General features: G+C 35.8%; 1 protein-coding gene across 1 annotated transcript; it reads left to right on the top strand.

Moving 5' to 3' along the window:
* The first annotated feature begins 2,938 nt into the window (after positions 1 to 2,938).
* On the top strand, positions 2,939 to 117,728 carry LOC145680883 (monocarboxylate transporter 9-like). Its single transcript, XM_081752031.1, has 7 exons — positions 2,939 to 3,504; positions 53,691 to 53,808; positions 70,031 to 70,157; positions 91,341 to 91,484; positions 92,483 to 93,430; positions 97,167 to 97,358; positions 108,549 to 117,728. The coding sequence occupies exons 2-7, from the start codon at positions 53,710 to 53,712 to the stop codon at positions 108,701 to 108,703; spliced, it is 1,665 nt and encodes a 554-aa protein (XP_081608157.1). The 5' UTR covers positions 2,939 to 3,504; positions 53,691 to 53,709; the 3' UTR covers positions 108,704 to 117,728.
* Positions 117,729 to 144,179: the final 26,451 nt, after the last annotated feature.

Genomic DNA, 144,179 nt, shown 5'->3' on the forward strand with positions numbered 1-144,179 from the left:
TATTCAAATTCCGAACAGGGACCAAATGATCTGAATTATTCTTATTTTTACCCATTCCTGATTGTGTTAGATTCATAGCATGGTATTGAGTTTCGTAGCATTGTACAAGCATTAATAAATGACTGAAACTCATACACTGTGTGGAAAATAAGATCTGCTGTAATTTAAATGGAAGCAAATTGCGAATCGATGCAATTATTCTTGATTCCGATTGCAAGGGATTAACAACCTTTAATTCATTATAGACATTTACAACAAACTCTACAATAGATTTGTGCAATCGAGGATTGAAATGTTGATTTCTAAGAGTGGCATCTCTGTTTGCCAGCAAAAAGTCATTTTCGTAATTCGCGATCAATGCCGCTTTAAATTCCTCATATGTACTAATGTGATCACGTATTGCCTTAAACCATAAGGAACAAGGTGGGAGTAATACATGGGGTATTAATTTCATGTATTGTGATCGGTCGATAGACATTATATTGCATTCGTCTTGGAATTTCTCTAAGAAAGAACTAGCATTTTCATTGCACTTACCACTAAATTTACTCATGGCTTTGATTTCGCTCATCTTGACACTTAACTTTACCTTTCTTTTCTCACTCCTTGTTCTTGTGGTGTGATTGTTCCGGTCCGTGGCGTGTTGTGTCATGATACCATTTATATTTCGTTCATCAGTGATCTTCGGACAATTTTCCTCTAATATAATATCCTCCTCAGATTCCGGCGAAGGCGTATTTATATCCGGTGATTGGGGAAACTCGAAGCGATCACTGCCCAGATTATTGCGATAAATGTTATCTCTAGCCTGTAACGTTTTAATTTCTTCCTGCATAGTAGCCAACTGGATCTTTTGATGTTTAACGGAAGATTCTATTAACGTTAAATCCTTTTTTACAGCACAGATTTCATGATTTTGATGATCGTGCTTTTCTTGACACTCATCGGCTAACCTTTTTAACTTCTCTTCAAACTGCGAGGATATGTCGTTCATCACCTGGACGATTGTTTGTTTCGTATCGTCTGATTTCAGTTCTATCCGTTCTATTCGTTTACTTAATTCTTCATACTGCTTGCTAGCTTCGTTGAATTTCAATTCTATCTTCTGTTCCATGGTCTGGTTAGCTTCATAGAACTTCTGTTCCATGGTCTTGTTAGCTTCGTTGAATTTCAATTCTATCTTCTGTTCCATGGTCTGGTTAGCTTCGTTGAATTTCAATTCTATCTTCTGTTCCATGGTCTGGTTAGCTTCATAGAACTTCTGTTCCATGTTTGTGTTAGATTCATTGAGCTTCTGTTCCATGGTTTGTTTTATCTCAGTCGTCATTTGCATAATTTGTCGCTGCACAGCTAACAAAAGTCGATCCTCAGATGACAAACTTGGTGTTGCACTAATTTCACCTGGATTACTGGTATTAGATTCCTGTTGCCCTATTTCACTATTCATTTTTCTTTTGATGACCTTACCGCTTCGTAATACGGTTAGTTCGTATTCATAAATGGTAATATCCAAGTAAATTCAGCCCTACTTTCCTTCTTCGGGAACTGAATTTTCAAAATTCCCGGGTTTGGTAAACCAAATTTTTATAACGACTCTAATGAAAAGTGTCGTTAACCTGGTTCGTCTTGTAAAATATAAGTTACGAAGCGATAATTACTTTTCTTTATGCAAGAATCAACTCAGATATTCAAAGATCATTAGTCTCACCTTTATTGCTTGATATGTCTTAAATATTCCTTTTTAAAACCGTGAAATACATAAATTCACTTGACTAGGTCAACACATAACATGTACATAGCCACAACTATCCCATAATAATCTCTTACATAATTAAAAACATTCTTCTTTTCTGTTAATTTAAAATGAACATTCTACTAAGTATATTACATATTTATGAGCACTTCTTGCCCACGGTACAGGTAAATATTATACAAACTAAGGTAAATATTATACAAACTAAAGTATTTCGTTATACATTCAGTTTGTTAAGTCCATCATGGGAAAATAAAGCCATTTGGGTCATGTAGGTCAAGTATTAGTTTGAAGAGCAATCTAGTAATTGAGCAGTCAGTGAGTCAAGATCTTAAAGTAAAAATCAATTTTAATTTATCTTGAAGGTACAGCTATTACTTTATCAACTTCCAGCTTATCCATAAACCTTTTCCTCTTCCGTGAAAAATCCCCCCCCAAAAAATTGTTATGACGCCATTGGCGTCATGTTTCACCCTTGTGGGCCCCCTGCCCGGTCGAAAAAATGTAATAGCTTTTTCAGATCAGCCATTGTGAGTGAGGTTTTCTGGGTCTTCCTCATTTACACTAAGCAAATGCCGAGATGGTACTTAACATTATGATTCCAGGCCGTTTCTTCATTCCCCATTTGTTTCTTCCTCTCTAATTCCTCTGGCAGTTTGGTTGTTTTGGGGTGTCTTGGGTTTATATGTATTTAAAACTAGACATACTGTATTAAGCGACTAATGAGTATTTAAATATGTCACTCGCTTGCTTTTTGTTCTTCAGTTCTGGGTTGGATTCCGTCGAAAGCACGTAAGGTTCGGATAGAAGGGGGTGCTAAAAACCTATTTAAACATTCAATAAACTATACATCAAATATCATAATATCTGATTATACAATTTTATCTGAATATTTAAATATTTAATCTGAATCACGAGACTTGGATGTAGCTATTCAATATATGCATTCCGATTACCCGGCAGTTCTTTTACAGAAATTTTCTACCTCCAATGAATGAATAACACCTTTTTCCTTGAGCTTGTCTCTCTTGCTGGCAAAAGGAATGAAGCCTATAGAATGGAATGCTTTGTGAGCTCCTGCCTCAGACAAGTCAACATCCACTGCCGAAGTAGGTGGATTCTCTTTCGGAGCGACCTTGATCTTGGCACTTGTTTAGTAACCGTACAGCTGAACGAAGCAGATGCATGTCACTGTTCCATGGACCATACTGAAAAATAAAAATAAAGCGCTATGCTCTAAAGCATTCGATGTCTGCCAGAATACCAGTTTAAATTTAAGTTCTGCGAGATAACCTATGTACTTGTATGAGCTCTTCAATTCTACCACGCGCATAGAAACAGATACACGTCACTTATTCAGACGACCTTCACACATAAACATCTCCTCAGTTAAATTAATATTCATTTATTGTCATCCTTCCACAGCGCTTTCCGGAAAATGTTATATTTATCAGCGATATTAAATCTGTCACAACATAGGTTTTCAGTTTACCTTTAAAATTCGAAACTTACTGAGTGTTGCGGCATTTTAATCACATGTTGCGTCACGTACTTGGCATCTATCGATAGCACCGTACAATGTTACGGTGAATTGTGAAGTGGAAAGTTGTGCGAGATTTTGTTCTTGAAGGATTTGCCCTAAGTGAATTAGTGAATTGTTTGTAATGATGCAATCAGAATTTTAACATTATTTTCGGAGTGTAGAAGACATTACTCCAATGATTGATGGATCTTTTCAAATTGCTTAACAGGTAAGTGGCGTTATATGTATTATCACTTATTTATCTCTGTTATTCATTGAATATCTGTGATTAAGAAGGCCACAACCCACATTTTAAATTAAAGTCGTGTTTCCACGACAAAAAATGGTGAAACAGCGACTATTGATGTCTTTTAGAAATAATGTACTCAACGTTCTGCACCATATTCGAAACCATCACAGGGAAACAAGTACAATTTTAGGGTATAATAAAATTTAGTTTAAATAATTTATATAAATTGTTTTTTCCAGAAAATATTTAACTTTCTCATGATACAGCGTTTTTGGCAGCCGATATCAGTTGTTCCCAGCATGAATAAAGGTACGGGGAGAAAGGAATGAATAGCTTCTCAGAATTTTCTATTGAAACTATAGCTTATAGCTATTTTCAATAGAACTAGCTGAACTTTTTTTTTATAGTTACAGTTGCATTTAAATATTACTGTCTAATTGAAAATACTATTAATAAACATAAGAACTTTCTATTAATCTCATCCATGTTTTTCCACCCATGCTTTCTCTCTTCTTTCGTCTGATCTACGTTTTTTGAAATGACCTACTCATAACCAAAACATTCAGAGTTTTAAGTTTAACGCTGTTCCTAACATCGGGGATAGATTAACAAACTTGTAGCTTGTAGAAATCGAATTACATGAACTTCCGTCATATTATTGTTGAATCTAATCAAAGATATTCGTTGTACTTTAATTTTTTTTCCTGTTTCTCTTTCTTTATTTTTTTTAAAAAAATTGAGATTTATATATATCACTTATTCAGAACATGTACTTCATTTAAAGAAAAGCAAAATAATAGTTTCAATATACAGTTTAATTTCACCTGTTGCGTGAACTCTCACATTCCATGTGTCTGCTTGGAGTCGTCACGACAAGGTCAAAGATCTTTATTTTATAGTCAGGAGGAATAGAATTGGAAGCGAATGAGAAACATTTACAATGTCCTGATAAAACTAATGATTCTGAAGTCACAAACTTTGAAATGAGTGAATATTTAGAATCAAAGTTAAATCTTTGGATTATGGGGTTCCTACAGCGGTGCCTTAGGCAACATAAAATTTTCTTTGTTCGTCAACTAACTACAAGAAATGCCTTACATAGCCTACAATGTGGCTATGATGCTTTTCGTATTATTCGTGAATAACATCATATCCATGTTTAAAACCGAAATGAAATTTCTTGTTTTACCCATACAAGGCCCCCCCCCCTCCGGTCGAAAACAACCCACTTACTTTTTTTGTTACTGCTAAAGCTTATATATTTGCCCTCGGGTCGTTTTCGACCCCGTAACATGATTAGCCAATGGAAGATCAGCAAAAAGAAATGACACTAAATTCACCAAGAATAAGTCGAAAATTATCTGATTTCCAAAATAAATCAATGTTCAAAACAAAAAGATAAGGGCATACATGGTTTAATGAAAATAAATAATTAGAGAAAATGGGTGTGGAATGAGGATGTGGGAGAAAACGGGACAGCTCAAGAAATCCACGAACGCAATGCTGTCCGCCACGAACTCACATGGTCTGTAAACGAAGTATGGACCTCTTGTATCAAAGGTAAGCGCTCTACCGCTATGCTCCTCATATACATGATTCAGTTCTAAAACAATTTCATTTCTAATTGTCATATTATGATAAGATGATGATAATATTTGACCCTATAGTATTTTTTAGAAGATTAAATATTTAGTATAGGCCTATCTTCCATCAATTTTTTCCTTGTGAATTAAAGGTAACGAATATTTAATGCAAGTGAATATTCATAGAGAATCGGTAGAGAGCAAAATGAAAGATAGAGAATTCAACTGGCACAAGAAACGAGAATACCCACGGATAATGTCTTGTCTACAAATTCAACGATACTGCACCAAAGGCAAGCCCTCTACCTCTGAGCCACCATACCTCAACATGTATTAAATTTAATATATAATCTCACCATTTAAAATTATCTGCCAGCTCTTTGTTGTAACGGAAATCATGATAATCATACCGCCTCGCAGCAGAGCTGAAAATACCTTGGCCCAAGGACATCGACCGTATTTCCTCAGTGCGGAGTGCTAGGACGGTCTGATTTCCTACGTGTTTTCTGGACACCTGTCCTAGAGACCTGCACGGGCCGGGCTTGGGCGGGCCGACTCTATTATTTCTATGGGCTGGGGGGGGGGTGGGCGGGCCGACACTGACTTCTCTTCAGGTCGGGCCGGGCTGGAGCCGATTAATTGCAATTCTTTAATAATTATTGACATTCGTTAAACGATAATTAGAATAAAGGCAAACGTTGAAGAAGTGTGCCCGTGAAAAATGTTACAAAATGAAACTTCGAAAATTTATCGGGCCCGGGCCGGGCTTGGGCCAAGAATTTAAGAAAACTTATCGGGCCGGACCGGGCTCGGGCCGAAAATCTCCAAAACTTTTCGGGCCCGGGCTGGGCCGGGCCTACGTACATTCGGGCTGGATTGGACTCGGGCCGAAAAATTCGGCCCCTGCAGGTCTCCTGTCCATAGGTTATTGATAGAAAATATTATCGGTTTCTTTGTCATGCTAGAAGTTATTGTTTGAAATGGACAAATTATATCTGTATGGTAGCTACCATATAGATACAAAAACTTCTTGCCAAATAAGACCCAAGACTATAATGCATATGCATCATGTTCCTAGACCCGCAGCTATCCACAAAAGTTTGGGTAGTCATAAACACTTTAGGGGGCACAAGTCGTTAAAAATTCTAAAGTACTTTATATCAATAATCACTAACAAGGAGACTTACGGAAGTGGCACTCGCCGATTTGAATGAAACTTTGCACACTTGTAGAACATCGAAAATAATCGACAGGTTTTTTTTTTCGGCAATGGTGAAGATTTAAGGGTAGAAACCACCCTTTGAACGTTAGGTGTGGCCTTCAAGCATAGACAGAAAACAATCCTTTAATATAGAAGAAAACATACTGCTGGGGGGGGGGGGTTAGGACAGCTGATTCAGAATCTGACGTCAAAATTACAAAATTCAAAATGGCGGATCCAATATAGTGATTACAATTACATAATGTCTTCTGGTTTGAAATTCTCTGCAGCTAGCCAAGAACAATTATAGTTGGCAGGGGTTACTACGAGAAGGTCACAGACCGATTAAAAACCCCTTTAATTTAACGGAATGCTTGATTAAAGTGAGTATCTGCACCTCTCTCTATTCGGGGTGCTTATGTATAGTGAGTTCCATCGCCTCTCACTATGTCAGAACTTCATTTATCCTCAATTGTTATAATTATGAATTTGTTGAGAAAACGTTTCACAGTAATGATATTTCGTAAAGCTCACCTTATACCAAGGACTGTGACAAATCGCAAAATGCAGCATAATCATCTTCCAAATAACTAGTTTTGCATCACGCATATCTAATAAGCTTTTCAAATCTGGGAGAAGAAAACTGATTATGAATCAGTGATTTAAATCTAAATTATATTATTACGGAGATGTAACTTTATGTTATAGTTGTAGAAAACAATATCAGCAAAATGTATCAAGAAGTTTTTTCCACAGCCTAAAGACGAACACATGAAGAAACTGAACCCTACCAGTTGTTAGTGCAGAATGGTTTATATTTTGAGGTACTCTTTCGTTCGTAAAATAGTTTGAAAAGTTGATGAATTGTGACCACTCCACGAATCTAATAACAAAATGAACTTTACGTTAGACATTGCGAGAAAAACCTCTTGAAACCATGATCTCACAAGACCTGATGTTAATTTTCCCGAATATCATGCTTTCACAAGGACATTTTCAGATTAAAAGAGGTTGTTTTGGAATATAGAGTCAAATGTTCCATTCCTTTCCTGCAAAATAATTAACAACGGTTATAACAACACCATTTTCAGAAATTAAAGGCTGTATGGTGTTACTATGAGTCATAGATTTATTGACTGTGCCACATTTTCTACTGTTTGTGTCCCTGTAAACGTTATAGTGAGACTCACTTTAATCAAGCATCCCATTAAAACAAGTACAGAAACGGGTTTCAAATTGGTCTGTTACCTCCTCGCGGTAACCTCTGACAACTATAATTGTTCTTGGCTAACTGCAGAGAATTTCAAACCAGAAGACATTTTGTAATTGTAATAACTACCGTATAATAGATCCGCCATTTTGATTTTTCTAATTTTGACATCAGATTCTGAATCAACTGTCCTACCCCCCTGGCAGTATGTTTCCTTCTAAATTAAATTATTGTTTTCGATCTACGCTTAGAAACAACCCCTGAAGTTCAAAGGGTGGTTTCCACCCTTAAATCTTCACCATTGCCGAAAAAAAATAGGTGTCGATTGTTTCTTGATGTTCTACAAGTGTGCAAATCGGTGAGTGTTTTCTTCAAACCGGTGAGTGACACTTCTGTAAGTCTCCTTGTAAGATGTATGCCTGGTAACCATAACTTTCATAAAAACCCAATCCATTATTCATTAATCCATTGTATTTTGTATATACATATAAAATGACAAAAACTAGCATCCCTATTGCATGCATGAGAGATTTCCTATAATGATATTCTGTTTATTGAAGTACAGGGTGATTATAAATGGTTTGATTCATCTGGTTTGAAAGGGCTTCATTAAAAGATGTATAGCACATTCAAGAACGAATGATACATAACATATACAGAAAGATTCTAAGTTTCAGACATACTGTCATAAATGTTCAATATATATGGCTTCTTTTCGTCACACGACACACACTTATGCTGCAGTCTAGTTCGCCGCGCACGCACTCCAACATACTGTATCTCTTAAAATGGTCATAAATGCAGTTGTAATGTGATTCTGGAACTCGCTCAAAGTTGTTGGTAGTAATGGTACATAAATTGTGTCTTTCATATGCCCAAAAGAAAAAAAAAACATCACAAACTGTCAGCTCAGAGGATCAAGGAGGCCATGAGAAAAGCAGCACATCGCCCAATCCAACGGCGTAGGAGTTCTTCGTTCAGAAAGCACATAGATGTGTGTCGTGTGACGACGGGAAGTCACATTTTGAACATTTGTGAGAGTACCGGTGTGTCTGAAACTTGGACAGTTTCTGTATATTTTTATGTATCATTCATTATTGCATGTGTTATACATATTTAACACAGCATACAGCTCATTCAAACTTGATAGACACCGGAATACTGTACAGCGATTTGAATCATATATATAATCACTTTACAGTAGTCCAGCGTTTGAGTAGCGCAACGGAACAATTAATTTTCTTTATTAATCATAAGTTTTTTCTCACAATTTGGTTCGTGCCAGATATCATTAAACTGCTTTTTTTCTTAATCTGGTCAAGGTAAGTGCAGGGGCTTCTAATACGACAATTATTAATTCAATGATTGTATGCGAAAATGGACAAAGATTAGAGTACAGTACAGTAAAATTTGTCCATACCGGAACGTGGATATAGCTGAATATTGCCCGTTGTGAATAAATTCCATGATTTCAGCCATGAAAATAGGTTATACAATGTTAGTGTTTTTGCATAATATCAAATTTATCCAACTCGGAAACAGAAAGCTAAAATCGAAGAATTTATAGAAACTATGTGTAAATACCCGTGTAACGTGGATTCCTGTCACCACGGCATGGCGCGTCCTCAGGTTGCAACAAGCAGTGGTCCTCCAGCTTGGGGGTTTGGATAAGGCTAACAACCTCATCCTGTAAAAAAAAGAGGCACTTGTTCAGAAACATTCACAGAAGCCTCGGACAAGAACTGATAATTTGGCACGATCTCAGCAAACGAAAATGGACATGAGATTTGGAACATGGAATATTAGAAGTCTCTATAGAGCAGGGCGTTAAAATCCGTAACAAGTGAGTTAGAGAAACACAGGATGAACCTAGTAGGAGTTCAGGAAGTTAGGTGGGAAGGAAATGGAACTGTGTATTCCGGAAATTTTACGTTCTTTTACGGGGAAGGAAAAAAAATCACCAATTAGGAACAGGGTTTTTTGTTCACAAACGAATAATATCAGCAATTAACCGAGTGGAATTTGTTACTGACAGACTTTCTTTTATTACTCTTAAGGGTTGGTAGTGAGATATTATTGTTTTAAATATACATGCCCCAACAGAAGATAAGGATGACGATATAAAAGACAGTTTTTATGAAGAGGTGGAACGGATATTTGACCAACTCCCGTGATACCATATGAAAACTCTACTAGGAGATTTCAATGCAAAGGTAGGACGAAATTAAATTTTCAAACCCATTATCGGGAACGAAAGTCTGCATAAGGAATGTAATGACAACGGTGTTAGACTCGTGAACTTTGCAACATCCAAGAACCTTATCGTGAAGAGTACAAAATTCCCACATCGCGACGTTCATAAATACACTTAGACCTCACCAGACGGAAAAACACATAATCAAATTGATCACGTTTTAGTAGATAGAAGACAATCTAGATAATTGATGCCCGGTCGTTTGGAGGGAGTGATAGTGACACTGATCACTATCTGGTAGTAGCGATAATAAGAGAGAGATTATTGTTAAGTAAAGGAAATATTCAATATCTGCAAAACGGAGAGATTTAATTTAAAGAAATTAGAAGAGAGCCAGGTAAGAGAGGAATACCAGATTGAAGTTTGGAAGGGATTCTCGGCTTTAAAAGATTCGGAATGCACTAATGTTGAGAATTTTTGGATTGAAATTAGAGATAGCATTACAATTTCAGCAAAAGAAAAATTGAGACACACGGAAACACGTAGGAACAAACCATGGTTCGACCACGAATTCATTAAACTAACAGAGAACAGGCAAAATTATTTTGGCAACAAAATCCGAATAAAATAACTACACAAAATTTCGTATACATCAGGCGGGAAACTTCCAAAACGTTTAGGGCAAAGAAACGCGATTTTTTGAAAGCTAAAATCAAGGAACTTCAAGATAATAGTAAAAATAAAAACAACGGGACATGTATAAGGGATCAAGGAATTTAACAAAAGGCTATCAACCTCGTGCTTATACATTAAAGAAAGCTGACGGAACAGTTCTCACTGATACGGATAGCATTTTATATAGATGGAAAGATTTCTTTGACGATTTGCTTAACAGCCAAAAACTAATGTGCGTGGAGAAAGGGTGACATACACCGCAGAACCGTATATTGCAGAACCCAATCGAATAGAAGTAGAAATCGCTATATAGAAATTAAAGAAACATAAATCTCCGGGTGTAGACGAAATTGCGGCTGAGTTAATTTTAGCTGGAGGCGAAAAATTGTGGAACGAGATACATTCTCCTTATCTGAAAAAAGGAAGAATTGTCACAAGAGTGGAAAGAATCAATCATTGTTTTAATTCACAAGAAAGGCAAAAAATCCTTTCAAACATTCTATTAGCAAGATTGACCCTATACGCAAATGAAATTATTGGAGATTATTAGTGCGGATTAAGACGAAATCGATCAACTATCGACCAAATATTTACCATTCGCTAAATACTCGAAAAAAAGTTGGAATATAATAGCTCGGTACACCAACTATTTATAGATCTTAGAAAGGATTACGACTCGGTTAGGAGGGAAACATTGTACAATTTTGAATACAGAATTTGGAATACAGAAAAAGCTAATTAGATTAATTACGGTATGTTTAAATGAATCCCAAAGTGAAGTCCGGGTAGGAAAATTTTTGTCCACGAGCTTTCACGTCGAGAATGGCCTGAAACAAGGCGATGCGGTGTTCACTAGGTTATGGCGTATGTTGATGATGTAAATTTAATAGAGGATGATAGGAGAACGATAGAAAGAAATGCAGAGGTCTTATTAAATGCTTGCAGAGACATGGGTTTAGAAGTAAATACAGAGAAAACTAAACACATGGAAGTGCGTCGGGACCGTAATACGGCAAATTATGGATGCGTTAAAATATTAAAATACTTTTGATAAAGTAGACACTTTCAAATATCTAGGATTAATATTATCAGACGAAAATCATATTTACGAAGAAATTAAATGTAGACTAAAAGCAGGAAATTCGTGTTATTATTCAGTTCAAAACTCTTGTCGTTGCGAATTCTGTCGTCGAATTTGAAGCTTAAGATATATAAAACGATAATCATACCTATTGTTCTGTATGGTTGCGAAACATGGTCGCTTATTCTGAGGCAAAAACGTAGACTGAAAGTATTTGAGAACCCTATCCTGAGACGAATATTCGGATCCAAGATGAACGGGAATGGGGAATGGCGGAAACATCATAATCGAGGAAGTACATAATTTATAGGGTTTACCAAACATTGTTAGGGTCATCAAGTCTAGGAGGTTTAGGTGGACAGGTCATGTAACTAGGATGGAAGAAAGTAGAAACGCTTTCAAAGTCCTTGACTGGAAGACCAATCGGGAAACGACCATTAGGAAAACCTAGACGCAGATGGGAGGGTAATATTAAGATGGATTTCGCAGAAACAGAAATACAAAGTAGAAACTGGATCCAGTTGGCTAAGGAGAGCTTTTGTGAACGCGGCATTGAACCTCCGGGTTCCATAGGCCATAACGTTAGTTAGTTGCGTGTACATGCGGAAATATTGTCAGAATAATCGACGATAGAGAAATGTATTTGTAGTAAGTTACACACCACTTTTATCTTGTTCGTCAGTTGCGCCCTGTTCACTGGTAACTTTGTACACATTGTTTGAGAATGACGGTGCTTATAGCCTGTCTTAGATGTGTCTGAAGTAAGGATGCGATTCACGATGTAAAACTCACGACCTTACTTAACGATCATATGAGAAGTGATTTGTTTTTACTCCAGGTTGAAATTTTCTGCTGTCCTTATTTCGATCCTGACTTGGAAGAAATAGAAGCAATTTCTGTTTTCTCCTGGACTTGTATAGAACTACCAATCAGAAAAGAGTAGCGCCTGACGACATTCGACTTTATTTGAAAATATGATTTTTTTAATAACGTGAAGCACGATTTATATTATTTAAAAAACTGCAAGAATAGAATCCTCCAGTAACTATGGAAACAGTATGAAATGAAGCGATGCATCTCACATGAGTTGACTGTATCTCAGAACGCACTTTTTGTTGTCACACCAAGAGAGAACTCATTTCTGGTTGGAGTGTAATATACGATGAGAAATGGGTTCCTTACGATATTCTATTCCGCTATCATTTGGTAGCACCAAATGAACCGATTTCTAAATAACCACAACCACTATTGCATTTGTATTTGGCGGACTGTAAGTCCTTGTGCGGTAAATGTTGAATGTCTTTAGTACTTGTGAGTGTTAAAGCAAATGAATAGACAAGTCTTTGAAATCGTGTTTTTCGTCGTGGTTAGAATCTTGTAGATAAAACTGTAACATTTATATTTGTTTTCTCTCTCTCCCTCGAAGGTTTACGCCTCTCTCTCTCTTTCTTTCTCTCGCGTATCCATCCCAGCTCTGCCATGGCGAAGAACCATTTCTTTCCATACCTACATTTTTGTCCTAATCCGAAGCTGGGAAGACGGCAGACAAAAACATAAGTACCGTAAAATGAAAATTCGTGCAAATGACTAAACTAGGGATAAAAACGATAAATTGAAATTTACTTGAGGATCAAATCACAAAGCCTGACTAAGTGTGTAAAGAATATAATGAAACTTAATTTAATCCGTACTACATTAAAATAACATCAAAAGATTACAAACAGACAAATAAACATGTATTTTATATTTTTACGGTGGCTTTTAAATCATCGAGGTGGCAATATAATCAATAAATTTTCATTGTACTCACAGTAATCTTCGACCGGTCAACTCCTTCAAGGGCCGTTGCAGTTGTGAGAATCTCAGACGTTCCACGTCGGATAATCCCAAGGGTCCACTGTAGTCCTCTGCTGGTAGTAATAAGCGATCGTCCAAGCTGTCGCAATTATTCCTTCCGGTTTAACAATCTGGAACTAACTTGTCACACAAGATTGAGAATGCAAACAAATGTTAGAATGCTGACGTATAATTCTGATACACTGCCGGTGATACTTATGAATTATTTCACTGCTAATTTCTGCACAATATTACAAAATTGTTTTTTTCTTTAGTGCTCTACCCAAATAAGGGAAGCCAGCTTCCAACAACACAAGCGCGCGAATTAACTTAGAGTAGCACACCCAGCTTACGTTTGGGGGTGCCTAACGGAGCAACGACCTAAACGGGTCGTGCATCGACACGGGTGGTAGTGCCACTGGAGATCCCCTTGGTAAAACATAGTTTGTATAGGGTTAGCTTTGTCCAGGAGCAGAATCATTGTCCAATTAGCGTTTAACTATAATAGTGCGTGGGCGAAAAGGTAAAAGTATCGAAAATCAGATACAAAGAAACAGTCACCAAGCATGTTGCTGTCACGTGTAGAGATGCACGCGAGACGCGAGAAGTCTCGTCTTCTCTCGCGTCTCGTCTCGCATTTGCGAGACGAAACACGAGACGAGACTGAAAATTTTATGCGAGACGCGAGATGAGACTAAACCATGCGAGACGAGACGCTAGACGAGACTCGGTTAAGTCTTGCACAAGAAGTCTCGCGAGACTTCTCGCAGTCTCGCAACAGTTATGAATTACATTTAATTGTATATTTAGTGATTTTACATTTATTGAGTTTTCTAAGTTGAGCGTTAATGCTTCCAGGAACAAAAAAGTGATTGGGGCAATAGACATTTTATGAGATTTATGAGATTTATGAGATTTATTCAAGGTTGATTTTCAGAATTAAAGCCTTCTTTAGTTTCTAAAAAAGAAAAGCTTTGTAAATTGGAAATTTATTACAGCATCGATTTAGGACTTTATTTTGCGACACAAACACACACACGCGGGCGCGCATGAATACATGAACTTCTCTTTTTGGTCTGAAAAGCGAATAAGACTCCCTATTGGTGCGAAATGTGATATTTCTGTTGTTTCTGTCTTTTTCACATTACTACTAGCGATTAATATTGGGGGATGGCGGGGAAATCCCCTCTCGTCAAAGTTTATCCCCGGCCCGGCTCGCAGAAATAACATGATATTTTTACATGGTATAAGTATTTTCTTTCTATATATTTATCAAAAACATCCCCCTCTAGTTCGGAAGTTTAATTCAAACACTGGTTTGGTAGGATGGCCCTATAGGTTTGGTGGGAGATGGTAGGAATGGCTCTATATCTGTCAGTAATTTTATTTTCTAGATCTGGTAACACTATATAAGTTGAAAGCGAAAGTTGATAAAATGCGATAATGCAACATTGCTACAACCGCGAACGAACCGAAAGAATTGGGTCGTATTGTGTTGTGAGGAGTTCTTTTGCTGTCTACAAGCGCTTTCGGTGGTATAAAATCATCTTTATAATGGAAAATCACCCTTCAAGGAAACGACCAAAACGTGTAAATGTTGATAGTGGCGACGATATTCTAGAAGAGCCAAATATTGCTGGAGACCTCTAACGAGGGAACCTATCCAAGTGTAACTCTGACTTCGAGTCAAGACTATGGCCGTTGGATACCTTGTCCCAAAAGAACATAACACGAAAAGGGATACATCCTCGATCTCAACCGCTGCGGAGATAGAAGCGTGAAAAGTTAGAAATTGAGCTCCATACTATACATTACAAAGTCAGATTCCGGGTCAGATTTTTCGGAAACGGTCGGGTAAGAAACTCAGCGAATACATATCAAATTTGTGTGGGGAGCCCAGCACCTTTTGAATGAAAACAATGTGTCTCCGGGGCACTTGCAGGGTCCCAGGCGGGGTTCAACTCAAAATTTACAAATGGAACCGGGGGTCAAGTAGCATATTGTATGAAAGCTATTGTTAAATAAAAGAAGATAGAACAAATCTCAATTCTCTACGACAACCCTGTGCAAACGGACAACTGGTCAAAATGTCAATACAAAAAATGAAATGAAATGAAACCTTTGAGCTTTACGTCCCACGATTATGCCGGTTAGGCTAAAGAAGACGGTGATTATGAGTAATGAATGAAATGGTGGAATGCAGAAAGTGGGAAGAAATGGGAGAACCCGAGGAAACCCACGCACACGGTGTTTGTCCACTACAAAGTTCACTTGGCGAGGACTGGTATCGAACCCAGGACCCCAAGCACTAAAGGTGAACGCTCGTCCACCGAGCCACCACGGCCCCCAAAATGTCAATCAGAAAATCTATGGCCACGCTTCTAAATCCGTTAAGTTGCGACAATAACAAAACATAAAAACACGTTTAAAACTGCAAGGTATTGAAGTAAAACAAATTGCTGCAGAGTTTCTCTCCCAAAAGCAACCTCCGATATATTTTATTTCTGCACCATTATTCCAGTTTTCTCCAACCCCACTCCTCTCCAAGTTGCCTCACGGTTTCAAGGTCTCTCCTTTTTGTCTTTACCATCATGTTTCTTGTTCAGCAAGTCCCCTGATAGAAATTTCACAGTGCAATCTGTAAATTTGCGGTCCCGATGCGGTATATACCGTTGCCTTTTGACCTTATCACCCTCCACGACGGTTGCGATTGACAATCTATCCTTTCTCTTTTAGGACACGAAATTCAATGGGCATGGTTATTCTATGGTCCATTGGTCATTCGAAGTCGCACTTATACTTGGATAAGGTCCGTTGTGCGACTCTGTGAGATTCTGCAGCAATTTGCTTTACATCAATACCTTGCACTTTTAAACGTGTTTTTATGTTTTGTTATTGCCGCAACTTAACATATTTAGAAGCGGGCTACAGATTTTCTGATGTAGGTTGTATTGACATTTTGATCAGTTGCCTGTTTTCACAGGGTTATCGTAGAGAATTGAGATTTGTTCTATCTTCTTTTATTTAACAATAGCTTTCATACAGTATGCTACTTGAACCCCGGTTTCATTTGCAAATTTTGAGTTGGACCCCGCCTAGGACCCTGCAAGTGCCCCGGGGACACATTGTTTTCATTCAAAAGGTGCTGGGCTTCCCACACAAATTTGATATGTATTCACTGAGTTTCCTTAATCGACCGTTTCCGAAAAATCTGACCCGGAATCTGACTTTGTAATGTATAGTATGGAGCTCAATTTCGAACTTTTCACGCTTGTATCTCCGCAACGGTTGCGATCGAGGATGTATCTCTTTTCGTGTTATGTTCTTTTGGGGCAAGGTATCCAATGGCCACAGTCTCGACTCGAAGTCAGAGTTACACTTAGATAGGTTCCCTCGTAAGCTGGAAAACAGTGTTGGTTCCAGCAACAATTTATGCTGGTTTTGCTGTAAATTATGCTATTAATTTGACGAAAATTAATGGTCCAGCAATCAAATTCCAGCACAACTTTTCTTTTAATTTGGAGCGGAGGGGACACAAGTTTGGATACCATGTTGAACTCTAGGTTCCGTCTCCTTAGGATGTTATGAACATTCATCCCATGGAAAGCAATGGCAACCACCATGGATTCACCTTGCCAAGGGACTTTTAGGTCAAATACCTGCCTTCGGACAGAATATCACATCATCATTCATTAACAGCCATAGAATAACACATTGCAAAATTTTGACCCAGAATATATGCGAGACTGCGAGACCATGCGAGAAAGTCTCGCGCGAGACGCGAGATGAGACTCAAAATTTTATGCGAGACGCGAGACGAGACTTCACATTTGCGAGACGAGACGAGACGCTAGACGAGACCAACATTTGAGGCTGCGAGACGAGACGAGACTTTTCCATTTCTCGTCTTGTCTCGTCTCGCGTGCATCCCTAGTCACGTGATCAGGGTCCCTGTTTCTTGACCATATATGGCCGTAAAATCAGAGCTAGGCTTACTAATACAGACGCATGACATACCAAACTGGTGAAAGATGCTTCGAGATTGTTCCTGCATGTACGAGGCTTGGTTAATAAAGTTTAAAATTAATACTGTCTTTTCCAATCTCTTTCAAATTCGAGAAAATGAGCTTGTGGTCGGTAATATCTCAAAATGAATTTCTTGAGTTGTCGAGCAGATTTAAATAATAAATAAATCCTCGAATTTCAAGGAACACCTGCTACAATGAGTTATTTATCACAGTTTTGATACGAAAACTAGTCTTGCCCTTATTATAAGCGAGTATTTTATCGTTAAAGGTGGAAAGATGCAGATACAGTACCGGTATTTAATTATTTAATATTGAAGGAAAAAGCAAGAATGAGGCTTGTTTTATGGATTGCAACTTGGTATTGAATTTTGTAATAATCTTTATTGCCATCTATTCTTAGCAGGTGTGTATACATTCTCTTATAACTAATAGGAGAACAGACACAAGAAAAATGAATTCTAAGTTTCTAGGTGTATCTTCTAAGAATAGGCTGTGAACTGATAATTTAAATCCTCTTCATTGTTCAATGCTTCAGCGATAAATCAATTTTATTTAGACAAACTGACAATTTGAAACATTAACATATTTTAACTTCGTAATATGCACGGTAAATTATAGGTTGTCAAGTATGAGTATTGGCAAAGAACGCAATATTCTGCAACAATGAGGGTAATTGCATAAGGCAGCGTTTCCCAACCGGTGTGCCGTGAATGAACCGCTGGTGTGCCGCGAGGAATCGAAACAAAATTAGTAATTTTATAGCAATCAAATTGTAAAACGTAGGGGAAAATGTATATTTGTGTTTCACATTGTTATGAAACTCTACTATGAATCTACAATTTTAAGTTTCATATCAGATTACTATTCTATACATTTCTAATGTTGAAAAAATTATTTATCATTGTTATGACCATTATTGCTTCTTTATTGTTGCAGACTATTTCGTAACTTGAAAATTTAAAATATCATTCAATCCTTTCGACAAATTACCTAGATTTGTGTTTTAAAAATAAAAGAGATTTATTTGTTCGTTCGTTATTTAGTGATCTTCCTTCTTAGTAGAAGTTTGGATCCAGTTTTTAAAAAGAGAGCGTATTTTTAAAAACCTGAGTCCAATATTTAATAGCAGTTGTTTTCTATTTTTAAATTAGAATGAAAAATAAGCATAACGATTTACCACGGGGGAAAAACCAGTGATAGAGCTTTCTTTTCTGTGAAAAGGAGATCAATAATCACAGAAAAAATACCAATGTGTTTCATATTTATAAATAATAATATCTATAAAAGTGCCGCGAGAATCCAAGTAACACCCGTAGTGTGTTGCAAGTTGATAAAGGTTGGGAAACGCTGGCATAAGGTTTCAAGATTGGAGAAGAAACCTTAACCCACAATAATGGTCCAGTAAAATTGCCTAAAATAGATTTTTGGTTTGATTTAGTTTAACGTCCCACACTTATGCCTGCTACGCTAAAGGAGACGTGGGCCTTCTCATTATAGTGGAATCCGAACCACTTTGGTCGTTCAACTACCATGTACCAGTTTATATCATTTTTATAATATATATCCGAACAATCCCTTTGGTATTGTCTGCTCGTCAGTACTGTTAAACATGTGTTTCATCGACCACCATCGCGTTTCGAAATAGGTATAATTTATAGTATGCTGCTATTCCATTTTTCACTACAGACATTTCAATTTAATTAACGATTTCTCTCACTAGGTTCAAGAACTGATTGGTACAGTGCCTATTGTACATCAAGTGACTACTACTGAATTAGTTAAAACCCTGAAAGTGTTCACACGACCACGTTTCATAACACAAATCTATTTCTCAGAGTTTTTATATTTTCCTGTGGGTGAGAAAGCTCTTAACTCTGAAGTCAAAACAGGTATGTAAACTTTGGTTACGGAAATGAATTCAGGAGTAAATTTCAGTGCTATTTGATACCCCAGATGACCCCTTGCCATTTAACACATTTGACTGCGATTCAATATAGTGCCTTTCAAGAACTACTCCCACAGATAGATGCTCTACCTCGGTTTACAATCGTGAAGTCAGATCTACCAAAAGCTTTTTCGTTTTTGTGCCAAAAGGGTATTCTTGGACATTGCCTATTGGGTTTCAAGATGGCGTCGGTGTAGCAGCTCAACGACGCATTTGCGCATCGAGTGAATATTACTACGTTGCTTAGCAACTCGAATTGGATCTTGTCACTAATTTTCATCAAAATTCAACGCTCACGGTTTATGGACCTTCCTCGTTAGTTTGGAAAGCTAATCTAAACGCCATATTCCCCAAGTAGCCCTATTGTATCGTCGGATAACTATTTGTTCCATCCTTTAGACAGCGATCTGTCTGGAAGACAGTTTTGAACCCTCGATGAGGTGACTGCATGCTCTAGACGACTTCCATGGCTCACAATATACTGAACTCTACCACCGTGGAATCCATAGTCTACCCTAGAGTTGGCTGATGATGCAGACGATTTTTGATTTTCTAGATATTCTTGAATGATGTTATTGCTTTTTTTTCTTTAGGTCAAAATCCGACAAGAGATATTTAATGTATTTATCAATCTAAACTTGCTGTTCTGGGCTAGTAGTTATCTCAAATGTATTTAAGTAGTCTCTTTATTAAATGTTTATTTCCTTTATAATATAGAAATGAAATGATTATTATGTAGTAATACGTGACTGCAATATAGTAATTTATAAGCAAGAAAAAATATAGATTTAGTTATAAAAATTTAGTTTTATAAAATACCTTACCATCATTACACAACGTTACGTAGAACGTTTTCTTATAGACGCTCTTACTTTTCAATAAGTTTACTTGTGGCTTAACTCGCTTTCTAAAAAAAAAAAAAAAAAAAAAAAAAAAAAAAAAAAAAAAAAAAAACTTTTTGCTCAAACTAAGTGAGTTTCGAGCGTATAGTCACTCTAATTTACACGCTTACTCCTAGAAAATAATCTATACTGAAATGAAATGTTAATTCTTAAGTCATTAGTGGATTTTATCTGCTCATGTGCAGCAGTAATATCCTGCTAGTTTCTGTATGTTACAAAATTACCTTTAATATCACTTCAGTTAAAGAAGAGGGTGTGGAATGGAATACAATACAGTATATATACAGAGTGTTTCAAAGCAACACCGACAACGTTTAGGAAGTGATTCCTGACACAAAGATAAGACAAAATGTATAGACCAACTTGAGCGCACAAATGTTTCCTTTCGGAGTTATAAACTGCCGAAAAGATGAAAAAATGAACTTTAAAATTCCATAGCTCCAAAATTATGGGATCTGCCGTAGTCGGGTCAAGACTTCACTTAGGAACTATATGTGATCTATCCAAAAATAAATATTTCATAATCCTAAGGTACCCACCCAACAATTTTTATAGGGGGATGTGGGCATTTAATTTGAAGTACTCACCAACTACCTCTATAAAAATTGTTGCGAGGGGCCGCGGTGGGTCAGTGATAGAGCGTTCCCTTCTGGTGCATGGGGTCCCGGGTTCAAACCCTACTCTCGCAAGTGAACTTTATGGTGGACAAACACTGTGTGCGGGGTTTTCTCGGGATTTTCCCGTTTCCTACCACTTTCATCATTCCACCATTCCATTCATTTCCCTCCAAGTGAACTTTGTGGTGGACAAACACCGTGCCCGTGGGTTTTCTCGGGGTTCTCCCGTTTTCTCCCACTTTCTTCATTCCACCATTTTTCACTAATCTCTCATCATCACCGTCTCCTTTAGCCTAACCGGCATAACCGTGGGACGTTAAACTTAAAGATTTCATTTCATTTCATTTTTTCCATTCATTTCCCATCATCATCGTCTCCTTTAGCCTAGCCGGCATTACTGTGGGACGTAAAACTCAAAAATTTCATTACATTTTCGAAAATTGTTGCGGAAGTACCGCAGAATTTTGAAACTGGAATATTTGGATAGGGTACATACTAGTTCTTAAGTGAAGTCTTGACCCGACTACGGTAGGTCTTACAGTTGTGGAGCTATGGGCCTTTAAAGTTCTTTTTTCATGTTTTCGGCAACCTATAACTCCGAAAGGAATCATTTGTGCGCCCAGGTTGGTCTATACTTTTTGTCTTGTTTTGGTGTCAGGAATCACCTCCCAAACGTTGTCGGCGTGGTTTTGTAACACCCTGTAGAATTTTGCCAACCTGTTTTAAATTTTAAACTTGTGTAACCAGTTTATGACTAAAGAATTAAATAAAACAAAAATATTTTGGGAGATTTTAGAACAAAAAGTTCTTAATTTAATTTGTTTTGTTACTGCCTGTCTTAGCATTATTGTGTATCTACGGTATGCTTCATGAATCTCGGACCATGCAAACAAAATTTCTTCAGTTTTAGTTACCCTTTAGACATTAAGTATATGGATTCGTGAGTGAATTTGTGGGTTTGTATTTGTATTGCTCACAATTTTATTTTGGAAAAGAATTACAACCAAGCACTAAACTAAATTTCTCAACTTCACGTAATTTAATTCAAACGAAGCACGATTTATTAAAAAATGTGAGCACAAGTTGGCCTTAGTTTAGGGTTCCACTCTAACAGCACAAGATGTGCTAGGCATGTGCCACTTAGGTGTTGCAGCTACTTTTTAGATACCTGATACTTGGCACATATGATATTCATGTACTAAGTATGTACTTCAGCTACCTACAGTTTTAGGTACTTTTTACACCTAATTGATATTTGCAACTATATACCACAAATATAGCATTTATATATCTGGCTCAGTTTCGCACTCTAACAGTCATTTGTTTTTGTGTCGTCACTTAGGACATATATATGTCATGTTCTAGGTACGTCCTTTAGGTACATACTGTTTCAGATACCCCAAAAGTACAAGATGTGCTAAGCATGCTACATTTACGTGTTCTAAATTCATCTCCCACATTTGATGCATTTGTTGCTTCTTTTTCTAAGCGATTGTGTACCAGAAGCAATAAACACATCAACTTTATTAGATGACAACTGTCGCCGATCATTTGAAAGTGAATATGGAAGAACCATGAAATAAAGTACATGGACACTCGTCATTTTGTTATAAAATTACATGGCGAACAGATTTTATCTGATCCTAAACGGTTATCGTCGAATATACGCGGTTAAAGGAGCACTTTGATTAGCCAAATTCGAAAGACCTCAACAATTTATCCCTCTACAAGTGACATTGTCTTCATCGCCTCCGTGGCTAAGTCGGTAGAGAACGCGGCCAGTAATCCAAAGGTTTTCTTTTACTTGTTTAAAGTGTTTTTTTAGACTCACCTTAATGTAAACACATTACGCATATAGGCGATTTAACATATTTTGGGGGAGTAATTTTGTGGTTCATTGACGCTTACGGCATGGAGAACATAACTAGAACATACTAGGCACGTTCCCCAGGTACATGTAAGGCATGTGCCTAGGGGCGGACATAGACTGTGACTATCACTTACCATCCATGTTATTTCTCTCTCAGAGGTACATAAGGCACTCTCAGAGGTACTGCCTCCACATTCCCAAGTACCTGAGGGCAAGGGCACCCATCAGAGGGGAAGCAAGGTGGGGCGCTCGCTCCCCCTAAGTGGAAATTGTACTTGGGAATATCGAAACTCAATAGCATTTTTACATTAGTTACAGCAAAATTTGAAACTATATTTGAAACGTTGCTTATACTTCCCCCCCTTGGAAACCACAACATGGGCGCCCTTGCCTAAGGGAACATGATAGGCATATGTCTGCTATGTAATTGTGCTGTTACGGATGTGTACATGAATAATTGATGGCCATGAAACTATCTTTCGAGCACATGCTTCTAATAGGCTTTCTTACAGAAAATTTTGTCCATGGGAATTAAAATGTAAGGGAGCTGTGCTAGGCAGTGTTTGGTAAAGGTCATGTTCTCCAAAAGTGAGATGTGACCGCGGAAATATACTTGTAAGAGCTCCCCGGAAACACTATCATTAAGCCATTTCACACATTTTCATGTTTAAAACCTAAAAATTGGTTTCCTTTAACTCAAGATTAAGCAGAAGTATAGTATTTTTTTATTTTTTATTTTTATTTATTATTATTATTATTATTATTATTATTATTATTATTATTATTATTATTATTATTATTATTATTATTATTATTATTATTATTTTCTTTTACGGTGGGGTATGTATTTGTAACTTCAACTACAGGAAGAAATGCCTTTCGTTTTTGTTGTTTTATTTGTTCAACATGTATAGCGCAGTTCTTTTATTCAAGAAGTTAATAAATTGGAAGTCATGAATGTTCGTTTATCACTTACGACTGGTTTTAAAATAGCTTGAACAAAGTGACTAGTTTAAATATTATGTAAACACCTGCATCAGTTAGCTTCCAAGGTTGTTGAAACAACAATCAACAGCAATAGGACGTGACAGTATTCAATAAATTTTGATTAAAACGTCAACGTGTCATTTGAAACGATAACTAACACGCTTTATTAGCTTTCTCACTTTGAGCTTGCATTATAATATACAGCAAGATGTCGGTTAAATACTACGTACACTATGTAATACTTATCATAACTGACTAACTCAAGATGTTACATATTGCAATACAGTATATGGAAAAGGATAAAAATGTACTTATCTATAAAAAGCATAGCTAATTAAGCAACAGAATTTCTATTCAATGTTGCTGAGAGAAAATTCTCTATGAAGGGAAATATACTCCTGCCACTTGCTGTAAAGGATACATAGGAAATTTGTCTTTCAAATTACATTAATGAAAGTAAATATTACAGTGTTAGTATGTGATTATTTCAAGATGATGATGATGTACAAAGTGAAATATGTTTTTATGAATGCGTTTATTTTCCAGTTTCTTTTGAAGAAGTAAATGTAAAATATTATACTACAAAATGTTTGCAAAATATTCTATTCCTAACTTTTTTATTATAAAAATAATAAAATGTTCTATTTGACAATTTTTTTTATGATTAACTATCATCAAATTTAAATTTATTTTATAAGAAATTTGTATTAGTCTCATCATCTGTCATTATTTTTTGTCTGCGTAAATTTTTCAGAAACATCTATTTCACTTTCTTCCGAAAATATAAGTAATGTAAAAGAAGCAGGGCCGTCCCATTAGAGAGGCAAATGGGGCATTTGCTTCAGTCCCCGCTCTAAAGGAGGAAAGAGTTAGGTTCTTCACGGAAACTAACCAGCTTGCTATTTTCAATTGTTCTTGTGATTCAAAATATTTAGAGATGATGAACCATAATTTTGTAAGACATTTTTACTGTTGTATACTATCAATGTTGAGTAGTACATTCGTAATGGGAAATCACTAACATTGATACTAAGATATCAAATATTATTCATGCTGGATATGAAATTCACATCAAAATTATTGTTCCCACAATTTACTTCCGTCCAGACTCCGCAAATCAACGTAACGAATCTGGAAAAGTTCATCATACATGGTACGAGGTTTGCAAACAGTCGTTGGGAACCATTGAGTTTGAGTACCAACAACAAATGAATCAGTATTTGTTAAACAACGTCAGCAATTATTTGTTTCCTTCTCTTTCAGGATCTGTATGTGTAGGGATATCATTTAGTGTTAAAATAATGTGTATTTTCTTATCCATACATGTTATCTTTAATATTGGTTTAACACTAAATGGTAGAATTGAAATCGTTAAAAATAGTGACCGACGTTGTTACAACAACAAATACTGTTCCCATTACATCCATAATCAACGTATTTGAAACGATTTTTAAAATGAATCAGCAAGACTTTAAGATTATAATGACACCTAAAAAATTTTAATGGGTATTTTTGTTTACTGAAAGTAAATTTGAGACGAAAACAAAAATTGTTTACCTCTCTAAACAGGAAATTCAGTTCTCAGATTTTGGCAACACAGGTTGTTCAATTCAGCTGCTTCTAACTTACGGAGTACAACGTTCCTAACTGAGTAACTCCATATCGATAATTGAAAATATCAAACATGATTATATGATAGATTAATGTTCAAAGGACAGATGGAAAAGGTTACAAAATATGATATCATGCCAATAAGAATTTCTTGAGTGGATTTAGTTTTTTTCTGTTATTTGATGTAGTTCAAAATTTATTAAATGTATGGTGTTATATCATTATCAAATACATGTGAATTAACTAGGTACTAGGTTTCAAGTATCGAATACTAGGTTTCAGAACTTTGTCGCGTGGGTTTCTTTATCACTGGCACTTATTTGTAAAAGAAAGTCCATTAGAATCTTCAGTCTCATTCAGGGTTAACGGCAATAGGTTTACAGTCTCGACTATGTAGGAAACTAAGCGAAACAGTTCCATGGACTTCTCTTACGTGGAATTTCCTTCATCCTGAGTTATGTGGCCTTTGCCCTAAAAAGGAAGAAGAAACATTGTGCTTTTTCCCACAAGGGTTGGTCTTACTCAAGAACATGATCAATCATAGATGAAGGGAATAGAAACTCTTTCTAACACGGAAAAATATGTATTTATCATGCTGATTTTAAGTGTTCAATGATGAATAAGAACTCAGAGTACTTATAGGTTAGAAATTACACTACTGAAATATAAATCGCTGAACTCAAAATACTACTACACTACATGAATATAAATAAAATATAATCACTACTGCCTAGGATATTTTAAAGCGTAGGATAAAGGTCGTTGTCACAGGAGTCAACAACAGAGAATATAGCCTTTGTCACATAATGTACTTCTGCACAAGACCTTAACAGGTTTAAGAGATTTTGGTAAAACAGTAGATATGATTTGCAATTTCCCTTCAGCAACTTCTATAGACCAATTTTTCGATGGCATTCCCGCTGTAGAATTGTAGTCATAACGCTCATGCTTAACATATGATAAAGTAAAGGGTGACAAAAGTAATATTATGAATAGATAAAGGTGACGACAATCTCAAGAGACTCGGTATGTGCATTTGTAGATAGACAGATAAAACAGGTATGTTTCTAAAGTTCTAGGTGGAGGAATAAATTATTGCTCCATCTAGAGCTATTTAGTTTCATTATTTATTACGCTTTTCGGAAAGAAACAAAATGATGCACTTATGAGAGCTGCCGTTGAATATGCAGATGCACTGAAAGGTAGAGAGCCTTCTCGCATAAAAGCAATGCCAGAACGATTCTCAATTTCCTTCAGATATAAAGAACAAACATTCTTTCCTCAGATATGTATTTGATGAAATATATGACATGAAGAGACAAACGTCATTTTCAATTTGCTTATTCTTAATTTTCACATGGGAACGTTAAATCACGACGGGATTATGCGTTTAATGGGAGTTCAAATTTCGATCTTCTCTAATGGTAAATTCAAATTTGTGTGTTTTTGCACCAAAGACGAGGATTGTTCTGAGAGATTACAACAAAGATTCATGTGCAACAAAGGAGACTAATCTGAAAAACAACTGCCTAGTGTTGGTCAAGAATCTTTTATGTTCAAAGAATATTCATGACAAAATGAACTAACTTCAAATATTACTACAGGAAAATAAAAGTTCAGCAAGGAAGTTTATAGAAACATCATAATATGGAAGTAAAGCTCATTCGGAAGTGAAGTAAGCCATATTAACTGTCTTCCTGAGACCACTCATTTTTAGCTTTTCGTGACACAATTACAAATGCAAACAGTAAACATGTAAACTTTGCTATTCTATCTTCTGATTTTGCATATGTATACATTCGCACTGGCTGAAAAATATTGACAAATTCCAAGATTTTGTTCCGAATTGAAGAAATGAGAAATCTTCAAATAACAATATGTCAATCAAATTGAAAGAAACTCAACCTCTTAACAAAAATTACACTAGACAAAATTGTATGTTATTATGATAAAACTATTTTCAGTGATCCCAAGAGCCAATCCGAATAGTACAAATAAAATAAATAACAATCTTAACTTGCTACTTCCACAGGAGAAAGCTACCGGAACTTAACGCTAGAGTTTATGGAGAAGGAGTCTCGAAAGAGGTTGAAATGGAAATGGAACTGCACAAATAAAAACTAAACCTTTAAAATATTGTATACTTCATACTATGAGAAACATAAGGATAAAAGTACTATTAACTAACGAACTAACTCTATTGATCCCAGAGGTTCAATGACGCGTTCACAAAAACTCTCCACTGACTTCTAACCTTAGCCAACTGGATCTAGTTTCTATTTTGTATTCCTATTTCTGCGAGATCCACCTTAATAATATCCTCCTATCTGCGCTAGGTCTTCCCAATGGTCGTTTTCCGATTGGTCTTCCAGTCAAGGACTTTGAAAGCGTTTCTACTTTCTTCCATCCTAGCTACATGACCAGCCCACCTAAGCCTCCTGGACTTGATGACTCTAACAATGTTTGGTAAACCCTATAAATTATGTACTTCCTCGATTATGAAGTTTCCGCCATTCCCCATTCACGCTCCTCTTGGGTCCGAATATTCGTCTCAGGATAGGGTTCTCAAATACTTTAAGTCTATGTTCTTCTCTCAGAGTAAGCGACCATGTTTCGCAACCATACAGAACAACAGGCATGCTTATCGTTTTACATATTTTAAGCTTCAAATTCCTCGACAGAATTCGCGACGACAGAGATTTTGAACTCAATAATAATATGAATTCCGTGCTTTTAGTCGACATTTAATTTCTTCGTAAATATGATTTTCGTCTGATAATATTAATCCTAGATATTTGAAAGTATCCACTTTAACAAAAGTATTCTTAATACTTTAATACTTAAATGCATTCATAATTTGCCGCATTACGGCCCCGACGCACTTCCATGTGTTTAGTTTTCTTTGCATTTACTTCTAAACCCATGTCCCTGCAAGCGTTTAATAAGACCTCTGCATTTCTTTCTATTGTTCTCCTATCATCCCCTATTTAAATTTACAACATCAACATACGCCGCAATCTGTTGAACACCGGAGAAAGTTGAATAATTATGTCGACTAGGCATCTCCTTGTTTCAGGCCATTCGCGCCGTGGATAAAAATTTTCCTACCACACTTTACTTTGAGATTCATTTAAACATATCCTAATTAATCTAATTAGCTTTATCGCTATTCCAAATCCTGTAAGAATGTTGTACAATGTTTCTCTCCTAACCTGACTGAGCCGTAAGCCTTTCTAAAATCAATAAATACTTAATGTACCGGGGTATTGTATTTCCGCTTGTTTTCGAGTATTTGGTGAATGGTAAATGTTTGGTCGATAGTTGATCGATTTCGTCCAAATCCGCACTGATAATCTCCAATAATTTGATTTGCGTATGGGACCAGTCTTGCTAATAGAATGTTTGAACGGATTTTATAGGATGTTGACAGAAGAGAAATGCCTCGATAATTATTACAGTCAGTTTTTTCGGCTTTCTTGTGAATTGGAACTTTGATTGATTCTTTCCACTCTTGTGGCAATTCTTCCTTTTTCCAGATAAGGAGAATGAGTTTGTGTATCTTGTTCCACAAATTTTCGCCTCCAGCTAAAATTAACTCAGCCGGAATTTCATCTGCACCCGGAGATTTGTGTTTCTTTAATTTCTTTGTAGTGATTTTTACTTGTATTCGGTTAGGTTCTGCAATATACGGTCCTTCGGTGTGTATCTCCGTTTCTCCACGCACATTAGTTTTTGGCTGCGCGTTAAGCAAATTGTCAAAGAAATCTTTCCATCTATATAAAATGCTATCTGTATCAGTGAGAATTGCTCCGTCAGCTTTCTTTAATATATGCGCACGAGGTTGATAGCCTTTCTTAAATTCGTTAATCCCCTTATACATGTCCCGAATGTTTTTTTTTTTAATTTTATTATTTCTACTATTATCTTGAAGTTTCTGTACTATTAACCCCAAAAATATCATGAATGGAATTTTAGATTTCAAGTCAAAAATCATCTATGAAACAAAATATTTAACAGCGTTTTTCTTGAAAACCTTTAAGAGCATATATTTCTAGTTTCTGCTATAAATTCGAATTATCTGCTTTGCTATGTTTACTAAGTACATTAAATTCCATGTCATCTTCGAAAAATCGACCTGGCAACAATTTAACACATTGTGAATCTCATGTAATATTGCATAAGTAGGCCTATATTTACTTCTAGGTTTGTAAAATAACTCAATTTGGAAACAAATCTGTTTAGTAATTAGCTTTAATTAGATTTAATAAGATAGGGAAAAGATTTTTTCCTCTTAAGAATATTTGATTGTCTAATCAAATTGCCAAACAATCCCTTAACTTGAATCAAATCACGTAAAATTAAGACTCACAGTAAGAAACTGAAAAAAGTTAAGCAGTCACACTAGATTTAATGTGTCTTTTTAGTATGTTTCAAAGTAATTAGTAAGAGTAATTATTCATAGGTCTACAAGAAATGCAACCTATAGGATTGGCGTGAAGGTTGTTCGACTGGTTCCAGGTTAAGTGTTTAATCTTCGTCCATTTGGCTCTTATGTCTATAGAAGATACAACATATGAGATAGTACAGACACGAATTTAAATAAAATTTTTCGTGAATTTCCATGAATATTACAGTATATCAATAACTTTCTGGAAAGTAGGTAATCAGAAGTTCTTTTCACAAAAAAATATTTTCAGTGTGTCCTGGACAACTCATTTGGAAATTAATTGAGATGATGGGGAATTAATTGAAATTTACAAACTTTTTAAATAAGTTTCTTTTTAACACATTTTGAGGTAGCTGTATTTATGAAGATAGTCATTGAAATTAATTTTGCATACTTCTTTTTTATATACCTGTCTTCAACTAATCTTTATGTGAGACATTCAATTTGTGGTATTTAGTGAAAGAACGTGGTTTATTTCGCTTCTAATGATAAACTTATCTCTTTATGTGCAGAGTACAGTATTGTCATAGTATTGGATGGCAACCGCAAGCATTTATATATCTTCTTTTTCATTACATCAAATGTATGGTAATAATTAGATACTCAATAACCATAAATTAAGTAGGCCCTAATCATTCTTTTATGTTAGTTTATGTTAGTTTTATTTGTCATAAGAACTTTTATGACACAAAAGTTATTGTATATTTATGACGTAATAAACACTTCACACTAATCACACTAATAAAAGTATTAAATTACTTGTTGCTCAACAGAAATATCTTCTTGGTTTTATTGCCAAGCTCATAAAACTTTCTGTTTGCTCAGATCATATCAAGCTAAATATTTATTTAATTCTGTTTGAGCTGCAGAAAATGTTACATTGTAGTTGAGGAAACTATTCGACTTAGAACACAATGAAAACCTCCTGTATTATCTCGAACTACTTATACAAGGTACTTAGTACAATAAATCATCACTAAGTTGTCTTTATATTGTAAAAGGACTTTTGATTCTCTTTGTAAATTTGTGCTATATGAAGTTCTTATTCTATCTTTGATTGCACAGACCTAAGGAAATTACGCGAAATGAAACAATTTACATTAAATAACTCAAATCAGTTGTTCTGATGTAATAATAATATTTCCCTCCAATAATCCGGTTTGAAATGTGATTTTCATCTATATTGTGGATGCCTAAGTGGAAACATACCAATTATAAATATGCATGTGTTCATATTTCAGAATGTATTCACAGTACTGATTTGTAATACTGATATGTATCACTGCTTCATCTACATCACCTGATATATAATATACAATAGGTTCACCTCAGAAATCAGATTCATCTACCATAATATGAGTCTCATCTCCTCTCCCCTCATAAATAAGCCCCAAATCTGCTCGCTTCCTTATGTTGAAGACGAATCTGCTCCCCTGATCCTCCACAGCATTGCTTTTTAACTTTATAAATATTTTGAACATCACTTAAATACAGGGCACAAAATTTCAAAGTCAGATGCACTCGTCAATCCAAAAATGATGGTCGCCAGTATCTCTCACGTACAATCATGAGAGGTCCCCCTTCCCCGCAAGGCCTTTGGTTTGACAAAGAAAGAGATTACACTAGGGCATCCCTCGTGTTGACGCGCAAGAAGGCAAACCATTTAACCTGAGGGTTGAAAAGAAGGTGCGATTTACGTTGTGAAGACTTCACTTTCCATGTCCGTTATGAGGACTTCACATTCCGTGATTTCGCTCTCTCAGTGTCAATAATATTTTCGTGCGAAACAGAAACTGCTCAGAGTTTAGACAGAAATCATTCCTACTTCAACACTGGTCGCCAGCTCAAAATTTCTAGTCGCCAATGGCGACTTAGCGACTGGAAATTTTGCGCCCTGCTTATATATATATATATATATATATATATATATATATATATATATATATATATATATATATATATATATGGGAACGGTCTACTTGTCCCCCCCAATGTTGAAGACAGATTTGCGCCGCTACTACAGAACGATTTTAAATGTGAAAAGCCTCAAAATGTGTTTTGCCATAGAAAATAAAAGAAAGTTTTTTGTTTAACGTCCCACTATTATGCCATTAGGCTAAAGGAGATGGATGATTATGAAATTAGTTTTTTTGTGTTCTTTCAGCTGGAATCGAACTTGGGGTCACTGCATCAAAGAAATACTCGCTGGCTACTAGACCAGCTGCAAGACTCGTTTTGCCATACAGTACTGTTTTATGTAGGCTATCTAATGCCAGCAAATAGTAAGATATCAATGGAATAATAGCTTTCGAGTAAAAAATTATCTATATAACGAAATGTTTAACACTATCTTTCATGACTTAACTTTTAAAAAAGCATATATGTATTATTAGTTTCTGTCCAAAAGTTTTAATTAGCTGCTAGACCATTTGTCAACTTCCTCAAATCTTAATCTACAGTATATTTCTTTGTAGAGCGCATAAAGTGCTAGAACCAGTAACTGTGTTTTAACAGACTAGTAATATGCATAATCTTCTCACAATCTGCATTGTTAATCTCTACATAAAGCGTGATGAAAAATTTTTTTCTCTATGTTAAACATATTGGACAGTGTATGTTAAAGATATTTTAGAAGAAAATGTTATATATGAAAGAGTAAATTCACTGACACTGGTTGATTCACTCATCAAGAGATATCAGAAACTACGGTATTAGGGATATAACCTTCAAAGTTTGTAGAAATGCTCCTGTTGCTTTAATTAAGACCAGATTTTGTGAAATAACTATTTTAAGAATGAATGGAGGCAGGCTTAAATATTTTTTGCCGTTCGCCAGATCTCCCAAGATCAGGATCTCAAGAGATCAGATGTAGAACCTTGAAAGTTAGTATAAATGTTCTGTTTGCATCTTAGATTCCAAATAAGGCAAGGTTTTGAGAATTGCTTATACTAAGGGGAGGTTGAAGGGAGCTTAAATAGTTTCTTTTGACGTTCCTCACAATCTCACGGAGACGTTGTCAGATCTCCGTAATTATTAGACATAGAACCTTACAATTTTGTATAATGTTGTCCTAGGACCCTAGGCTGCAAATAAGGCAAAACCTATGGAATTGCACATCCGGGATAGAGTGTTTATATTACTCACTTGCATTTAATATCGACGATGAAGAGGAGTGATTAAAAATACTACCCGCAGTAACACACTGGAGTAGACGCTAGTAATGTGTAAAGTATTAGTTGTCTGGCTTGAGCAACATAATCATCACAAGTTTTACAAGTAGGCCTATTTATTACTTATGTCACTGTTGGTAGTTCGTGTGTTACCACTAGAAGAAGACAAACAACAATAGTTACTATTTGTTACTTGACAGTATTTTTTGCTGGTTAACGTACGCGCATTCGTTGCGGTAGACCTGGTTCTATTTCTAGCGGGAGCTCATGTGGTTCAGATTCCACGTCTAATATAGCCTTGGCGCTCAACTCCAAATCAACACAATTTTTTATGTACATAGCACAAATAAATGATCTATTCCAGCAAAATGAAAATGTTTAATTGTTATTGGAAAAGAACAATAAACCTTTTCACGCTGGAAAATATCTTTTCCTGGATTTTCTTGGAAACTACACATGAGAATTTAACCTGAAGTATCTCGTTTCGTTCAGCTCGATGTGATCTATCGATTGATATGTGTTACAGATAAACAAAAATTAAAATTTAAGGGTTTTTAATTACATGTTTTAGAATATATCTCATTAACACGAATATGTATTGTAGTCTTCCAAGTACCATGATAAAAAGGTTGACTAGATACACTTTAGAAGCAGTTTTATCTTAAGAGATGGCGTTGTTGTTGTGGAGCATCAAGTTTTAGGTTTACAACAGAATAAGTTTTAGTTAATTTTCTCGAAGACTACGTCTGAGCAGGAGCGCAACTAGGAGGTTAGGAATGGTATCCATACGAGACGAGACAAGGTTTCATATAGTTTTGGTGTCCTCTCGATTGACAAATAGTGTTCTCAATCTTCGTGTCGTCTCGAGTCGAAAATCGCCGCCCAATTCTGGTTCTCGTCTTGATCAACAGATGCTTGTCTCGATCGCGATTTCGAAGACCAAGTCTTGATCTCGTCTCGATAGTCTCAAAATAAATAAAGGCCTCTATCTCGTAACAGGACAGCCTGGTTTCGATCCTCGATATTCTCCCGTTTTACCCCGCTTCAAGTGTTGTTTAGTTCAGTCAACTGCTGTGAAATGGATACCTGGTAAAACCTGATGATCAAGGCGGCTAGAATGTGGCCCTGACCACATCAACTCCTGTCAATACCGAGCTCATGGAAGTATAAAGCCATACTGCCCTTTGGCCTTCTACTTTTATAGAAGCAACATTCTTCATCGTGTAGGCTCTTCTAAACTACAACCACTGACTTAAAGATAAGTATCAGGAATAATTTTGTTTATTACATGGATGTAGAAAAATCTGCTTAACAACAAAGTAAAATTGAAATGAAATCTTTCAATTTTACATTCCATGGTTATCCCGAGCAGGCTAAAGGAAACGGTAATGATGAGAATGAATGAAATGATGGAATGAAGATAGTGGGAGGAAACGGGAGAATACCGAGAAAACCTACGCACACGATGTTTTCCCCCCACATTAACAAAGTAACACTAATTTAACTTTAGGTATATATGGAGTATTATGTTAAGTGCTGAATCCCTAACGCCGTTACAAAACGGAGAATTAGATTATATAGTCTTCAAAGTCAAAATTTATTTATTTATTTATTTGTTTTTGTTTGCGACAAAAGCACAATAAATTAATTTCACACAAATGTTGACTTCCTAGCTGGATATTGGAGCTAAATGCTGCTCGGATCCAGTTCATTTTCCCACTTTTCTAAAAGTTCTAAACCGAACATCACTTTTCGTTCTCCATTTTCAATCGAAAACAGAGTGAGCTTAGCAAAAATATTTCTGGAGCAATGGTATGAGACAAATAGATGCGAAAAGATAGAAAGGCTGAAAAGATAGTACTGTTAGTCTCTTATTTTTATTAGTAATCTTGTTTCCGAAACGTACGATAGGCAGGGGCGGATTAAAGCTTTTGAGATTCTGGAGACGACTATTTCAAGGGGGCCCTATGTTACGAATGATTCCAGCGCATAATTTTTTTTCTACCTTCCACAGCCTCATACACTTATCGAAACACCGAGAACTATGCTGGAATTTTAATGTACTACAAGTTTACAATAATTGGTTTAATTACATTCATTATTAACAGTTAAATGTTCATATACTGCAGTGTAACACACAAATGCCAAATACAAGCCAAATGGTCAACATATATATATACAAACAATAGAGTATATGAAAACAATAATAGAGTAAAAGGAGAAAAATCATATACAAATAGGTATATACATATAAAAATCATATACAAGGCTACATTGTTAGAAACGTTTTCTTCCTACATTTTTACAGACAAAATAGATTAAATCAGAATCATAATCAAAGAGGGAATTTTAGAGGCCGATTTCATGGTAATTTTAGAAATTTTAGAGGCCAGACGAGAAATCAATTTTATCCTAGAGAAATTTTCATAATTATCAGTTTCAAACACCTACGTATAGACTGTATAGACAATACCGTGCCATGAGAGGGGGCGAGCGGGGCGAAATAAGGGGGCGCAAAATTCGGGAGAAAAGGAGAAAGAGAGGAAAAAATACTTGGAATATATGTATGGGGGCGCCGTCGTATAATCTCGCCCGAGGTGCTGATTTTCTACGGTACGCCACTGTGCATACCTAGGTAGAAACAATTATCAACAATTTCCGAATCAGCCACAAACACACCTCATTTGCTCTTTTTGTGGCCATGGTTTCCACACAAAAGATGCGTGTTTGTTGCATAAACAGTCTTTAAACGCGTAATGTCTGTAAATAACACTGTATTAAGAAATAAGGGTCATGTAAAATCCTTCATTACTGCACGAAATAATATGATCTTAATGCCATTATTGATTTAAGATGAGAATGCTGATGCTGAATTAGATTCAGCTTCGCAGATATGAATAATTATTAGAGAAGATTTAGTTTCATCTAAGGCTAAGATATTGAATATCGACACACGAATAAAATAACAGGATAGCAATTGTATGTTTCAAAAATAATGGGAGAACGTTTCATCATACTTTTCGTGTGTTAAGTAATTTTTCCCAAGACATGTTGTTAGGGAATGACTTTTTAGTATCTCAGAAAGCCCAAATTGATTTGAATAGGAACGTTTTATTGTTAAGTTGATTTGGAAAACCTCCTAAATTTGTTTTAATTAATGACAGAGATATTTCAAAGGAAGAGTCACCACAAGCTAATAATTTGGTTTGTAATAGAGGCCCAAAATACCTCATTCCATCACAAAGTAAGTATCGTGAAGAGATAATGGAAGAAGACTAACGAAAACTATTTTATATTTACTAGTTTACAGTTAAGATCATTGAGTGCTTATGTTTCCTGTATTAGAATAGGGAAAATTTGTGTTAAGAAATATATGTGCACCACTCCTTTAAAGTTAGCAGCGTGATAGAATGGAGTTATGGCCACAAAAGATACTAAAATAAAATTAATTGAGATAGACGCATTTAAATTGTGTTAAGCAATCTTATGAAGTTCCCGCTTTATGGCATGGAAGTGTTAAAATAACGGGGTCAGAATCGCTTTACTTAATACCGGTATGTTAAATTCAAATATATATTTTATGGAGATACGTATCTTACTTGTGTCGTGTAAAATTTCTGGGAATTTTGAACCCATTAAAAAACTCTTTCGAAAATATCGGCAAAAACGGGAAAACATAATTTAAAAATTATTTCTTCGCCTGATGTTAATCATATTTGCTGTAACGTGTCTGCAGCGTATATATAATGTATTTCGCTAGCAGGAAAAGTACTTAGAGCAACAGGTCTTAATTTTACTTTTTAGTTTTCAGATTTCTGATAAAAAAAATCCCTCTTTATTATTTGTATATTTTTCGAATAACTGAGAGAGATGATTTTATTTATTTGGTCTAGGAATTAATTCGTGCGGTTGGTACGCACACATTGAAGCTGTAGTACAAACACAAAATACATAAATACCTTAAGAAAAATATTGTCCATCGCTAGCCACCACTTTCGCCCATCTGTCAGGCAATGTACGGATTCCGTGGCGAAAGAAGTCCTCATCCTTGGAAGCGATCCAGTCAGAGACCCATGTTTCGATATCTTCTGAAGAAGTAAACCGCTGTCCAATCAAATCGTTGTTCATGCAATCGAACAAGTAGTAGTCCGAAGGAGCAACGTCTGGTGAATACGGCGGGTGGGGTAAAACTTCCCATCCGACATTTTCTAAATAGGTTTTGCGACATGTGGGCGAGCGTTATCATGTTGAACAATAAGTTTATCATGTCTGTTCTCCCATTCTGGTCGTGTTCTGGCCAGAGCTTGCTTCAAACGCATTAATTGTCGTCGATAACGTTCTCCATTCATAGTTTCACCCGGTTGCAGCAGCTCATAGTACACCACACCTTTCATATCCCACCATATGCACAGCATAACCTTTGCACAGTGAATATCTCGTTTTGGTTGTGATGGACCTGGTTCACCTGGTTTCACCCAGGCCTTTTTTCGTTTAGGGTTCTCGTAATGGATCCACTTCTCATCACCCGTAATAATTCGATGCAGAAACCCCTTTCTGCTCTGTCGTTGAAGCAGCAATTCGCAAATGGTTTTTCGTCTTTCAACGTCTCTGTCTTTCAATTCATGTGGAACCCAATGTGACATATTTTGAATCATTCCCATGGCTTTCTAGCGTTTGGAGACTGTTGTTTGATCAACGCCTAATGCTGCTGCAAGTTGTTCCTGCGTTTGTCACGAATCCTGCTCGAGCAATGCTGTCAATTCTTCGTCTTGAAATTTTTTTGGCTGTCCAGCTCGCTCTTGGTCTGCCAAGCCGAAATCACCACTTCTAAACCGTGCAAACCACTTCTGACACGTTCGCTCAGCTAGAGCATGGTCACCATACACTTCCACCAAAATACGATGACTTTCAGTCGCACTTTTCTGCATGTTAAAGTAATGCAGCAGGACACCCCGCAAAAACACTTTATCAGGCACAAATTGCGCCATGTTCACTTAACTACAAACTGGTGTTGTTAACGCTTTAATCCACTGCCCTATACTACGAACGATACGCGATGACAGGGGTTTGCAACACATGTGTGGATACACGGAACTGTGGGACGCTCCGTTCGTTGCGCCATCTCTTGTCCACCCGCACGACTTAATTCCTAGACCAAATACACATACATACACACCGCACAAGTGTAAATTTGTATATATATATATATATATATATATATATATATATATATATATATATATATATATATATATATATATATATATATACAGTAGAGCGTCGATTATCCGAACGTCGGTCAACCGAACGACCGCTTAACCGAACTGTGTACTCGCTCGCACCTGTTACTCTCCCATCCTACCGTCCATCATCCCCCTCACTCCCAAACTAAGTTTCCCACAGTAGTCGCCGCACTGAGCCACCGCTGGCGGACACATTGCTTCTAATGGGGCCTTCATAAATCGCTGCTGACCGGCCAAGCCGCCAGTCGCTGTGTTTCAGCAATCAGCACACTTCTGTCGGTTTGGCACTGGCTGTAGAAGTACAGTACAGTACAGTTCGATTATCCGAACAAACCAGTTTTCCGAACACCCATGTCCCCCAATTACTTCGGATAATCGACGCTCTACTGTATATATATATATATATATATATATATATATATATATATATATAAACATATATAAACATCCTCTCCACTTCCCCTAAGTTGAAGTGCTGAATTTGGATTTTAGCGGCATCGGAAGTGTCACTGTTCATTTCAACAACCTCGAAAACTATGGATTCGACACTTAATATCGGTCATTTTCAATATCTATCCCCCCTTCCTTCCTCCAAGTTACACCTTCAAAGTGAAATGATAAAAACCACCCTAGGCCCGAACCTCATCTATGTTGAAAATTTTATCGATATCAAACTGGTGGTTCAAAAGTTATTAACTTACAAATATAAGTAGTAGTGGTAGGCGTTGGCGCGAATGAGTCATCCTCACTCTCTTTTATGACCGGGGTGAAGGTCAATGACCTGGCCCGGGGTCAATGACCTAGGGGTACCTAGGACCGCCCCCTCTAAATTTTGGCAGGGGTACCTTGGCCCACCCCCTAAATTTTGGCAGGGGTACGTAGGACCACCCCCCTTAAATTTTGGAAATTGCCAAATCTAAAACTTGGGTATGGTAGCCTAGGACCACAGTATGTACCTCTTTAGTATTGGGTGTCTATGTCGTTCCCTTTCATGGGTAAAAAATTGCCAAAAATTCAAATTTCGGGGTTTTTTGACCTAATTTATCCCCTTTAATGAGGTGTTATTACATTGTATAGTTATATGGGCGTATACAGGGGTCCATTACCTATCATAAGACATGGGTATATTAATGCACCCCTTGAAAAATTTGGGAGGGGTACCTTGGCCCACCCCTTAAATTTTGGAAATTGCCCAATTTCAACATTGGGTATTATAGTACCGGATCCTAACATGTATTATGATAAATTTGGGTGGTCCACCTCGTTCCCTTCTAGGGGTACAAAATTGTCAAAATATAAACGTAAGCAATACGTTATACCACGTGTTTGGTTTTTGGTCGATTTTATCCCCTTTGATGAGGTGTTATTATCCTATATAGTTATATGGTCATGTATAGGGGTCCATTACCTTTCATAAGATATGGATATATTTGTGCACTCCTTTAAAAATTTGGGAGGGGTACTTTGGCCCACCCCTTAAATTTTGGAAATTGCCCAATTTAAACATTTGGTATTATAGTACCGGATCCTAACATGTATTATGATAAATTTGGGTGGTCCACCTCGTTCCCTTCTAGGGGTACAAAATTGTCAAAATATAAACGTAAGCAATACGTTATACCACGTGTTTGGTTTTTGGTCGATTTTATCCCCTTTGATGAGGTGTTATTATCCTATATAGTTATATGGGCGTATACAGGGGTCCATTACCTTTCATAAGACATGGGTATATTAATGCACCCCTTGAAAAATTTGGGAGGGGTACGTTGGCCCACCCCTTAAATTTTGGAAATTGACCAATTTAAACATTGGGTATTATAGTACTGGACCCTAATATGTATCATGATAAATTTGGGTGGTCCACCTCGTTCCCTTCTAGGGGTACAAAAGTGCCAAATATATAAACGTAAGCAATACGTTATACCACGTGTTTGGTTTTTGACCTAATTTATCCCCTTTGATGAGGTGTTATTATCCTATATAGTTATATGGGCGTATACAGGGGTCCATTACCTTTCATAAGACATGGGTATATTAATGCACCCCTTGAAAAATTTGGGAGGGGTACCTTGGCCCACCCCTTAAATTTTGGAAATTGCCCAATTTAAACATTTGGTATTATAGTACTGGACCCTAACATGTATTATGATAAATTTGGGTGGTCCACCTCGTTCCCTTCTAGGGGTACAAAATTGTCAAAATATAAACGTAAGCATTACGTTGTACCACGTGTTTGGTCTTTTGGCCCAATTTATCCTCTTGGATGAGGGCCTATTACCCTATATGGTTATATGGTTATGTATAGGGGTCTATTCCCTATCATAAGACATAGGTACATTTGTGCACCGGGAGGGATACTTTGGCCCACCCCTTAAATTTTGGAAATTGCCCAATTTAAACATTTGGTATTATAGTACTGGACCCTAACATGTATTATGATAAATTTGGGTGGTCCACCTCGTTCCCTTCTAGGGGTACAAAATTGTCAAAATATAAACGTAAGCAATACGTAGTACCACGTGTTTGGTTTTTTTTTGTCGATTTTATTTCCTTTGATGAGGTGTTATTATCCTATATAGTTATATGGTCATATATAGGAGTCCATTACATTTCATAAGATATGGGTATGTTTGTACACTCCTTTAAAAATTTGGGAGGGGTACTTTGGCCCACCCCTTAAATTTTGGAAATTGCCCAATTTAAACATTTGGTATTATAGTACTGGACCCTAACATGTATTATGATAAATTTCGGTGGTCCACCTCGTTCCCTTCTAGGGGTACAAAATTGCCAAAATATAAACGTAAGCATTACGTTGTACCACGTGTTTGGTTTTTGACCTAATTTATTCCTTTGGATGAGGTCCTATTACCTTATATGGTAATGTATAGGTGTTCATTCCCTATCATAAGACATAGGTACATTGATGCACCCCGGGAGGGGCTTCGGTATCATAGTACATGACTCAACATGTATTATGATAAATTTGGGTGGTCCACATCGTTCTCTTTTAGGGGTACAAAATTGCTAAAATATAAACATAAGCAATATGTTGTACCATGTGTTTGGTTTTTGGCCCAATTTCTCCCCTTTGAGGAGGTTCTATTACCTTATATGGTTATATGGTCATGTATATAGGTTCATTTCCTATCATAAGATATGGGTACATTGATGCATCCTTTAAAAATTTGGGAGGGGTATCTTGGCTCATCCACTCGGTTTTAGAAATTGTTTAATATAAGCATTTGGTATCATAGTACAGGTCTCCAATATGTACCACTATAAATTTGGATGGTCCACATCGTTCCCTTTTCATAGGTAAAGAACTACCAAAAATCAAATTTCGGAGGTTATTGACCTCTATTTAGCATGTTATATGGATATGTACAGAGGTTTATTACCTTTATATGTTTATGTTCCCTTTTAAATTTGGGAATTATCAAATAACAAAATTCGGTAAACGTTTTCTAAGCCCCATTGTAGATGTTGATGTTCCTCTTATGGCCAAATATTCAAAATTTAAATGTTATTGACCGGCTTTATTATTGAATAAGTACAGGATTTATTACTTTTTCATAAGACACAGGTGTATTTGTGTACCAATCTTAAATTTTGGAAGGGGTACATTTCTTATTGTCGTATCAATAATTGGTAATTGGATAGTATTTCATTCATTGGGTAAATCATTAGGATCACGTGATCGGTTATTGACCTATGATGGGATTAGGAGTCCAGGACATTGGTACATTGAAACTTTGTAGGATAATTTGATAATGCGTCATTGGTTTTGATTATTCCCGCCAAATATAAACGTAAGCAAGACGTTGTACCACGTGATTGTTCTTGATGAGGTAGTGTACAGGGATTCATTTCCTTTGTTGTGGTACTTCTTAAGTTTGAGTACACACACACACTTCTAGAAAACAGTTGGTTCTACTCAGGTAAACAATTGACGGACATTATTGACCTTATTGAACATATTAACTCTAAGACTTAGGTATATCAAGAGAAGTATTCTTTAAATTTGGGAATGGTGATAAACAGAATTTTAACATAAGGTGTGAAATTTGAAACAATACATTGAACTTTAGTCACAGCTCATAGTCTAAGATCATTGGTGGTGATTGATTTGAAATCTGATAGCTAACCTTATTGAATCTTATGATTCATAGACGAAAGGCAATACATGCTACAACAGTTTAAAATTTAATCATAAGGTGATGTAATCTGACACTAGCAAAGTTATTGTTAATGCAATTTGATTGGATGATCACTATCTTTCCTGCAATCTGATTGGTTGATCACTATCTTTCGTGCAATCTGATAGGTTGATGAGTTTTAAATCTTTTTCTGCATTCAGTTTTGTTTTAACATTTAAAAAATTTGAAACTTTGGTTTGACATTTTTTCGTTTCCAAATTTTTTGTTTAAATTTTTTTGTTTCGAAATTTTTGTTTGTTTCAAAATTTTGTTTGAAACTTTTCGTTTGAAATTTTTGTTTGGAAAATTTTTGTTCGAAAATTTTGTTTAAAATTTTTTGTTTGAAATTTTTCGTTTCCAAATTTTTTGTTTGAAATTTTTTGTTTCAAAATTTTGATTGAAATTTTTTCGCTTCAAAATTTTGTTTGATTTTTTTTCGTTTGAAATTTTTTGTTTGAATTTTTTTTTCGTTTCAAAATTTGTTTCAAAGATTTTTGTTCTAAATTTTTGTTTTCAAAGTTTGAGTTGACATTTTTAAAAGTTTGTGCACTTATTAGTAAAGAATTGGAACTGTTTAGAGCAAAAACCTTTGACAACATTGTGGTGCAATAGTACACGTCAGAACCTGGGGTTGTACTTGAAATGAAAAAACACAATTCATTGAAATGGATCATTTTATTACACTCCACATACATCCATACCAGATAGTGGTTCTGGATATTGTCGATACAATGTATTTTGAACTTCTTGCACTAGTTTGTCTTTAGCATATAATTTTAATTCCAGTTGAAGTCTTTTAAGGTCTAATGCAATATCAATTGGTGGAAACTCAATGTCCATTTGATCACAAATAAACTGTTTATCAATACAGTTATGCAACCAAGAACGATGTTGACAACCATCACAATATCTAGATACATGTTGTACAATATGCATAACACATTTTTCAAAATAGTACTTTTTCAAGAATATACTAGTTTTGTTGCACACTTCCACTGCATGTTTCACACACTGAAATACGCTGATGAATTTGTTCCATTCCGTTTGTGTTAGATACACCATATTGCAAGGGACATGAAATGTACTCTTTTTACGTAACAGCACCATCTTCTCTTCGAGGACTGTACGCAGCACCACTTCATGATTTGAGCCTAATGATTTGACTATGGTCACATTTAGCTCATCATGAAAATAATCGTTCATTTGGTCGATTCGTGCCATTCTTCACAGGTCAGTTGTACACCAAATTGTTCTGCTTTGCCCAATCGAATCACAGGTTCAAATGTTTTAGCACTGATACCAATCATCACATGTTTTGTTTGAAATATATTTATTGGATAATAGCTTCCGAAGATGAACTCTTTATCGTTAGAAGTACACATCTTTCCTCCTGAAAAACACTTGCTCAAATGATTTCGTGGGATGACACTGTATTTGCTGGTTTATAGTTATTGCTGACGTCATTGGTAAGGAATGTGCTGACGTTTGAATTCATGATTTCATCACAGTTGCTGACGTCATGCCGACCAACCACATTCATACAACTACAGCTGACGTCATTGGAAAGAAATGTGCTGATTCATGATTTCATCACAATGGCTGACGAATCTGGCTGTGTACTAAATTCAAGTTGATGACTTCGACCCAAGAATCCTTTGTAACATAAAGATACAGATCCAGTATTTAAGAAACACAGCAGTTCTTCTTGTTTTGATGCTTCCATGGGTAAATATCTTGCTGGTAAAATTATATTCTTCAAGCTTCACTACGATTCTTAATCCAAACTCTGTAGGGATCATTTGGCTAGCTAAGATTCTATAAGGTACATTCTGTTGTAAATTAGTAATTTTGGTAAATGATTTCATCACATCACGCGTGTTTAGAAACTGCAGACAAGTAGCCATGATGACGTTATCATGAATACTAACTCGAACGATGATGCAAAACTGATGACGTTGCATTATCATGTTCTGACGTGCACCACAATGTTGCCAGAGGTTTTAGTTCTAAACAGTTCCAGTTCTTTACTAATGAGTGCACAAACTTTTAAAATGTCAAACAAAAATTTCAAAAAAAAATTCAAACAAAAATTTTCAAAAGAAATTTGAAACAAAATTTTCCATACAAAACTGTTCAAACAAAAATTTTTTAAACAGAAAAAAATTTTGGAAACGAAAAAATTTTAAACAAAAAAAAATTTGAAACAAAAATTTACAAAAAAAAATTTCAAACAAAATTTTCAAACAAAAATTTTTTCAAACAAAAATTTCAAACGAAAAGTTTCAAACAAAAAATTTCAAGCAAAAAAATTTCAAACTAAAAAAATTTTACGTTTCACGGTTAACCGTCAAACTTTATCCGGTTTTTAACTATTCGATTAACAAATAAACGGTTTTGATCATATTTATCAGTGAGTGCAAAATGTTGAACGAAACCAAGATTTTTAAATGTTAAACAAAACTGAATACAGTAAAGATTTGAAAATCATCAACCAATCAGATTGCACGAAAGATAGTGATCAACCAATCAGATTGCAGGAAAGATAGTGATCATCCAATCAAATTGCATTAACAATAACTTTGCTAGTGTCAGATTACATCACCTTATGATTAAATTTTAAACTGTTGTAGCATGTATTGCCTTTCGTCTATGAATCATAAGATTCAATAAGGTTAGCTATCAGATTTCAAATCAATCACCACCAATGATCTTAGACTATGAGCTGTGACTAAAGTTCAATGTATTGTTTCAAATTTCACACCTTATGTTAAAATTCTGTTTATCACCATTCCCAAATTTAAAGAATACTTCTCTTGATATACCTAAGTCTTAGAGTTAATATGTTCAATAAGGTCAATAATGTCCGTCAATTGTTTACCTGAGTAGAACCAACTGTTTTCTAGAAGTGTGTGTGTGTACTCAAACTTAAGAAGTACCACAACAAAGGAAATGAATCCCTGTACACTACCTCATCAAGAACAATCACGTGGTACAACGTCTTGCTTACGTTTATATTTGGCGGGAATAATCAAAACCAATGACGCATTATCAAATTATCCTACAAAGTTTCAATGTACCAATGTCCTGGACTCCTAATCCCATCATAGGTCAATAACCGATCACGTGATCCTAATGATTTACCCAATGAATGAAATACTATCCAATTACCAATTATTGATACGACAATAAGAAATGTACCCCTTCCAAAATTTAAGATTGGTACACAAATACACCTGTGTCTTATGAAAAAGTAATAAATCCTGTACTTATTCAATAATAAAGCCGGTCAATAACATTTAAATTTTGAATATTTGACCATAAGAGGAACATCAACATCTACAATGGGGCTTAGAAAACGTTTACCGAATTTTGTTATTTGATAATTCCCAAATTTAAAAGGGAACATAAACATATAAAGGTAATAAACCTCTGTACATATCCATATAACATGCTAAATAGAGGTCAATAACCTCCGAAATTTGATTTTTGGTAGTTCTTTACCTATGAAAAGGGAACGATGTGGACCATCCAAATTTATAGTGGTACATATTGGAGACCTGTACTATGATACCAAATGCTTATATTAAACAATTTCTAAAACCGAGTGGATGAGCCAAGATACCCCTCCCAAATTTTTAAAGGATGCATCAATGTACCCATATCTTATGATAGGAAATGAACCTATATACATGACCATATAACCATATAAGGTAATAGAACCTCCTCAAAGGGGAGAAATTGGGCCAAAAACCAAACACATGGTACAACATATTGCTTATGTTTATATTTTAGCAATTTTGTACCCCTAAAAGAGAACGATGTGGACCACCCAAATTTATCATAATACATGTTGAGTCATGTACTATGATACCGAAGCCCCTCCCGGGGTGCATCAATGTACCTATGTCTTATGATAGGGAATGAACACCTATACATTACCATATAAGGTAATAGGACCTCATCCAAAGGAATAAATTAGGTCAAAAACCAAACACGTGGTACAACGTAATGCTTACGTTTATATTTTGGCAATTTTGTACCCCTAGAAGGGAACGAGGTGGACCACCCAAATTTATCATAATACATGTTAGGGTCCAGTACTATAATACCAAATGTTTAAATTGGGCAATTTCCAAAATTTAAGGGGTGGGCCAAAGTACCCCTCCCAAATTTTTAAAGGAGTGTACAAACATACCCATATCTTATGAAATGTAATGGACTCCTATATATGACCATATAACTATATAGGATAATAACACCTCATCAAAGGAAATAAAATCGACAAAAAAAAACCAAACACGTGGTACTACGTATTGCTTACGTTTATATTTTGACAATTTTGTACCCCTAGAAGTGAACGAGGTGGACCACCCAAATTTATCATAATACATGTTAGGGTCCAGTACTATAATACCAAATGTTTAAATTGGGCAATTTCCAAAATTTAAGGGGTGGGCCAAAGTATCCCTCCCGGTGCACAAATGTACCTATGTCTTATGATAGGGAATAGACCCCTATACATAACCATATAACCATATAGGGTAATAGGCCCTCATCCAAGAGGATAAATTGGGCCAAAAGACCAAACACGTGGTACAACGAAATGCTTACGTTTATATTTTGACAATTTTGTACCCCTAGAAGGGAACGAGGTGGACCACCCAAATTTATCATAATACATGTTAGGGTCCAGTACTATAATACCAAATGTTTAAATTGGGCAATTTCCAAAATTTAAGGGGTGGGCCAAGGTACCCCTCCCAAATTTTTCAAGGGGTGCATTAATATACCCATGTCTTATGAAAGGTGATGGACCCCTGTATACGCCCATATAACTATATAGGATAATAACACCTCATCAAAGGGGATAAATTAGGTCAAAAACCAAACACGTGGTATAACGTATTGCTTACGTTTATATATTTGGCACTTTTGTACCCCTAGAAGGGAACGAGGTGGACCACCCAAATTTATCATGATACATATTAGGGTCCAGTACTATAATACCCAATGTTTAAATTGGTCAATTTCCAAAATTTAAGGGGTGGGCCAACGTACCCCTCCCAAATTTTTCAAGGGGTGCATTAATATACCCATGTCTTATGAAAGGTAATGGACCCCTGTATACGCCCATATAACTATATAGGATAATAACACCTCATCAAAGGGGATAAAATCGACCAAAAACCAAACACGTGGTATAACGTATTGCTTACGTTTATATTTTGACAATTTTGTACCCCTAGAAGGGAACGAGGTGGACCACCCAAATTTATCATAATACATGTTAGGATCCGGTACTATAATACCAAATGTTTAAATTGGGCAATTTCCAAAATTTAAGGGGTGGGCCAAAGTACCCCTCCCAAATTTTTAAAGGAGTGCACAAATATATCCATATCTTATGAAAGGTAATGGACCCCTATACATGACCATATAACTATATAGGATAATAACACCTCATCAAAGGGGATAAAATCGACCAAAAACCAAACACGTGGTATAACGTATTGCTTACGTTTATATTTTGACAATTTTGTACCCCTAGAAGGGAACGAGGTGGACCACCCAAATTTATCATAATACATGTTAGGATCCGGTACTATAATACCCAATGTTGAAATTGGGCAATTTCCAAAATTTAAGGGGTGGGCCAAGGTACCCCTCCCAAATTTTTCAAGGGGTGCATTAATATACCCATGTCTTATGATAGGTAATGGACCCCTGTATACGCCCATATAACTATATAATGTAATAACACCTCATCAAAGGGGATAAATTAGGTCAAAAAACCCCGAAATTTGAATTTTTGGCAATTTTTTACCCATGAAAGGGAACGACATAGACACCCAATACTAAAGAGGTACATACTGTGGTCCTAGGCTACCATACCCAAGTTTTAGATTTGGCAATTTCCAAAATTTAAGGGGGGTGGTCCTACGTACCCCTGCCAAAATTTAGGGGGTGGGCCAAGGTACCCCTGCCAAAATTTAGAGGGGGCGGTCCTAGGTACCCCTAGGTCATTGACCCCGGGCCAGGTCATTGACCTTTCACCCCGGTCATAAAAGAGAGTGAGGATGAGTCATTCGCGCCAACGCCTACCACTACTACTATATAGTAATTTTTTTTTTATATAATTTCGTCGACAGCGTCACGAAGTGTCGTATCTCAAAAAAATAAAAAATTTAGATATTTTACTATGTGGTTGCATACACTGACTTCTACAATTTCCCAAAACGACACATCTCTAATGTACGTTGTTTTGACGATGGTGATGACGTCACTGTGTCGTATTTTAGGATGAAGCATATAAACCATTTTCGCAAACAGTCGTATCTTGAGTTACGACAGTTTGTGAGCAACAGATCTTTCGCAACTGGACAGATACGCCTATATTCAAAGCAATTTGTTTATATATACAAAATGGCCCAAAAGTAGGTATACAGTCCCGTACTGATAAACTCATTGTTTTTTATATAATTTCTTCTTGTTATCCATCAGTTAGACTTAGTTTCTTTACCATTTGTTCCTAATGTATTTTTACTTATATCTTAAGCTCGGTTTAAACTTATAGGCTAGAATGTTATACTTGATCAATGCGGGGCTGTATACATATATATTTACATGGCATGGGACGTCCTCAGGTTGCGGATCAACATGACATGATATTTTTTAGTTTTACGTTCCACTGTTATGCCGGTTAGACTAAAGGAGACGGTGATTATGAGAAATGAATGAAATAATGAAATGAAGAAAGTGGGAGGAAACGGGAGAACCCCGAGGAAACCCACGCACATGCTGTTTGTCCACCCCAAAGTTCACTTGGCGGGAGCAGGGTTGGAACCCGCGACCCCATGAACCAGAGGTGAACGCTCTACCACTGAGCTACCGCGGCCCCAGGTTGCGGATCGAGGAGAACGCCTTTAGATATAGAGGTTAGCTGCGAAGATACTGAATAAGCAGTCGCGGACAGACAAGGAGTGGCCCTCCAGCTTGGGAGTTTGGGTGAGCCTAACAAACTCATCCTGTAATAGAAAAAAAGACACTTTTTCAGAAACAATCACAGAAGCCTTGGACCAAGACTGATAACTTGGCACGACATCAGCAAATGAAAATGGACATGAGATTTGGAACATGGAATATTAGAATTCTTTATAAGGAGGCGCGTTAAAATCCGTAACGAATGAGTTAGAGAAATACAGGATGGACCTAGTAGGAATTCAGGTTGGTTGCTATGATGCGGTATGCGGTGCAAACACGTAAGAACATCAGAGAAAATTCTCTCCGATTCTTTGAATCTAGGCATGGACAAAATGAGGGAGATTCAGTCCACAGTGTATCATCTATTAAGCACTGTGGCAGCAATTTTGTACCCTCGCAACTTGAACCGATTGTTAAACTGGCAAGAAAAAAGTACCCATATACCGTTCATTGTGTTGACAGAAGCGATGTATGAGACTAGATCTCTGTCCCGATGTCTTTGTATTCTATCAGTTAGACGTGACGAAAATGGAGATCCAATCAATTGGACGGAAATGCGCGAAGTGAAAGTGAACAAAGACTATCCAAACTGCATTCAGTTTAAGACAAGTCATTTTGAGGGCACTTACATAACTATTTCCCTGAAAAGAACGCAGATTGAATCCACCAGATAGAAGTTCCTACTTTGCGGACTTGTCAAAAATTATCGCTCCAGAGAAGTACGAGGTCTCGTTTTGATTGATTGATTGATTGATTTTTAACGTCCCTTTTAGCAGCGAGGCTATATGAGACGTGGACCTACTGATTAACGTGGAATCCCAACCACATGAGCTCCCGCCGGGAATCGAACCCGGGTCTCCCACTCCTACGAGGACACATTATCATTGTGTCCGGGCCCAACTCCAATCATTCGAAACCCTGAACATGTTCAATTTTACAGAAATTTACCACATTAGCCATCCTTCTCAAGTGCAATATCAAAGCATGCAATTTGCAAATTACTTTGCAAGATTTTATATTCTGGCAATGACAACTTGATAGCATTATTTTATGTTATGGTTAGTATGCTCTTAATATTGTGTTTCTTGTGTGTTCTCAGGAATTTCGTTTTACCCGCAAGAATCTCAGGAAGCATTTATTAAATTATTTTGTGTAATAAACACGAAGTTTTTCAATAAAAGTGCAATATATTCCGATTGTTCATCTATTAATGTAGTTATCAGTATAAAAAATATGCGTCGTATCTTTCATAAAAGAGAGGATTACCATCGTCACAAACTGTCGTATCTTTTTCCCGCCAAATTTTCCACACGCTTTTACAGGCAAATTCCATAAAACTTTCTACACTGATTTCTTATGATTTAAGTTATAACTTGGTAAATTTTCTCTCCTTTCGGTAAAATAGATTTTGAGTTATGGCTGTTCAAAGTTGTGTGAAAACCTAAAAATCGCTCTCCTGAAAAGTTTAGAAAACTGAGATACGACAGTTTGTGACGCTGTCGACGATTTGTCATACTAGAAAACAGGTATTTGTTTACATATAAAATTTTGTGCATACACTTTATATAACCTATATTAGAATATTAGGTAATAGTAATTATATGTTTAAGTGCATGAGTATTAGTGAAATTTGCCTACTACTCTCTCTTTTAAGCAATAATTTGATTAAAATTAACAAAATTTCACTAGACCAAAGAGCATATTAAGAACTCAGCTTTATTCAAAAGCCCTATTTGTTGCAACAGAAACGCTTCATGATGGTAGATGTGCACGAAGCTGTTAAAGTCGTGTAGTTAATTCACAATCACGAATAAACGACTAAGAAGCATATAAAGAAATTAAGTACAGACTATTAATTTTCAAGAATAATTACAACAGTTTTATTTTCGATTGCTTCTTTTTTAAAAAAAAAAAAATATTCGCAATATTGCAGTTCCTCAATTTACACTTTCACGCATTTGAGAAAAAAACTATTACTAGTAAAATTAACGTAATACAAAGATTTTTATTATTTTCCCAATTTTTCTGGAAAGAAACCGAAAAAAAGACTTTTTTTTTTACCAACGGGTTCAAAATTTCCGGAAATTTTACAACACTACCCCTGAGGCCGAACTTTGCAAAATTAGGAAAACAATATGTGTACATTATTCTCGATTTTAAAGTACTGTGTTTATTTCAGAAAAAGATGACGCTTTCTCATAAAGTTCCCTAAATTGCCTTTGATATGGTTTACTTACCAAACTTACGAAAGTTAGAGGATTTCTAATACTTGTTAAAACCTCTTATTAAGCTTTAGTGTTCAACTTTTGTACAAATTCATGAAATACGTTTTATGAATGCTATGGACGTCAATTATTAGGACCTATGGAAAAAGGATTGTTTATACTGTGCGTAAAACACGTTCCACGTATGTGAAATGTATTTATTGGTAATTTACGTTATTATTTATTTTATTTATTTATTTATTGAACAAATTCCCAGATACAGCATAACTTTGCCATTTTACACAGGGACATGCTAACAAAAGAAAGAAAAAAACAAGACAACAATAACAACAACATAGAAAAAAAGAGTGTAAAAGTAAAACTATTCCGTCAAAGCTCGTTTAATTGCTCTTTCAAACACTGAGTAGCTCGAAAAAATGACCACATCAGTTGTTACTTGATTATAACAGTTTGGTATTCTATAAAAAAGAGACCTCTGTATAACAGCCAACCTAGGACGGGCAAGATGGAATAGGTGAGTATTCCGGGTGATGCGGGAAGGGACACGTAAGGATAGTTCCTGAAGTAATATTTCCGATCTTAAGCTTCCATTAACTATTTTATGTAGATATTTCAGCTCAGAGATAATTCTGCGTACTTCAGGAGTCTGAATATTAAGATGTCGCAAGAGCTCCTTCTTGTATATAATTACCTAGGTAGAATAGATTGTTACATATAACGGCGCCGACTTTACAAAATTTATATGGGTGTGTATCAATGGTGTCACGTGTTATATGTTTCCAGGGAAATCTCGATGTTTTTCAATTAAATCCCTCTTAGTTAAAATTTTTTATGAACACTTTCATAAAGGGCTGTGCTCAATTCTATTCACAATATAGTTCCATCTTTTTTATTGTGGGGTCTGCCGTGCATTGGAAAATCAGCGCCTGGGGCGAGAGTATACGGCGGTGCCCCCATACATATATTCCAAGCAATTTTTCCTATCTTTTTTCCTTTTTCTCCCGAATTTTTCGCCCCTTACTTCGGGGCCCGGGGCCGTCGCCCCGCTCGTCCCCCACCCGGCACGGCCCTGGCCTTGACTAGACCAGAGACAGGCAAGGAAGGGAGGAGTGTGTTGCTTGGTTGCCTTTGCACAGACACATTTGAAACAAACAATTTCGACTTCCATCGCAATGTTCTAATTGCTTATTGTTTTTGAGAATGGTAAGTGACAAATATATATTTTATTTTGTTTCTATCAAACTAAAAATCTTGTGGATGCAGCACACCCACAAGATTATTTGTGTGGGTGCTGGATCCCCGGAGCACCCACGTAGTCAGCGCGCATGGTTACATAGTCGGATATGTCGTAGAATGACTCCTGTTGTTATGGATATAAGAAAACAATTTACAATATAGCAGTAATCATATCACCATTAATAATACTCAATAAATGCTGCCCGATATTGTTTTTGTTTATAGATATCGGTACATTATTATTATTATTATTATTATTATTATTATTATTAATAATAATAATAATAATAATAATAATAATAATAATAATAATAATAATAATAATAATAATCACCATGTATATAATTGATTACCATAAGTATATTTTTAAGCACTAAATGTACATATATCATGTATTTGAGTATTAATTTTTCTTTCTGAAAATGGGTTTAAGATATCAAAATCACTGTAATAAAATGTAAAATATAGGCTAGAACTAGGGGGCGCCAGAAAGTCACTTTACCCGGGTAAAAATTTTGCCTTGGTCCGCCCCTGCTTCCAATTTTAAAAAATTAAGTGATAGAGCTATTCAAAATGGCGGTCTTGAAAATGGCGGTCATGGTGGTCACGTGTGTTCTTTAAGTTTCTCCACTCATCATCTATAGCCAATGTGGATCTCTTACCTAACGTGCTTTTCTGTTACAGGACAGTCACCTGACTTTTGGCCCATTCTGTATTATTCCATGGTTCTTGTACTTTCCTTTACAATGTTAGTAATTGATATATTGTTTTGTATTAAATAAATGAATGAATAAATAAATAAAAGTTAAGTTTAAGTTTAGTTATTTCAACAATTGTTACGGAAACTCTCATAAAAATATGCTACCGTTACCATACGATTAATATAATTGAGAAATTATATTGTTGTTATTTATTTTATTCTAGGCACCAGAAATAATTCAGTATGAAGTCGAAGGACAGTTCAAGAGCAAATGAAGAACCAATGAAGCCACCTGACGGAGGCTGGGGTTGGTTGGTGGTTATTGGTATCAGCTTAGTAAATGTGAGTAGCTATATTTATTTAATTAAATATTTCGGAGCAGGACAGTCCTGCTCCGGGTAAAGTGCTCACGCATATTATTAATATAGCCTGTGCCGGTACTTCTAAAATCTGATATTAGTATTTTAAATTATTTGTAAGTTAATATAATAGAGCCAGGGAGATATCACTAAAAATGAACTTGTCGTAAATGGAACAAAAACTAGCTTCTGTTCTATTAAAAGGGGACTATAACAATCATTCCAAACAGATTAATTATAATCATAGGCTAACAGTTTCTGTGTAAAGTACACGATGGTTAGAGGTCTGTGCGGATGCGGATATCCGCGGATATATCCGCGGATATCCGCATCAAAATTGGTATTTGCGGATATATATATCTTTTCTGTGCGGATAGCGGATAAAGTTGCGGATAATGTTTCCTAAAAAAATGCTGTGAAATTTCTGATAATGGTGGAAAGAGCACTAGAAACGTTCATTTTGAATTAAAAGTTTTAAAACCAGTTGAAAAATACTAAAATCAAAATACAAGTATGTTTGAAGCTTGAGACTCTGTGACAGCGAAAGGACAAAAAATGACACAAGAGAGTTCTCCTTTTATTGCTGTTTCAATATTTTTAGCAGCCGTTTTGTGGGTGAATGACATCTCTGACCTAAACACAAAGAAACGACAGGCCTCATCGCTACTCCTCAAGTACCGCAATTGGCTGTAAAAAAGAAAAATAATTGCCACCAAAGCCCCTCTGATAAAGTTGAAAATTGTCAGACCATTCGCCTTGAAGAGGAAGCAATGTCTTCAAATAAAGTTTTTCTAGCCCGAGAGGTCAGGAACCAAAACCCTAATTTAAAACACCGCATCCCCTTCCATAAACTGAAAACTGGCCAGCAGTATCTTTACCTTTTGTGACAAACTGGAGAAGGGCGTCACCGAAATAGTAAACAAATCACATCATATGCTCATCTTTCTCTCTCCCTTTCTTAAAAAAAAGAGAAAAAGAAAAAATCTTCACTGTTTCCTTTGAAGTACAGGAGCAGATAGTGAATGCACATTTGCGACCGCACAGATTTCTCTCTTCGGAGAGGTGCCACGGACCTCAATGAACATTTCGAGGGATTGGAGTTTTATAACAGCAATTGTTTCTCTCTCTCTTTCTTCTTGTGTGTATATTCTGGGCCTCTTTTTCACTTCTAGTTTCAGTAAAAGCGTGGTCGTGAAAGCTTGAGTTGACTTTGAGTTTAACGTCCCGTTCAGCAGCGAGGCTATATGAGACGTTGACCTACTGATTAACGTCGAATCCGAACCACATGAGCTCCTGCTGGGAATTGGAACCGGGTCTCCCACGCCAAAGGCGCGTACGCTAACCGCTAAGCCACGAATGAGCTTGGTCGTGAAAGCATGCATTGTATTGCGTTCTTAGTTTCGTCACTTATTTTTTAAATTTAGTGCAATTACTGGTGCTAGTGTCAGTTCGGGATATGTGGCTGTGTTTGCGGTCCTGTGATCAATTTTTATTTCTTAATAACGATTATTTCTATTTCGCCTTTGTGTTTAGAACAAATGCCCCTTTTTTATGAGTAATGATGAAGTTTAAAAACTTAGTGACGTGCTCTAAAATTAGTCGATTGAGGGGATATTACCTACTTGGCATTATTTTGGTCCGATATCTGCATTTGAAGATCTTGGATAAGTACATAAATCGTTTATTAATTTCTAATTTGTATATGCACGGTTTGTATTGCATTTTATTTATCGTAGTTGGTATTTGATCACGAGGAAACTGATTAACATATTGTTTCGTTTGATTCAGAAAACTACGTGTATTATAGAATATGTAATTTGCATATATTTGCTACCTCATTATCTGCGGATGCGGATGCGGGTGCGGATAGAGATGTTGCGGATGCGGGTGCGGATGCGGATAGAGATGCTGCGGATGCGGTACGGATGCGGATGCGATATTTTGTATCCGCGCAGACCTCTAACGATGGTCCATGTAAACTTTTATAATTTTATTATCTTACTATGTTTGGATGATATTACGGACAGATTATTATTTCATTTGACTTTCGTATTAACTGTGGACGAATCAACTTGGTAACCATGACAACTTGGTAACCATTAACAAACGGCTGTCCTTACTGAGTATTAGTGAGGAAAACACGCAATAATAAGTGTGCAAATATCAGTGTTCCTTGCGAGTTTTTTTTTTTTCAATCTTATCGTTTCCTTTTCAAACGTATGGATAAATGATTGAAACACGAAGCCTTCGAGGAGAATTTGGTTTATATAATGTACCAAGCAAAACAATTCGATTGTGAGAAAGCTCGGGATGCCTGAGTTGTTTCTCAGCGAGAGCATTAAGCTAAGGCATTCTAACCTTCTAGTTTGCATGGATTTCTGCGACAAGTATCAGTCTCCAAGTGGTCAAATCATCTTCCTTAGCTTGCAGTGAGACTCCGGAAGTACCGAACCCAAGCCAAAACTTTAGCTTGCAATGGAATTTTAGGCCTGCTTTCTCTCCTGGTTTAGAGTGTAGCCTTGTGGGGACCTTTACCTCTCTCTCTCTGCTTGCAGTGGAGCTTTGAGAGATTCCTTATTACTAGAGTCCAGATGTTTAGTCACTAAACTTCTGGAAAATAGGCAGGCAAATATACACTTATAATTTAAAAAATAGGCACTAAAATAACTCGAAATAATAAACATAAATGCTCAATACAATTAAAAAGTAAATTCAAGTCATAGATAATGTTCAAAGAATGTAGAAACATATCTGTTTGTTAATGTCTTCTTTTACTGTATAGAGATAAACGAAGCTTGACATATATTCCATGTATATTTGGTAAATACATTCTATACAGAACTTTATCACTACACATAATAGTGCAAATTTTACAGCACTTTATCAGAACAAGCGACAGAATTATTTCTTGAAACACTAAATTATATATTTTCCCAATAAAGTCTTATTTTCAAGAAAATGCATAGAATAGACAACATTAGGCACTAAAGCAATTGTTTAGGCACGAAGGGTCGAAATAAGCAAAATAAAATTGGCTAAAATTGAAACTATAACTCCTAAAATAAACTTTAAAACGTTATTTCTAATATTAAAAGAATATGCATTTTGCCTAACATCCGGTCTCTACTTATCACAATACCTGCCTAGCTTGCAGTGGAGCTTTATCGGGAGTCTCACCCCTCTCTGCTTGCAGTGGAGCATCAAGTGTCCTATCCCTCCTCACGTAGTTTGCTTCGTGCTTCCCGAGACCGCCAGGTCGATCTATTTTAACGCAAACATTAGAAAATTTGTAATTAATTGTACTATACTGTTTTAAAGTGGAATTTTATGATAAAATGTGGTAATGGACGAAAACGATTCCAAACTATAATTTGTTCTACATATGCTTTATCTAATAATGCTTGTTCTACATATGCACAAGTAGAAATTTACATAGTAAAAGCGTCAAGCTGTTTTGAACTGATAACTCCCTACCTGACACTATTTACAATATAGCAAGTATGCCAGGCAGTATCTACAAAATACTACTAAATAAACTAATAATTTGTTTCCAAACATCGTATATCGGAAAATTGGGTGCGCAGTTTATAACGTCATGATTGCAGGGCACCCTAATTTATCTATATATATAAAAGAGAACGTACAAATCCTTTGTTCCCTCATCACGCTAATACGGCTGAACCAATTTCTTTTATTTTTGGGGGGTTATTAGGATTTGGACCCTAGATGGTTTTTATCATATCACTTTAATTTTTAATTACCAGTGTCTTGAGATAATTGACCATTCAAGTGTCCATAACGTACAAATCCTTTGTTAGATCATCATAGGTAAAAATAAACGTATTTATATGCAACCCGCATGACCGTGTCACTCGGCGGGTTAACATAAATGACAGGCGCTATAATGTTAACATTTACTGCAATCACTTGAAAGCGAAAAAGTAAAAATTATCTAAGTAACAAAGTTTATTGCGTTCCGGGGTGACCGCAGCGAAGCGGGGCGGGTTAACATAAATGACAGGCGATATAATGTTAACATTTACTGCAATCTTCTATGGTTTTTATCATATCACTTGAAAGCGAAAAAGTAAAAATTATCTAAGTAACAAAGTTTATTGCGTTCCGGGGTGACCGCAGCGAAGCGGGGTGAACGCTGCTAGTACGTTATACGAAAGGTCTCCAAAACAACTTAGTTCATATAACAGCGTTTTGTAGACACTTCTGACTCACTTTCTTCATTTTTTTTATATCATTCATTGTTTTCAAGTTATCCACTAAAATTTAAAAAAAAAAAAGTGTGGATGAGCTTAGCGAAGAGCTAGTTGAATCAGTTATTCTACTTCCAGGTAAGTTCAACATTATGGTAATAATTTTCGTGTATTTCTTTAAAAAAAGTAAATAATCGTTACATTCGAATTTCTTTTGTACTCTGGATTATTACAAGGCTCAATACACTTAATAACGTTACTTTTTTCTCTTTGTTCTGGTTATCAATATCTCTCGATTATGTATAGTGTGTGTGACATTCATTCGAAGTTTGATTAAAAAGCAAAACGTAAATCATCTGGTAGTATCTTATCAGTAACGTCCTTGAGAAAATACTTATACCAACAATACTCTTCTTTGTGATAACTACGTATCTCTATATGCTTAAAATATGTACATTCCAATATAATTGTAGTAGGTCAGCTTCAATTGTTGGACTTATTTATAAATAACACATGTTCAATAGAAAGCACATTGCACACACACACACACACACATACACACACACACACACACACACACACATATATATATATATATATATATATATATATATATATATATATATATATATATATATATATATATATATATATATATATATATATATATATATATATATAGGGTGTCCCACCACGAAAGTGTGTATTTAGAAGAATGATAGTATTGGTCATGACAACGAATCGATCCAGATATCGATGAGAAGACTACTTAATTTTGTACACATTGTTTCGAAGGTACATATCTCGAGAACTAATGAAGATATTGGAGTCATTCAAAAACGTATTGCAGATAGGTAGCACACGTAATAGACATTAAGAGCCGTTCACATATTACGTAACGTTATATTTGATCAATTTTACCCCCTCTCTCTCCCTTGTCACACTTCGTAATGCAAGGCTGAACCCCTCTCCCTTTGTTACGTAACGCTTTTTGATTTTTCTTTTTCACCAATTTTGCTTATTTTGGAGGTTATCGCAATAAAAAAAAAAAAATAATAATGGTAGAACTTTTCATTACAAAATGCTTGTATTTTAAATATATTTTAGTGTTTTTCGTCAACAAATCAAAGTATTAGAAAATGATAGTACCGTAATAATATTTTAACCCCACACTGAGAAAAATGATTGGGTTGAAATTGACAGTATTGGTGTATATTTGAACCCATCCAAGTTGCTAAAACTGCTCCGACCGAAATAGTGTCAAAGTGTCTAGTTAAATTGCATTGAAATAAGTTTTACCCAACCCAACGAACCAATTGGTGTGAAATCGCATAACCGGTTAATACGTTTAACCCAACTTGGTGTACAACATGACAAAACAAAGTGTAAATTCCATTAATTTGGTTATGCGTTTGACCAAACGTGTAGTTAAGTGTACAAGCGTGGGCTAAGAAATGACCACATTGTGGGGTCGCTTGGAGAAGGGAGGCAGTGCAAATAACCCAACAATGAGATAAAATTGACCACAGCGGAATTAAAACATAACCAAATAATGGGTTAAAAAAGTCAAGGTCACATTAACCATTGTGGGATTTAACACAACATGTGGTTAATGTTAAACTGTCAGTTGGTAAGAAAGGTGACCCAACACTAAACGACTACCCCTTAAGCGTGCCACTTGGGTTTTTATTCAATACGAGCGATATCGCCTTCCGAGCATATCTGTGTATTTGCATCTCACAGCCAGTAAGTAGTATTTCAAAGCTTTACGCAGTATATTTGGCATTTATGCCAAGTAACAAATAACGTTCTATGTTTTCTGTAATTGATCAGAACAATAGTTTTTCAAACTTGTGAACAGTGTGACAACAGTTACATGTGTAATAGTCGTGCAATCTGTTGTTCTTATGTCCTAGGACATAAGAATAACATATAAGGGGAAAAGATGAGAGCACTGCTGTTCATGCATTGTGACTTTGATGCAATGTTCTTTTTTTTTTTTTTCGGTGCTATTTTCTTCGTCTATAGTCTTCCGCTCGGGCCGGAGCTAACGTTGCTGTAGTAATCGTGCTCTGTCAAGATATAACTCAATATAATTTCGACTAAATAAATAGTAAATACCAGACATATGTTGTAATTTTTGTAGTGCTAAATTGTCCACGTAAATCAGCTTCCTTTAGACTATACGTTTCACGCATCATGACACTGTCCGTTAACTGGGTATGATCCAAATGTTGGTTTAAAATATTCTACAGTGACTTATAGTCATTTTGTTTAGGGCTGCCTAACGGTTAATGCAGTTTGGTTGCAAGTGATCACCCACCATTGCCAAACAACCCAATTTGTTTTAACATTTTTTAACCACACCGCGTGGTCACGTTTCAATCTAATCATTTTTCTCAGTGCATAAGTTTGTTTAATTAACCAGTCTTAATTTTTCGAAATTCCATATTGTCGTTTTCCCAAGGAGATCGCACCCAACCTCTTAGAGCACCGATGATTGGCAAGAAGGAAATCTGCAGGAAGATGCAAGTAAAACAGGATCTAGAGAATTGACATTGACCTCTTTTTTTCTGGAATCCAGGATGCTTCCTGTATTTGAAGTTTCTCAGTGTCGACGATACAAAGAAGTTCTCTAGCCCGTAGATCACAAATTCGACGTGGCTGCACATGTGAAGGAGCAGGGGCATCTCGTTTGTGAACAAGTTTTCGGCCATTTTCTTTGAACTTCAGTTTACCCCTTTTCAAATTCTTCTTGTGCTAAATCAGTGTTAGAATGCGAATAAACTCGATTTCTCTTGGAGCATTCAAATCGAAAGATTAAAAAATCACTATGAGATGAATATCCGACGAATTGGGTTTTTAATACCTTATTTTGCTTGGATAACTCTGTCTTGGAAAATATTATTTTACGAAAAAGGATTTCTTCTTCACATGCAAAACCCCTTGGAAGAATAGAGTGGGTAATGATTCAAATCAAAAGTTTTAAATCTATTCTCAGTAATAGCAATACGAATGGGGACGCGAGGGCATTTTCAAGCTGTAGTTACGATCGCTAACAACTATAGTATTCACGCCGAGTCGTGAAGCTTGGACTCTAAACCAATCACAGCAATATTTTGTTTGAGCTCCGATGCATCGGAAAACTTCGGTACAATTCGTGGAGTCGCTTCTCGAGCGCAGAATTGGGGAAACGTCAAACAGCTGAAATTAACCAACAATGTTGCCAAACTTTGAAGGGATAATAAATGAGTATTTAAAAAAAAGCATTTAAAAATTACCAATAATAACACTACGCAACAATGACCACTGTAACAATTACTCTAAAACGGTAACAATAACACGAATAGTAACAACGAAAATATAACGCAACAAAATACAATTAACAAAACGGAACTTGGCGCCAAACCGACAACACTGTACTCTCGGGAGATGTTTTCCGTGTAGCGCGAGGGACGACACTGACAAAATTTGATGGGTGGGGGTTGACGACTGGAACACACCCTCTCGTTCTATTGGGTGGTGAAATCGGTAGATCTAGGTCAAGCTTCACGACTCGGCGCGAATACTATAACTCTAGAAGAGCTTGTACCGTAAATGCATTGCGGCGATAGCCACAAAACAGAGCTTTATTGTATTGTAATACACGCAGGGTTCGTCACCAGTCATGCTGGGTATAGTAGCGTCTTCAAATCCCTTCTGCATGTTTCAATTTATACAGGCTGTATGTTCTCAATTTTCCAAACCAATATAAATATCTATAAAAATGAAAAGAACTTAATAAAATTATTTGTTTAAAAGATTACATATAAACCTGAGAACAAAAAGAAATATTACGGTAAAAATACGTTACGTAACGAAGACGCTAACCACCTCCTCCCTCGTGTCAAACTTCGTAACGCAAGGCTGAACCCTCTCTCTCCCTTTGCTGCGTTATGTAATATATAAACGAACCCTTAGATACGTATCACAATCATTATACTCACAGATCCCAGTATCCCGGAATTCATATTCAAATTTTCATCTGCCCATTCAAATATCTGTCTGCCCATTGAATTGAAACAATTGAAAGTTGTTTCCACAACAATATGAGCGAGTGGGAAAAGTACAGAGTTGTTTTCACTAATTTGTTTGGCTTCTTTTTTTCATTCTTGGCTGGGCCATTCGTTGTGTATGTGTGTATGTTTGTCTAGGTATAACAAACGGTTCTGCAAACTCGAAATATTTTGAGAACCGGTTCTAGCGAACCGGTGCGAACTGGCTGAATAGCACCACTCGTTGACCCATATAACATGCATAGCAAAGTAGAATGAGTTTTCTTTCCGGTTAAATGATTCATAAGGTGCATCGTGTGAATGGTAAAATACACAGTGCGGTAATTAGAAAACGAAACTACAATGAATAACAAGAGAAATCAAGTTGCTTCGGTTTACTCAAAGTAGGAACATCCTTTGTCCACACACAGCTTTCAACGGTCTAGCAAGTACCTAAGATACTATTCTAGTACAAGATCCTATCCAATTATATCCCTATCTGAAATAAACAGAATATACTGATTTATTTGACTTGTAAAGGTAATAGTTTTATATGTACAGTGCATAATACGTGTTATTGTTAATTTGGTTTCCTTCAAGTACAAATGACTTACAAGGAGAAAGCAGACTTTGGTAAATGAACTTTTATGTCCATTTCTTGCAAGGTGATAGTGCACGTTTAGTGTTCATATCACCAACTGGGAGAGCACAATGGCCTAATATAGCGGAGAAAAAGCGTCTTAAAGTTTTCGACTCGATACGATGCGCAAAGTCATCAAGTGACGACGTGACAGAGTCAGTAGCATCTATGACTCGCGTACAAAGGGTCCCGGGTTCCATTCCCGCTGGGATCACTTCTTTTGTTTCTTGCTTCAACCAATAAAATAGTCATTTTTAGCTACGAGTAAAATGTCAATTCAGCATATGTTTATAATGAATTAAAATAATAGAAATATTCAAATCAGTTGTAAAATCTTTAAATGTTAAATGTTAATTACAACAAAATGCAATCTATTTCATAAATATATTGATATCACGAGTTATATTATGGTTACCACTAGTGATCTCAAACGGGTCGGGTCAGCTTGAGTCGGGTTACGGGTCGGGTCGGGTTGGGTCAACTCCGGTCGGGTCAGTCAAGTCAGGCTACTCGGGTTGGGTTGTCGGGTCGGGTTATTCGGGTCGGGTCAATCGGGTCAGCTCGGGTTGGGTTATCAGGTCGGGTCAGTCGGGTCAACTCGGGTCGGGTTGTCGGGTCAGGTCAATCGGATCGGATCACGGGTCGGGTCAGTCAATTCGGGTCACGGGTCGGTCTTCAACCCGACCCGACCCGACCCGTTGAGAGCACTAGTTACCACAGTCGTTATATAAAAAATGTTCTTGACGCTTCTTGTCTATACGTGTACTGTTGACAGTATGAGAATTACAAGGGGGATGAGAAGGGAATCTCCTTTGATAACACTGGACGTTGCTATAACCAAAGAAGATTTCACCCCTATTTCCCTTCTCATCAGCGGCGCAAATCTGTCTTCAACATTCGAGGGGACGGGTAAGACCGCTACCATATTTTTTAAAGTGATGTTCAAAATATTTATGAAGTTGAAAAACAATGCTGTGGAAGATCAGGGGAGCAGAGTTGTCTTCAACATTGGAAGGCGGGCAGATTTGAGGCTTATTCTGGAGGAATATCAATTTCATCTCACTTTACTTTGAGGCAATCGAACATGAATAATCACATTTCTTCCCAAAAAAACACATTTCAAATCGGATTATTGGGGGATACAGTCTCCCAGTTGCAAGATTGGAGGCAACACGTCCCCCTCATTCTCCGTGCCGTTTGCGCTAGTAATTGGCACACTGTCAACAGATGTAGACACGAAGCGTCAAGAACACCTTTTACACGACTGGGGTAACCATAATACAACTCGTGATATCAATATATTTACGAAATAATTACATTTTATTGTTAATTAACAGGGAACATTGAAAGATTTTACAACTGATTTGAACATTTCTCTTGCTTTAATTCATTATAAACATATGGTAATTACAGTTTACTTGTAGCTACAAATAGCTACTTTATTGGTTGAAACAAACAACAACAGAAAAGTTGACTCCAGCGGGAATCGAGCCCGGGAACCTTTATACGTGAGTCACAGACGCTACTGGCTCTGCCACGCCGTCACTTGGTAACTTTGGGCATCGTACGATATACGCGGAGAGTCGAAAACTTTAAGACGCTTTTTCTCCACTATCTTAGGCAATTTCGTTCTCCCAGTTTGTAATATGAATACTAAATCTGCGCTATCACCTTGCAAAAAATGGCACCAAAGTTCATTTACCAAAGTCTGCTTTCTCCTTGTTTGACAACTTAAGAAAAGACAACCTATGCTTACCTACTAAATAATAATAATAATAATAATAATAATAATAATAATAATAATAATAATAATAATAATAATAATAATAATAATAATAATAATAATAATAACACACTGCAGAAAACTCCAGACTGGTGTCAAATTTCACCCTTCTGGAATGTCAAGTTTGAAAAACTGGAATGTCAAACAGAGTGATAATCCTTCCGAAGTGTTATTAAACGGATGTCAATCGGCGCTAAACAGAAGTTCAAAAGAACTTGTTTTGTATGTAAGAGGAATAACCTCCCGAAATTTGTCGTATAGATCTTCTAACACCCTGTATATTAGTACTAATTTACAAGTACAAATGTATAGAAATGAGACAGTGCTAAGAGGTAAAATATGCCACACTAAACAACAAAAACATTTGAATCATCAGGTGAATAATGGCAGAAACATGCATACAAACATATACATTTTTGAAATTCGTAGAAAATATGAAATACAATAAGTTTAAAGTGTTCCTATCTTTCTCCACATTTCGTTTTTGTAAGCTCCATAATACTACAGAAACAATTTAATAAAACTATATGTAAGGGCGCCGATTTCTCTGTAACTTTGTGGGCGGGGGGGGGAATCAGATGTGGGTTTGTGTATTCATAGAAAAATACATATAACAAACATATAAAAAAACAAATTCATAAAAATACATGGGGACCTAGATAAGCTTTGGGGACCCGGGCCCCCGGCCTCCCCAGGATCGGTGCCCTTGGCTATATGTATATACAATTCCTTAACATCAACGATGTTACTAATTTAGCTTCCTTCAAGTGATATAGAAATGAGACAGGCAAAATATGCTAGATTAGAACCAGAACAACAATAATAACATTGAACCATTAGGTTAACAATGGGGTAAATACATAGCTACACGCAACTAGTAAGTTTCTTGAAATTAGTTTGCAGAAATCGTTCATTATGCAATATAAAAAAACTAACAATTAACATGATTTTAACAATTTTAAGGATTTCTTATTTTTCTGTACATTACGTTTCTTAAGCACTGTAATACTTTAGGAAGAACTTACATGATATAAGGTTGAGTCATAAATCTTGCCACATTCTGGTACGACATAATTCGAGTCGTTTGAAAATAGTGATCTCAATGTTTTTTTTTTTTTTTCTACAAAATGGGTTTTGGATTTAGTTTTACAGCAGCAAAATCACTACCACTACAATTTCCTCTGGTGGATAGAATTGGAACTATTTTTTTTCCTTACACTTACACAAATCGTTTCTGCACGTTATCAAACTATACCCCTACCAAGGTTTGTTCCATTACGACCTCTGGTAACTCCCCCAGAGCATTAAAAACAACGATACTGTATGATAACGTGGTACTTACGGATGATGGCCTATACATGCACCAGCACAGACCTTATGGTCAGTGGTGCTATTCTAATCTTTTACAAACGGTAACCGAAAACGTTAACTCCCTCCTCCCTCGTGTCATACTTCGTAACGCAAGGCCAAACCCCCTCTCTCCCTTTGCCGCATTACGTAATATGTGGACGACCCCTTAGATACTTATCACATTCATTACACTCACAGATTCCAGTACCCCGGACATTCACATTCAAATTTCTATCTGTCCAACAAATTTCTCACTGTTCATTGAATTGAAACAATTGAAAGTTGTTTTCACAACAATACAAGCGAGCAAGAAAAATACAGAGGTGTTTCCATTAATTTTTTGGCTTCTTTCTTTCGCTCTTTGTTAGGTCATGCGTGTGCGTGTTTATGTCTGGGTATAACAAACGGTTCTACGAACTCGAAATATTTTAACAACCGGTTCTAGCGAAGCGGTGCGAACCGGCTGAGTAGCATAATTGCTTATAGCACTCAGAAACATGGCTACGAGAAAGGCAATTGTTTCCATAAATCTTCTTCAACATCTCAGATCTTTTCGTTTAGAGTTTCCGTTTTCAGCTATGGATATGAGGACACTTCACAGAATTGAGAGGTCGGCGGACCATCAGGTTTGCAATATAACGGATGTACCATCTTGAAAAATATCATATTGTTTTATACGATGTGTCTGATGGCTATAGATGTCTTTATCAGCAGGATAATGACCCGAAGTATAACACATTTGGTGTACAGGTGTGGATCGAGCTCCACCATATTCCATTCCTCGATTACTCCAGCCTCGATCTAAACATTATGGAGTCCTTACGAAGTATAAAGACTGTTCAAATGAAAAGATACGAAACGTCGTACAAACCAAATCGATTGAAATAGGAATATAGCGCTTTGGGAGAACGTAGTGCGATCTCTAGGGAAGAGAATGTAGTGTCCGTCGTGGTTGTGCGCATGCGCGGGCACTTTTCACATGACGCAGGAGGTAATCAGATAGTTGTGAGCTCCGTCCAATTGACGCAGCAGTGCGTGTGGAGAAATCATGACGTTCACATTGCAGAATCTGACGATTGAGGAGCAGTGACGTGTTATCAGATTTCTGACTGCAGAAGGAGTTAAACCGACCAATATTCATCGCTGGATGGTGGCCGTATATAGAGATATTATGTGTCCGACAAGTCAGTGAAAGTGGAATGTCCATTTCCGTGAAGGCCGCGAGGTTTTGACTGATGACGACACAGGCCAGGCAAACACGGTAATCACGGCCGAACTAAGCAACAAGGTGAACGACCTAATGAGAAGTGATCGGCATGTCACAAAGGGAATGTTGGCAGTAATGATGCGGCCAGCGTTGGAACAGTGTGGACAATTATGCACGACAAGTAGGGTTACTGGAAGGTGCGCGCGCAATGGATTCAAAAGATGCTAGCGAAGCTCAAAAGAAACTGCGTTTGGAGCAAGCACTGCAACATCTTTTCCGGTATCAGGAATATCTCGCATTCCTGGAGCGAATTGTCACCGGCGACGAGAGCTGGTTCCAAAACTTCGTACCAGAGACAGCATGCAGTGGAAGCTTGCGTTGTCACTTCCTCCTAAAAAAAAAAAAAAAAAAAAAAAAAAATCAAAGTTGTGCCTTCAGCAGGCAAGATGATGCTAATCGTTTTTTTGGGCGTCTGACGTCCGATACTTATAGAGTTTCTCGAGCACAGAAAAGCTATTATCAGTGACGTGTACTCCGTAGCTTACGCAAGTCCGCAAACGGCCTGGGTTGCTCACGAAGAGTGATTCTGCTCCACGGTAACGCTTGTCCGCACGTCTTGCAGGTCACACAAAGTGTACTGTACAAGTGCAAGTGGTAGTAGCTTGGGAATCCGCCCTACAGCCTGAATATGTCGCTCTGCGACTTCCATTTGTTTGGTCCGCTAAGTAAAACATCTCAAAGGGAAGCGCTTCAACTCGGACGACGAACTGAAGGACAAAGTGAGAGATTGGCCGCTGTCACAGCCACAGGAATTCGGGGAACAGGGAATTCTTCGACTCGTGAAACAGTGGGATAGTTGTACTCAGGCCTCTGGTGATTACTATTGAATACGGACTTCGATTATATCCACAGTGTCGTTTCGTACTTTTTCATTTGAACATTTCTCGTATTAAAAATTATTAATCTTATGTATCATTGATATTTTCATTTCTTTCAAATTTGGCACCCTTTGTGTAAAGTGAACTTCTGTACTTATTTTGATTGGTTGTTCTAGTTTTGGTAAAATCTTTCTGCATACAATCCAATATGATGAAAGTAAAATAACGTTGAGTAAGCTATAAATAGTTTCAAGAAAAACATCGTAATTTGGTAAACATCCGTTCACTCTACAAATTGTTCCACTCTAAGAAAAACACAATGCTACATCTTTTTGGTTGGTACTGTAACAGATATCTCTGTACTGGTGATAGCGTTTTACATGGTTAGTACTCTTATAGATCCAGATTTGATTCTCGGTCGTTCTTCGTGTGATCCCATGTTAAATTTAAAGTTCGTCCTTCATAACTGTAGCATCATTATTAAATATTTTAAATTCACTAATATAGTTATTTTCTATTTTTGACGCACTCTAGCGTTTAAGACAGCGTTTCCCAACCGGTGTGCCGCGAGGAAATCGAAACAAAATTGTTAATTCTATATGAATCAAATTGCAAGACATAGGGAAAAATGTATATTTGTATTTCATATTACTATAAACCTCTACTATGAATCTACAAAAGTTTCATACGGTGTTACTTTTCTGTACATTTTTAATGTTGAGCAAAGTATTTGTTATCATTGTCGTGATCATTATTGCTTCATTGTTGTTGCAGTTTATTTCGTAACTTGAAATTTTAAAATATCATTCAATCCTTTTCACAAAGCAAACATGCGTAAAAATTACCTACATTTGTGTTTTAAAAGTACAAGAGATTTGTTTATTCGTTCGTTATTTAGTGATCTTCCTTTTTAGTTCGATACAGTTTTCGAAAGAGAAAGTGAAGTGGAGTTTTAAAAACCCCAAGTCCTATATTTCACTGCAATTGTTTACTATTTTTAAATTAGAATGAACAATAAGCATAATGATTTACCACAAAGGAAAACCAGTCATCGAGCTGTCTTCTCTGTAAGAAGATCAGTAGGCCTAATCACACACACACAAAAAAAAAAAAAAAAAAAATCAGGGTGTTTCATATATACAAATAATAATAATAATAATAATAATAATAATAATAATAATAATAATAATAATAATAATAATAATAATAATAATAATAATAATAATAATATCTATATATATGAATGTGCCGCGAGAATTCAAGTTACACCTGTAGTGTACCGCAAGTTGAAAAAGGTTGGAAAACGCTGGTTTAAGATAACGTAAAATACATGAAAGCAGAGATCATACAACACAAGGAATGCATTATCGTCCAGTGCTTGATTTTATTTCTAACTAGATGAAATGAGGGAATAGTATCTATGCAACATCTTTGAAAAGAAAGAAATGCGTGAAATATACAAGGACGAGCAATACCTTAGGTATTGCTCCTATCCATTCCCGGGGCAAGTGACATGCTCGTTCTTCACACGAGAAGAATAAGATTAATGAAAAAAAATATGCAAGGTATGCAACCTGGACGACAGGAAAAGATTGGGTTGCCTACCTCATAGCCAATATGGTTCACCGTACATACAAGAACTTAAATTTTGACTTCCCTCGAGTCGAAAAGGGGGACACCAGGAAACCGACTTCGTAAGGCATTAGGAAAAAAATAAATGAAATCTTTAAGTTTTATGTCCTACGGTTATGCCGGTTAGGCTAAAGGAGGCGGTGATGATGAGAGATGAGTGAAATGGTGGAATGAAGGAAGAGGGAGGAAACGGGAGCACGGTGTTTGTACGTACGGTATTAGATATGGTACAAAATTTGTGTACGAAATTTGGGGTGTCTAGGTGAGTTCTCGCTATATGAAAATCGGATGACAGATACACAAAAGACAGTAACAAGCTGTCGCTCATGCTTATTTTATATGTGTATTAAGATTTCTAATTTAACTGATATCAATGTGAATATTATGTCATGTTTTGAGATTTGTATTTATATAATTACTTTTCTGAAATGATTTAAGTTTAATATTCCTGTTTAACTTTTTTTTTTTTTAAGTTTTCCATAAGATCAACCATTCCATCGTTTGGACTGTTGTTTGGAGACAAACTGCGAAGTATGGGAGTGGAAACTACAGGGGCGGCTGTTATAATTAATATTATGGACTCCATTACGAATTTTTCTGGTAAGGACACTATTAGTACTTTCTAATATAAAACACAGTACTGCGTAACTAAGATTTTACGTTCTCTCATCTAATGAAACATTAGTTTGTCCCGAAAAATAACGCTATGAACATAATACATTTAATGTGAATTAAGGGAAACCATATTAGTAAATTTTCCAGATTCAATGAAAGAAATGCGGAAGAAACATCATTAGCAAATACGAAGTACAGTACTCATGTACGACATCCTTCACGGGGCACCATATTTATTAAAATCGATTAAGTTCACTTGTTGACTGATCTCTCTTCTGAGCTCAAAAATGTTAATGTTAGCAATTCTTTTCCTTCATCCTTTTGTTAGCTTTTACTTTGACATGTTCGATCATTTTTGCTTTGGATTTCAGCACAGTATTTTTCAGTCTTGGGAAGGCGGGAATTCTGATGTGTCGATTTCTTGAAATGTTGTAGGCACTGGACCTGATGCACCACTCCCTATACACCCAATTGAAATTCAAATCGTTCCCACAATTCAACAAAAGTGACACCGGCGACACTACCGGCTACAGTCATAACTAATTACATCGTCTGCTACTAGCAGTAGCTAAGTGTATCATTGGTTAATTCTATCAAATTCATTGAATTATTGGATTCGTACTCTCTTTTTAGTAGTTCATGCCTCCCAACTGCTTTGAGCGGTGGCGCCATCGTCTCCCCTCAAGTGATTTAGTTTCAGCGGAAAGAGCAACTGATACCTCTTATACTGTCTCCTTCACTGGTTTGTCATTTAACGATCTGTTTGAAGCTAGATGTTTGCTATGCTTATTTAAATATGTTAATTCTGTAATCTTTTATAAATGAATAATCCTAAAAAGTACTAATCAAAATCTTTCAAATCTATTGTTTCGAAAACATAAAATGATTTATAATATTAAAGTTTCCCATAATACTTTTAGTCTAACTCTTCTTTATGATGCTCACTTCTTTCATAGCAAACCCTTGTTTAGCGAAAAAAAAATAATAATAATAAGGAAAATCCCAAACAGTTCTTAACTTGGGGCTATACTATATACAGAAAACAATAATTTGAGTGGAAAATGCTAAAGAAATCCTTGAATTGCAAAAGAATGTAAAAGAACCGTTCTTCTCTTTCCTAAAAAGTTACCTCCTTTACTTCATTTATTAACATGTAAAAAATCTTCGAGTTTTACGTCCCACGATTAGGCTAAAGAAGACGGTGATTATGAGTAGTGAATGAAATGAAGAAAGTGGGAGAACCACGAGAAAATCCATGCACACGGTGTTTGCCCACCACAAAGTCCACTTGGCTGGAGCTGGGATCGAACCCGGAACCCCAAGCACCAGAGGTGAACGCTCCACCACTGAGCCACCGCGGCTCACTTATTAACACGTACAGTATGAGGAAGAGATAAGGTTGCGTTGTGTATAAAACCCAGGATTTACTAACTTCTTCAATTATTTCTTCTTAGCACAATTTTATGGTATTAGTAATTGAATCACTGAAGTCTAAACAGTTTATTTTGTCATTTTCAAGTCAATCATCCATATTCAATCTCATGTGTCAAAGAGAATAAACAAGTTATCCAATAACTAAATTCCAACCATAATTTTGACTCTTCCTTTCTTAGTATAAAAGAACGTGTTCATTAATATTTATAGGTATATAGTTAGTGTTTGCCCTCTTAACCCTTTTAGAACATAGGTCTAAGTATTAGTTCTTGCGCTAATTGCATTTCGTTAAAAGACAGGTCAACAAATCCATACTTTTGTAAACAACGTATAATTTACTAACCATGAATTCAACACTATACGAGTTGCTTGACACGTGGTGTAATGGATGGTTACAAACAAATTTTCATTTCTTAACTATGGTAATAATAGCAATAGCAATAATAATAATAATAATAATAATAATAATAATAATAATAATAATAATAATAATAATAATAATAATAATAATAATAATAATAATAATAATAAAGAGTTAAACAAGTTACACAAAATGTTCATAATGCCATTGAGTGAATAATAAGGCACTTAACAAAATCAATAAGTTTATAGGACGCTCCGGTCGGAGAGAGTTAACCCAAGTTTCTTTCATTTTAAGATCTATGAGATTTATTAACTTTTTTGTTATTATTGATACTAGTTCTTGCGCCTAAGTCTTTTGTCCGCTGTACACTATAGGTTAAAATCGTGCTCAATTGAAAGCTCTATTTTTTTATTTTTTATTTTTTATTTTATTTTATTTTATTTTATTTTATTTTATTTTATTTTATTTTATTTTATTTTATTTTTTGAATTCAACAAAAAGGTTTTTATCATTTTAGTTTACCCACCAAGCTTCAAATTCCATCAACCAAACATCTATTAGCGTGACTTTATTATTAGAAATTGGGTGACGCACTGAGACATTTCCCCATGCCGTAAACGTGGCCAACACCTAGTATCCACTTGCCGGTAAATGTCAATCGTCGCTATAGCGACACCGTCGAAGTGTCGCACTAACGGTAGGGTTTCGTCTCATTGAAAGAGATAACTATAGTCGGGGTGTTGAAGTTACCACCGCGTAGCAGCGAGAACTTCATTTTGGTCCGCGCGCCTTCGATTCGTCGCGGAGAATCGCGAAGGAACCAACACGAACTATCGCCAGTCATGTGCATGCGGTTACTTTTATATATTATTTTTCCTGACAAATTGTTCCTAAAGTGAGCTACGGGGGTCAAGAATAACCCCTGATTTTACATCATGAAGTGAAAAATCTTGAATGCGTATAATTGTATGAATTTAGATGACAACTGTAGCCGATCATTTAAAAGTGAATATGGGAGAACCATGAAATAAAGTAAATAGACACGCTCCATTTTGTTATAAAATTACATGGCGAGCAGATTTTATTTGATCGCAAGCGGTTATCGTCGAGTACACACGGTTACAGAAGCACTCAGATTAGCCAAATTAGAACGACCTCAACGATGTATCCCTCTACAAGCGATGTATTCTTCATCGCCTCGTGGCCAAGTCGGAAGAACACATACTTAGTAATCAAAAGAATAGTGGTTCACGCCCATCCTCAAGTACTTTTCTTTTTAGTGGTTTTTAGACTCACCTTAATGTAACAAATTACGGATATAGGCAATTTAACATATTTTGGAGGATTAAATTTGTTGTTCATTGGCGTTTCGTCGCGTCTCTGTCGCTGGTGGTATAATTCTCAAAACGGAAGTGGGGCCACCGCGGATAGTCGCTGCGGTTCCGCCAATTTTTGGCGAGATGTCGTTAGCTGCCCATCGGTGGTCCACCGACGCTCACGGCATGGGGTTGCCGTTTATTATTCTCATTATGCCTCTTCTCTTTTTATAACCAACATTACAAACTTCTTAAACGATGTTGTATAATATTCTAGAATAGCATCACGCTCAGATGCACGTGTTTCCATTTTACGAGTAGTTGTCAAGGATCGACCTTTGCTTGAGTTTTACATCAATGGTTGTAGCTCCTGCTACAAGCTCATATAAGCAAAAGAGAATAATGATTTATACTTTGTTTCTTTTCTCATTGAATTGGCTTTCAAATGCCAGTACTTGCATGTCGGTATCACATATTTATCGAAAAAATAGAAGAATTTCTTTCTGGAAACTACCACCTGAAATTTTCCTGTAAGATCTTTCCTTAGTCTGGAGCTTCTGCTTTTTGACCAAGGAAGTTCGAAATACTCGTACATATTAATTTATAGTTCTTACGAGAGAAGAAAAAAATTGTGTATACATTGACTTTCGAGTATCCGGCTCGCGACTATCCGGCCTGGTTTTCTTTTATCGTGGTTAAATGAAGAAGGCAAGGCGTTGCATTGGCAACATTGCCAAGACATTGGAAGCGGATATCTGCTACGATCCTCCTACGTGTCGTGTGCAAAATACAAGTTGTGACAGGAAAAGAGCAGCGTTCTACTGCTTGTTCATTGTTTCGTCAGTGTGTAACGGACCTGAATACAGTACACTTTCTGCTGTTTCTGATTATAACTGTAAAGTAGGTACAGTACTGTGTTCAGGGCCGTACTGCAACCCAGGGGCCCACCAGGAAGGTATTTTCTAGGGACCCACTCATGTACAGTCCTCAGCAAAAAACCCTGCAACATGGGCATGTAAGTTTATTGTGAAACTACGCCTAACAGCCCACGAAATGAACATAACGTCTAAGTGGCACAAATCACGCCAGGAAAAACCTCGGCGTCCTCCCCTGCACACTTATTTTGGAGCAAAAGACATCGTCATTTCACATTAAACTTATATGCTCATGTTGCAGGTTTTTGCTGCGGATTGTACGTACTGTCCCCTCCCCTGACAATAAAACGGACTCCAGGAGTGTCACTCGAATCAAGTATGCTGAAAAGACTTAAAATGCGGATTTATTTTTTTTTTCCTTAGGCAGTAATGTCTCCCCTAACTGATTGATCTGACGTAACACCTGATACCCCATTCTTCTCTTGCAACTGTACAATCATCTGCATAACCTCCATTACTTCACATCTTCCCCTTAAAAAAATGGTGCACCTGTGCCATGAAATCCTCAAAGGTGACCCTGGTGCATATACAAACACATATATAAAGCATCAGAAGTAGTTTATAATTTATACAAATGCAACACTTCTCCATTGTTCTGTATTAACAGTAAATTCCAGAGTTTGTAAGGATGATAAAACGAGAGATATTCTGATGTCCTTCTATCATCCCCAGAAGCAACACAACCTGAAAGTGTACACGCAGTATGAATCCTTGTTATGGATATCTCTCTCCCCCACTTTCACACAACTTTCACATAAGCGAAGTGAAATTGCTGTAATCACAAGCCGTGCAAAAAATACATTCAATAATCTCCTGTCTACAAAGTATCAGATATTAAAATAACTCATTATTGAAAAAGTTCTATATCACCAGTGACATCAAAATGTATATTTCTCATTTTTTTAAATATGTTCTTCTGTATAATTTACTTTACAGCACCTGTTTATACACATTTATGATCTAACCCACTTTTTTTTCAATGTACAGTACTAGGGATGCGCACGAGACAAGATTTGAGACTGTCTCGTCTCGAAAATGTGCTGTAAAAGTTATGTCTCGACTCGAAAAATATATATTTTTCTATTGGAAGAGCTGTGTCTCGACTCGAATTTTGTCAGGAAAATTCTGTCTCGACTCGACTCGAACGCATCGCTATACAGTACTATACTAATATTTGACTTATACATTCTCATAATAACGTTATGAAATAACACGTAGGAGAGGCTTGTTTAACACAGGTATATATGTATATATAAAATAAAAAGACCCACAAAATTCTGATACTAGCACTACGCACAATTTAAAGCAAATATATAGTATATTGTACTTATTTCACACAAGCTAATACAATGGCCCAAACAAAGGACTTATTTCACACTGAATCACAGTTCTTAGGAAAGGCTGTACGAGGTAGTTCATTTTAAAATAAGTTTTGAACGAATGCATTTATTTTCTTTAAACCGTTTTGGAGGAACGGAAAGAAAGCCGACTTAAATTTGCATCTGCACAAGGTCCCTTATGATGCCCTTAACATGCTTTTTAAAATACTGTGTGTATAAAGTCATGGTGCATATTTGACCGGTCACAGGAAATCAATTAAACAAGACGGAAATGTGAAATCTTCACCAAATAAAAGGAAAACTCTCTAAATTTCATATCTATTCAGTGCAGTTCGATGTGGCTTCCATTTGTTGCCCTACACACATCTAAACGATATTCAAGTTCTTCCCACACGTGGTTAAGGACGTCTGGTGTAACAGAGTGAGTAATGTATGTGGATCTCTATTTTAAGTGGTTAATGTCGTTGATATTTTCACTGAACATGTGGCTTCACCTAACTCAAAATATAAAAGTCTGAGGGTGTCAGATCCGGGCATCGTGGTGGCCATGGCTTGATAGAACCCTTGCCTATCCACCGCTGGGGGAATGTTGTATCCAGAAACTCATGAACAATGTGTGTAGTGTGGAGTAGTGTCGTCATGTTGAAAGATGACACCTTCTGGAGAATGTAGCACAGCATACAATTCCAACATTTCAAGGTAGTTTGCCGTCACAGTCTGCTGCGCAAAGAAAAATGCGCCTATCACTTTATCATGCATCAGACCACACCACACGTTCACTTTAAGGGTGTTGCGTTCGTACTCAACGTCGGCATGATGATTTTCAGTAGTCTATATTCGGACATTATGGTGATGAACATGTCCACAGACATGGAATGTCGCTTCACCGCTAAACACAATCTTCTCCAGAAATCGTTCATCATTATCGATCTCATGAGTCATATCTGCAGCAAACGTCAATTGTTTGGATCTATTGATGGCGTGCAACAGTTGCACTTTGTAACCCGAAAAACGCAGACGTTTCTTCAACACTTAATGAACTTTAGTCTTGCTTAGGTTTAATTATCGCGCACACACATGCTCAGACTTTTTAGGGATTTTTAGGTAGCTACCCAGTATAGCCTCTACAGAGTCGTCACTTACCCATGTCCTACCACAATAGGGCTTGTCCAAGAAACTGCCGGTATCCTTCAACTGCTTATCCCACCAAGTAATGTTATTCGTATATGGTGGTGCTTCGTTGTACACGCGACGTTATTCACATTGCACTTTGGTCACGAATTCCAATTTAGAAACCCACAGAACAAGCTGAACTTTCCTATGTACCGTCCACATCTCGAGTAACGTGAGCGTGGGCTACTACACAGTTCGTGGGGGTGGTGTCCTGACCTGTGCACACGCTTGCACATCATACTACGAACACTGGGAGAATTTTCCTTTTATTTGGTGAAGATTTCACATTTTTTAATCTTCTTTTCTGCTTTGTTTCCCTGTTGCTTATCTGTGACCGGTCAAAGGTGCATCATGACTTTACGGACACACTGTACATCGTTTAAAAAGCTACTTATCTGCAACAGTGGTTGCTTCTGTGATTTTCCTCTAAAGATATAAATATTTTCCTCTTTTTTTTTAAAAAAAAGAAAAATCGAGTTGAGTTTTCATTTTTGTCCAGAACTCCGCGACCAAGGGTCCCCAAAAATGTTAAAAATTACTGAAAACATATTGACCATATAAGTTTAAAAATATGACATGAGTCACTCCTATATAAAACACGGTCCCTCTTGAACATGTTGAGAGAGGGCCCATCATAGGAGTTTTTGATAGAAGCCCCTTGTATTTTCGCGCTCCAGGGCCTTCAATGTTCTTAGTCCGGCCCTGTATATTTTCTATGCGGCAAACAACGGTACTATAAACTGTAAATTATTATTTAGTTTCAGGGCCATTCCACGCGAAAGTGAGCCTGAACCCAAATTTTCAAAAAGTGTCAAAACCAATGCATGAAGTAAAAAGATCAAAATTTACTTTGTAACAAAGAAAAACTTATTTATACTTAGAATTCATGTACAATTTTAAGTCTAAATTGCGAATTTGTGACATATCAGCTGGGAGGAATTTTTTAATTCTTACTATGGGCAACATTTTACGGTATATTGTGCATTGTTGGCTATAGTAACTTCGAGCTGCTCAAGGTGCTTCTTTTTTCTACAAGCTGCAGTTGAGAAAGTGTTTACAGGATAAAAATTGTTTATATCATTAAAGATATGGACGTCAACTTGAATGTACTGCCCTTGACAGAAAACTACCAAAAGTTATTGTATTGAATTACTAAATTTGAGAATGTAGTTCGTACGTAGTAGAAGTACGGTATCAATTTGCACGTGCAATTCACATTCACAAAATTTTGGACTAATGCTAATAATATATTTCGATTTATTTCAATTTGAAAACTTGTCCTGCCTGTGACAGTGGGCATGCCACTGGTGGGAATGTGTGTGTACATTGGTTTTTCATGATGGAAAATGATTCCATGTGTACTAAAATAACGTTTTCTAAGCATGAACATTATTTACTTAGATAGGGGATTATCTATTACTGATAGTATGATGTTTTAACTTAAAATAAGTATCATATAAATATTATCATTAGCGTCAACTTTTTGTTGGTTTCAAGCGAGCAATGGATGGGCTTGGAGTACGTACAAAAAGGCCAGTATGAAACTTTGTTAAACAAAAGAAAGTAATTGTAGAATGTGCTGCTGATTTCGTAGCAGCTTTAAGCTCTTCGTTTCAAAATATATCTGTTTTACTATCATCAGCAGAAATGAAAGTAAATAAAGAACAATATTGAAGTATAAGACATTTTGAATAAAATACGGGAAAATGCTCTGTCAATTGAATGTCTCCAATCAAAAGACTTTTTCCTGCGATTTGACAGCGAAAATTTGGTCCTTTGTCGAACTCTTAAAACAGATCTTCATCCGTGTAAAGTCTTTAAATTCCTAACATACGTTTATTTAGATTTTGTAAATGATGATCCGAAAGCTACGAAGCTATCCTGAGCGACGACTTAGATTTGGATGGTAACAAGTCTTGTGTTAGACCAGCTGTTAGAACACAAGGAACATTTTTGTTAGTGGAATTTTTCTCTAGTGGACAGAAAAAGAGAACAGACAGGCATGCATCTATCGCACAAAGCCCAGTGGAAGAGGACGAAGAAGACAAGGTAATTTGTATAAAGGCCGTCAGCGATTGCGGCAAAATTTTCAGGACTGTTGAAGAAGCTGTGTTTTACGTGCATTTCGATCAAATAATCTCTGTGATACCAGCAGTGCCGTGCCGTGGGAGAGGGACGAGCGAGGTGACGGCTCCGGGCGTCAAAGTAAGGGGGCGCGAAATTCGGGAGAAAAAAGAAAAGATATGTATAAAATGGTAGGAAAAAAGTATTAAAAAGTGCTCAACATCAAGGAAAAGCAGGGTTTATTTTTGAAATTTTTTTCACGCTTCGCACCAACCATGGTGGCGTTTGCGGCTGGTCTGTTGACTTCACTCATATTTACTGGGGGGCCGTCGTATACTCGCGCCCCGGGCGCTGATTTTCCACGGCACGGCACTGGATACCAGCACCTATTTTACATACTGTTAAACACAGTGTTTTGTACGTATTTCCCTACAAGATAGGTGTAAATGGGCAAGCAGAAACATTTCCTAAAGAGTAGGTGGTGAGGAATAAGTGTACTACATATTATTTTTGCGTGATAAAAGCGAGGCTTAAATAAAATAATTAGAATTATTTGTGTACAATGCTACAAGAGAACAGCAGAAATTGACTTATTTTCAATTTTATTTCATTTTTGAAATCATTCTTATTGAGATTTAGTGTGTTGATTCACATGGTGTCCTGCCCGTGACACAATAAAGTGTAGTTTTTGTATTAATACAAATAGGCCTATTTGACAAATTTCTCTTATGTGAAGTTTGTTGGAAAATTTCATCAATTATACATTTGCGCTTAAATAAAAAGATTTTGAGTTAAGAATTCACAGAGGTTTGTAACATTCACTTGGTGTGTCGAAAGTCACTTATCTTTTTTGTCCCCGCCCGTGACAGATGTTTAGGAATTAATATTTTCTACTCTAAACAGAAAAAAAAAAAATACTGAAAACATCAGCTAGATATACTCCTAAGTCTGTACTGCTCACATATCATACATTAGCAGAATTTATCTTGTACTTTTAAAAATATACAAATTTAAAGCATCAAAAATGTAGTGAAAATGTCCTGCCCGTGACGATGGAATGGCCCTTCAAGTTATGGTATCATTTGAAATTTCAATTTAGCTGAACACTTCAATATTAGCAAAATTGTAAAGCAGGGTGGGAAATCAGTAACCTTTAAAGGGTTCAATTACGAAAAAATGTGAAAGGCTCATGGGGCAACAATATTGGTTTGGGATTAGCTGACTGTATTGCCGGTACCCGAGGTGTTATCGTCCTCCGTTCCGTTACTCCCGTATGTGAGAAGTGCGTGACGTGTGCCAGTTTATACAATATACCGCTACTTGCGATACATGGCGGAGGGCCCACTAAAAAATTCACCGTCCAGGGCCCACCGGGAAATTTCCCGGTTTCCCGCCTGGCCAGTACGGCCCTGACTGTATTCGTAAATTGTTCTTGGGGTATGCTTATTTTTTTAAAAAGTGTTCTAGTGAACTCCAGCCTATCCGGCTTTTTTGTTACCAGACCTGCCCTTCCACCACATTAGGCCGGATACTCGGGGGTCTACGGTATATCTATGTATTTGAGAAATAAAATCTTGCCTTCATTTTAAACCATAAGTCATTTGTTTTTATCACAATGATTATTATTAATTTATAGTTACACGAACAATACACATCGCACCTGGTTTGATTCTTAATTAGCTGTAAGCACTATGTGAGTACAGTGAAGCTGAATGGAAAGTATGGATGATTTTTAAAATATCCATGAAAAGCCGCCATATTGGCATGAGATTTAATGACTTATGTCCATACATGAATTTCGACGACCTTTTCAGGGAAATAATACTCTCAAAAGTATGTTTACACGCGCTATCTTAGCCAGCTCTTTTACGTTGGTCACAAGGAAGCAGCTGAGGTTAAATTTACATCGATTATCATGGGAGTCAAGGTGAAACAATACGAGCCCTGCGGGACTTCTGACCCCCCTTCGCTCGCTCAGGTATGTTTCATAACCTAATTAAATAACTTTATTGAGTATTATTTTATTTTAATGAAAAAAGTGTTATGATTTTTTTTTTTAAAAAAAAGTTAAGTTTTCTTGGGCCGTTTCTGAACCTACGGGCCAAAAACGACTTTCATTACTGTTCACTAGCACGCTCGGCTACGAGGGGCGAGAGCACCATGCGTTTGCTATATGTATGCTACATGGCGAGAAACGTATAACGCCAATCAATCAGAAACGTGTATTTAGTTCCTATTTCCGGGAGTATTACTTGTTTTTGAGTCGTGAATTTCGTGATATTCGTTTCAATAGTAAAGTCTCGGTAAATCGATTAAATGGTACAGAGGCTATCTCGCATTATTAAAAGAAGAAGAAGAAGAAGAAGAAAAGAAAAAAGAAAAGAAAAATAAAAGAGAAGAAAAGAACAAGCTTTTAACCAAGGATCTTATAAAATAGAGGATCTGCCCTTACAACAAAATCTTGAAGCCATACGTCACAGTTTCGCCACCCCTACTCTGCCCACTACGCCCAATAGGATCGCAATGTTTTGAGCCAACAATCATGGTGGAAACGAAAGTAGCCAATCAGACTATGGTAGAAACGAGAGTAGCCAATCAGACGTGCCGATGCTCGGTTGCATTTTGGCTTCACCGATTTAATAGGATGAAGATACATATGGGCATATCCTCTATTTATAATATCCTTGCTTTTAACTCTACACATTTTACGGTAGTACAATTTGATATCAATACAATTCCATCGTACGTTTTGAAACAAACTTATCATTAGGACTACAAGTATACATACAGTTACACTAATATTGCTATTGTTGTAAAAAAGACTGTCAATGCCAATTAAACGAATTTAACGTACCATATTCTGTAGCAATAAGGTTTTGCCTCGACCTAATGTGGGTCTAACTTTATTTGTATAGGAACGAATTTTCTTTTATCATTATAGGACCCATACACTATCAGTTTTTTTAACTGATCAGTTCAACTGAGCTAGAAACTGACAACCGATCTTACGATGAACTGAACTGACAGTATGTGAAGTACCATCAGTTAATCGAGTTGCTTCAGTTGCTTCAGTTTCATCGGATGTTCTGTGCAGTTCACTTTCAAGTTTCTTGAAATACCAAAGCTTTAGAACGTACACTTCCTCACCTCCAGTCCCCGATTTTTTGGATTCGTTCACTTTCCGCAGTTCCTTCCTAAATGCCGAGCGTAGGTTGTTTATTTTTTAAAAATAACAGTATCGCATGTTGCCTGAGGTTCCAACTCTTTTAATTTTGTATGTAACACATCATACGCCTCCCCTCTTTTATACCTACTAGCATAATGCACATGTTACACGTCTCAAAGTTGGGAATGACCATGGTAGGCTTCAATAAAAGCCAACAATGCTTCACTTTTACTAGCTGTCATGACGACAAGACTTGAATTGAGAGAAATTAACTGAGACAACTATGTTTCCTTCAGTTAATAGCACAGTTATCATAGCAAAAGACGGTCCGTTTCTTCAGTTCAAAATAACTGTTCTTCTGTCCAAATAACCGCATGAAGAACTGACTGAACTGAACGAATTCTTTCAGTTTGCACAGTTTTTCCTTCAGTTCTGACATCACAATCAGGTTTCTCTTCAGTTAAACTGATATTGTATGAACCCGTTGTTAAAATATATAAACAGTGCAATTTGGTTTCAGTGGTTCTTTTATGGGGTGGATTGTACTGAGCATCGGATAAGCAATAGCCTGCAGGTGATTATGTGGACATTTTAGGTGACCACAGCATCCTGTGGTCCAAATGTTGTCTCCGGGCAATGACGCAATTTTCCAAGATGACAGTGCAGCAATTCATTCCGTTTGGGTTGTTGAAGCATGGTTTCACGAACATGTGGATGAACTACAATACCTCCAATGGCCTTCCCAATCTCCAGACCTCAGCATTATTAAATGCCAGTTGTTATTTCTGGAGCTCAAACCCCAGAGCAGACATCCTCTTCCATCCTCGTTGAAGAAATTGAGCGTGCATTGCATGAGGAATGATACAATATTCCTCTGGATGGCATTCATGACTTACTTATCTTCATTACACGATTTGTTGGGCCGGGGGAGGAGTGACGGAGGAGCAGAGATTTTTTTAAGGGGAAGCATTTTTTGCATACCGAAAAGGATAGTTTAATTGATTGCATTACAATATATCGTGTCTGGGATGGGGGGCGCCCGCCCCTCTTTTCCCTAGCGTCATCACTGGTCTCACGCCATAATTATCAGGTAAATTGCATTCTCTTTCGGTGTTTCCATTAATTTAAAAACTATATGTATATCTAGGGTGACCAAATCTTCAACTAGAAAAAACGGGACATTTTTTTACGTTTGGATAGATTACCCCTCTAAATATATATTTTTGCCCCTCTGTTCTCTCTCCCTCTTTCTCTCTCTCTCTCTCTGTATCTCTCACAAAAAAGAGCAAATTTACACTTTTTCATTTTAAAACCTATTGATAAGGTTGTGGAATTAATTAAATAACAAGTAACTATCAGCAACTAACAAAAAATGAAATTTTGAAAACAGTACTAAACTAGGGTGCAGCGTTTTACCACTTTTTTCTCGGAATGAAATGTAATACCTGGCAAAAGTGGCCAATCCACATGGACATTTCAGGTATAGATTTTTTTTCAAATCAGATAATATCTTCTGTGAGAACTATTGCCTCAAATTTTCAAAATTTACCTGAAAATTACAAAAAATACCGAAGTTGTTCTATAATTTAGTTATATCAAAGTAAACATATTTTTGGTTAAATACATGTCAGTTGCTATGAAAACTGACATTCAAGTATAAAAATGCCAGTTATATGCCCTTGGGGGGAATAGGGGTGCCTCCTTTGCGGCCAGAAAAGGGGGCAAATTCAGTACAGTTAAGCGGTTGTGCAGCTCCTCGCTCACCTGGCATTATAACCTGGCCAAGTGACCCAGAGCCCACCATGTATAGATGGCTGCACCTAGGGCTCCTCTGCTAGGCCTATCCAATCAACCAACAATACGTTGGGCCGGAAGAACTGATCCGATTAGTCACTGTCGGGAAAAAATGTCACAAATTGGGACTTCGATTGAAATTTAGACGCAGCTTGCCTTGAAAGTAAGGTTGACCTGATTTTTCCGCCTCTACCATCACTGGAACATACTCGGGAAGCTTCTTCAGTGACAAATTCACTATCCGTTCTACTGCCACTGTGTGGCACGGATGGAGGGTGAATGACCATTTTGGCACAGTGTTGTCAGGAAGTGAAAGTTTGACCATGAGCGTTTGTTTGGTACCGTCCATAGAACTTACTGGTAGTACAGTTATTGAAACATCAGTGCTTTCCCAAAAGATCATTGCAGTGTAATCGTTTGCCTCAAAATTTAATCTGGAAATGATGTTATATCTAATGGAGTTATGGAGATTCCCTGCTTCGTGTTCTCGAGCACTAAGAATCTTATGTAATGCATCTTGTCGGACAGCAAGTCGACCCTCAGTCATCATGGCTAGAAGAAATTTTTTGGGAGTGCAAAGAATGCATTCGTCTGAATGGATGAACGGATTACAGCATGGAATTCCCTTAGTAAGTATCTAGACCTTGAATGGCCTCAAAGACGCGAGAGAACCATCAGCAATGGAATATTATGTTCTGATACGGCATTGCATAACCACACAGACTCTAAGTATGAATGTCGAAATTTCTATTAATTTCTTGGTAGGTTTTTTGTTGCAATATACAATGTTAAATTCTTTTTGCACTAGTCAACCAGCTAGCTTTGTTTAGTTTGCCAGGGAACATAGAAACAAGCTCTTCCGGGCATGCTCTGGAGTCAATGGCTTGAGATATCTGGAACAAGCATCTCAGGTCCTTACTGAGTTTTCTGTGCTCTTCTGGACTATGATGAGGTAAGTCACATTTTATTGGTTTGAATAGCAACACTGAAAGCTTTTTCACAGTTAGTTTTGAAACTATGGGATGTGTGTAAGAATAGGGATTTGAATAAACGCCGTGAATATGCGTGAAGAGAGCTCGGAACAGCATTTCATTAAAATGCAAGAGACAAATGGCCCATTGCATTTGTTTTCCTGTTAGTTCCTCTAATTTTCGAAGAACAACTCCATTCCAAGCATGTTAGTGTATGTTCTATCACACCCAAGAACCTCAACTTTATCAAAGCCAACTCTGAGTTGGTTCATGATGTATTCGATTCGAAAATAGCTCTCGTCTCGTCATGTGCAGAGCCAGAGGATGGTGTCACGTGGCCAACGTATTGAGAGTTACGTTCAGCCACAAGTGATGAGTGCTCTTCTCTAACGATGCTTGTGTATGTTTTAGTGTCATCCCTTCTATCATCAAAGTATAGGATTTTAATGGGATCATCATTTCTAGAACTTTCTTTTAAATTCCGAGCAAGTTTCGCACGCCTTATTTTGTTCCTGTCTACAGTTAAAGCAGATGTTATATCGCTAGATTTTTGAGAAGTTATAATTCCAGCCTTTGAAGCTGCCCGAAGCACAGTTGATGTTATATGTGCCGCAGCCCTCTCGCTTACATTGTATCTCTGAGCAATTATAACAGTTTCAGTCAAATCTACGAAAGTTGTTCCAAAAATAATGCATCCTTTTTTATGGAAACTAATGGAGATACATAACTAACAACAGCACAGCTAAAGAGAGCAATATTTCAGCTACAGACTCATTTTTCGGCATAGTTCTCACCATTTGTTATGCACTTTTTCCAACGGTGAACCAGAACCTGCATGAAGCACTTGCAGAAATGGGTAAGCCATGGACTGTTTTTTGGATTCCGGCTCGTAGTGATAACACCACGCATCATCTCCAGTGACGACGCTATCCAAAACAATTGTCACGTTCATCTTCATATTGGTCCAGCAGGTCCCGAAGGAAAAGGCAAGGACGAAAAAAGTTGTAGAAACGCTTAATTATATTGAATTTACCCTCTTTTCCTGCCCCAGAAGAGGCACCCCTATACCCCCCAAGGGCATATAACTTTCATTTTTATACTTGAATGTCAGTTTTCATAGCATCTGGCATGTATAAACCCAAAAATATGTTTACTTTAACATAACAAAAAATGAACAATTTTGGTATTTTTTGCAATTTTCAGTGAAATTCTGAAACTTTGATGATATAGTTCTCACAGAAGATATTATCTGATTTGAAAAAAAATCTATACCTGAAATGTCCATGTGGATTGGCCACTTTTGCCAGGTATTACATTTCGTTCCGAAGAAAAAGTGGCAAAACGACCCACCCTAGTACTAAACTATATATAAAACATTCATCAATATCTGTCAATCAACAAAATCTGTCCACCGGCAGAATTTATAACAAACTACTCTGAGCATCGGATTCCAACTTACTTTATTTGCTTTTTCTTACTTTTAAACATTATTTCACTTACAGCTGGTTTCCTTTTTACTTTCACTTTTATACTTCTATACCTTTGTTCCCCTTTCGTAAATGACAGTATGTTACATCTTAGTCAAATCATGGAAAAACTGTACTGTACTGGTGACAGCGCCTCAGTCTTCCACCGCCCGAAACAGAGTAAAAACAGTTTGTTTTTCATAAGACTTTCAGCCCCTTGCACTGTCGTCTGCGGAGTGGGAGTCTTGGAGGGGAAAGCCTAGCAGGTAAAACAGTGCAGCCACCACATACAATATCGCAAACGTAGTAATGACGTTGTTCAGTAATTAGACATATTCCAATATAATCACATAGCTTAGAAAATAATGATATTAGTATTTTCTAAGCTATGTGATTAGAAAATAATAATATAAATTAAGAAATTTTAGATTGGAAAGCTTTCTTGTATTTAATGTACGTAAATACGGGACATTTTGGCGTCCCGGGAAAATTTTTCGGGACACCGGGAATGGTAGTGAAAAAAACGGGACAATCCCGTTTTTACGGGACGGTTGGTCACCCTATGCATATCTGACCAAAAAGGAGGGTTGCCAACTCTGGAAAATAAAAAAAAACGGCATCCCCTCAAAATCCGCTATGATATAGGTCTAACAAGGAGGGTGTCCGAAGTGTAAATCTCAGATTTCAAAAATGTTTGTGCAGATCGTTAGGGGGGCTCATAGAATAAAGACCAGTACAACAAATTTCGGCGGAACCCCATATTTGGGTGGATCTCTGTTCGGATCTTTTCATGTGAAGAAAATGTACTATTGTGAACAAAAGTGCATTAGCACATGTATTCTGCATATCCTTAGTACATTCACTAATAAGCGTAATAGATACATTGTTCTATAAGTGAGAATCTGAAATCGGCGTTAATCATTTTATTGTATTTACCAGTAACTGCGACTTCTTTAAAATTATTGAAACAGACGAAGAAAAGTATATTAATCCTTACGTAACAATTTTGGATTTAGAAAATGAAATTTATTCTTTAAACTTGTACTTCAATTACAGGAAATTGCTTTAAGAAGTACTTTTCCACTCTCAATAAATATGTAAAATTCCTTACAAGTAAATTTCAAATTTTCCATGATACAGTCCCTGTCATCGCTTTAAAATTATCTAAACAGATGATGGTGAAATATGACAGTTTGGTTTTACAGAATTAAAGTTACTTCTTAAATCTATATTTCGAACTAGATGAAATTGCTTCGAATTAGATACAAATTTTAAAAATACCTGGTTATACCTGGTTATAGAAGGGGCTAGTAAGAAATCCGGTCCGGTCACCGGCTTTAATCAAAATAACAGCAATATTTCCGGCTAGCCGGTCAAAAACCGGCCAGTTGGCAACCCTACTTCAAAGAGAGACAAAATATTACTTTATCGTTTTACTTTTAAAAAATAAACGTTGCTGTGAAATGACTTAAATTCCTTCTTGAAATGGTTTCTCAATTGTATTCCTATTATTAAAGGTGTGAAAACAAGAAAAAGAAGTGAAGCAACATCTAGTATCTTCTCTTAATGTTACTAACTCGCATTTTAACTATTGAAGAAACCATCCAAAGCAATGACAATATAGTGAAAGCTGAAAACACAATAGTACCATCGCAGGTAACTCGACTCAAGGTTATTCTTTTCCTGTAAACACAAGCTAATAGACGGATACAATATATAATATTTAAAAATTGAAGTGTTGTTAGGTAACATGACATTGTTGCGCGTCAAGGCCAGAAACAAATGTTATCATTTCTGCCATGGTCTCTGATGTCATCTGTTATATAAAGAATGTTTTTATAAACTGGCTCACTTAAATCAAAATAATAAACATCAGGTTCTGTTTTTAAAAAAATCAAACGTGTTTGACGGTAAATGTTACATATTTTTCTTTATTCAATACTTTGTCTTGGGTTAATAGTGCATAATAGTTGAACCAATAGAACTGCTTCAATCATAAGAAAGACATTCACCGGAATATTGCAGTTTCGGGTAAGAAATGTAAGGTGCAACGAATAGGCTCAGTACTCCATTTAGACAATAGTGGAGAGAAAATATACTCAAAATATAGGGGTTCTAGTCCCCCATTGGTTTATGATGCATTCTAAATTCACCTGACAAGAAAGGTTACCCGCTTTAAAACCTTAAGCTTTTGATCTCCAATGTTCGCTTTCCCCTAAGTGCGGCCTTGATTAAAAATTGTTGTCCATGGCGGAGCCAGAAGAATCGTTTGTAAGAACATATCGACTCCTGGACGATTTATGATTATTTTTCAGGGGGGTGGCCTGGGAGCAATCCTCTCCCGAAACTACGAAGTTTCCCCCTGGAAATTATATCTCCTCTACAACATAGTCCCAAAAGTATTGTAACGTGTCACATAAGATAGTGGGCTAGTTGTGTCTCCGTATCACTTGAAGTTTTGTAAGCCAAGGTTTCTTTCTGGCTACGGATCGGATTCAAATACAGCTCGTAGGTTCATGCTGCTCCGCCAACCTTGGCTACGACGTCATTGGCAGATTAGGATGTTAGATCTGACCACTCAGGACGACCGCATGCTTTAGGCATGACGTTAGTACCAGTTAACCTGATCTGATCTTGGGTCTACACATATCTTCCAGTTTCATTTGAACTGCACTATAATCCTGTTAGCAGTTGCTAACGGTACAGGAACATAGCGCTGATAGTGTGACGCTTCAGTAGTTATACCCTAACTTTTAAAAATAACCAAAGGTTCAATATGCGATTCATATACAGACAGGTATGAAATTTGATATTAGTAAATCTACCAGCTGTTACAAAGGCTAGAGCAAAGCGAGACCGCAGGTTAATTTATTATAGTCCATAACAAATGTACATAACTTAATATTTTCTTCTAGTGAACATCTATTGTAATATGCAAAAGTTTTGAACGTATGAAGAACATATGAAATGAAAACACGCCACGTACATACATTACCAAATATATAAATCAATACTCGTTGGACTTCCATACGTAACCTCCTACGCCACTTCCTGTGGTATATATTACAGGTGACACATACATTATACGTGACACATACCTGCATATCTTGTACATAACTATGCAATGTACACGTAATATACATGTCTAGGTATGTGTCAGGTACGTACTTTAGGGGGGACATAGATATGTTCCTAGCACGTGCACATCACATGATCTCTTTATTTGATATCCTCCAGGTACATATATATGTATTTAAAGGAACATTCCTGACACATGCCAGTAAATGTGTCAAGTACATACTTGGTACGTAATATGTACATAGCAGGTACATTCCTCGATATGTGTCAGGCACGTACTTTACGGTGGAAGTAACCTTATTTCCTTCATGTAAATTTCATATGATTTTTTATTTAAGTACCTATCATTTCAATGTACCTCGAGGAACATGTTTTACACATGCCTAGCATGTACTTGTATTGAGTAGGTTCTTCTTCAGTTTAATGTCCCAACCAATTATGAAGTATATTAAACAAATAATAAATTAATAAGAACGTTTTACATAGAAAAGTATTAAAAGTATAGAGTAGAAAAGTACAGGATGAGATTTGTCACCACCTCCCACGCCGACACGAATCCGAATCTTTCTACTATTAGCTCTTTTCTTTTCCTTTCTATCTCATCAAGTGACGACGCTTGAAGACCCGAGAAGTCCTCTTATGATCTACGGCCTGGTGCTGAACATCACATCTATTTTCTAATATTGTTTTCTTCCTTAACCCCTTTTGGATGACTGTCACGAATTCGCGAGGTACTATTAATGAGTGCCTGTGGGAGTTTCGATGTAGCGATGGTCGCAGATGCCAATTGCAACCAATTCTCAATGTAACCGCTCAACTCATCCTCGGCTATCATCTATTGACGATTTTGCCTACTTGTGTGAAGGTGAAGATCTTGGCAGGAATAAAGCAACGTGTTCCTGCGTTTTTGTTGGTTTCATCTTTTGTTCCTCTGTAAAACAGTGCTTATAATATTTAAAAAATGTCTGAGACTTATGAATAGTCATAGGGTACGGAAAGCAATGATGCTTATTTAGGACCAAACGTTTCTCCAGATATTATAGTAAGTTTGTTAGACGCTTTTCTCTAAATACACTAGAAATACATAGTAATAAAAATACTTTCCGCAAATTTTTCAGTCGATCCAACTTTAGTAATTGTAATTCATATAAAATATATAACTGAATATTTTTTCAAGCTATTTTGCGTAATTCCGGCATTAAGGGGTTAAATTGTGTGCTCTATTGGGAAAAAAAGTTATTTGTTGTTGTTTTCACACTACTTCTTTTTCTTCTTCACCTAATGTACGTGTTCCATTCTTAATAGGTGTAGATATAAATCTTTTTCACCCATATCCTGAGTTTCTAGCGAATATTACGGGATGAGATATTATTTTAGGTTTTTCCTCTACTTTTTCCGATGAGCTAGTTTTGACTGTGATCTTGCCAACATGAATATTGCTTCATGAATTCTGATTACTCTGATGATTCGCTGAAGATTACCTTTTCATTTGTGGCCGTTTCAAGTGAAACAGTTATCTTCTTCAATGGAGATGTTATTTTTTTTGTTATTATTAGTCCAGTAAATTGAGTTTAATTTTATCAATAACACTTTTTAATTGGAGAGATAGAAGACCACAATTATCTTGGTAAAAAATGAAATTAGGAGTTTAATTATATTTAAGTCACGATGAAATTAGGAGTTTAATTATATTTAAGTCACCTGTTGTTAATATAAAATGTACTGTATAGGGACTGGATCCAAATTTTTTGTTTAGATAGTAGATCAGTATGTTTCTATTTGTAGTTAATAGTTTACATTGAAACGTCAAATTGTCAATCGATTCAATTAGTTATGAACTTTTTTTTTTTTTTTTTTTTTTGACCAGAGTAAGACCAGAATTAAGAATAATCTATAAAGTAGTGCTATCTTTGATCGTGTTCAAAATTGAAGATCTCCCCAAATTGTGCCTCTATTTAAAATTGTTGTCCTGACCTAATTTGCTTGTTGTAACTATTACTAATTATTTGTATGAAATTTTATTGTGCATTTTGTAACTATGTAGCTACCTAACTGCTTTCGTTGCAGGTTTATTCACCGGACCTCTTATTCGACTACTATCCTTTCGGAAGATAGCAGTGGTTGGGTCATTTATGGCTGGGCTTGGTCTGCTCTTAACAACTTTCGCCAATAGCGTCCTTGTTGTTATATTATTTTATAGTATAATTGGAGGTAAAGTGTATTTAGATTTTTTTTCAATAATACAATATATTCCTGAGTCATAAGAAAATAATACACTTAAACTGTGTGTGTGTGTGTGTGTGTGTGTGTGTGTGTGTGTGTGTGTGTGCATGGGGCAGGGCAGGGCAGGGTGGGGCCCGGGCTCCCCCTTGGTTCACGAAAATGTATACCTAATATAGCAAATCACGTATATTAAATACCAAAAATAGCAGACGTAATATAGCAACCATGGAGCTGGGCCCCCTCTAGGAATTTTTCTTCGGGCGCCCCTGTGTGTGTCTGTGTTATGTTCTATTGTTTATAGAATATGAGAATGTATTGTAGTTCTATTTTTCCCGATAAAATAGACAGAATAATTGTATTTGGACGTATAAAGTTTGTAATTATCGTATTGCAATGAGTTACGTCTTAAAGAGGTCATACTCTATCATCTAAGATTATAATTTTCATGAGTATAACTTGGAATGAAAAGTTAAATTATTTATCTTTCATTCCCAGTTTCTTTACATGACTTACTTTGACTCCGTAACATTTCCATTTTGTCTTTCTTTCTTTTTGGAGGTCGAGTTTCGAAACTTTTAGTATCGAACGTAGATAATAAGTTTTGCAGATTGAAGCGAGTTGTTATAGTTTTTCTGGAGTTCTTAACGTAGAAAAGATCTTGCTTTAGAAGATTGAAAGATTAATAAGAAGATATCTTGGATCTTTACATCTAGGGAACTAGTTACTGCAGTGTAATTGGGATTTGATTTCAAAATACATTTAAAAATGTGTCTTTTGAAATTCCATTAATACATATAGTACTATAATTTTAATGTATAATTTATGTTCCATATCAGAAAAAAGCATTTTTCATGTAACGATTTTTTGAAAGAAATTTGTAATTCTCCATTTCTGACGCTCGATCATAGTTAGATTTAGATTTAATTTCTAGACGTTACCAAATCTTGTTTGAATAAATATATAAACATAGGCAACTTTCATTGCAGGGCTAGGTATTGGACTAGCAACATCGTCTACATTTGTGGCTTTAAACAATTATTTCCTTCAACGCCGAGGACAAGCAGTGGGACTTTCTATGGTAGGAACAGCTGTAGGTTTCATGGTGGCCCCTCAATTTGTCACATATCTCCTGGAAACTTATGCCTTCCGGGGGGCTGTTGTTGTTCTTGGTGCGTTTACATGGCACGCAGTAGTAGGATCTATGTTACTTCAGCCAGTGAAATGGCATCTGGTACCTGATAAACCTGAGGACAAGAAAGAAGAAAATAAGAAAGCAGATATACCCAATGGATGTTCGAATTGCCAACCTGAGTGTGAAAAACTTCTTGACTCTAAAACAGTACAGAATGGCACAACAGTGAATGATGGTGGTGATGCATGTGAAAATTGTATGAACAAGTGTGAACGTCATGCAAATGATATGAACGCGAACAAGTCTTCCACGAACAAAAGCTTAATGTCTCATATTTTCAAAGGTTCTAACAGAAGTTTGCAGCGAAGAATATCCACAGTATCTTCTACTTCATCATTAGGCAGTAGTTTCCATCTTTACGATAATGCTGTGGGAGGTGCTTGTGATGAAGTGATTCATGAAGGTAAAGCAGCTAGACAACAACAAAAGAAAGAGGGAGGACATTATTTGAGCCGTTTCGCACATTTCATGGATCTAGATCTGTTCAAAGATCCCATTTATGTAAACATCGTCTTTGGACTTTCAGTGGCGTATGTGGCAGAAATAAACTTCCTACTGTTAGTTCCGTTATTTCTACAAGATGCAGGATTTAACAAAAGTGATACTGCTCTTTGTATGACTGTGATGGCTGGATTAGATATGTTCTCACGTATTACAGTGCCAAATGTGACAGATCGTCTGAAATATCGCAAAAGAACTTTATTTACGATTGGAATGGTTCTCTTAGCCATTTCGAGAAGTTGTAAGTAGTTGTAATATACTAGATAGATATAGATAGATGTATAGATACAGATATAAGTATATAAATATAGATAGATAGATACATAGTTATAGACATGAAATTCCATATAAGAGAGAATTTGTTTTTACACATATTTTTCTATATATTTAAGCTGAGATTACTGATTTTTAATTATTTCTGTTAGTTTCCCAAATCGGTTTTCTAAATAGTACTTACATTTCTTTTCTTTCGATTCCTTAATGCATTGGTGAGAATACTCTAAATAGTATTTACGCTTCTTTATTTTCGATTCCTCAATACATTGGTAAGAATATTTAATTCAATTTTACTGCTTATATCGTGATTTATGTAAACGAAAATACAGAGGCATCGCTATTTCCAGAGTTCCAATTTATTTGAATACGAAGTAAATCCGTTTGTTTTACCTATGTCCGCAATTCAAGTCTCTGCTGCGACAGCAACGAAAAAAAAAGTTACAAACCAAATATTTAAATCACTAAAACCCACCACAATCCAAGTATATAGTGTTTACAGGCTATTCATAAAATAAACATACGGGCTTTCTGAGGACTAACTCGACTCTCGTTCTCAAGTGTTCAAAGTATTTGTTCTAAAACACGTACTAGCGATAGTGAACCGTCTTTATTTTAATTTAATTTTTGTGATTGGCAAATATACTGGCAGGCATCTAATAACAACGTTGTTTGAAAGAAGAAAGACCAATACAGGATTCAAAATTGCCAGACTAATGAACTTCAGTGAGACAGAGAGTTTTACAAGTGATCTGCTCCTATGACTTCTAAGTTTCCCGAGGATGCCAAGAAAACGAATGACTGTTGTGTCATCAGCTGAAGAGTGTGGAACATGGAAGTAGGACAGGTATCTGTACAAGGAATAATAATGAGACAAAACATATAGTTCCTTTGTCGCAGCAGAGATTTAAGGGTTCTATCATGATCCCACAGTGATATATCTATCTTTTGTACACAGGTAGCAGTCGTAAGTTTTGTTAATATAAAATACATTTCTTTATTAAAAGCAAAAATGCATAAAATATATTATTATTATTATTATTATTATTATTATTATTATTATTATTATTATTATTATTATTATTATTATTATTATTATTATTATTATTATTATTATTATTATAAATCAATATTATAAAACATTGTGTGCCGAAATTACTCATAATCATCTTAAGCTTCTATATGTTTCAACAATATCAATGTTTAGACTTGATCATTTCTTTTATGAAATTTCGTTTATACTATCGAATCTATTCACGCGATTTTAACACAGATTTATGCTATTTATGGTGAAAGTAATCAAAGATTTTAAAATGGTTGAATGAGTCAGAAAACTACAGTATAATTTCAATATTTAAATAGACAAATGCACTTTTTTCATTCATTTTAAATTAACTGCCCTAAGACTCAATAATTCAATCATTTTATTGCAGTAGAAAAATACCTGAATGCAAATAATAAATATTCAGTTTAACTCCAGCATTAAATTTCAGTTTCTGTCAATGTTTTAATTATTATTCTCATTATTTTTTTCCAAAATGTACAGATTACAAGTACAAATATTGCAATGTTGTAGAGAAGCGATTAAGTAATAAAATATAGAGCAAATTAGGGAATGCAAATAAGATTTATTAAAACATATGAACTGAACAAAATTTAGTTCTCTTTAAGTAATTTTTGTGAAGTTAAACATGGAAATATACAATTTCTACTTCTGAAATGATCACATAACCCTGTAAACAAGTAAAAGAATAGTGATTGAAACGTTATCTTCATTTAAGAGTGGTATAATGTTAATTATTTTTGCACTATTTTTTTCTTATATGTTACAACACTATTTTATTGCAGCAAATTTATTGCCTCTAAGTTGTAATAATTAGAGCCACCATGGCGTAATCATAAGGCTACTACTTACCAACTGGGCGGGTCGAGTTTGATCTCATGTGGAAGGGGAATTTTCACGCCTTCTTTTCTTGTGCTAATGCAGCTCAGAAGCTCATGGATGTAAAATAAGTACCTAGGGCAAGGATGTGCGGTCCATAGTGCTAACTAATTCACCTCCTGTGTGTTCTGAAATCTAAAAAAACGTAGAGAGAAACCTTTGCCTATCCTTTGGGCGTCCCATGAGCATCCGCGTTTTAAATGGAATGAACAAAGTAAGTAGAAGAATGAAAAATGGAAATTTCCAGATGATTGGATCTTAGTAGAGATGATTAAGTGAATAGAAGAAAATATTAGGGCAAAACAATTTTCGTTAAGCTTGAAAAAAGAAATACGCTATTAATTAGAAAATAATTCTAAGGAAAGAGATAAAGAACATGTTGACGCTCGATCAGATTACTTCAGGTACAGTTCTATACAAAATATTCACTAACATTATTCTGAACGAATAGAATTGGACGAAATTTAGATTTTAATCAGGAAAAGAACAGGACAGCACTGTTTCAAAGTTCAAACAAACAAAGTTCAACTGGACAACACTGCAAGTTTCAAATGAAGTTACAGTATGACTACGAGTTTGTACTGTATTAATGATTCATAATTTTGAAAAGATATTTAATTCCATTTTATTAGCAACAGCATATTAATCACTCAAGCATCACAGTTGTTGAAGATGCATATGTTGAATTACTACAAAATACATTTTCGAGGCCTATGTCTGTTATTAGACTGGACCAAAATTGTTCAAAGCTGGAGACACAAACTACAAAACCATTTTCTGTGGTGTTGGAGTGTTCAGAAAGTTATACTGAGAATAACGTAGAAGAACAAATAATAGTGAATATTTAAACCATCTCAGATTGACTGGTGATATTATCCTTTTTCTCCAAATGCGGAAAAACTACAAATCACAGAATTTTTGATTGAAGTATAAAAATTGAATTAAAATGGATTTATGTAAAAATAAAGGTAATTGTAGTATGCATTTAGTGAAGAAAGTGACCAAGCTCCATGCAGAAAAGATTGAAATAATAGATGAATATCGTATCTAGAGTAGCTAAAAATATTAAGCAGTGAGATGAATGAGAAAATAACCAGAAAATGTAACATGACGTGGATTTTATTCGGAAAATTGAACTACATCTTTCAAGGCAAGGTGTTTTAAAAATAAATATATAATCATGAATATAACCAGTGTTTCTGAATCGATGAAAAACTGACTTTGAATGTCGAAAGAAACTGAAATTCAGCTATTCTTCCATTATAGATGAGAAAAATAGATGACAAAAATCTGTGGGAGAACGACTGAATACGAATACGAATGACGAATGGTTAGCGTCAGTGTCTTTGATGTTTGTTGGAGTACAACATATTCATTATTGAGTCAGAATCGCAAGAAGCTTCGAAAGTATTTGAAGTAAGAGCTCTAGTGAAATTCGATCAAGAAAGACAGGTATATCGGGGATAGGAGTTGAGGTACTGGCCACATATCACCTAATTAAAATATGTCTGGCTGGACATAGCTCTACGTAAGATGTAAAAGTAAATTGTTTTATTTAATTCTAGATATACTAAAATTTTATCTATCTATAGAATACAAGTAACATAGATTTTCAGAAGTATGTGAAGCATAAAAGTTAAGAACCATCCACTAGAAGACTTGTGAAATAATTTATGCATCAATTTATGAAATTTTAATTTTTGTCTAAAATATATTTAAGACTTCTGTACATTTTTTAATATTTCTATTCATTCCTTTTCAGTATTAGCTGTGCAAACCACTCTAACGTGGATGATAGTTATGTCAGTATTTTGTGGGCTTATACGTGGAGCCACTCTCATCAATTTTGCTCTTACGATATCTGAACATTGTCCCATTGAAAAGTTGCCAGCAGCATTTGGACTTCACATGGTAGCTAAAGGAATTTTTATCATAGCATTAGGACCTGTCATAGGTAAGAAATCTTACTTAGAATCCATTTGATAATACACTGTATACACGTGTCATCACTTACAACACGTTAGAACGAAAGCAAGAAAGAAGAGAAGGAGAACTGTGCGATAAAGTGAGTTACGAACTCCTGAAACATGAATTGGAAACGATCATTTCACTTACTTGAAGTTGTTTTTTATGAAAATACTTTGCACTTTCTATTTTTCGGTTCTCCTCTGACACTGTGTTTACGGAGAATAAAAACAGAAGTAAAAGTAATAAATAAAATAAATAAATAAAATTGTACATGCAATCGGCAGCAATCGGTAAAGTGTCTTAGCACTGATTTGCCACGGTGAGTCCATTTCTTTATGATTCCTTGATACTTTTATTAATTTTACTTCTACTTTTATTGTCCATAAACAAGGCTTTATGAAGAAACTAGAGCTGGAAAATAAAAGAGTTTCAGAAATTCAAATACGCGAAATGGTTGTTAAAAATTCATGAACCATGTTTTGCAAAACCATAGTTCATAGTGAGCTAGAACCTTACAGAGAAATAAGAAAATAATCGCTAACTTATGACAACTATGTAATCTTGACATTCCAAATGTTAGATCTTCTTAGTAAGACAGTGAAAAGAATGCACGGAGTTAAACAACAATCTGTATTCTGGACTACGATATTTTCGATGAAGATAAAGTAGTTCTGAGAATTAATTCTTATCATTATAGTAACACAACAAGTAGAGTTTCTATCACAACGATACTGTACCTCAATTCGCATGGACAAATTTGTAATTTTCTAGTTTCTATCATAAGTTATGATTCATCTACCAAATGTAATAAACTGTACATGTCAATGAATAACGAAAGAATTCGTCAAATGAGCAGGTAGGAATCACAAAACTCTGTAAAACCTTCGGACATTATTATCTTACTGTATATGTGACTTGCAATACAACCTGGGATCAAATTTGCGACGTTTCGCAAGAGATAAGCAATTTATCACTGGTCTACCTTGATCTCCACAGTAGAAAATATGGTATATACATAATTTGCACGTTGATACCGAGAACATGTTCATTCATGAAACAACTACGGAATTATAATCTCTGGTTAGGAATGCACCTCAACTTTCCTAACCATGTTAATATGTTTTTGTTGCATATTAATTTTTCTTGAATATTTCGCCTCCTGTGTTTTGTGAAATTTTATAGATATTCTTTTTTCTATTTTCTGATTTTTTAATTATGAAACATGTGTTTTTACATTTTGTCTCTGACATCTATTCTTCATTTAAATACTTCATTATATTAAATATCCTATTGCGCACTTTAAGCATTCTTAATAATCGTGCTTTAATTGAAGTAATCTAATTTACAGTTTTTTATTTGCATGTGCCTTATTTATTAATTTCGCATAGAGAATACCAAACAATACTTGTCATTTCAGTTGATATATCTCTCGAAAAATCTTTATTCAATCTTTCGCTTAATCTTCAGTTTTCTCTAGGGGAGGGTAAGGAAGAAATTAAAAATACATACATAGATACAAACAACAAAATAATGATATACGACTATACACAACCGCCGATGCTCGGAGAACAGAGGCAGTCCAGGCCTTCTCGCATAGTTTGCCTGAATACCTGACAACGAAACACACATATTTGCCTCCCTCCCCTCAAAAATCCCCTAAAATTCAGACCTCTGTCACTATATTATCTTATGTGAGTAAATGTAATTTTTTCTGTATTTCGGCTGAATAACACTAGTTATTATCAGAAAGATGGACTGAGATATTTTAAAGATTTTTGAGGAGAGAAATGAGCAATGAAGACTCTAAGAAAAGTGGCGTTAGATTAAATTAGCGGCTAGCCATTCATTGTATCCTATTACTATCTTCATCTTTATTACGTTTTCAACAATATCTTTTTTAAGAATATGCAGATAATTATCAAAATAATGGAAATATCTGTAGTTGGCAACATTTAATGCATGTAAAGTGAATGCTTTTGGTTAGCTGTCGCAGATGTATCTAAGGTAGCCAGTGTGGTAAATATGTAGTGAGGAACATAGTCTAAGGTGTTGACGGTCTACGAAAATCATGGCGGAACAACGTGGGCGAAGATTGTTAGTGGACAAAGGAGCCACAATGACAGAAATCGCGGGCCATGAAAGAGGGCTGTCACCAAGCAATGTAGAACGAATGTATCACAAGTGACTGTGGAATTCCTCCTAGGTCAGCATTTGGAACAGGCTATTGACACAATTACAATCCGACGTGAGTAACGTAAACTGAACATCAGCTGACGGATTGTAATTTGCCGCAAAGAAAATGTTGTGGAGGGAAAAAATGAACCACTGATAACTGGAAATGCGTAATGTGGTCTAATGAGTCTTATTTTACCTCGTTTCTAACAGTAGTGTATACTTATTTATGACGAACACCAAACGATCTTATGCTCCGAACTATCTCCTAATAATAAACGTGAACCATGGCGGCATTTCTATGCCATTTTCCTGCTATTCTGTGAGTTCTGTGATTCTATTCACAGGACGCACTACTGTCAGCGATTTAGTGGACTTTTAGATAACCACCTGCATTCTATGGTTTAGATGTTATTTTCATGAAATCACACAATTCTCCAAGATGATAACGCAGATGATAACTCACATTACTGGAGATTTTGAAGCGGGTTTCATGAACATCGGAATGACTTACAACTTCCCTGGTCCACCAAATCCTTAGAATTTAATATTATTGAACACACGTGGTCAGTTCTGGATCTCAGACTTCGTAGAAAAGTTTTCTTCCATTGTTACTGACAGAACTGACTGCTGCACTGCATGAGGAATGATACATTCCTTTGAACAATCATAACTTATATACCTTCATCCTAGAACAAATCAAAGCTGTTTTATTGACTAATGATGGTTCCACACCATACTAATTACTTAAATGGCAGTTTCTTCAAATCCTGGAAAAGTCAGGAAATTTAGCTTTCTTGTAAAAATTTAGTAGGGGTATTTTATAAAATAAATTAGTTTGTTTCGCAATACTTCTCTAACTACGTATATATATCTAGCGCCGGATCCAGGATTCTCTGAGGGGTTGCACCAAATAACTGCCAGTACATTTGAATTAAATTATTTTTTTAAATGCCTTTATGTATCTGTTGTGTGAATAAGTAATTGCCCTGGAAATGCTAAGTATTTGCTCTCGGTGAATCTCTTTCCTTCAACCTTCATAAAATTGACTGAAACTATTGATTTTTGCAAAACTCACTGCCAGCTTCTCACTTTAGGTACTGTATATTTACAACGAAGGGTAGGGGTGCACGTGCACCTTTGCAACCCCCTAAATCCGGCCCTGTATCTATCTATCTATCTATCTATCTATCTATCTATCTATCTATCTATCTATATATATATATATATATATATATATATATATATATATATATATATATATATATATATATATATTCATGCTTAGTAGACGAGGAAACCTTGTTTCTATTATTTTGAGAAAAGTCTGTAAGTTTGACTCTTTTGTTTTAATGAAAATTGATTTGAAAACTTTCTCTTCCTGTATTTTAAGAAGGTAGAATCTAACTTCTGCAAGGTCTGTATTATAATTATTTACATATGTATATACGTATAAGCAAGAGAGTAATTTTCACGGGCATTTTGCTATAGGATTTAATGACCCACTAAAGCCTTTTCTAAATTCAGATATTTAAGGAACGAATGGAGTATGCGAAAGAAAGAAATCATCAAGGACAAAAGGATTGATTGACAGAGAGATATTGAGCATTGAACCCACATTTTTACATAAATTTTCCTGCCACATGTCCATGATAAACAATATTACAGCGATTGTTAAAGTGATGAAACAAAACACTAACTGCATTTATAAATTGAGAGCAAACTGTAAGATAAAGAACACGCGTATCAGACTCCTATAATTTTCATGTTGAGTGCTATAGAATTTGTAGCGAAAAGAATAAAGAGTAGAAGTACTGGTGTGCAATATGCAACTAGGGGGCGTTCCTCGAAGAATCCGCTCTTATATATTTATGCCAAAAGTATATATCTATATCTATGTATATATATATATATATATATTTGGCATAAATAATACAAGTACATAATTTGATAAAGTATTCTACCGAGAGAAAAATAGATATACATTTAGATATATTTATTTTGTCTTTCATGTATAGATTCATGGTAAATGTTGGTATGTTTTGTGATGCCGATTAAAGAATCATTGTATTCGCAGACAGGTTTGTATACTCCTTATGGACAGAGATAGCTTTCTTTACGGCCTGTGGAATATATGCTATAATTTTGTTTACTTTTTGACAAAATGGAACACCAATCCAAACTGAATGAGTGGCAATACTTATGGCTTATATAATACAAGTACTCAATGTTGATAAACTATTCTGTCTAGAGGAAAATTTGACAGCATTACAGTCCATTGTTTTTTCATATATTGACCTTCATTATCGGAGAATGTGCTAATACAAAAAAAAAAAAAAAAAAAAGAAAAAAAGAAAAAAGAAAAAGAAAAAAAGAAAGAAAGAAAAAAATGAAAATGAAATCGTTGAGTTTTACGACCCACGGTTATGGCGGTTAGGCTAAAGGAGACGGTGATGATGAGTAATGAAATGATGGAATGAATAAAGTGGGAGGAAACGGGAGAATCCCGAGAAAACCCACGCACACGGTGTTTGTGTGCTAATACAATATGAAGTACAGATACGTATTTTTACCTGAAATAAAATATTTAAAAATATCGTAACAGACAACAAAAAAAGTAAATGCAAGTTATTTCGATGAACACTTCGTGAAATGTACGGACGAAAAAGTGATAAGAACAATTAAAGAACAAAAAGAAACTATGAAGTGTCTACTAAGATGTCATATTCGAATTAAAGTGCATATCTCTCTCTCTCTCTCTCTCTCTCTCTCTCTCTCAATATAAGTTTAAGCAACGCACTTCCGAAAAAAACATGGAAAGCAGGTTATTTACTAAAACACATATTTAAAACATCATTATAAAAGAAATAAAAGAAAAGTTATAAGTTCTTTCGCTAATATTTCATCAGGTAAAGTGGTTATTAACTTACAAAAGCATTTAATAGTATTGCCAAGATTGATATGAAAAGAAGTTAAGAGAAAAAGATACAAATTCCTGAATCGAGGTGATCAGTAGCAATGAAAGAAAGGAAGAATTATTAATATTGGGTTACATTGAATTATATGTATTAAATATCTGAAGAAAGTAAAAGAAAAGTAATACAAAAAAACTGAAACTATGAAGTATAAGTTATACAATGATAATATTATATTCTACAAAATTATTAGCATTTAAAGGGAAAGAATTTATATTTATATTTATATTATATTTAGATTTATTTTTATTTCAAACGGAGAAAAAATTAAAAACTTCATGATTTTCTTTGTTGGTCAGCTCATAATGAAAGACGATCGTTTTCAACAAACAAAAGTCATTAGCTACCTATCCGACATGATGCAAAACTCTAAACTGCCTTATTTTCGTTTCAATTTTATATGTCTCCTAAAATATGATGTACAACTTTGAGTTCAAGACAAAATTTGTTTTCAGTGTTTCTTCTTCTAGTTGTTTTGCGAAAGTCACTATTTTTTCAAGAACCTTTATTTTTATTTTTTGCTCGTCCTGATAATTTACCTTAACCCTAAGTATTTTGAAAAATCTTGAAAAATTTTGAAAAATCAGAACTATTTGGCAATTAGGATAACTCACCTTGAAATTCACTCCACAACATTAGCTCGCAAATCTGTTTATTGCAAGGAAAGCAAATAGTCCCTGCTGATTATTCAAAGGAAATAACAACTTCATTGAAACCAATTGTTGAGGACGAGAACAAACAGCAAGAAATCTATGGTATCAGAACAAACAACTTGAAGTCTATTGTCCAGTTCCACTCTTTAGAAGTGATGTATGTGCCACTGACACTACGTCCTAAAAGTTAACGTTTGTTTGTGGCTTTCAAGACCATTAGTTTATTTAACTTAAAATTGAATTGGTAACTCAGACACACTAATTATTCATTCCTAATTTGCTTAAGTTATGATTGAAAATTTTTCGGTTTTTTAGTCTCTAACATTTCACGACGGTAGTAGACTACCGTTCTGATGCGTAGTTACATACTTGTAGCTACGATCTTTTTCTTTAAGCAAACTTTTAATGTATTTTACCTGTCATTTACTTATTTTTCCCTATTTCTAGAATTTAACTTCAATTGAGTCTGTATCATTAACATCATACCGCAAAGTTGCAGCTATCGCTTTAAGGATGAAAACAGCTTACTACATTAACATCTGTTGTAAGCGGCTACTAGGATTGGTTTCCTGTTTCGTTTATATCACGTACCAATTTTTAATTTTTTAAATTAGTTTTCTTTCATTTAGACTTGCTTCAGAAAAAAAAAAAATCGTGCAAATAAACTTATGTAATGAAAATCAAGCTTGTGACTAGTTCTGTGAAAATGAGAATTTCATCAACTTCGTCATTTAATTCGTTAGAAAAATCTTCCTCATTTGCAGTAACTGTGTACTATTCTGACTGTTCTAAAATTTTATAGCTCCTAAGCTTTCTAAATCCTTCATAACTCTATCTTTAACTTTCCTTTTCCTCTCGTCATCATCCAATATATTATTATATCCTCCAATAGGATCTCGTAAAAGGGGCCGCGCTGGCTCAGTGGTAGAGCGCTCACCTCTGGTGCTTGGGGTTCCTGATTAGATCCCAGCTCGCGCCAAGTGAACTGTGTGGTGGGCAAACACCATGGGCGTGGGTTTCCTCGGAGTTCTCCCGTTTCCTCCCACTTTCTTCATTCCACCATTTCATCCATTTCTCATTATCACCGCCTCCTTTAGCCAAGTTGGCATAATCGTGGGACGTAAAACTAAAAAATTTTATTTCATTTTTCATTAGGATCTCGTGACATAACCTTTCGATAGTTCATAGCTGTTACAAAATATAATTTCTATGGTCTTGTTAGTACTTTCAGTATTCTAAGTAATCAAAAGGATTAAGTCAATGAGAGTAACCATACATACTTATACATATTAAAGAGTACCTATTCATAACAAATGCTCCATTTTATTTGTATATGAAATCAATTCTATTGTTTTTCTGGGCAACCAATTTGTCTGTAAATGTTTGAAGTCTAGTACATTCTTTAATATGGTCCTGAGTAATGGTATTTTTTAAAATTGTTTTATATTCTTTAATATGGTAAACTTTTTCAGTTTCTGAAGTGAACACCGGAATATATACTACGATTTTCAAAGGCTTTGTTGTGCGCTGGAAGATCTATGAAGCTCTAATTTCGTTTTTATTAATTCAGCATCAATTCCATGAATACATTACCAAACACTAACAACATCTGCAATAAAATCGAAACGTCTGTTGTCTCATATACTTAAACTGGCAGATATTCTGCTTTTTAAATTTCATCTGCAATATGTTAACAGGATAAGTGCAACAATCAATGGAGCAAATTATTATGAAGGATACAGAGATACCTTTAATTACGAATGCTTTGTCCATGTGTTCTTGCATTGTTGTGTTAAGACTCTTCGTGATTGCTTTCTAGTTTCGTCCTTTGTGAGCACTTAGGGTATATATGATTAGATTTACAGTCCAAAAGTGGAACTACTGTGGTACTTTGACGGATATATACCATTATATTCTACTTCTACTCCCAAAAGGAGTTTATTCTTTTATTCCGTCTAAAGTGTCACGTTACTGGAAATTATTCAACAACAGTTGTCAACACTACTTGTTCAGCTTCTCTTTCGAACGTCATAAGACCACAGTTCCTGTGGTCCACTACCCTTCTGTACTGTAGCTAATCACGTTCGCAACCTATTATAAGCGTGATGTGACAAAAGAACATGTAGATTATAAGCAAGAAAGAAAGAAATAAAAAAAACAAGCGAAGAGTCTGTGTAAAATTAAAGAAAAATTCTAGCGATTTTAATGTCATATGAAAAAGAAAAGGAAGCAATGGACACATAATGTAACACTCTAAGCATTATTAAATATGCTAAAGAACAATAAACAACGGACAATATTTGGCAGTTTACGTACTCTTGTGTACTGAATAAGGTAACGCCACTAATATCCTCTACGGTCTCCTTTTATTGGTATACAAAAATATCTCATCTTCTATTTTGTGATTTGCTCAAAGCATCAGTGTGGACAATATCAAAGGGATTGTCTAAATTTTGAACAAACTTCTGCTCTCGTTTTCACAAGTATTTCTGAGTTCTAACTTTATCTCAAAATACTAAACATCTAAATGATAATTTACGCCCAGCCATCTGGTGGTTAATTTTTTCAACTAAATAAATATGTCTGTTGCTACTACTTAACTGCTTATTATGATAAGGAACAATAACAACAATGAAGTTTAGTGTCGTAATATTACTAAATGGTAACTCATACTGAACTGTAGGTGCGAGACCGGATAGTAACCTGCTTCTGCAAGTTTAAACATGCAACAACATGACACTCAATGCGTCATCGGCTCAATTTTAACAAGAAAATGTGTGTTAGCTTTCTCCTTATAGTCAATGAAAACCAGTGGCGAAGGGTCGTAAGAGGCCCTGAGGCCGAACCTACCCATTTACTTTCAAAAATTATAATTTGTAACTAATTAATTTTCCTTGCACAGAATTTTTCTAAGTTGAAAAAAAGAATATTGCTCGATAAAGAAATCGTGGTTAGCACCACTGCTGGGAGGCTCACCGAGTAGTGTCTCAGGCGAAGCTACTCAGAAAATCCCGCGAGAGAAAGTGTTGGTGATAACCTGCGAAAGAGACCGGCCTCAGCGCTTATCGACTGTCGTTTCTACATAAAGCGTTTCTCTCAAGACCTTCGATTTCGATTCGATATGTCAAAGAAATAAAGAGCGAGAGAACGTAAGACCCTATTCCGTACTAACTTTTCGTAATTTTGCGGACCCCAACGCAACGAAAAAGCTGGAACAAACAATTCTAAAGGTGCTACGCCTATTATCGCAAACTAATGTGCCTTTATTCCGTTACGATGGCGCAAACCTGTACGAAATCATACTCGTTGAGTTCATTCGATTTGAGTAGAGGTATTTTTGAGATATTGTGAGTGACATTTTTTCTTACATTTACATAAGTGAATGAAAGAAAATGTCAGTAAGTGGAGAATATAAACATAATATAATTCCTATAAAAGAATCTTCTATGTCAGTTGTCTTTTGAAAATTAATGTTATCAAGGAACGCAGACCAACTCCTGTGTTGAAAATAGAACAAAAAGAGGGCAAGAGAGCTCTGCATGCATTTGTACAATATATATATATTTGTAGTTGTTGAAAGAAAGAGCAGCGTATGAAAAAATATTTTTCTGATTCTGTTTTTAAAGGGGAATTAAGTGACACATAAAATGACTTAATTGAATGCTTGCCATGTGTTTTGAATAATACAATTAAAGACGAAATTTTACAAGCAGATTTTATTTCAGCACAAGTAGACTAAACAACATATATGTTTCTTGTGAGGCGCAAATAATGTGATAATCCATCTTTCCCACCCGATCGCGCCCAATTAAAACAATTAAATTGCATTACGGGGAATTAAGATCAGCTGTGAGTCACATACTGTACGTGAATTTCATTATAAAAATTGAGATCCGGATCGAACAAGTGCTGTCGATGGACTACAATTACATTAAATTTTTTGAATTTGTCTTCTTGTGTTTCTGTAGTAAAATATTTATGTCTAATCTGTTTTTATTTATTATTATTATTATTATTATTATTATTATTATTATTATTATTATTATTATTATTATTATTATTATTATTATTAGTAGTAGTAGTAGTAGTAGTAGTAGTAGTAGTAGAACATAGGACCCTCTTGAAACTATCACCTTTCGCCACTGATAAAAACGACGAGAAAATTTATACAAAGAAATACGGAAGTTGTAAAGTTGGGACTAGCATATAATGTATATGTAAGAAGTAGTTGGGATCTTAATATTGACATATGATTAACTTATAGACAATATGTACTAGTTTTGTCAAATTAAAAAATGAGAAAGGTATTCAATGAATAATTTAGCATCTACAAACTTCTCTGGTTTATGACATCTATAAAAGTTCTCAAATAACACATTTGCAATAATCTCTCTCGATAAGTATTAGTGTAGGAGGAGAAATGCAAATATATATATATATATAGCAGTAATCAGTAATATAGATTAAAAGGCTAATATTACAATATATTTTTCCATTTCTGTGCACTATTTGATTTAGTGTTTAAGTTTTGTTGCTATTCTTGCAAAGTTTAAAATCACTAATCTACAAAAATAATGGTTTTCGTGTAATACGACAAAAGCACTTATTGGTTTCAGTACTCCTTTCAAATTATATTGTTTCAGAATTTCATTAAGGTTATTCTACTTTGTGTTTATCATTTCAATAACATTCTATTATAGTTACTATTTTACCGAAAGCAAAATTATTATATATTCATTTACTAAACCGTATTATGTTAATTTTTTCTTAATTTTTATACTACTATTTTCTGAACTCATTCTATTCCTGATATACTTATGATCATTTATCTTAGCTTTGTTCTTCTTTTAACATAATGCACCTTAATATGGATACCTTATATTTAATCCAAAACTATGTTTAATAGGAGGTCTTAATGGGTCTCTGCTCTTATCTTTAAAATTTTGAAAATAGAGAAACAATGAAAAATATCAAAATTAGGCTTTGTAGTAATTTCATGGTTAGAAAGTAGCCTACTAAGAAAAAATTGCAGTGTCCTTGATATATTGTTTTTCCTGTCGTAATTCGATCTGTCTTTGTATAATGCAGTCATTGATAAGTGGTTCTTATACAGTTGTAAACAATATTGAAATGAGCTAACAACTTTGTCTCGTGTAATCTCGTAAGTAATAACCGAAACAGATCCAATTTACTCATTACTTTTAACACTGGGAACTTAAAAACGCATGTCTAAAGAGATATTCTTCTTAAGTATACTCTTTTTCTTTTTTCATTCCTTCTACATTTTCCTTTGTAGATTTGTATATGTTGCACTATTTTGACAAATTCTTTTTTAATAATTATTTATTAACATCTACTATTTTCTTTTTTGTGAAGGTATGATTCGTGATGAAACTCAAAGTTACCCATTATGTATTCATATTGAATCTATGTTGTTGATGGTCTGTGTATTCGCGTGGACGCTGGAAGAAATCATCATTAGAAGAAGAAGAAGAAGGAACAAAAAATCCGCTGAAGAAAATGTAGCTTAACTTATAAAACCTAATTCTACGTGAGTAACTAGAAGTTTTTTAGTGGAAATGAGTAGATGTTCTGAGAACTACTCTATTCAGCATTCCAAAGAAGTGAGTTTACTTGAGATTTATAGTACGTATGATGCGGTACTGACTCGTCGGTGAATATAACAAATACATTGTTAAATGCTATGTTATATATAATAACCAAAGAAAATATTTTCACAAGGAATTATCTTATATTGCCAAAACATATGATGTAACAATATAAAAATATGTAATGTATTGTTTAGTAATATAAAAAAATAAAAGATGTACAATTAGATGATCCTTTAAAAGCATACCAATTGAAGTATTTTCAGTTGTGAATTAATATTTAAGCGCCAAGATGAATGTCTCGTTTTATTGAGATAAACGTTTGTTCACAATGTCTGTGTGCAGTATTCATTCCACACGATACTCTCATTTATGTTCCTTTTTTGAAGTGCTTTGGTTTGATGATCGTTGAAAATATCTGCAGAAAGTGACAGTAATATATCGATACATTTAGATCAAGGATGTTATAAAATAGAAGATCTGCCTATATGTATCTTCAACTTATTACCTCAGTGAAGCCAAAACATAACTCAGCATCGACACAACTGAGCCTGATTGGCTACACTCGTTCCTGCCATGAATTTTGGCTCAAAACATTGCGATCTTATTGGCCGGAATGGGCAGAGTAGGGGTGGCAAAACTGTAACGTATGGCTTCACAATTTTGTTGTATAGGCAGACCCTCTATCTTGTAACATCCTTGAATTAGATGGACTTTCTCCCTTAAACATTTTTTTTTTAATTTCGTATGCCATTCATGAACCCAGCACTTACCTCTTGTACTAGTGGGTATAATTTAGTCATTAAACAATGATAAGTGAGAAAACATAGAAGTATAGACACATATATAAAGAATCTACTTAGATAGTTAGATATTTTCAATTCTATACAACACACTACCCATTCTGCATTATGATCTCTCGTGTTCACTTGTTAATGATGCTCAAGTTCTATTTTTCAACCTATATATAAATTGAATTACTTCTCCAAAATTGTTCCCATCAACAACTAGATAGTAGATACAATGACAAAAGTGTATGAAGAGGCTACAAGGAAATATGAAATCTTGAATACCTTATATAATTTTAAACCTATTTAATAGATCTTTAAATATACTTTTGTTATGTAATTATAATATTAAGGAAATGCAAGCAGCAGTGACAAATATTAAAATACAAGGCTTTTAAGCTATTTCAGTCTTCTTTATTCTTTCTTTTTAATTTTCCTACTGTCCTTTACACGAACTTACAGTTACAGTACTACTGTTACAAATATGTTTTATGTGTTATTGTCAAGAGAAAGTTGTTAAGTATCAGGAGCAACTTTTGAATATTGTCTTATGAAAGGTGACAAGAATATTAACTAAAAAAAAAAAAAAAAAAAAAAAAAAAAAAAAAAAAAAAAAAAAACAGGTCGTCGAGATTGTGTTCTTAATGTTGCTTTATTATGTGTGGAGGTTCCGGAGTACGAGTGAGGTTTAATAGCCTTCCCATCCAACATAACAAAATATTGACCGAGAAACAAATAAATGTTGTAATTAGCATAACCCTGTTCCACAAGTAAGATTTTTGTTTTCATATTTTCCTATAAAATAGTTTACTGTAACTGGCCTTCAACATTAACGAACGCTTTGAAAACAAATGGTTAAGAGCAAAAGATACTAAAGCATCAAATGTGAGATTTTTTATATGAGTTACTTGAAAAGATCTTAGAATGGTCGAGTTTTTATGTGAAACATTGAAAAACTCTTAGCAAATCTATTTGCTATTTATATGGTAATATAGCACGATCGTTTAGTTCGTTATCATCCTTTTCATATTTTATATAATGTCTAGAGAGCAAGTACATAGGACACTTCAGGAACACCACACATCTAATTACAAAGCATAAATAGTAAAAATACAGAGTTATTATAAATGATTCATCAGTTTATAAAACACTGTGTATTTAGAAGTACAAGACTACAAAGATGAATGGTACATGGTAAGATATACAGTGGAATCTCGTTAATTCGAACTTGGATAATTCGAAATATTGGATAATTCGAACAGAAGTCCATTCCCCTTGAAAACTGTAATGAAAACAATAATAAAAAATCGTGGATAAATCGAACTTTTGAACCTATGTTTTGGATACTTCGAAGTAAATGGAGTTGAAAATTTTTAATATTGGGCAGATGTAAAGAGAGAAATACAGTTTTAACGTGTTTTCAGTTATCCAGATGCAGCCGTAGGGAAGAGTAATACAAAAATAAATAGAAAATCTATGTAATGATAAAGATGAAGATGAGTTGGGGAAGAAGTAAAGATAGAGAACGTGTGCCAATCTCATCTTGTTTCAGAATTGGTTGAAAATTTAAGATGAATTATTGATAAAGTCAACCAAATGTTATTAATATCGTATTCCACACAATACATGAAGTTCAAGAATTATTGACCGTACAAAAACAATCAAATTTAAGCAAATGAGGTTTACGACTTCTTAAAAGTGAGAACAGAATATTCAAATTGTTACTGGTATTTAATTGTTTGGGCTATTCATTGTATGTTGTAGTGTTGTACGTTAATATATTTTCCATTGTACATGTAGTTTTAATTATGTGGAGTCAATATCGTTTGTTAGTTTGCGGTATTCGATCACGCAAATAATAAGCTGCTTTAAAGGTAAAGTCTACACCATATGAATATGTTTTTGATGCACAGTGCTTTGGTTGTTTGTTGTTATATATGTGAAAATGAATGTTGTTGGATAATTCGAATTTTGGATAATTCGAAGTTTTTTCGTGTCCCCTTGGACTTCGAATTAAAAAGAGTCCACTGTATATACTTACCAAGTTTTAAGTACATGCTACCAGTAGCGTAGAGTGCTATGAGACATTGAGACACTGTCTACCCTTTCAAATTAAAAGAACACAGCTTTAGAATTTCCTTATTAATAAGAACTAATATACATTTCATGTTGAAGAAAAATAGAGAAATAATAGGGTCAGCGATAGCTTTTTTTTTTTGTTGTTTTGTTTGATCGTGCTTGCGCGCGGAAGGTAAATAAGGCAAAATGAATGCACCCCAACTCAAAACCGAGAAGTGAATATTACCAGTATATTACTATGACTATATACATACATACAAATAAACTTAAAGTATAGGCTATGCCTAAAATCAAAATAATTTTCAAGACATAAATAATCCAAATGTATTCAAGTTCAAGCAATACTCCTTGATTGACAATACTCTTTGAGTTGTCATATAATCAATCGGTTCTTAGAACCCGTACTCAATATAATATAAAATCTACTTACATACATATGCATATACTCTACTTACATACAAGAATCCAATATTTTAGCCAAATGTTCTCAATTCCATATTATATAAACACGCTATTCGATCTTAATCTCGGTCTATAGTATTAATTTATACAAATTTCATGATTCAATCAATCACCAAATTATCTAAGATACACTTCAACGACCTAACGGTCCACTGAAATAAGCAATATTGTGGTGCATAAATAAAACACTGGGTAAAACTGCAGAATGAAACACTGAAGAATCAAAAGATAAAAAGGAAAAATGTGAATAAAAGTAAAAGAATCTATGGTAACAATTGGTTAATTGTTTACTGTTAAGTATTAACATATGTAACACTGAATATAGATTGCTGAGTATACATTGTTGTTGTGTACTGTTAACTTGTAGACTACAGATATTTTTTAAATATATATCTACAGAAAGCAAAATAGAAAATTATACAGATTAAATCAAAAGTCTGGACACGGTGGAATTACTCGAGAACTGAACTTCGGAGCGAAAAACCAAAAAACACTTGATTAGTAATATTAAAAAAACTATCTGATGAATATGAAACTATGAAGTAATATTAAAAAAAACAAACTCGACCCTCTAGACCCACCCCCTGGGGGCTGGGGTGGGGTCAACTTTGAAATTTCAAATTGAAACCCCAATTTTTGATTTCAGATTTGGATTCTACGGCCCAAACTATGTAAGGTTTCATCAACACTTTTCCGTCGATGCATAATATGGCGCTATAATCGGCGAAAGTAAATTAACTGTTTGGGGTGAAAAAGAAAGATATTTTGCTGCTGCTAGCCCGAGAATCGTTACCAACAGATCCGTCACCGTTAAAGACCTGCCACTTATAAACGAATCGTTCAGGTGAACGACGCTTTAACATGTGAATGTACGAACAAACCTGCAATCCCATCCCAATGTTGCAATCCCATGTCATGTGTCACTAAATGTGTTATAATTCACAAATCCATACATTGCATGTGAGAAGAGAAAACAATAATGAAACGAATAACACACACACACAGGTATCACTTCTTTTACAAATACTCCACTATAATACCGAAATTACAGGTTACGCCTATAACCTTCGCCATATCTATCCCGAACGAAAGTTCGATCAACGTACTTAAGAGGCCTCCATGCCACGAAATTAAGGTGGTCCATACGTACGAGTTAAAATGTGCATTCTGCTAACACAATGCTCTTTAGTGGTAACTCCTTTAGTTTCGAAATTATATTGGAACGACAGAATCAAATCTTGTCTAGGGTTTGATGTGATCAATTTGTTGACATGACAAAACATTACAATGTAGCAGGAATAAAGAAATTAGTCTCAATTAACCCTTACATGCAAATTCTGATTCTTCAATAATACGTGAAGGTTTCCATTTGAGATTTGACAGTTGCACGCAGCCTACTTTCAGGTGGTGGAGGTGGGAATGAACTGTTCACTGGATGGGATTGTTCATCACATATTAAATATGATTTGTTGCATTTTCCAATCGCTGATGTCTTGCGAATTGTGTGATTTTGATTTTTCAAGTTTAAATCCAACGCTACTATCAAGCCTATAATCCGAAGTTCACTTAATTCCAGCGATTAGAGGGCCAGGTCACGAATCGATAAAACAAATCAATGCATGCATATTTTGGAGGTAGCGTAGAATCCAACTCTGCAACACAAATTTGGGTCCCCATTTCAAATGTCTATCTTGCGCCCCGCTACATCCCAGGAGGTGGGAATCAAGTTTCGTATCATTGGATAGCTTTTTAACGGTTTGAGCAAACCCGTAGCCTGTTGGTTAGACCGCTCGTCTTTCGCGAACCTGGTCAAGGGTCCAATCCCCGCTGGGAGCTCAACCCCATGAGCAAAACTCCGTTTTGGCCAACCGCGTACTTTTCGGCGGGCCGAATCCGTCGGGCGTCGTGGCTCCGATTTTGTTCCGAACAAAACCCGCCTCAGAGCCACCGTGGTTGAGTGATGGCTGCCGCCATATTGTCAGCGTTGAGACCCCATTGCCGTGAGGCTCCAGTCTTGTAGTCGACGGAGCCGCTGATGGCCTGACTACGTTACGCACCATTTGTGTATCCAGCACCTGTTTTTTTCTTTTTTAAAAAATGGAATAAATAGATTTCTTTATGTGTAATGTGTTACCTGTAACTCATTAAAGCAAATAAACATTTTACAAAGTGTAGATGAAATTTTTCCCCTTCCCCTTCCTCTCGTACTTGTAACTACAGTATCATGTATCTACCAACTGAGCTAAATCGCCAACTAAACTAAATGCGCGGGAACGCTATCCCTAGTTGCTGACACGTCGAGTTTTCTTTACTTGCGTATATTCACACTTTAACCTGCAGTAGTATTAATAAGGGCGAAAATTAAATTTATTGTGATCGTCTGTATTTCTAAACGTCATTTAGTAGGAATGTAATCGAGACGAAACGAGACGAGATTTCAGAAAGTCTCGTCTTGTCTCGCAGATTCAAAATTATAGTAGATATTAATATACTATAATAATAATAATAATAATAATAATAATAATAATAATAATAATAATAATAATAATAATAATAATAATAATAATAATAATAATAATAATAATAATAATAAGAAGAAGAAGAAGAAGAAGAAGAGAAAGAAGGAGGAGAAGGGGAGAAAGAGGAAGAAGAAAAAGAATTCCATAATAATTTCACCCATCTAAAACTATGCGAGACCGACGGGTGAGACTACTCGCGCGAGACTTACTGAGGTCTCGTCTCACACAAGTCTAATTAAAGATCATATATTAAGTTATCCTGATTTCGCCATTACAGCGCCACGTCACACAGCGACAACGATGTTTCGACTAAATCTTATACAGGTTTGTGCGCAGAATCCGACTCTGCAATAAGAAATAAAAGCTTCCATTTCAAATGTTTCAGCTAACCCCACCTAGCGGTAGGGTGCGGGATCGTGTTCGGTACCATTGAATAACTTTTTTGATCCGACGCGTATTTCTCAAAATACTGCACCGTGTACAGACGGTCGGAGCTAATATCAAGCTCATGTACGAAGAAGGGAGCATCTAATTTTGCTGATTACAGCGCGATATCACACATCGACGAAAAAGTTTTGATTATACTTACATTATTTGGGATGTAGTCTCCGAATCTTCAATAAAACATTGGAGTTTCCATTTGAAAAATCAATGCCCCCCCCCCCCCCCCCGCTCCTTTCCAGAATGTGGGTGTAGAGTGTTGCGTTTGATATCATCGGATAGCTTCTTGAAACATATTAAATACGTTTATTTTTATTTTTTTGCGCTTTTTTGATCAGAAGTGTATTTCTCCAATTACTCCACCGTGGCCAGACTTTTGGTTCACCTGTTATTTCAAACATAAATTAACTTGACAGTTACAGGCTATTTTTGACAATTTCACACCATTCGAACATTTACACGTTATAGGACCAATTCTACATTATCCTGATATCTTTTAATCGTCAGATAAGATAACACTGGTCGCAGTGGTCATGTGTTATTTTGTGTAAGATGAGATCTACTGCCGCGATAAGGTTGGATCATTCCGATAGTTCATCCTTATCAGAGAATGGCACATTCGACCCTAATGAATGTCATATTTTAGCGATTAGAAAACTGTTATATCAATACATTTTCATCTCAAACACAGAAGTCAAAAAACACCATAGTGCAATAAGCAGATACTTCAATAGCTATACTTTTCTTTAATTTTCTCTTTAATTTTAATTGTTTTTTTTTCTTGTCCTCTACTCGCTGCTTTTGAATTTTCTGGTTTGCAACACTGATACTGCCCGAAGCCCGAATGAAGAAGGTGTGCCTTCCTCTGTGTATTCTGTCTCTGTGTAGTGTGTTTCTATCCAGTAACAAGAAGGAACAGAGAAGTGAACCAGTGACAATGAACGAGAACAGATGTCGGAAATACTACCAAGCTCATGAACAAAATTGGGGCATTTACGGGCCATTTATTTTCCCCGATTACTGCGCCATATTATGCATCGACGGGAAAGTGTTGATGAAACCTTACATAGTTTGGGCCGCTAAATCCAAATCTGCAATCAAAAATTGGGGTTTCCATTTGAAATTTCAAAGTTGACCCAACCTCAGCCCTCAGGGGGTGAGTCCAGAGGGTCGAGTTAGGTTTCATCAGATAGTTTTTTAATACTACTAAACACGTGTTCTTTTTGGTTTTTCGATCCAAAGTTCAGTTCTCGAGTAATTCCACCGTGTCCAGACTTTTGATTCACTCTGTATATATTAATGGATAATAATTTGATTCTTATTCCGATCTCTTGCGAAACTTTGTATTATGACCTTCATGCCAATCAGTGTTGAGGTGGTTGACTTACTTTCGATTTGAGTCACTAGGCGATAGAATATTAACTGAAAACAGCTAGCTGACCAATAGAAAATCATACAGTGTAAAAGTTTACATTCTGTACCTGAATGAGATATATTCAACTACTTGTCTGATAGCAAGAGTCAGGAAGTAGTTTTCTTATAATGAATAAAATTAAATGTATCTGAGAAATCTACTTACTTCAGATCATGGTAATGAGCTGTTAATATTGGAAAATCGACAATATTATGAAATACTACTTGAAAAATAAAAGCTTATTTTTTTAATATTTTTGGTTAAATACATTTTCCGACAACACATGATTTTGAAACATAGGTATTTAGATAGAAATCAGAAGACGTGCTCAGCTTTCAAATTCATGCATACACCAATGGAAAGTTGATAGATTTCTAGCTACGTAGTTTTAAATGTTGTTGAGGGACACAGTGGCTTAAACTCTCACCTCTAGTTTGATCACAGGCCATGTGAATTTGTGGTGAACAACATCTGTCCATGGGTTTTCTCGAGGTTTTCCCGTATGCTCGTACATTCTTATTCCACCAATTATATCATGAATTACCACCTGTCTCATTTAGGCTTAAAGGCATAATCGTAGGACGTAAAACTAAAAATTTCATTTCATTTAAATATTGAATAAAATATTTCATTCATTTAATACTTTCGCCAACTTACGCAATATCTTTGTACAGGTGCGATTTTTATTATTATTACAAGGAATTTTCAAGAACGAACTATCGATTCTGACAGTCTGTCGCTGTAATAGGATTTTATAGGATGTTGGCAGAAGAGAAATGTCTCGATAAATAAGTTTTATCGCTTTTCTTGTAAACTGGAAAAATTATTCTTTCCACTCTTGTGACAATTCCTTCTTGTTCCAGATAAGGAGAATGAGTTTGTGTATCTTGTTTTACAATTTTCCCCATCCATCTAAAATTAACTCAGCTGAAATTTCGTCTATAACCGAATATTTGCATTTCTTTAACTTCTTTTAGCAATTTCTATTTCTCTTCAGTTAGGCTCTGGCTTATATGGTTCTGCTGGGTGTATGTTACTTATAAAGCTCGTAATTATTCATATTTTTGTTATATTATTAATTCAGCAATGCAAGTAAAAGTTTTTTTTTGGGGGTCAGAATATAGGATATCAATTGCACTGTGAAATGTTCAATAGAATAAATAAAACATTGTGTACTATTCACGATTAACAGAAAAATGTAAATGTCATGTTCTGTACAATTTCGTAATAAATAATTAAAATTCCGTACCTGTTTATTTTACTCCACAAATTGTTCTGTTATTATGTTTCATATAAAACTACTATCTTTTTACTTTATAATTTGATGACTAACGTAAGGCTTTAGAGCTGGTTAAGTCAACAGGTTTAAGTGTTTTCAGCTATAGAGACTCTTTTATTACATTTTATTCGCTAAAGTTGCATTTCGTATATTTGGTTTTCGTCCCCTGACAGTAGATAGTTTCATTTCGTGCTCTGAACCAGTTTGAACATCTGCAGTAGTATAATCTCGTCTACTCTCTGCTGGAGGCTATGTGGTTTATTTTGAATTATGGTCACGTTAAGTCATGATTCACCACCACAGTATTCTCCTTTTTGTTCCATTTTATAAGATCTTTAAACTTCTTATTTACTATATAATGTATAATTCAGAATAACATTCGAATAGGTTATAATATTAGCTATATATTGAATTATAAATAGCTCTCTATGTATTTGATTTATTGTAGTCTTGTATATGCATCGTGGTGCATACTTTCACAATACGCGTTAGGCTGATAAGTATTCTTTTTAAGCAAATGAATTTATTCTATGTGCATAAATGATTTAAATAAGCCTAAATTTAGGGATAGACCTACCCAGTTAACAGAATGATTCAATTTAAAATTAATTTCCTTAAATAAAATATATTTTATTGTATGAGAAATGTTCAGAAGCTTATTGTAGTTAGTAGTTATGGCTACTATCGAGGTAGAACCTAGGATCCAGTTCCAATAGCTATTGGCTATCGTACATTAACGGCCTGATACTTTGTCTTCGTTTTGAAAATATCACTAAAAATTTTAATTGTATTTTAATCATACAAACTGTTGGCCATCCCACTCGATGAAGAAATACGGTTACTCTTATGCGCATTATACGTTATAGACATAATACTAGAGCAAAATATGATTTCAATATACTTGAAACCTATTATTGAAGGGGAAAATACGATGGTTTTCCATATCCTATTTTTTTATTTCCATATAATAATTAAAACCTTTCCTTTGAAAGAAAGAGATAATAAAACACTCCTCATACTATTTTTATTATGCGATTAAGGTTATGCGCTCAGACCTTAACATTGCTAGTAGCTAGGTAAAGGTGCCAAGCTGAGTTGATTAATTTCAGTTTAACACTTTTATCTTCATTTTCAAGCTATATGCAGCACGAAATCATAATTGGACGTAGAGTGCGAACTACATAATCTCCAACTGGAAATGGAGTTAAGGAAAAACACTTCGGTTTGGGGTTCTCCTGAACATAAGAAGAACCATAGTATGGTTTCATACTCTCATATCTGAGCTCCTTCGTCCTATATAGCTAGCGTACACGTCCTTGGTGCCAGCGATACTCATGTTGTTGAGATCTTATGTTAAACTGTATGTTCTCGTCTCTTGTTAATTGTTTCATTTTTTTCGGAAATACATTACATTCTCTAAGAAGAAAGAATGAATAGGATATTTTAATAATAATAATAATAATAATAATAATAATAATAATAATAATAATAATAATAATAATAATAATAATAATAATAATAATAATGTTACTATGTAGAACCACGTGACATATTTATAAGAGATGTTTCGTAAAGGATGTTAGACGCAACTATCCATTGCGTAAAAGTTGGTAGCGTCGTGGGTACTAACAGTTTATATTGTAGCGCGATGATGTCCAAATACTGCCCAGCTCATAAGTCTGATTAATTAAATTTTACAATCGTGATTTTACACAAACTGAGAAAATGCACAACTAAGAGCAAACGGTTTGTTAGATTTCTGTAATAAATTCAAATCATCTTTCTTTTTTACACAAGAAGTGATCATAAATTCAACTGGAAATACAGGGTGAAGCAAAAGTCCAGCACCATCTTTTTATTTTTGAAACGGCTTGAGAATTATGACGAAACTTTGGATGGTGCTGTTTGGCATCCTGATGGCCATCTTGAAATCCGCCATTTTGAATTGAGGTCCAATATTTCAAATGGGAGGGGTCATACAACATCATTTTAGGTTAGAATTTTACCAGAAATACGAATCTGAAGTTATGTTTCACCTAAGTACTTGGCAGGAGAAAATACACCACTTGACGATGCAGAGTAAGTTGAAGAAAGGAAACACACTCACTACTGCCATTCTCACACCTACCAAGACAACGATGTGAACAGCACGACATCTGCCGAGCAACTGACCACTGAACTAACATGAACACTCCTGTCGAGCTTCCTCTGAAGAAATATAACTGAATTTCGAAGACAATGATATTCAAATCCGTTGCAAATTTTTCCTCCATTCTCTTTTTCATTTATTAAGATGTCTTATTACACTTAAAGCAAGAAATAACATATCTAAACATTTTTTCTCGATTGTAAACGTTGGCTTAGGGGTTCGAACCTGGCATCTTTTGCTTAATGTTTTCGAAGATACCTGAAGTTGGACTTCGAAATATTTAGATCAAAACAGTCATAATTAATGTGCTCTTTTCTTTTGGAATTGGGTGTACAGTGGCATAGCTCTATTAGGACTGTAAAGGGTGTACAAGTATGAGATACTTGTGCTTTATTCTGGAATTTTTAATAAAACGTAGGAATGAGATAGCACATATTGTTATCCATATAGTGTGGTAGTGGTCTATAAGTTGCTTAGACAATATAACCTTAAATCGTAGATGATAGATTTTCTGAAACTCATGAAATATACAGTGACCTACCGCTACTTTTTGAAGAAGACATTGAGCTGACGTGAGGGGTACGGGGTACAGTAGGCCCACTCGCCAGATGATGACAGAAATTTCACTCCACCAATCAGTGTGATGCCTGTGTGTAGAACGAGGAAGGCCAACGATATATGAGATTTTGACAGCGGCCAGACTGTGATGGCCAAATGGCTGGGAACGAACATCCCCGAAACTGTGCTACTTGTCGGGTGTTAGCGAGCTGCTATGGTTAGTGTCTGCCAAAGGTAGAAAAATGATGGTAAAATCAACACTAAACTACAAGACATAGGGCGGCCATACATCCTTAGAAATGCGAGAGGTCGGAGACTATCGAAGTTCATATAACGTGATTGGGTGCAAACTGTGACACAAGTAACAGCATATTTTACCAGACTTTAACAATGAACAAAATACCAAAACACAATGTGTTCTCTTAGCACACAGTTCACTGTACACTGGCAGGTATGGGCCTCCACAGCAGACATCCCAGAGGAGTACTAATGTTAACCCCACGGCATCATCGATAACGACTGGAATGGGGACGTGCCCATCGTCATTGTACCACAGAGCAATTGCACAACGTTGCATGGTCTGATTCAATACTGCCCTCATCACATCGTTAGCGGGTTAGAATCCGTCGCCTTGCAGGGAACAACTGCTCGAGAAGTTCATAGTAGGATGACGACAAGTCAGTGGTGAGTTCGATATAATTGGGGGACCTTCATTTGGTGATCCACGGGCCCGGTAGTTCCTGTATAGGGCACCATAACAGATCCCAGTTATCGGCAGGTCATTGCAGATCAGGTACAACACATCCATGACGTTCATGTTTCAAGCTAGGAATGGCATCTTTCAGCAGAATAGCGTTCCTTGTTATAAGGTCAACACTGCGTTGTAGTGGTTCGATGAGCATCGTGGTGAATCTCAAACGCTACGCTGGCCTCCGAACTAGCTCGATCTTAACTCAATATTTGGAATGTCATTGAATATCAGATCCGAGCTCATTGATCCCTTCTGCGAAATATACAAGAGTTAAACGATTTGTGTACAAATGTGGTGCGCCAAACCATCATCCACCTACCAGGGTCTGATTGCTTCCATGCCAAATGACATTGCGTCTGTCCTGCGAGCCAAAGGTAAGCATACCAAATACTAGGTAGTAGGTTATAATGTTGTGGCTGGTTAGTGGCGCACAAATAATTATTTAACGTAAGAATATTTATTTTTAAATAAAACAGTTCTCATTGCATATTGATATGATCATGTCCATAAATAATTTGATGGAGTGTGTATCTCTTTGTAAAAAGAAAAAAATGAAAAGAAAGAAAAATTATTTCTGGGAAGACTTGTAGGTGACTTGTAATTTAAACTGGTAGAAATTTAAGACTACCGTACACGTACATCATTGATAATATTATTGTCTCAGTATTATGGACAAATAGCAATATATAGTTTAATTTTGTGCTTGAAATCATTTGCTAGACTCCACAGTTGTTTAGGATACTCCCTCCACACTGCCAAATTTAAAATCTATACGATCTTTTTTTTTATTATTTTTTTTTTAATTTTTCCTTCGGTAACTAAATTACGTGTATGTTTCCTGTTTAACTTCATTGCTGTTAAGCGGCCCAGTCATCTACGAAAATAGCGAATACATACTTCTTCGGCTTTGTTCTGTGATGTTCGTCTGTCCTACTCAAGCACGTCACATTACCTTAAATGCGGCTACTATGCCCATACCTTTGGTTGGAATCGCACAGTTGTTTACGTGCGTTGATTTTGTTCTTTGACCATTGATGTAATAATTATGTTCCAGTAAGCAGGCCCGTAGCCAGCCCAATTTCTTAGAAATGGCTGAAATGACTACTGAGGGAATAATGGCAAAGGCACCAAGGAACACCATAAAACTGTATGTTTACGAGGGGGGATCCAAAAGAACCGGATTGAAAGAGCGCTGCCGTTCCTAGGCGTAGTAGAGAGTTCTCCTGCTAAGTGGGTATAGTAGAGACCTTCCCAGATAAGTAGGCCAAACGGCGTCTGCGTAGGAGGTTAACGTTTGATCGTATTATTGTTTTTCTCAACTGTTCTCGTTTGCCGCCTGCGAAATCGTTATGGCAGATTCAAAGGAACAAGGAGTGTGTTTGCTTCCTACTTGGAAAATCGGAAACGAAAACTTACCAAATGCTTCAACAGGCTTTCAAGAAGGATACTATTAACCGGACACAATTTTTTGAGTGGTTTGGGCGCTTTAAGTGTGGTGAGATGAGTGTTGAAGATCATGCTCGTTCTGGGTGCTCTTCATCATTTCGAAACGACGAAAACATCGAACAAATCTGCCCTAAAATCAGCGAGGATCGTCGTTTCATGATCGATGAGATTTGAAAACAGGGAGGAGTGAGTTGGAGCTCGTGCCAGCGTGAGGTTTTGCAAATGAGACATGTTGCCGCTAAGTTTGTTTCTCGTCTGCTCTCACAGGATCATCTGAATTTGAGCCAGGACTTGAAAAATCAGATTGAAAGTGATCCAAACTTTTTGACCAACATGATGACATTTTCCGAGAATTAAACAAAATCTAAAAGGAAAATGTTTTGATGGTGTAGAGGCTGTAAAAAGAACTTCGCAGAGCGCATTGGACGATATAAAAGTTCCAGAGTTCCAGAGGTGCTTCAAACAGTGGGAAAGAAGATGGGAGAAATGAATCGCATTTAATTGAGAGTACTTTGAAGGAGACTGAAAGAATTTTGTAAACAATGTAATAAATTATTTTTTTTAGAACGAAAGTCCGGTTTCTTTTGGGTCCTTCCTCGTATTTACTTATTTAATACGGAATCTGCAACATAGCTATGACTCCTTTGACGGAGGATATTCTAGTGTTGGGTAGATATTTTTAGGAGAGGAACCAGAGAAAAAGAAAAGCTTTAGATGGGCCAATATAACATTAAAAACAACTGAGGTATATTTTACAAAATTTTTGTAATACTAAGGTCTGTTAAAGACTGAAGTTTCTTACAAGTTAATTTGGTTTAAACTGAGATAAACTGATTCTCAGAAGTGAAGTTAAATCATCATCTATCGTTCTGTCTCAACTTCAGGTCTATCGAAATTCTTTTACTCATTCATCGGATTAGTATTCATGTCATGAGCTGAATACAGTGGCAGATCTGGCCCGGGGCCGGGGGACTTAGGCCCCCCAGTTGTTTTAATGTCAAAAATAATTTAAGCCATTATTTATATACTTTTGGAAGTTTATAGTAAACTCATGTTACATCTAGCATAATCTGAGTTCTGATTGTACGTCTGATGAGGATTTTGGTTAAAAGATCGAAACGCCACGTGTAAATATGTTTTTATTAAATAAGTGCAGTCTTGCTCAGCAGTGTGTTTATTTTTCTGATTTTATTTGCAAGACGTATGACTATGATTATACTTCACGAGATTGTGGAGCAGATTAGGGACTCCCCAAAGGTTAACGTGTTTTGTGCTGTATCGCCCAAAAAGGTGTATGGACCGTTCTTTTTCCAAGAAGAAATCATTACTGGAAGAACGTACCTGGACATGTTGCAACTTTGGTTGATACCACAACTTGAAGAAGATAGTGACAATTTCATATTTGTGCAGGGTGGAGTCCCACCATACTGGCATTCCGATGTAAGGGGTTACCTTGACGAAGTTCTTCCTAGGCAGTGGATTGGCCGTTCAACTGATGAGAACATGATTATGACTCAATCGCCACCACGAAGTCCAGACCTCACACCGTGTAATTACTTTCTGTGGAGTTTCACAAAAGATAAAGTGTATGTTCCCCCTCCCTCAGAGTTTGACGCAACTGAAAGAACGAATCAGAGATGCTGTTGCATTGGTGGAGAATCAGACTTTGATGCGTGTTTGGGAAAAATTAGACTACAGACCAGATGTTTCCTGTGTAAGCAAAGGATCACACATAGAACATCTGTAGTTGTACCACAAACACTTCCAGATGTACCCTACAACTCATGTAAGTTATGACACCATGTCATTAAAACATTTCATTTTGGGGGCCACTAAAGTTGTCTATTTATTTTAGGATAACCCTGTATAAGCAGGTTTCAAGAAGAAGAAGAAGAATAAAAAAGAAATAGTTGATTACTTATATGGGTATTACCTTGAGGTCCTTTGACTACCCCAGTGGTAAACAATCATTTTTACATAAAAGCAAAACAACAGCAATCGATATTTTGTATTCTATATATTAAACATTAACTGGAGGAGAAAATACAAGGACAAAATTTTAGATACTCGAGCTCATTTAAGAGATATACTGCGTTAAAAATCTCTAGTATCCCTAAAGGACCTCAAGGTAGTATACAAGATTTAATTACGTTAGACCAAAGATGATGTTTGAGATAGGTCACAATTATCAACTGTTTTGAGATATGAGTAAAAGGAAAAGGGTTGTGTCATTTTTCAATGAGAGATTTATCACTTATACCGATCAAATGTTAAGACTCTAAAATTGGGATGAGACAGAGGCCTATGGTAGAGTGCTCACCTCTTGCATGACGGGTCCCTGTTCACTTCAAGGCCACGAAAATTTGTGAATATCATTATTTCCGTTGGTTTTCTTGGTGTTCACACTATATTCGCACAAGCTTTTAAAGTTGACAGCAGTGTTCGTAGGTTTCCTTAGAAAAAATTTCGACTAATACAAAATTTTTCCTTTTCATATCAAATGTTCAATTTTTATAGCAGAAGTTATGTGATATAGATTAACATAGCTATATTAAAGGAAGTGCCAAACACATTTGTTTTGTTCATCTGCTCAGTGCCGTGGGGTTGGGTGCGGAAGAGCGGGGCAACGGGCGCTGAAGTAGGGGGCGCAAAATTCGGGGGGAAAAGGAAAGAAAAAAGAGAGAGGAAAAATTCAGGGGTGTAGCCAGCAGGTTTGTGTAGGAGGCCGTCATTTTTGAGGGGGAGCCAGCTACAATGTACAAAGCCAAAAAAAAGTGTTGCTGCTAGTGTTTTTGAGGCCTGAAATAAAGGAAAATTTTGGTTTCCATCTGGAAAAATAAAAACACTGTTTTAGCTTATTATTATTATTATTATTATTATTATTATTATTATTATTATTATTATTATTATTATTATTATTATTATTATTATTATTATTATTATTATCCATAAATTATATTCAAGATAGTTTTTATTATGCTTAATCGAGAACTACTGCCCGGGACCAAACGCTATACTTTTGTGCATAGCTATAAAGGTAACCAAGAAAGTTCTGTCCTTTTTCGTGGAGGTCTGTGTTCAATTGGACCTCACACCGTGAGTTGAATGCGACTGGAGATAAGGCGAACATCAGTTGTTGGTGTGGGCATATCCAACATACTACCTGGTTTTGGCAATTCAGACACACCGTGAACTTGCGTAAAGACAGAGGGAACATGAGACATCCACAGAGCGTCATAAGAGGATGTACGCTGAACGAGTTCAAATGGAGGTCAAACGCCGCTGTAGTGGGACAGAAGATATGCCAGGCCTTTGGTGAGGGTGTCGTGACGACGCGGATATTGCAGCGATGGTTTAACAAGTTTAAGGACCATGACGAAACACCCGAAAACCCCACGTGCCAGAAGACCAACACATGTACAAAGAGGAACTGGGACTACAATTCAGTGTGTGGAGAAACCATTCGGCTGCACATCCACCAACTTGTGAAGCACTACAAGTTGGGTCGATGGGTCTCACATATTTTGACTCCGGGCCAGAAGGCAACGCGGCAGTCGCCTGTGTTTATTTACTGTTCCCGGGCCATTTCTGGACAAGGCGTTGACATGTGATAAAAAGTGTGTCCTATACGAAGCTCCACGGGGCCGTCATCATTGGTTAGCATCCCATGAACCGATTTCAAAACAGCCGAAACCAGCACTGTACCAGAAGAAGGTCCTTCTGTGTGTTTGGTGCATCGTGCATCGGGAACCGATACCAGCTGGTCAGAGTATCAATGCAACTGTGTAGTGTCAGCAGTTGAGCTGTGCTCAACAAAAACTCAAAATTCTGGAGCCATCACTTCTGAATTTCAAATGGGTCCTCGTTTACGCGACAACGCTAAGTCCCACGTGGCCAGGATTACTCAAGACACCATTTTCCGCCTTGGATGGGAAACAATATTGCAACCACTATATTCCCCGAGTATTGCACCGTCCGATTATCACCTGTTCCATTCTTTGGACAATCACCTTAGAGGACGCCAGTTCAAATCCCTAGTAAAAGTCCAAAATGCACCTGATACTTTCTTCGTTTCAAGGCCCACCAAGTTCTACCGCGATGGATTCCATGGCCTTCCAGAACGTTTTCAGAAGGTCGTCGATGCTGATGGGGACTATTTTTGATCTTCCAGGTTAGGTGACATATCGATGTTCGAAGGTGGTGGGTGAAAAAGCAACAAAACTTTTCTTGGTTACCTTTATATTTAAATTTAAGACCTTGTATACAGAACTTATCTACACAAAATTGATTTTCTTTGAAATTTCACTTAATTTCTTTACGGTTTCCTGACAAAAATATTTATTTATTATTCGTGACTAAAAAACAATTATTTTATTACACTGAGGAGAAATAAAACAGAGACCAAATGAAATCCAAATTGAAGAAAATAATTGTTTCTTACCAAATTTTCCATCCTCTATGTCTTTTAAAACACTTGTTAAAGCATATAAAAATATACTGTGCTTACAAATCAGTTTAGTACCTTTGTTTTATGGTTGTATTTGTAGTACCTTGTTAAAACGTTTGTCTTCAAACTGTTAAATATAAATCGCAGTAAATTGTGTAATCTGCTGTCACAAAAAAGTATTCTATTTTTCGATCGGTATAAGGAAGAGATATTATACTATTTTTCGATCGGTATGGAAAAACACTATTTCTCCATACTATTTTACCATAAATTATTAATTGTCAACAAACTTCGTTACTTTTAAATGAATGAAGCGAGATAATTTTACTATGATGTTTTAAAAGCTGGTCATTTGGGAAGGGGGCAGGAAACCATTTGGGGGGCCTGGCCCCGATGCCCGCCCCTTGGCTACACCCCTGGAAAAATTACTTGGAATAGTTTAGATCAACAACAGTATTGTTTATCTACTATTTAATTTGACCTGGATCAGAGTTATTCTAGAAAAAAATGTGCATATAAATGGAAGGAAAAAGTAATAAAAAGTGATCAAAATCTAGAAGAAGCAGGGTTTATTTTTTAAAAAATTTCTTACGCTTCGAGCCAATCTATTTTTCCTATGTCCTTCATTATCTTTTACTAAAAAATACACAGAAATACACACACAACAATGAATACAAATTATGCTTCTTTGAACACACGCACACACACACACACACACATAAAGAGAGAGAAACACTATATAAGTTTTTACTTGCCAACTGGAAATATTCCAAAATTTTACGATTCCTGGGGCTAATCGGAAAATTATAATTTGTTGCTAACTTTCCTCTATAGGAATTCAATTTTATAGCTGAATGTGCAGTTAAATATAGTGGAAAATTTTCCACCTCACTTCACTATACATAATATTCAAAATTGCTCGGGTTATGAAAAGTTTTTTCACTTGTTTCTACATCGTGATGAAACTTATCCGATCCATTAAAGTTCCTTTCACTTGTTTTTACAGAGAAATAAAACTTTCTGATTCATAAAACGTTTTACTTTTTCCTTCAAAAAGATGAAAATTTTCACCACTAGTAAAAAGTAATTCAATTTTTCTGTTGTTTATGGTTTTCAGAGTCTTTGAACGTTCTTCCACTTTTTAACATTTCTATTCATGAAGTCAATCAATTTTATGCGGAAAATTTTCCTCGGAAAATTTTCCAGCTCACACCACTAGTTCCAAGTTCGATTGAAATTGCTCCAGGCTTTCCAGAGTTATGCTGGAAGATACATGCGTACATTTTTATATACGAACATATACGAATTAGAGGAAGATTTTGTTGCTTGTTTCGATTTTCAACAAAAATGTCGGTGAATTTAACAATCTAGTTCTGATGTCCTCTCCTCGTCTTATGTTGTTTCTCGTTATAAAAGAGCTGGAAAATGTCCATTTTTTGATTCACTTATTCAGTAGGGCTAAAACAAAGTACAGGAGGTGGCAGGCATTTTGACTCAATATCGTATATGTTCTAACAACTAGATACTAAGCAAACCAACTGTTGCGAAAAAAAATACACAAGCTTTGGAACTTTATTCCTGTTTAGAATCATACTTGTAGTAAGCTATCCTGAATCAGCAGCTATAATTATCCAATAATGATACAATTATCTCCCATTATCAGTTTGTATTTATCTGAAGTATTCGCTTTATTTACGGGTTCTATTCTCTCTTTACTAGGTCTATTGAATCAAACTGTTCTATCGAGTCCAACCGTACTATTTGATCACACAGTTCTATACGCATCTATCATATTCCACCTATTTCATACCCGCAAACAAACAAACAAACAAAAAAAAAACTGCAATATCAGTCCAGCTGCGATCCGTTTTTCGAACACTACTAATTTTTACACATTATCCAAACATTTCCCATCAACCTTGTTTCTTACCAGACGTAGAATGCACACTTAAGCTTGTCTTTTTTAAAAATTTATTACTTATTCAATAACTAGTATATATTACCCGCTTCGCTGGGTTGAAATGAAAATTTAAATGCACAACTCCGTATCTCATGTGTTTAGTTCCCGTGAAATATGCTGCTTTTTTTTTAATGGAATCAATTTAAACAACATAGGAAAGATCATTGAGAATCTCGGCGACCCCGAAAATGGGTGATTTTCGATCAGATATATATATATTTCCTCCTCCCCCATGTTGCGGGTCATGGCACCGAAAGTGTCACCGTTCATCTCAGCGACCCCAGTAAATGTGGATGCAGCACTAATATCGGTCATTTTCGATCATTTTTAAATATCTCTTCCTTCCCTTCCCCAAGTTGCGGGGTTGAATTTGAATTTAAACGGGATAGAAAGTATCACTGTTCATCTAAGCGATCCATAAAATTAAAAATTCGACACTGATAGTAGCCATTTTGATCATCTATCTCTCTATCTATCTATCTACATATCTTTTCCCCTTCCCCCCAGTGGCGAGGCTGATATTGGATTTAAACCGGTCACTGTTCATCTGAATGACCCGAAAACTATGGATTAGACACTAATATTGGTCATTTTCGATTATATTAATTATTATTATACTATATATAGCTCGCCTCCCCTCTTCCGTGCTGCGGCACACGGCATCAGAATTGTCACTGTTAATCTCAGGTACTCCTAAAACTATGGATTCGACACTAATATTAGTTATTTTCGATAATTTTTAAATGTTTATCCCCCTCCCCTACGTTGTACCCTCCCCCGCCCCAACTATCAGGGCTGAATTTGGATTGAAACAACATCAGAAGTGTCACTGTTTCTCTCATTGACCCCGAAAACTATGGATTCAACACTAATATTGGTCATTTTTGATCATTTTTAAATTTCCCTCTCCTTCTCCTACGGTATAGACCCTATATAGCTTCCCCTCCTCTGTATTGCGGCACACGGCATCAGAATTGCCACTGTTAATCTCAGGTACTCCTAAAATTATGGATTCGACACAAATATTAGTTATTTTCGATCATTTTTAAATGTTTATCCCCCTCCCCTACGTTCTACCCTCCCCCTCGCCAACTATCAGGGCTGAATTTGGATTGAAACAGGATCAGAAGTGTAACTGTTTCTCTAATCGACCCTGGAAACTATGGATTCAACACTAATATCGGTCATTTTTGATCATTTTTAAATTTCTCTCCCCCTTCCCGACCCCTGCGTTGCATCGTCAAAGCAAATAGCTTAAAGTAATTCCTGCAGCTAAGCTCATGTATGTTGAAAATTTGATTGAGATCGGTCGGGTGGTTCAGCAGATATTAAGTTTTATTTATTTTTTATATCCCCTCCCACTCCCCTAAGTTCTACCATCAAAGTGAATAGCCTAAAACCAGCCCAGCCTCGGACCTCATCCATGTTACAAATTTGATCGAGATCGAGTCGGGCGGTTCAGGAGATTTAGAGCAGTGTTGCCAGACACGGCAAGAGAAATTACACACAAATTCCGTTCAAATTGCACAATTTTACACACAAACTGGAAGCAGTGTACACAGAATTGCACAATACATAACAACCTATCCATATGTACACTCATGTCCAAAATTATTGTCGCATGTCTATAAATATGTTGTTGTAGGAATATAATTTGATAACGAATTCGCTCGGTATTTCTTATAATATTAGTATGTGTATAATCGGCAAAGACATGTATGTGGCAAATTTCATGTCAAAAGAGCAGTAAATACGAACAATAAAACGAAAATAAAATTTTCTTATCCATTTAGCAACATTTTGTTTTATTCATTCTAATTTTCGTATTTATAATTCTTTTTTCTATGAAATTTACCACAAATATACAATTTCCGATTATACACATAGTATCAGTATTAAAAGTACCCTGGAAAACCATTTTATCAAATTATATTCTTACAAGACAGTTATAGATATGCGACAATCATTTTGAACATGAGTGTACATTATGTTTAATGATGTACATACTTATACGTACACCGACCAGTCATTCTTCAAAGATTCAGCGAATTATTATTATTATTATTATAGTAAAACCGTCATCTTCTTCCCACCCATTGTCACTTTCTTTTTACTTTCAATATACTTAATGTTTTTAATTGGACATCGGCCAGTCATCCTGACAAGTTTTTACCTTAACCAAGACACACCAGTTGATTCAGTAACGTAACTTGGTTGAACTTTTATTTAACTTCTCTCTCTCTCTCATTTTTTTCATTTTTGTCCTTTGTTCAATGAAAGATCTCCTATTCCTCCCGTTCACCCTGTCGTTCATCTGTTTGCAAAATGGCATTTTCTTGACAAAAGTGGTGAGAAAACAAAAAAGACTCCTTATTCCCCTCCGCCTCATGTTTTGCCCAACATCGACGATCAACATTCATTTATATTGCTTTGCTTGAACAAAGCGGTCTTGATTGCGGATGTGGGCCAACGGTAATGACACCCGCTTCTGAAAAACTAGATTTAGGTACCAAGGAAGAAAGATAGGTTTTATTGCGTCGCCCTGGAGTCAGGCGTTGGTGCTCGTACTTTTTTGGAAAGCAATTTTCAGAAAAATGGAAATAATGAATGTCTGAAAGAAAGGAACTTTGCAAAAATCATCAATGATCAAAAATTTTTAATTGTGCCAAACTACACGCAAAATGCACAGATTGGCATTACACACAAAATGCACACAGGACAAAATTGCACACATTTTGTGTAATTACACACATTGGTAACGCTGATTTAGAGTCACAAACAGTGATTTTCTATTTTATGTATATAGATGTTATTCTTAAAACAATGCATTAAGAAAAAATGCAATCTTTCAGTTTAACGTTTTACGATTATACCCTTTATGCTAAGGGAGAAGGATGATTAAGTCAAGTGAATGATGATGGAGGAAGTGGTGAAATGAGAAGGAGGGAGGAAACGGGAGTGCCCCGAGAAAACCCACGCACACGATGCTGTTCACTACAAACTTGCTTGGCCGTCGATCGAACTAGGAATCCCATGCACCAGAGGTAAGCGCTCTACCACTGAGCCATCGTGGCTCGCAATGTGTTAAGGAAAATAATGTTTGTACTATAATGGCTTATCTAACTTTCGGTTATAAATAAGTAATTATAGTTCTTTTAAGAAATTGCGTAAACAATCACATCATTAGTTGAGTTTTGTCATAAAATCATTGAAAGCTAATTGTTGAAGATACGTTATATTTAAATTTTAAACAACAAAGAATTGATTTACAACTTTCGAAAATAACATTCTATACGCCCTATTCAGGAGCAATACTATACACAAGCTCCTATCAAAAGAATATGTAAATGGAAGTGAATAACCAGTTACATTTGGGCCTTGCGATTTAGTGAAGGAATGAAGAAAGAAGTAAAGAAAGAAGAGATCTGACGTATCACAAATCCAAACAAAAGAAGGAATCAAAACTACATCAATGGTCTTCTGTCCAAACAAAGTATGAACCTTTCTAGACCAGAGTATTAATCAAGCTTCTTCTGAAGATCATAATGTTATGGCTTACAAGGAGGATTCTAGTGAACCAAAGAAAGATACCGAATTTTCTAATTTCATCTATATTTTAAATAGGAAATGAAGAAGACAAATATATATATCTTGATTATATATAAGAATTCTCCAGAAAGAAACTTGTTCAGCATCTAGCAACTCAAATTTAGAAACTCTATTTGAAACAGGAAGATATATTTAAAAAAGTTCCGGTTATCAGATCTTGGCATTCAACAGGTTTTTGTAGGTAGCCTCTAGTACACCTCTGAGACTCAAGGAAACAAACCATTCAGGACAAGAAATCGAATACCAGCTAATTCTACAGAAGATAAACTTTACAAGTGTCTCGATGATATTGTCCAAATAAGGAGCCAATAAACTCGTCAAATTATTAAAAAAAAAAAAAAAAAAAAAACTGCTGAAATTAGTGACAATCAATCTACAACAAGAATTATGCAACTCAAGAACCACGCACCAACTCCATGTTGAAACTGCTACAGTTACTTTCACATTACAGCCGAATGCAGATCCTCACAGCTAGCAACTGCTGTTGCTGTACTTACAAAGAAAACTGTAAAAAACAATCTGCTGAGGAAGGACTTCTGCACCACTTGCAAGTTCTGCACCTGGGCACAGAATTGTTTCCAGCAATATTCCTAAGAGGCCTTTTAGAAGAAATGAGAAAATTCGTCCAATATTCTACGCTTCTCTCTCACTTTACAAAAGAGAAAACCAATAATCAGTAGAACAGTGAGCAAGTAGGAAACCAGACAAAAAGTAAATCAGTCCCCAATAGAAGACGAAGAAATAGCTAAAGAAAATAATCATACACTTGCAAGTCAAGTAAAACCATCAAATCCGTGACAAAAATATTATGGAATCTACCGTGAAAAACATCATCCAATGGATCGTAACGCTTGTCATCCTGTAAGAAAGAAGTAACCTACTCAAGACACACGACATATAAAGCATTTTAACATCTACAGGTAGGACGCTTTAACTTTTACTGGCAATTTTTATTACTACCGATTAATATTTATACATTTTGCTAAATGTTAAAGTATCTAATACAAATTTCTGTATATCGTTTACCCAGGCACGTAGCCAGGGGAGGGGTCCGGACCCTCCCCCCTTCGAGACCAGAAATAAAAAAAATTAAGGAAGGATGAAACAAAATGAAATGAGAAAAAGAAGGATCAGCGTTAAAAATTAAAAAAAAAAAAACTACAGGAAGTTTTTGTTACTCTTTCTTATGAGGAGATTTGTATTACAGTAGAACGTCGATAATCCGAACGTGGTCCCTAAAAGCTTTTTACATTTTGTCTTAGTGCTAACGATAAACGAACAATAGGGTTGTCCGTTGGCATTTTGTGAAATCAGCGTTTCTACAAAACCTCATTAATATGTAATTGTTTGTCATCCATATTTTTATTTTTATTTTCCCTTAGGCATAAACAGGTTACGTTTTAAGTGTGAGTTAAAAGAACTGTGTAATTTAGTGTACCAGCAGGTTCTTCAGAAACATTAAAAAGTACGCACGGTATTGTAATTACTGTATGTACTGTATAACCACTGTATCGATAAAAGAGCATACCGTACAATATATTTAAGCTTAAATAGCATTTTCTTGGTTATCTTAGAAAATCTGAACAATTTAAAAATCCAAACAACCTGTTTTTCCAATTATCTCGGATTTTCGACTTCTTACTGTACTTGCAATACATGGTGGCGAGGTAAGCGAGATATCCTGGAAGAGTCAGGGAATTTGAAATTTCTAGAAAAGTTACGGAATTCTCAGAATTTCTGCTATTAGGGAGATTTCAAGCTTCCGAAAGCATAGTGCCGTTGTGTAACAGTGTGGACATTTTTTAACGTAATTTTTCTTCATTGCATCCTTGCAGTATCAAACATGTTGTTTCAAAAACAATTTTCTACTCATCCTTTAACCTGTCATTTGGAACCGAAAGCAGTTGACGGAATAATAAAAACAAAAGTTCATGTGGAAAGAAAGTTCTGTTAGCATTTGATTCAACAGAGAAAGGAACGCAAATATTGTAAAATATTTTGCAAGACATTATTGAGTATGCACGTTTTATAATAGTGAATATGTACTTTTTATAATAGTTGAGGTCATAATGAAAGGAAAATTGTTATTTGAATAAACAGAGGAAGGACATAAATATTATAAAATCGTTTTCAATACTTTTTTTATTCTTTTACTCGAGATTTCTTCATAGTTTGTTATTAAAATACTAGGGTGGAGTGAAAAGAGGCCAAAAAAATTTTTCTTCGAAATTCGATTTTGGACAGGGGGCAAAAGTTGCATCATATCGTAGTAATTTACCATGGAATATTTTAATCCTTTAAAATATTCTTAGCCGGGGGTCAATGGGCCTTAAGTTTCGTAGATTTTGTAAACAAATACAAGCTTGTTATGTATTTGTGTAATTATTAGACAGTTTTTCGCTTGAAGTAGACTGTAATTCGAGGGCGTTAAGATTCGTTGTCGTGACGAGTTGAATTTCTAAGGCCTCCGAAGTTCATATTCTGTGTTACAGGCTACATCAAGCCAGAATTGACCACTAAGAGGTGGCTGCCGTCGAGTTCAATCCCACACACCCGCCAACATTAGATTAAATTTTTCATAAGTTTCGTTCACGTCTTCCTGCAAAAAACTGCTACTTGTCTCAAAAGTAGGCATGTATTTTCTCGAGTCAATTTTGGAACGAATAAAGAAATCTCTCTCTTGTGCCCCAGATATTGAAAGAAGTTTCACTAATTCATTTCACTAATCTTTCCACTACTTGCGTATGACATTTGAACTCAGGGATATCAACACATGTATTTTCTGAAGCGCAAATTTCTTGCAATTTTTCATCTGTCTCATAAGTCAGTATTAGCGTTCTGTTGTGTTACACTCATTCCAGTTTATCATTTCTGTGTAATTATTAGTCTCGAAGTTTAATACTGGCACTTCGAAGGAACGAATTTCAGAAGGTTTACACTGCTTTCTGGATTGGAATATTTTATCAGCAGCAAGGATTCGTGTAGTTGATCTGTTGACATCAATCATGGCAATGAGAATGTTTTAAGGATTCGCATAGAATGCATTTCTGGAAATGACTTTATTGATTGGAGTCTTGTATAGTTCTTGCAAACATCGCGGAAGTTTTATGGTCAGGAACAAATGTTTAGCTCCGTATTTGACGAGAGGTTTTAGTTTGATGTTGAACCACACTGGTGCATGTACTTTTACCACAAACTTTGATAGAGTTTTGAACTCCTCTGAAGGATTTGGCATTGACATATACACCTATAGACGCAAAAGTCTGTAAGCCACTGTTAACCAGCGAACATGCCCAAGTTTCCCAGGTTTCTTAATCTGCTAGGCTTTTAACAGTCTAATCTTATGACAGATTGGAGTATTTCACACAAGTACCTCTGATCATAACTGAGATCAGACACATTTAGGAGTGTAGGAGGTTCTGAAGAAATCTTTTCGAAACCGTACACTGAAAGTTTCACAATTCACAAATGATCTACCAATAGAGCCAAAGAAAATGTAAGAGCCAGTACTTACACCATTCATTTCTTTTAGTAAATGACAAAGTGGTAGTTCAATGAACTGCAATAAGCATATGCACCACTGCAAGGGCCTCCCTAAATGGTTTTCGAGCATTCTAATCACTCCTCCTTTTGACCCAACATTAATATTAGTGCCATCGCAGCCGATAGCTACCACATTTGATAGGTCCACATTATTTTCTTGTAATTCGCGGCAGATGAAACTAGCAATATTCTTTGCTGATGCTGATCCGGTCAAAGCATTTCCGGCATAGCCGAAAATTTGTTTCCCGGTTCTACACGGATAGAATAATGTTCTTCTATCTTCATATCTCTGACTTCCGGACATCATAAGCATTTGGTCTTTCTTCTAATCAAAATAGATGGCACGAGGTTTCACTTTATTAACAGTCTCTTTAGTTCTTACACTTATACCATTTTTCACAACCTCTCTTTGAATTTTACTTCTGTCAATTATGTTTTGGGACTGCTCTAGACTCACATATTAAAAATCTTCCAAAACCGCCGTAGCAATTGCTGCAATTTTTCTTCTAGTCATGCCGGTTTTCTCCTTCACTTTTGCTAATGTTGGGACGAATTTTCTCATTTGGGTGCATCCAATCTGTGCTTGCTCTCTTGTTTTCTTCAAAGGATATTTCCAACTAAAATTGATCTCCGCCAGCTTCAGTGTGTTCTTTATTGCCTTCCTATCTTGTTTCCGTAGATGACAAGTAGCTGAAGATTCGATAATGTAACTATAGTAGAGTATAATAATCTTTGGTTGAAAGCTTCACCATAAGATCGGTTTTTGGCTTTCCTTCCTTCTCTTTTCTTGAATTTCTTTATCCAAGTAATACCAATAATACCGAATATCATTTTTATTCACTACCGAGCAACACAACTAGGCTAGCTATCGCCTGGGGCAAGAACTCGTCTTAGCACCTCCCGACCAACCAAACCAAAAGACTCCCCAATTATACCTGATATTGGCATCAGACAGTAGTTCTCCTATTCTATTCTTTCTTCAAGTGGTAAAGCTTGATTTCAAAATTGTAGTACATAATTTAATTTTTAGTACAAGATAAAACACTAAACTACTTTGTAACTGATTGACAAATAATCTGAGAATAGCATGCTTGACACATTCTTACAGTCTTAACGAAATAACTGCAAATCGCAATGTTTTTGGAATTATATCAGGATGTGGATATGTGTAGAATGAATCAACAGTCTGTTGCTTTAGAATAGAATATTTAATTATGAAAAACAATCAAGCTGTTGTTTTGAGTATACTCGAACATTTTACAAATCTCTTAAATCGATGTAAGTTAAATGAAAACACAAAAAGCTGAAACTAAAATTTAACCTTGCGGGCTCTTTTGGATGCATTGCAGAGGTTTTTATAATGTCCTCAAAACATAACTTTGAAGATAACTTATGATCTATGGATATGATCCTAAAGTTGGTGAGTCGTTGTTGCCCTCTTACAGTCTTAACGAAATAACTGCAATTTTTTTATGATTTTTAGTTTGCTAAAACTCCTTTCCTTGCTTTATAGTGAAAATAATTATTTGCCCAGTTTTGCGCTCCCCAATTCGGCGCCCGGGGCACAAGCCCAGTTTCCCCCTAGTTACGCCACTGTCACCACCAACCAAACTATTATACTATTAACAATACTGCCAAAAGTTCATTGTAAGATATCAGAAGACTAATTAAATAGCAAAAAGCTTTTTTTATGACAACCTCGAAAAATGCTTATAGTTGATCACTTTTCGTCTCATTATTCCCAAGTTTCAGGACCATTGCACCCCGGCTAAAAATAATTTTAGGGAATTAAAAACTCATGTTGTTATCTATTGGCAAAGGATGCATCTTTTACCCTCTATCCACAATACAAATTAAAATCTACATTCAGCGAAGATTTGCTAAATAGTTACATAGTAAACGGAAATTGATTTGCAAAATCTCAAACTTAAAGCCCCTTGCGCTCCGGCTAAAAATTATTTTAGAGAATTGAAATTTTATATGGTAAAGTACTACGATATGATGCAACTTTTGCCCCCTATCCAAATTCGAATTTCGAAAAAAAATTTTTTCGCTCCACCCTATTAAAATACTTGCCAACATATCCTAATTTTATTGTCCTAACAAATCAATATATGTTGATAGTAAAGTAGTTTAGATTGATCAAGCTCCTGGGCCTTCAGAATTTCATGTCACGCCTCCCCCCCGATAAGAAATCCCGGGTAACCAACCAATATATGTTCCAGTAAAATAGTCTAAAATGATCGAGCCCCTGGTGTGATGACCTCAGTATTTCATGTCACGCCCCCCCTCCCTTTTACGATATCCTGGCTACGTGTCTGGTTTACCTTAGTGATGATTTCAGGAGATTTCTTTCTGTACTGGGAAGCTTTGAGCAAACGAAGGGTGAGAATAGTACTCAGTGACGACGCCAGAGGGGGGGCAAGGGGGGCGAGCGCCCCCCTGGTGGCTACTCCTGCCCCCCTGACTGCCATCCAGACTGCCCCCCCCCAGACTCCTAGAATCATAAAACATTCTACATTTAGTATTTTACATCAGTATCATAACCAATCTCATTGTCAGATCTATCTACACATTTACTATGTGGCAGATTAGTCCTCAAGCTTTCTTCTTTGAGCGTCTGGGTATGCACGCATATTCCTGTTTTCTAATTTAGCGCCTTTTCCGGTAAATTTTAGTTCTCTACATTTCTTTCTTATGAATTTTAATTACTGTGCCTAGCGAACAATAGTAGATTTGGTCGACTTGTTTTCTTCTCATTGGATCAACTTTGATTAGAAACAAAAGAAAGGTAAAACCAATTACATAACTTGTTTATATTTATCCAGTTTTGAAGTTTTAATTTCATATTTTGTTTTATTTAAAGGTTCTATACTTTTATTTCCTGAAACATTATTCTCGGCTTTCAATATTCGGAGGATGGGCTTATAACAGCTTAATTTGCGACTACCAGGGCTTATTTTCTTAAGAGGATAAAAAGAGTTGTATTTTCCCGTCCTGCAAATGATAATAATAATAAATGTATGGAATTAAATTGTTTGTTTATTTAGCTCCCAATAAAACATATTATCAGAGTGTTGATCTTTAGTTAGTAATTGGTATGCACTAGTGCTCCCTTACTTATTTTGTTTCAAAGTACTGACATGACGTCTACCATATTGACCAGAAATGTACGTTGAACTGCTAAAAAATTCGTAGCCCAACCCAGGAGTGCACGTGGAATGATAGTTTCGTGGAAGAGTTTTACTTCTTCTACACTTCCCCCGAGAGTCAATATACTACCTTGTACAGTGCTTCAGTTTTGCAGAAGTTTAAAAAATCTGGAGACTTCCTCGCACCACTACTCGTAACACTACCCTTAGCAGATCTAAAGTTCAATCAGATCTAAGTTTGGGAAATAAATACAGGCAATAGTTAGACGAAGCTAAATCTGGGGAATAAGAATGATGATCTAGACATTGAAATCCTAATTATGCAATGCTAATTGTGTTCACAGGGGTTCAATGGACAGGTGTATTCTATTAAAGGAACACAATTCCTTTCTTTTCATTTTCCGCGGTGTTGAACTTTGAATTTTTCTTTCAGTTTTGTAAGTAATGTAGAGATTCTGAATTAAATATCTGACCGTTGCGGAGGTAGTCTATGAGTACGACTCCATACTTATCCCAAAAGAATGTTGCAAACAGTTTTTCAACCTATTTCTGTGTCTTTAACTTCTTGGGGCGATGGAGAAATGAGTGCTACTACTCCATTGACTGTTGTTTCGATTCAGGATCATAGTGGTATAACCATATTTCGTTCATGGTTACTATTCGTGAGCGAAATGACCAGCATTACATTCAAACTGGAAGAAGACTTCTCTTAATGCCGTCATTCTTTTATTCTCCTAACAGATTTTTTGGGAACCCATTGTGTCAAGAACTTGCGCATACCCAAGCCATTCTGAATTATACTACCGACGCGTTCCAAAGAAATGCCCACAATCTCTGACACAAGTTTTACTGAGACTGTAAAAACTGGGGAAGGGGGATGCAGCCAGACCTCAGACTATAATAAGTATATCGTGAGTTTACTATACACTTTAAAAAGTGTATAAATAATAACTTAAATTATTTTTGTCAGTCAAAAACTGGGGTGGCCTAGGAACCTCGGCCCCAGGTTATATCTACCATTGGCTGAAATGCTGCAATTTTCAAGAATAATATCACAACTTGCATACATGATTTCGGGAACAGTCACTGGATGTAAAGTCATCCTGGATGTGAAGCATAATTTGTTGAGAAACCGCCACGTTTGAACTAAGCCATCACTTCTTCACCACTGCATATAATGGAGGAGAGTCCTAGTGTTTCACTAATTTTCTCATTAATTTACTTTGGTGACTATCCTTGGTGGAACAAAAATGTTATAATAGTTGTGATCTGGATGTTCGTGAAATTCGCTGTTTGGGCACACATAATCATTTCAGAGGCCTGAGAAAGCAATAAGAATTTCATTATTAATATGGAAATTTGTTGAAAATATGTTTTTCAAAACTACAGTTTCATCTTTCTACCTAGTACCTACACTCCTTCTGGGTTGGATTACGAAATTGTCAGCAGCCCCTCGTAAATTATATATATATAGCATAGTACTAGACGAATTTGTTACTTGTAGCAAACGCAAAAGTAATGCAATTTAGGTTTCAAAAGTTGCATTGAAAATTTTTTTAATGTGCAGACGTTGCTTATTTGTTAGTTACAAATTTTACTTGAAATAAATTTATCATATAGGCTTAATATAAAAACAACAACGAAATACACAATGTAAAGTAAGTAAAACATAATAAATGTCATTTTTGGTGTGGATAATAGCCGCCCCCCCGAAAATATATCTGCCCCTCCTTTGCCCCCCTAGGAACTTATAGCTGGCGTCGTCACTGGACTGGGAAAGTACTAATAAGTGATACTCTAGATTAAGCTCGATCGGAAAAAATGCCTTTGGGAAATTTAAGTAATTTCGGGGGACATCTCCCCGGGTTAACCCCTAAAATAATCATTGATTTACCTGATTGTCGGAACTACTGTAGTTTCATGTAGGTATACTGTTGATTGACAAACTGAGAACTTATTGACGAGCTGAGATTGAAGAACTGAGCAGGGTTGTAAAACTGAGAAATAAACACAGTTTCTTTTTTTCCTTCGTCTTCTAATCAAAACTTGTATTTAAAAAGCTGCAAGATTTTTTTTTAATTCTAAGTGTGGTGTCACTACTGATAAACTAATTTTCCTACAAATTTTGTTTGTATTAATTCACTTACCACTATTTCTTCCTAAGATCAAATTTTACTCCATGAATTTAGAACAACTTCCAGTAGATGTGGAAAAATCTTAGAGATCGCTATGATTAGCAACATTGTTGCTTCATTTTTATTTCTCCTATTGTTAAACTGACTTGTCTTTATGATTATATATACACATGATAGCATTATGGTTACATATGCTATATTACATAAGATAAGAGGCGGCGACTTCCCTGTCACCTACAAGGGTGAATCAAAAAGTAAGGTGAATTGTTGATTTACAGAAAAGCGTACAGAGATACGTCGATGAAGCTTTACTATATTTGAAGTATGGTATCACACTATTATTCGAAGAAGGAACCGTAGTTGTCTAAACATTTATTCCAACGTGGCACCAAATCATCCCCGCCCTGTTCAAAGAAATGTTGTTCCAGATTTCCTAACCAGGTACGTGTAGCCTGTTGTGCCTCTGTCAGTGTCTGGAAACGTTGCCCACGGAGATGTTGCTTCAGGGGGACGAACAAATGGTAATCCGACGGGGCTAAATCAGGGCTATACGGAGAGTGATCGAGAATTTCCCATTTGAACCCGCGGAGGTGTGTACGGGTCCGTTCCGCTGTATGTGGACGTGCGTTATCATGCAGTAACAACCCGCCCTCTCGGAGTGTCCCCCGCCGTTTCTGCCGGGGCTGCTTTCAGCCTGTCCAGGGCTTTGCAGTAGGTGTCTGCATTAATGGTCGTACCCTTTTCCAGAAATTCAACATGAATAACACTGAGACGGTCCCAAAAGACAGTAGCCATTGTTTTCTGGGCAGATGCTATTGTCTTGCATTTCTTGGCCTGTGTTGACGATGGATGTTTCCATGTCATGCTCTGACGTTTGGATTCAGGTGTCCATAGAGGTATCGGAGTTTCATCGCCCGTTATAATGCGATGAAGGAATGAATTTCCTTCGTCGGCATAACGTGTGAGGTGGCTCAGGGAAATGCCCTTGGAATAATTTATTTTATAAAGAATTGTGTCTCGTACTGAATATCACTCTATTTTTCGTCATAGTTTGTTTTTAACTCGATATACTTTGTTAAACTTTTAAAACAACTTTCCGAGAATAGTCCTTTGTATCAGGCATGATCTCTTCAACAGATGCAAATTTTCTTCCACTGACAATTGATCTTCAGATTTCTAAAAAAAAAAAAAAAAAGTATGAGGAGGCCAAGTCTGGACAATATGGTGGATAGGGTAGCAGTTTCTAGTGTAATTTGACAATTTTGGGCATGGCAAATACAAAGATGTTGGCCGGGGCATTGACCTAAAGGGTAATTTCTCTTTCGTTAACTGGTACATTTTTCTTCAGTTCTTTGTGAAAACGATCTAACCCTTACAGCACAATTACATAGCAGGCATATCCCTATCATGTTCCCTCAGGTACAACTGTGAGCAAAATAAATGACGCGTCTCTTTATTTTTAAGTTGTTTGAAAATATCTTCGTCTTCTTTATGTGTTGGAAATTTCGGAAGGTTTCCCCAGCACGACAGGTTAATAATAAATCCGTTTTTAATATTTGTGTTAGATATTAGCTTAAAATAAATAAATTAGAAGCAAAAGCATTAAATCGACCGAAATCACGAGAATTACCAACTCCGCTAAAGAGGGAAATTTTCAAGAACGCGAGGGAATTCTGCAGTTCAACACGAAGCAGCGACATCTATGTCATTGAGAGAAATGCGGATTAAATCTACAAACGAAAATTTTAACGAAATATTTCTAATATGTCTCATTATATGCATTATCTGCGAACTCCAAATATATGAATCTACACTAAGTATTAACGTATAAATAGAGCAAAAAGTGGAAATTACCTATGGAAAATGACGAATTGGTAGCACGATCGTAATGAAAAATCGTCTTTACCGTAAAACAGGTTCAGTTCACGTAAGAAAACAAATAGCTCAGTTAGTTAAAGCAACGAGTTTGTATGCCGCAGTTAATTTGTACGAACCCCATAGAAGTGCAAGTGTCATTTTTATTACTATGGATATTTTATTTATTTTTTATGTGGGAAAGAATCAAATTGTAACATACGTGTAAAACTCATGACGATACCAAACAAGAAAAAAAAGAAGAAAAGAAAAGAAAAATGTCGCTGTCGCACTTGCATTAGTATCCCTAATTTTTGTTTGCAAACTGTTTCGTAATTATTTCCCCTGTACTCACTGTCCACTAGATGCTCACTGGTGCATAACGAATGTTTTCCAGTAAATGTTAATTCTAATTTGGAGAATTTTATAAAGTTTCACAATGTTTATCACTTGATAGTCTTCTATCTACTTTTTTGGACACTTTGATAACAGATTTCCCTATTAAATGTTTAATTTTCCTTATATATATTTAATTACGGAAAAGTTTTACAATGTATTTGTTTTAAATTGAAATTGTTTTGAATTTACCACGTGAGGTAAGTAGCCCGAAGGAGGAGAACTCAAGTAACTGATATTCTGCGTAAAAGCAACTAATTGTAGATTGATGATGCTTCTTACCTTCAGCACATAATCTTTACGTTAGAGAGTCAGACAGAAAAATCCTGTTTTTCCTCCCCTATGACCACTCATCTTAAAGCTCTACATGTAATGATTCGTGTCACATAATTTCGGCTTTCCAAAGACATTCATAT

Source organism: Thermobia domestica, chromosome 3 (assembly GCF_964235325.1).
Source record: "Thermobia domestica chromosome 3, izTheDome1.hap1.1, whole genome shotgun sequence".
Taxonomy (NCBI): domain Eukaryota; kingdom Metazoa; phylum Arthropoda; class Insecta; order Zygentoma; family Lepismatidae; genus Thermobia; species Thermobia domestica.

Bases quoted from the DNA above. Each gene is read 5' to 3' on its own strand.
- LOC145680883 (XM_081752031.1), top strand. From the start codon at position 53,710: ATGAAGTCGAAGGACAGTTCAAGAGCAAATGAAGAACCAATGAAGCCA. The intron at 70,158-91,340 runs GTAAGGACACTA...CTTTCGTTGCAG, and splicing joins CTCCATTACGAATTTTTCTG to GTTTATTCACCGGACCTCTT. The intron at 91,485-92,482 runs GTAAAGTGTATT...CTTTCATTGCAG, and splicing joins ATTTTATAGTATAATTGGAG to GGCTAGGTATTGGACTAGCA.